Raw genomic sequence first — 144,179 nt, forward strand, 5'->3', positions numbered from 1 at the left:
GGATTCAAGTCCCGTGTCATGTTCTGGGCTGACAGCTCAGAGCCTGGAGCCTGCTTCAGATTCTGTCTGGGTCTCTCTTTCTCTCTCTCAAAGAGAAAGTATAACATAAAAATAACTAAAAAGAGTATCTAATTCCAGCTTCTCTTACAAAGGAGGACAATGAGGAAGAGGAGGTGATGGAGACCCAACAGATCCGATGAGGCATTTCTGTATAGCATCAACTCACAGGACAATGGGCATGAAGTCTAATCCACACCAGCTGCTGGCACTGCCCACTACAGCTCAAGTATATGATGTTCCCTTGGTGACTCCATGGGTAGCCTTCTTACTGGAGATTAACCTAAGAATATCGTGGGGGTCAATCATGCTCTGGATCAAGTATTCCTACTGGCTTCCCAGGGACAGAATAGCATGGTACATCCTATGGCCTTGAGCTTCTCCTGGCCATGAATTCACCTTGGCCAAGGAAATGTGAGGCTAAGTAGCCTAAAATACATTTTTTCCCCATTTTTCAAGTTTTTCATTTTATTGATTATGTAGATTCTATTTAGGAGTCTCAACAGCCAAAATTGTATTAAAACATATACTCTGATAATCTCTACTACAAGTCTGCCTAACCTCTTTCCTGCTGCAAGTAACTACTTGTATTCTTTTCAGTTTTAGTGAGAAGAAGCTTGAAATGTCGGGCTGTGATTCACCCTCCTTTCTTTTCCTTTTGCTAGGCTGAAGAACGGCTTGCTCTAGGAGACTACACCCAGGAAGAAAGATGATGCAAAGCACAGCACACAGAGGACTTCCATGGGTATTTAATGTGAGAGAGAAATAAACCAGTGTTTTAAGCGGAGTTTTGGGAGCTGTTTGTTACCCTTATAATCTACCCTGTCTTCATTATTACCACCATGTGAAGAGTGGCCAATAATGCCACGTTTACAAACCCAGCCACCTGCCACCTATGGAGTTAGCTGGTTTACCATTATGGTGCAGATAAAGTGGCCTTGAACTTGAAAAGGGAGGGAGCAAGGGAGAACAAAGAAGTCCCTACCATGTTGTTTACTTAGCACAGAATTCTTCCACATGTTACTGAAACCTTCATGGAGATTTTGGTATGAAACAAGCTGGCCTCGGAGCGCCTGGGTGGGTCAGTCGGTTAAGCACCCGACTTCAGCTCAGGTCATGATCTCACAGCTTATGAGTTCAAGCCCTGTGTTGGGCACTGTGTTGACAGCTCAGAGCCTAGAGCCTGGAGTCTGCTTCGGATTCTCTGTCTCCCTTTCTTTCTGCCCCTCCCCCACTCACACACAGTCTCTCTCCCCTTTAAAAATAAATAAATGTTAAAAAAAAATAAAAAAAAAAAAACCTACCTTACCCACTCTGGTGTAAGTTGTCACCATGCAAGTCTTAGAATATTAGACTAGGAAAAAGCATGAAGTTCCAGAGGTAGAAGGTGAGGCCAGGTTTTCTGTGCTGTCCAGAACAACTTCCCACCATGCTGTAAGTGATATTCCACAATGCTATTCAGAGTAGTGGGTAGTTACGTAGGGCTAATGACCACTGGTGGCTAATGCAACAGAAAAACTCCGTTTTCAATTTTATTTCACTTTAATTAATATAAACTTCAAATATTCACATGTAAGTCATGGCTACATGTTTTTGGACAAGGTGAAATGATTTTTCCCAACAATTAAAGTAGTATCAAGGTCCTGATTCAAAAGCAGTTCCCCTACATCTCAGTTTAGAGTATTTCTCAAGCTCCTTCAAAATATGGGTCACATTGGCTCTTTTTCCAAGACACATATAAATAGTCCCATCTGTTCGCCTCTAGTGCTTCTGCTGCACATGTGAACTCTCCTAGAGCTTGGTGCTAGCATCCCAAAGTAGCTTGCTATTCTGACATGTTCTATGCACTCATTCAAGTATGTGTTTCTGAGTAGGTGTTCTCCTGAGTCTTTGGAACATGATCTGTAAATAAGAACCTTCTTGGGGCACCTGGGTGGTTCAGTCAGTTACATGTCCAACTTCAGCTCAGGTCAGGATCTCACAGTTCATGAGTTTGGGCCCTGTGTCAGGCCCTGTGCTGCCAGCTCAGACCCTGGAGCCTGCTTCCGATTCCTCGTCTCCCTCTCTCTATGCCCCTCCCCCGCTCACACTCTGTCTTTCTCTCACAAATCAATAAACATTTATTACAAATTTCAACAAGGACTTTCTTTATAGCACTCTAAGCCTCAGGCATTCACTTGTTACACGGGTTTTGTGTCAAGCAACACGATTTCAGAAATTCCCTAAAGTGTCCATTTATCCTTTCTTTGCATCAACACAGGTTCTAAGTACACTTTTCATCTCCTCTCTGTAACTTGCACACCTTGGTAAAATGAGGCACAAAACAGTTAAATTAATATAGAGCAAACCTAATAGAATTAAATTTATAACATTGCATTTAAGAGTGACAGCTCAGGGGCGCCTGGGTGGCACAGTCGGTTAAGTGTCCGACTTCAGCCAGGTCACGATCTCGCGGTCCGTGAGTTCGAGCCCCGCGTCAGGCTCTGGGCTGATGACTCGGAGCCTGGAGCCTGTTTCTGATTCTGTGTCTCCCTCTCTCTCTGCCCCTCCCCCGTTCATGCTCTGTCTCTCTCTGTCCCAAAAATAAATAAACGTTGAAAAAAAAAAATTAAAAAAAAAAATTGGAAAATTTAAAAAAAAAAAAAAAAAGAGTGACAGCTCATTTTTTCTTGTGGCAGGACACTGATAAGACACGAGAGAGAAAATGGTCCTGGTGTTACCAATCGGTGGCAGAAAATACCCATTACTGAGCATTTACTATGTGCACAAGCTCTGTACATTTATTTCCTTGTAATACTCCTAAGAGGTAGATTCTCTTTATATATCCATTTTATAGACTTTCAAGAGAACCTATCCAATAAACGATGAAGCAGTACTCAAAGTCAGGGAGTGAGTCTATGCTGTCATTTCCTGGGTAAAAAAGACAAGGTAACGATTCTTGAGAACTAAGAACCAGAAAAAAAAAATGGGTTTCTGTCCTGGATCTGTCATTATTTTCACAAAATTGAGCAAGAAACTCCACTTCACCAACTTCATTCTTTTACAATAATATTTAAGTTACTCTAGATATTCTCTAAGGAACTGGAATACCAAAAAGACGACGGATTTCAGATTTTAGTTTAAGCTCACGTCCTGCACATATCATAGGCATGTTTCTTAACGTACATCTTGTGGCGTGTAATGTTATCTGTAAAATGGTGCAAATATTGCCATTTTATAGATTTGTTGTAAGGATTAAATGAAATACGACACTGAATGACCTGGCATGGTGCCTACCCCTCTACGGGCTCAGAATTTTCATCCTCCCTTCCCCTCTCAGCAATAATATCCCAATATTCTAAGTGAAACTGCCTCCATGAATCATCCTTTACCTCTCAGCAAACACGAATTAACTGGAAACACTATGTGTGATCCATTTACGATCACTCCTGTACACAATGAGTAGCCATTATCTGTGCATTTGATGGAACAAAGTTTGTACCAAATCAATGCACAGATTTCAAGGTATATCCTTTCAAAGAGGGAAAGAAAACAATTTGCAGAATAACAATGAGGTCTTAACACCTGAACTAGGAGTATAACATCTGTCAAGCATAATGGTGAGGGCACAAATCAACACTCAATTTTAAGTACATCACCACAGAAAAAAATGGACACCGTAAATTATATATTATTTTCAAACAACAGGGTATTTGTGGATCAAGCTATGCTTCAGAATGGAGAAAAGTAAATACATTAAGAGACCTCATTTGCTGGCGCATTTTCACTCAAAAATTCAAGAGGATTTTTCCATGAATGATACTGAGACAACTAGATACCCATTTATGCAATTTATATATGGACATAGAAATAGATCTACATGTATTTGTAACAAGTGAAATCAAATTTTTACAAGGTAAATGCCCTTGTCATTTTCAAAAAAGGAGCTTTCCAAAAGGGAATACAACCTAAAATGCACCAAGAAAAAAAAAAAAAAAAAAAGAACACCAAAACGGATTACCTAAAACTTTTTTCCAAGTAGCCAATTTGATGAAAATTTGAGAAGATTTTGTACAGAAATTAGCAAATTGATACTCAAATCTATATAGAGATGCACAATTCCAGAAATAACCAAAGCCATTTTTGATACAACAAAATTTGAGGCCTTATCCTCCCTGATTTCAGGACTTAGTATAGACTACGGCAATCAAGATAATTTCATTTTCACAGAAAGACATTTATTTTTTTAATGTTTATTTATTTTGAGAGATAGAGATAGAGAAAGAGAGAATGCAGGGAAGGGACCGAGAGAGAGGGAGAGAAAGAGAATCCCAAGCAGGCTCTGTGCTGTCAGTGCAGAGCCCATCATGGGGCTTGAACCTAAGAACTGTGAGTTCACGACCTGAGCTGAAACCAAGAGTCGGATGCTTGCCCTACTAAGCACCCAGGTGCCCCAGAAAAATACATATTTAGGTCATTGGAATAGAATGCACATCCCAGAAATAGGCCCACACAAAAATCATCCATGGATTTTTTTTTTTTTAGCCAGAGGAACAAGACAGATGAATGGGAAAGAGACAATTTTTTAACAAAAGATGTTCAATCAACTTGATACCCAAAAGGAAAAAAAAAAAAAAGAACACTGACCATTTTCTTATACCACATAGAAAATATTAACCTAACAGTATCCTGATAGGTGTCACTCTCAGCTTGTACACAAGGGCAACCAGAAAGTTCCATGGTTCGCCATGTCTGAGGCATCAGAAAACCCCACAGCACCAAGTAAAATTTATCAGCACAGAACCTTCCAGGAACCTGGCGTTAGAAAAAAGATTAAGAAGAATCAAAGGCATACTCAACAGGCACCTGCTCCTGCATTTCATCCTCACAGCAAAGCTGTGGGCTGGGTACCTTTATTACCCCATCTTACAAGTGCACCTAGGAGATATGCTTGAGAACACAGGCTATGTGACCATTCACTGATAGAGCGGAGATTTGAAAGCAGGTCAATTAGACTCTGTGGCCGCTTCAGGACCACACTACACCGTCTTTCCAACATGATCGGGTTCTAAGCAAATGAAGGAATATGTTCATTTACTAAAGACCTTTCCGTGAGGACAAAAACATTTGGTATCTTTTCCCCAAACCCAAAGAAACAGTTAATATCACTGTACTCCTGACTACTCACAGAGGATCTGAACTGCTATGAACTATAATTCTCTGCTCTGCACCAGACCAACCTGAGGTCACAGGCAGAACGTCTACAAAAGCTGCTCTCATTCTCAGGAAACTTAAACATTTCCTCTCACTCTGTGCTCTGCCTGGGTTTCACTTGAGGATCACTAAATAGGTGTTTTGAACTAGAACCTGCAGAGTCATTTGCTGCTCATGGGTTAACAGATCCAATAGAAAGAGTAAAACAGGGGCACCTGCGTGGCTTAGTCGGTTGAGTGTCTGGCTTCAACTCAGGTCATGATCTCACAGTTCATGAGTTCAAGTCCCATGTCGGGCTCTGTGTTGACAGCCTGCTTCAGATTCTGTGTCTCCCTCTCTCTCTGCCCCTCCCCCACTCATACTGTGTCTGTCTCAAGAATAAACACTAAAAATAAAAAAGAGCAAAACAATCAAGAAATGTTTCAATTCTATTTCCCCCAAAAAAGTAGCAGAGACAAGTAACTTTGTTACTTTTGGTAGGAGTTCTATGTAATGCTTGGTGACTATTGATGAACAGACTGTAACCCAGGGGATCATCGCTCATTGGGCTCTTGGATTCAGCAACGGACAATGCAGGCTCACGGTCTTGCCACCACCAAAAATAAAGCAGGACAATTCGATGCTCAGGATATCCTGAAGAATTCTCTGCATAGACTTTCTAAGACTATTTGGCTAATAGAGGCACCCAAAAGTATTTGGCTAATTTGGCTCCTTTGGTTAAGCATCACACTTTTGATTTCAGCTCAGGTCATGATCTCAGGGTTCATGGGATCGAGACCCACAGCAGGCTTCTGTGTTGACAGTGCAGAGTCCACTTGGGATTCTCTCTCTGCCTCTCTCTCTGCCCCTCCCCTGCTTGTGCTCTATCAAAATATGTAAAGTTAAAAATATATATATTTGCCTAAAAGAATGGCACAAGGAGGGAAAGGAAAAGATCAATGGGCAGCTTCTAAATATTCCCTGCTCCAGAATGGGAGGATTTGGCTTTTGGGATCCCATTCTCTGATTCCTGTGTCCTGTCTCTGAGACCTGTGGAGACTCATGCTAGATCATACACATTGTGGTCTGGAGTCACACTGAAATCTCTGCCATGATCGACATCACACAGAGGAGTGTCTATGGCCTAATCCGGTCTGGGTATGTATAATAGGCAATACAGAGACATCGCTGTAAGTTTGCCAATGACCTTCTTCTCTCCCTTAAGAAATCACATACTTTGCAGAGCAGAGCTCATTATGAAATTAGAGATAATATATGGGCACCTGGGTGGCTCAGTCAGTTGAGTGTCAGACTTTGGTTTTGGCTCAGGTCATGATCTCACAGTTCGAGGGTTCAGCCCTGTGTCGGGGCTCTGTGCTGACTGTGCGGAGCCAGCTTGGGATTCTCTCTCCCTTGCTCTCTTTCTGCACCTCCCTCACTCATCCTCTCTCTCAAAATAAACTTAAAAAAATTTTTTTAAAAATGAATAAGAGATAATCTAAGTATTTCCCAAATGTCCTTTCTTCATGATTTGTGCTCTATCTGTATGCCATTGGTACGTTTACCAAACATTTTTTTTAATTTTTGTTACTGAAGTACAGTTGATATACAATGTTCTATTAGTTTCAAGTGTGTAATGTAGTAATTAAACAATTCTATACAACACGCAGTGCTCACCATGATAAATGTAGTTACCATCTGTCACCACACAACATTATTACAGTCTAATTCACTCTAACCCCTAGGCTGTACTTTTTGTCCCCGTGACTTAATTATCTTGTAACTGCACGTCTGTACCTCTTCGTCCCCTTCACCGATTACACCCATTCCCCAGTTTCCCTACCCTCTGGCCATCACCAGTTTGGTCTCTGTGAGTCTGTTTCTGTTTTCCTCACTTCTTTTTTATTGCTCACGTATTTTTTTTACTTGACATTAATATCTAGAAAATTGTGTGTTTTAGTTGTATTTATTCTAATACACAATGAATAAATACTACTTTGCACATACCACTGGAAAAACACCTCAATTGTCCTCACTATACACCTATCTCACCTTTGCAAATACTCATCTCCTCAAATACATCTTTTTAGATGGAGAAACTGATGGATTAGGTTGATTTCCCAGGGCTACAAACATAATTCGCAGCAGGGCTGGGATTCACCCTCAATCCTCTTGACTCACAGTGCCGGCTGCTTCTTTTATATCATGTTGACTCAACCACACGAAAGAAGGGCATGATGAATAGGACAAGTGCACTCCTTGGCTCCAGGTGGTGATTAAGTATCTACACAGGTGTCTAAGCAGAAACAAACCAACCCCACCATTCCTCCCCAGCCACACCCACACCCCCACCCCCACACACAGTCTTCCTCCTTCGTGCTTAATGATTGTAGCACATACACTTCTCCCAGCCTCATGTTTCCATCTCCGTTGGTGATGGCCACCTCTTCACAAGTTGGAGCAAAGGTCAATAGGTTGTACTCTGCCTACAAACAATCGTCTCTGTACCTAGCATTCTGGAGTGCTTTATACTCTTTTTAAGGCCCTTTCTCAAGCTTTCTTTTAATCCACACAATACTTTTAATACCACACTAATGTTAAGGCACTTTTCCAAGTTTTATCACTTTTAACCGGCACAATACTCCTATAGGGTACCAATTTAAGCTACCCAGGATGTCTCTTTCAGGATGGCATGCTGTGATCAAAAAGAAATCTGGCACATTTGTACTACTAAGGAGGAAGAGAGCAAAGATAAAAAAAAAAAAATAGTAGAGAGTTACCATAAAAATACCACAACATGTCTGCTGATAGATTTCCCCCTTGACCACATGTTTGCACGGCTAACCTCAGTGATGTAAGTGTATTTGAGCCATGCTAACAAATGAACCCTACCTCAATAAAGTGTTCCATTTTACCCATTATATTAAACGATGGGCTCATGAAAGCTGTCAGTAAAGTCAGTTCAACACTCCAGACTTCAATGAAAAGAATAAAGAGTGACATCCTCTTGATTAGAATTCATTTCTTTTCTGTGGAACAACATGCAATATTTATCTCCCTAATGGTTCTCAAGTCCTTGGAATAATGGCTAAGGCAGTGAAAGTAAACAAACCAGACTCCCAGGAGGGGACAAAATTTTTTCAGCTGGAGTCGCAATACCTCTGGAGAAAACCAACTCCTTAACACATTCCGACAGACAGACAGACAGACTGATGGACCAAAGGTACCATGTTTGCTAATCCAATCATTTTTAATGTTGTCAGCCCAAGGTATGGGATCTAATAAGCTAGTGTGTAAGGCCTCACACTGACCCCAGGCCCCACTGCGTGGGCTCCTTTGAGTAAATCTCTCTTAGAAAAACAAACTGCAGGGACACCTGTGTGGCTCAGCAGGTTGAGCGTCCCACTTTGACTCAGGTCATGATCTCACGGTCAATGAGTTTGAGCCCCGCTTTGGGCTCTGTGCTGACAGCCCAGAGCCTGGAGCCTGCTTCGGGTACTTTGTCTCCCTCTCCCTGCCCCTCCCCCACTGGCACTGGTCTCTCTCAAAAATAAACAAACATTAAAGAAAACTGCATTTTAAAGTTCACCAATGTTTAAAGGTCACTAGTCAATTACCACCACAGCATACCATGTGGAAGCATAGTGACCTTAAGAGTTAACGTACCTCCCTAATTGTCACCTTCATCACACAGAAAAGCTTGTTCACTTTGACCTGAACTGACCTAGCACTTGCCTGTTAATCTGTCCCACCACAAATGACTGTTGGGGGCAATCATTTTCAATGGCTCTCAAATGGTTACTTGAGAACATACAATACATTCTTGGCCTCCGTTTGAGTTTACAACACACAGACTTGAACTATGGTCTCCCACCACCTCTTTTTACTCCACTATTACTCCAGGTACAGCACATTCCTTCACTTCTGTCAGCATCCTCCAAGGTGGAGTCACTGTGCCTACTCATTTTGCAATTATCATAAGTGAAACATAAATGAAACCTAAAAAGCAAATCCTACTGCCAACGGCCCCTTTCCAAACCACCAATTGATAAGGGTTTTAAAAATTTTTACTAATAAAAAAGATGTATTATCATTAATGTGGCAAGAGGTCTTTAAAATTTAATGAGGAAAGGTGTGCTGGGGTGGCTCAGTCACTTAAGTATCCAACTCATGAATTCGGTTCAGGTCATGGTATCAGGGTTCCCGGGTTCAAGCCCCACGATGGACTCTGTGCTGACAGCTCAGAGTCTGCATGGGATTCTCTCTCTCCCTGATCCTCCCTTGCTTGTGCTTTCTCTCAAAATAAACAAACATTTTAAAAAATTAATGAGAATAAAGCAAACACGCTGTAGGCAAGCCATTGGCAGGTAAGAGAAGCAAATAGTATGCCAAATTAGATGTGTAAATTGCAGATAGGCATGTGTAAACCATTCAAAATTCAGTAATCAAATAAAGTAGTATTTCCTATTAATTGGCCAATTAAAAAAAAAACACCAAGAAATCTTAGTGTTGGCTATGATAAGAGGAAACAAATTCTCATAATGTTTGCAGGAATGAAAATTGGCGTGACCTTTATGGAAGGCAACTTGCAATGTATTTAAGAAGCATCATAATGAGGAACACCATGGTAGAATACTTGCACTCTTAAAAATTATCCTGAGGAAGCAGCAAAGGTTAAACAAAAATTTCTACCAAGTGTTCCTCTTATTATAGCAGTATTTATCATGCTGTAAATTTGCAAACAACCTAAAGGTCTATAATTAATGAAACGGTTAAATAAATTATGTTACAAATAATGTGATAAGCCCTTAAAAATAGTGCAAACTGATACTTATTAGCATACAGAGCATGTAAAAATGGAAGGGGAGCCACATAATATAACATATACCTACTATCTATTTAATGTAACAAATATTGAAGCTCTAAGAGTTTTCACTTTGTATTTTTTCCAGCAACCTCCAAATTTCTGTAGTAAACAGGTAACTTTTCATCATCTTTGGTCTTCATAAGCACATCCAAAGGTGACCAGAGGTACATGTCCTTCAGATGCAGAATCAGTCATTCTCCGTCAACAATCCATCGCCTGAATACCAGACCCCCTCCGGTCTTCCAGTCTTCTCTTTAGGGCCATAAGTAATCCTGAGGCAATGATTCAGATGTCATGGTCTTAATGGATGAGAACTGGGAGACCCTGCACTCAATTTCCTTGTGCCATTTCTCCATTAAAACCATGCTCTGGGTAGTTTTCTAAAGGGCCCTAGAGAATTGGGCAATTCATTGAATTTACTCTGCTGCATTAAAATAGCAGTCTACTGGGTACCACTTATATTTCAGTCCAGAGATCAATGGAACACTCCACTCAATGCAGAAGAAATTCTCAGTCATCCTTTTGCACTAGAGTTTGAGTCCTTAGTTTAAGTTCACCCTTCAGTGTACAGCTACTTCTTTAGGACTATACAGTCTTTGAGCACAGATCAAAAATGAGCCACAGACAGAAAGCAAAGGGTTGCCGTGGGTCCTACAGTGTTTTCTGGAAAATAAAGTGCTTTTCAGAAGATTGAAATACAAATAAATGCTTCAGCCATTTACATCCTATTCTTCCCAGTGATTAGACTTACAAATTTCTCCATGTGATAACTTTAATAAAGAGTTGGAAATCTAAGTTAAGGCTCAGTGAATGTCTTTATTATTAATAGGACTTGTTTTGAGCGTAAAGTTGATTAGGTGACAGAGTCCATTTGTTTGAGGCCAATGGTATCATTTTATTTGCCTAACATAATGAAATATGCAAGACAATGGCCATGCCATTGTACCTCCCTAAGGAGTGATTGTACCTCCCTAAGTATTGTGAATATTGACCTGAATATACATGCTGAAATGTCAGTGTCTATTTAAAGTAACACTTTTTTTTTTAAGTTTATTTATTCACTTTCAGAGAGACAAGGAGCATGCGCGAGAGAATCCCAACTAGCTTCTGCACTTTTTGGGCACAGTCTGAGTGGGGCTCAAACTCACCAACCATGAGATAATGCCTGAGCTGAAACCAAGAGTCAGACACTTAACTGACTGAGCCACCCAGGGGCCCTTAAAGTAACACTCTTTGTTATTTTCTCTCTCTAAGCAGGCCTGGTAACTCCTGTTCAGTATTAATCTGCTTTAGAAATAAGACCAAACATAGAGCAAAATGAACAATTTTAACCCATTACAAAATGTCTCGGGGATCAGCTAGTTCTCCAACAGTATTTTCTTTCTTTCATCTAGTCCTGGGCTTGACTTAGAAATTGAGACGAGATGTTATTCAATGATGGGAGATTCCAGGCATGTATGCTTGACATCAATAAAGCCCCAGATACAAATACATTATGTTATTAATTTTATATTCTCCCTCTGGCAAGCAGCTCTCAAAAACCCATCTTTATTTCAGGGGAAATGGCCAAACCCAATTTCACAGGTAAAATAAAGTCCATTTTCACCACAACATAGCTATTTACAAACAGGATGCCCAGTCTTGAAACAGAAAGTGCTTTTCTTCCTACACAAAAGGTCAGAGACATCTGGCCTCAATATTGTTTCATGTTCTTCTGCCAATAAAACATTTTCTCTCTTTGAAAACTTAAATGTTGAGCACAAATTAGGAAAATTGGCAGTCTTGTCCTAGTTAACAGAGCTAAAATTTATTCTTAATATTTGTTCTCTTATAATTTAATAGCAGCCTAACAATATCCAACTTCCTTTTAGCATTTTGAATCAAAGTATAATAAAAAGATATGGTAAAGGGGCTTTTAGCAGAGGATAAAAACTTTATGAGCATAAAGTCTCTAGTTAAATGCTTGTGGATGCTTATTTAGCTGTTTTTCTTCATTAAATATGAATTATAGCTCTTTAAATGCTGATTTGGAAATCAGGAAGGTTTAGTTTTACTCTACTGCTTTATATCCACAGGCAACATAAATCTATTTAAAAGCTGATTTAAGAAAGCAACTTGGGGAAGCAAATTGCTGGTGATTTGATCCCTCGAATTTTGCATGCTACATAATCAGAATCAGGTTGTACTGAGTACCAAAAAGGTTTATTTGAATATGATTGAAAAAGACCATTATTCCTGAAAAGTCACAGGATGGAGAATGGTGGAGCTTAGGGACAGGGGATCAATGCCCAATCAGGGACAGGTAGGGGAAGGACAAAGTCTAAGTTTTTTTAAAAATGTCCCTATGTTGGCTTTTCCAAGTTTATTTATTTATTTTAAGAGAGAACACAAGCAGGGGAGGGATAGAGACAAGGAGAGACAGAATGCCAAGCAGGTTCCACGCTATCAGCACAGAGCCCAATATGGGGCTCAAACACACAAATAGTGAGATCATAACCAGAGCCAAGATCAAGAGTCCTCGCCTAACCGACTGAGCCACCCAGGCTTCCCCATATGTTGACTTCTTTATTGGACATTGTCAATAGTTAGTACAACTATGACCCCCAATTCAATAGTACACGTCAACTATAATTTTAATCATAAAAGCAAACCCATTTTATTCATACAGCTCTAGACCAACAGCCTTGAAGAGGACAAAATGTTATTCTCCTATTCAGCAATGTGGACACTTAGAAATCAAGGTTATCCTAACTCACCAAGCCAGTATTTCCAAGTCTTCCATAGGCAAAAGTAAAGAAATGAGGTAGACCTATCACTCCATTTCCAGCCCCCCTACAGCAATATATTATCCAAAGAGACATCAAGAATTGACCGAATTGAAAACCATTATATAGTATTGACAATGTTGTTTTAATAGTTCTCTCATTCCTAAATGCCACAAACTCTGATTTACTTCCCATTTGCCTGCAAAAGAAAAATTGACTTTCCATGCAGAACGTACTAACAAGCAATCTCTCTCCCCACTCCCTCACTAAAAGCTGAAATACACACACACACACACACACACACACACACACACACGGAAGACACGTTTTTTTAATCATCCTTTTTGTTCATTGCAAATCATCAGCAGCAGATTCTTGTACTGAAATCCATTCTTTTGACTTAAAAACAATGTGTCCAACTGCAAATTTTACGATGCTATCAATTTCAACTATTCAAAACAAGCACATTCCATGGCAGCAATTTCTGACAGCTTCTTTTGGGAGTACACATAAGTCACTTTTGCCAATCCATAATAGCATAGGGAGATGTCAGGTATGTCTTTCTGGAAATAAGCATATGAGCAAACAGGTACCTTTTCTGAGCCTTCCATTTTTTGACTAGTAAATCCATCATTCAGTTAGATCAGTACTTTTTTTCTATCAATTTTTTTTGAAAACACAATTTCTTTATTACAATATTATAGTCTCTTTTTATATTCTTTTGATTAGAATTAACACCTGAAATTATCTTACATAATATGCCTTGTTTTTGAGAAAACTCCAAGAAAACATGTTAATAAATTCCCTGACACACCTTCCCATAATACTATTTTTCAAACATTTTTTAGCTGCATATCCTTTTCCCTCAATTTTATGGAGGTACAGTTGACAATTAGAAATAGTGTATGTTTAAGGTATACAACTTGAAAATTTGATACCAATATACATTGTGAAATACTCCCCCCCACCAAGACAATTAACATAATCCATCACCTCACATAGTTACCGTTGGGTGTATGTGGTGGAAAATTTAAGATCTGCCCTCTTAGCAAATTTCAAGTATACTATACAATGTTGTTAACTATAGTCACATGGTTGTACATTAGATCTCCAGAACTTATCTTGTGTAACTGAAAATTTGTGCCCTTGAGCTATATCTCCCCATATCCCAGAAGCTGGAAAATTTTTCAATTTTATTTAGATCCAAGTTAGGGGTGCCTGGGTGGCTCAGTCAGTAGAGTGTCTGACTTCAGCTCAGGTCATGACCTCACAACTTGTGAGTTCGAGCCCCATGTCCGGCTCCATGCTGACAGCTTGGAGCCTGGAGCCTGCTTCTGATTCTGCGTCTCCCTCTCTACCCCTTCTTTGCTTGTGCCCTCTTTCTCTCTCTCTCAAAAAAATAAATAAATAAACATTTAAAAAAAATTTTAAATCCAAGTGAGTTAACGTCGAGTTTAACAATGATTTCAGGAACAGAAGTAATGATTCATCACTTACACATAACACCCAGTGCTCATGCCAACATGCTAGGATTTATTCTTTTTAACTTCAAAGGGGAAGGAGATATTACATATACTTGCTCCTTCATCAAAAAAGAGACTTTTTTTAACGACGGCCAACTGTTCAGAAATCAAGCTAACAAAAAAAGATGACAAGAAAAACATAGAAACTTGCTAACCCAATTTTGTTATTGTGAACTATGGTAATCTTACAATGAAATTAATGTGTGTATATACAAGACTCTGCTGAATAGGGAACCACTTATTTGGTGACTTATGATGGTTAAAGAACTTATTTCAGAAAATAAAAAGATAAATTTCTCCTTTCTCTTACATCTAAACCACTCTGGACACGTTTTGCTTTTTTTATTTTTTTCATGTTTATTTATTTTTGAGAGAGAAAGAGACTTAAAGTGGGGCAGAGAAAGAGAGGGAGACACAGAATCCAAAGCAGACTCCAGGCTCTGAGCAGTCAGCACAGAACCTGACGCAGGGCTCTACCCCAGAACCATGAGAACATGACCTGAGCCGAAGTCAGAGGCTTAACCAGGCACCCCACCACTCTGGACAGATTTAAAAAAATTCCAACCTATCTGCATGTCAGAAACAGGCTTGCACTGTCTAAATTACTACCAACTTTAAGGTAAGAAACAAAGGGAATTAGAGGTGAAAGACAAAAGGGCTGTAATCTGCTACTCAATAACCCCCCTCAAAACACCTGATACCATCACCCAATATTGCTACAGTAACAATTATCCAGATTAACTAATCAGCTCCTTGAATGAGCCATTCCCAACTTCTCCCCCAAAGAGAACCAAAGTTGGAGAAGTTATCATGTAGCTTCATTACTGTTCCATCAGGCATACCTAAGGATTTTCTTCACAAATTGGAGAAACTCTAGCAACAGAAAGAAGTTATGTTTCATAAAAGGGTCAATGGATTGCTGATGAAAAGGTAACACAAGTAGGATACTCTCCATTCAATGACTTAGCACATTGCTATAAATCGTTGGGGGGAGAAAACACTTATTTGTCTTTTCAGATACCCACCCCCACCTTCTTTCAGATCAGCATTAAGGTCTTCAACAATTTTTCAAGATAGAATGGGTTCTATCTACTGAATTCTGTCTTTGATACTCAGTCTACTCCTTACTCTTTTTGAGGCATCTCTACTCATGCCACTCTTGATTTGGATTCTTTTGTCCAAATCTTTGAGTATTTTTGCAGGAAAAAAAAAAAACACCAGCATATGATCCACATATGGGCTTTCATTAAGGCACAGCTTGGAGCTCACTGCACTGGTGTGTTCAATGATAGACTGAAGGGCTCTATTTGACTTCTGGTCCCACTTGGTTCCACAAAGGACTTGAGTTGATTTTCAAGATTGACTGTAACCTGGTATTTCCTCCATTTCAAAAGCATTCAGCAGAGCCTAAAATATGCTTATTACTGCATGTGGCTTATGGATATACTCTATGTAAGACAAAATGTCCTAACACTTTCTTGGACGCTGAGACCAGAAAAGCAAAGCACTAGCGAAAAGTAGATAGGGAAGGAGAAAATAACCAAGCCCTTTCTAGCAAGGACAGTGAACAAGCACAGGGCTGAATTTGACTTCCTTCCCCTGCTGTCTTCATTCCTTCCACATGAAGAATGTTGACCAGAGAATGTCAATATCTGGGAAACCAGAACTTTGTTCAGGATAAGACCTAAAGGAGGAGCAGGAAAGGTCTAGCTGACCCCTATCAGCACCTGAGTATCACAAAGGATCTTGTGATTGGTGAATAAACAAGGCTCACCGAATCTATTACATGTATTTCTTCTTGTGTCTTTCTGGTTGCATTATGCATTATCAGAGTCAATTGCACAGAAACAAGTATTTTAGAGTGAGTTTTTCTTTATTTCAAGATGAATATCCTCAATTTTGGGGATACACAGGGTCCCTCGTGGAGTATCTACTGTATCTACTACTAAAGTCCCTTTTGGAAAAGACTTTCAACAAACCTAGAATTAAATGTAGATAGTATACTCCAAAATAAATAAATAAATAATAAATCATACTCAGATCCTATAAATGATAAACTCTCTAACACAAGATCTAAATCAATAACAAAAAAATGTTTTTTGTTGTTGGGTTATTTTTTTTAGTAGGTTTTTCTAAGTTGGAAGTCTACTCTCGTGATCCCATCTTCTCATTAAAGTAGGAAGTCCGGTTGTTTAGCCAAAGGCAGGAGGGAGTGGGATTAAAAGAGAAGGTTACAAGAGCCATTTCAGGGAATGCAGTGGGGAGCCTATCAGTACTGGGAAGAAGACACTATGAACACAGGGTCAAACCACTCAGAGCTGGTTCTAGAACTGCACCTCATAGCGAGGATATAATTCCCTGCAGAAAATGCTCATCTCCTCAGTGCCCTACCCATTCAACCCCAGTGACTGATCTGGTTTTAATATAAAACAAAGTATCATCCAGAATTTGTTCACAACTCCAAGCCATTTCTTACCTAACTTGCCAGTCTCCAAGAAGGATGGTGGGATTACAGAGATCTGCTCAACAAGTATGTGTGTAAGTTATTTGGTAAAATTTCATGCTTAGGAAAATACCAAATTCTGTGGTATTTTACAGATAAGGAAAGGGAGGCTGCCCAACTTAAAGGTGTCATAGGTAATAAGTCATGCAGCTAAAAATGAAGCCAAAACTTTCCTCCCCAAGTCCAGAATAAGAAGCAATATTTCTCCTTAAAAAAAACACAAGAACTAATGGTGACTATGAACCATTTATTTAAAATATAAATGGGGAAATGATCCCCTTTTGGAATTTTTTTTTTTTTATAATCACTCAGGATTAAAAATCATTCCATGCTGAGGATCTCTGTCAGAAAGGCAAGGAGCCAGGTCTCCTTAGACCTGAGGACGCCTCTTGGGCCACTCTAGCAAGAACCAAAAATCCTTGATCTAATTGAGGTAAAACTGAAGTGACTTTTGTGTTGGAGCCCTGGTAGAATGTCACCAGGGAAATGAGAACTGTCCTAACCCCTTCTTAGTTCTCAGCTAATGAATGCTAATGAAAACGGGCCCAAGAGTAGAAGACAGAAGAAATAAAACTCAATACCCAAGGGGGGGGGGGGGGGGGGGGTGGATTCCATCCTTCCCACCTTCCAGTGAGGATTATTTCCCTTCCATTAGGATTATGAAGCAAAGTCAAATCTCTTGGAGCCTAACGCAAAACTGTGTGCCTGACTTGTTTATTCCTTTGTAGCAGAATCAGGCGCTGCTTAAAAGAGGCAGGCAAAACAGTCTTTTGGAGTTTATGAGGAAAATTATTCTCTAATTTTGTCAGAATTCAAATGAAAGCTATGGTTTGAAGCCACTGCAACGGAATTAAACGTGAAGTATAGAAGGGATTAATTTCATAAATTTCTTACGTTGTTGATGGAACCATCTGGCAGTTTGAGAGATAACCATTAAAGTCTATACAAGAAAATGTCTTTCTAAGATTATAATGACTGAATATTATAACAGCAGGAGAATAAGAACTAATGCATATTTTATCATTGAAAACAAATGCTCCGGACTCTTAAGTCATGTGGAATTTCCGTTCACTTCTAAAGGAAACTGGCTAAAGGGAGATATACACCTTCAAGAACCTCAGGGGTACCACTTCATTGGCTCTTCATGGAAGGCTGCCAAGGAATATTCGCCTGTTCTTCTCTGAGGAGAAGCTGTGACCCAGAGAAGCTGGTGATATTCAAAGGACGCATGAGGTTTGAACTAAGATCATTCTTGCTCTAACACTATATGCCACCAAATACCGCAGCTGCATGTAACAATCAACACTGTCAGGCAGGTGTAGGGCAAGACCAAGGACTTGACTGTGATTACCTACCCACGTGTTTCCAATGTCAGAGACACCGATTTGCCAAGTGTTTTCAAGAACATTCTCCCATCAGTTCCCCAATTTAGTCCTGACTAAACTTAATTGTCATCACTATTTACGGAAGAGACTAGGTTCCATTTCAAGATAATTTGACTCACCGACAAAAACAATGGTCCTTGAACTTGGTTGTTCAGAGATTCCCTTGAGAAGCCAGGAAAAGGTGAAGATCCGTCAGCAAAAAAAAAAATGGTTCCCGGAGAATGGGCCCATGTATAGTTTAATCAAGTCCCCACGTGTTTCTGATAGCTCTTAAAATCTGAGGTCGAAAAGTAGGGTGGTCTCAATATAGAACAGGTGATCCATCAGCCTATTCCAACCAGAGTAACTAGAATTGAATTCCACCTCCAGTATGTGTGGGGCATGCAACTTCACACAAGTTATCTTATCTCTTTATGAATCAGTTTTTTCACCTGAAAAATGGAGGTAATTAATACTCATGTCATAAAATTCTCATCAGGACCAATGAACTGCTGTGTTCTGAAAAGATTATCCGGCACATCCTAAATGCCAGTGATTGTTCATCCAAAACTTCAAAGCACAGCTAGAGAACTGTGTGATGCTTCCAATGTCGAGGTCCCACTGCAAACTCTCTGCCCCTCCTTTAGAGCAAGGCTACTTCCCACAGATGCCCACAGGGACTCAAGAGACACACTCAAGAGCTGTCAGACAGGAACAGGGTTTTAATTACCTTAGCTGTACACAAAGGGACAAATGACCGTCCGCTGCTGTGGGTGGCCCCAGACATTTTTTGAGTGCCATCCCCCTCAAACCTTCATCTCGGCTTCTCTGGAGGTGCCTACACTCACACATCACCCAGTTCCTGCCACAGCTCATTCCCAACACAGCTCAGGCATGCGAGGCCATTATTTTCTTCACACAGTGATCCAAAATATCAACATAGCCAATGATTCATGACACACGCATTACTCTAACCCAACTCTTGTAAGAGATACCAAGAGTGGTACTAAGAGAACCAGTATTAGTCTTGCCCTGGACGCTAGAGACTGCACTGGTGAAACCACTGGAGGGGCGCCTGGAAGGCTCAGTCCATTAAGCATCTAACTTGTGATTTTTGCTCAGGTCATGATTTCATGTTCATGGGATCGAGCCCCCCCTCAGGATTTTGTCTGTCTGACTGTCTCTCTCGCTCTCTCTGCCCCTGCCCCCTCTTGCTCACCCTCTCAAAGTAAATAACCATTAAAAAGAGTAAACCACTTGACAAAGGTCTCACAGCCAGTAAGCAGCACCACTGAGGCTCCCAAGCATTCGGTTCAAAACCTCAGGAGCTCCACAGTGAAACCTGAAACAACCCCACACACAGAGGGCAGGGAGAGACGGGAGAAAGGTGCAGACTACGCCAAATGGGAAGGTGACCATTTCAGTGAACAAGGAAACTTACTTACGAGGCCGGTCTTGGATGGCCGTGAGACAAGATCTTCTCACCTACCGCCCAAATCTTAAAGTTTATATAGAAGCCTTCACTGGGTTCAGTCGCAAACAACCTCCAGAGGATCTCAACAATCCAAGCTCTCTCAAGGCTGCTTCCTTAAATCAGCTGCCGGCAAGATAATTTTAGGCAACTGTGCCCAATCCTAAGCCAGGAGAAGGAGGGGGATGAGTCTCGGATTGCCTGGGTCCAGCCCAAGGGTCAATGAGGGGTCAAGACCCCTCACTGACCTCCACCAACAAACCTATATGCCATCTTCTGCCCAGTTGGGCACCATTCCCCTCAGCCATTCAGAGGACGTCTCTAGAATATGCTACCAAGTTTCACCCATGCTCTGGACCGCTCCTCATCCTTACCTCCATCTCTGCTTTGCACAGGCTCTGCCCTGGCGACCCCAGCTCTCTAGCCGTGGTACTGGTAATGAAATTGGATGCCAAGTTGGTAATTAGTTCTAACACCGTCTCCTAAGTCCTTCCTGTCTTTCAACCCTCATCACCACTACAGCCATAATCAGGTCGACCACCTTCAGAGTTCTGAAATCTTCAAAATGCACCCTTTATTCTAACAATATTCTGTATCTCCGATGTCTCATCTGCCTCCCCATGTTGCTTTGATCTGCAGGGTTAACTCCCATTCTTCAAAACGTTTCTAAGAGCCCTTAACAATTGACCATGGAGACAAAGGCCGGGATCTCTATATCCATTTTTGGTATTCAATCATGAATTTGTTATGAGTGAAAAAAATAAACGAAGAGTTCCTTTTGGTTTCCTGCAAGATTTTCCCAATATAAACCAAGAAATGGGCTTTTTAAATTGGGCTTTTTAAAACAAATGATAACCTAGGTCAGACCAGAGTCAGTGACTAAGCACGTGGCAAATTTTATGATACTCAAAGACAGTGACTGCTAAAGACACTATGTTTATTCATAACTGGGTGAGTCAATCATACACGCATCAAACATCTATTGAGTGCCTTCTGTATTTCGAGAACTGTTCTTGACACTAGGATATGACCTTGAACAAAAGACATGTACTCTGCTCACATGGGGAATACATTCTAGTGAGAGAAACTCAAAATGAAAAACAAACAAGTAAATAAAAATATAATTTCTGTTACCAGCAAGAAATGTCAATAAAACAAAATATTTCAAAAGAAATTGAATAGAAGAAGGGCACCTGGGTGGTTCAGTCGGTTAAAGGTCCGACTCTCAATTTGGGCTCAGGTCATGATGTTGAGGTTTTTAAGATCGAGCCCTATAATGGGCTCTGCGCTGACAGCATGGAGCCTGCTTGAGATTCTCTCCCTCTCTCTATCTGCCCCTCCCCTGCTTGTGTGTGCGCTCTCTCACTCTCTCTCTCTCTCTCTCTCTCTCAAAATAAATAAACATTAAAAAAAATAATAAAGTGAATAGGAGGGGCTAGTTTAACATGAGTAGACAGGAGGGCCTATATAAGAAGGTGGTATTTGAGCTGAGGCTTAAATTATAAAGAACCACCAAAGCAAAGAATTTTATTTGTGCATAGCAGGGAGGAGGTGTTTCTGGAAGGACAAAAACAAGACTCAGAACCAAATTCAAATTCTCGGGGAGAAAGATCAGAGGCCAGGAGAGCTACCCGTTAATGATCAAGGTTTAGAGTGCTCAAGGTGGGGTAGGAGGAGTCAGGTGGAGGCAGAACCTTCAGCAGGGGCCTTGTAGGCAGGGTAACAATTTCAAAATGTGCCGGGTTTGGGGCGCCTGGGTGGCTCAGTCGTTAAGCGTCCGACTTTGGCTCAGGTCATGATCTCGCAGTTCATGGGTTTGAGCACTGTGTTGGGTGGGCTCTATGCTGACGGCTCAGAGCCTGGAGCCTGCTTCAGATTCTGTGTCTCCCCCTCTCTCTCTGGCCCTTCCCCACTCGTGCTCTGTCTCTCTCTGCCTCTCAAAAATAAAGAAATTTAATAAGAGGGGCGCCTGGGTGGCTTGGTCGGTTAAGCATCCAACTTCGGCTCAGGTCATGATCTCACGGTCCGCGAGTTCGAGCCCCGCGTCGGGCTCTGTGCTGACCACTCAGAGCCTGGAGCCTGTTTCAGATTCTGTGTCTCCCTCTCTCTCTGCCCCTCCCCTGTTCATGCTCTGTCTCTCTCTGTCTCAAAAATAAATAAACGTTAAAAAAAATTTTTTTTAAAGAAATTTAATAAGAAAAAAAAATTTTTTTTTTTAATGTACGGAGTTTCATGTCCTCAGTGATCAGACTGAGTTTTTAAAAACAATATTAGGTCTACTGTGTATGTGGGCAATGAAGAGAGAGCGTGGAGAGGAGACTGGAAACCCAGGGGGGCAGCTGCGGGAATCTATGAGAAACATCACAGCATGAATCCCGAGCCAAGTGTGACAAGAAACCGTACAGAAAATGGAACACAGCCTTATAATGGATGGTTGCGGCCCTGACAGAGGATCTGGAGTGGACTCCACGCTGACAGCAGAAAGCGCCACATGCAGGGCTCCACACGAGCCGCCTGATCATGACCTGAGCCAAAGTCAGAGGCTTAACCCGAGCCCCCCCCAGGCACCCCTGCAGCATCTTTTCAAGAAGACACAACAATTGGATTTATAAGCTCGACCACTTTGCGCTCCAAAGTGGCACTGACTGCCCACCCTTGAGCTTGGGACCCTCCTTGTATTTTTTCATCTAATTGCCATCCCCCCCCCCCCCCCGCCACTGCCTTCCCTTACACCTGTGTCAGTGTTTGCTTAGAGTGACTGTTACAGGAAGGAGCCAGTGTATTCTCTGTGTCCCGCACTCTGGGAGTGACATCTGAGAAATACAATAATGGGGCAGAGCCCTTTGGGGGCTTAGGTCTGGCGTCTGTGCCAGTTTAACACTAGGTTTGAGTAGGAAATGTTTCTCAAATTTCTTTGGGGGGGGGAAGCCCTCTTCTGGCAGCAATGACTTATTCCTGGACTATCATCAACTTAACAACATTTTAGCTAAATGGGAGTGCAAACCTCTAAGTAGTATTAATGCCTTGAGCTAGGGTAACATACCAACATATGAACCTCCTTTACTAAGTAATGGGGATTAATAATGTGACGGATGAAAGTGATAATATGTATAGTGTAGAGTTCTCTTTTGCCTTCTTGCTATTACATACTACCAACTACTACTTACTGGCCAGAGAAAGGATACAATGAACATTCTTCTTAATCCACAGGATTCCAGAACAGGACAACTTGATTCAAAGATCTGGCTACAGTAAGAGTCACCTGTGAAATCTGCAACGTTGTCATGCTGATACACAGAGAGTTCCAGAGCAGATGATAAAGAAATGATGTATAAATCCAAACTGAAATCTGTACCAAAAAAATATGCTGCCTGTTTAATTCAAATGAAAGCAAGTTACATGTTTGTGAAAGAAACTAAACGGCACGGCAAAGAGAGACTAAGGCGGAAAAAATTGCCTGAGAATATTAACACAGGAGTTTTAGATGATTTGTTTACCTGCTAAGAGACTCATTTATGCCTGAAAGTAAAAAATATTTTACGTAAAAAAGATAATTGTCTACAACGGAGAATAAATTATTTCAGAATTCCCAACAGGAAGTAGAGCGGTCTTTGCCAAAAAATTAATATTGAAAGAACTTCAGAATGCCACGTGAATATTCAAAATTTTGTTCCTCTACGTTCGTTCCATCATTCCTTTTTCTTTTAAACGGTAAAATGTCCAACAACGTACATCAGCAGAACTGGTTAGGCATGGGTTATAAATGATTATATTGTTTATTATTTACCACAGAATGTAGGGAATATATATATACCACAGAATAGAGGGAGAAGAACCAACTAGGAGCAGGGGATCCCAGAAACATATTTACAAAGAGGCTGCTCAAAAGTTTAAAAATATTCCCAAGTTAAGAATACAAATTGTAGGGTAGCTGGGTGGCTCAGGAGGTGCAGTGTCCAGCTCCTGAGACGGGCTCCAGCCTTGATCTTGCAGTTGTGAGACTGAGCCCCACATCGGGCTCTGTGCTGAATGTGGAGCCTGCTTGGGATTCTCTGTCCCTCTCTCTCTGCCCCGCCCCCTCTCGTGCTTACTCTCTCGAAGTAAATTAATTCATAAGTTTTAAAAATAATACAAATTATAAAATTCTTCAAGATACGGTGAAAGATCAGTGTATATAATTTGAAGCAGTTGTAATACGGGGAGGTAACAATCTCTCTCGTGAGCTATTCGTTCATGAAGTCCTTGTCCCATTAACTCATGTAGGCCTGGGTTAAGGCAAAGGAATGAGATGAAAAATTCCCCATCAAGGATCTGTCTTTGGCAGCTGTCCTTAGCATATCCACGCACACGCACATACATGTGCAAAATCTATAATTTCTTTCAGAGTGATCTCAAAATCTCTAAAACCCATCCATGGAATAGCATACCAATTGTATGCTGGATTAAGAAATGACCAATCTGAAGAAGAAAAGGCAAGATCCCACCTTCCCACCAACTCCCCATTCCCATGCTCCACAGAGGACTCCATTAACCCAGACCAGAGTTTCAAACAAACACAAGTGGCTCAGCCTCGTCTAATGGGTACAAGAAGGAATACACACTATCAGGTGAGGACGTCATCCCCCCAGCCAAAGACCCAGAGAGCCCACCGAGCTGTCCAAGATTCTGACTTCCCCTGGCTCAGCTTGGTACCTTATGCTAACCAAGCTTCTACACACCCATACTTTTAAAGTAGGCTAGCTTCCCCAAAACTAAGCTTGCACAACCCTAAATGCCTTAGACCATTTTCTTTGTTAAGATAAAAGGTAGGAATACATTTACAAAATGAATTATCCCATGCTGTGGGTATGCCTGAGTGTGAAGTCTGCACTCTTTTCTATCTGTAGTAGACTTTAAACAGTAGATGCATGGGGGGGAGGGTGGGGAGGAGGCACATATTTTTTAAATACATGAACTTAGTCTCCATTACAAAGTTATAATTCCATCATTTGTTTTTATCTTCACCTTTGAACAAAACAGAAAATAATCGCCTATACTATCACTGACCCCACATTCTTTAATACGTACATCCTGTCTTAGTCTGTCCAAGCTGCTGTAACAAAACATCACTGGCTAGTAGCTTACTTCTCACAGTTCTGGGGGCCGGAAGTCTGAGATCAAGGTGCCAGTATGGTCGGGTACGGACTTGCTTTCGGGTTGTAGACTTGCCATCGTACCCTCACGTGGCGGAAGGGGTACTGTGGAAGGTCATTACTTCCATTTACCAGGTCTCCGCCCTCGTGATCTCATCGCCCCCAGAGACCCCCACGTATTAAAACCAACAGCTTGGGGAGCTAAGACTTCAACATATCAATGTGGGGAAAGGGAACACACACAGTAAGATGTAGCAATTCTCTCGTGTCCCAACTCTACAGTCTTACAAATTTACAGTGAATTGACGAAATTTCTATTTTATTTCTGATCTTAAAATGTCTCTGTAAACTAATACATATATAGCTGAACCACATAAAATTGAATCATATCCTTAAGCAAATGAATGAACTTCAAAAAAGATGGCCACTAACACCAGGAATATGTTAACGAATGTTGACATTTCTGGCTAATGCGATAGAACAAGAAAATACGAAAACAAAGCATAAAGAAATCAGAAAGAAGGATAAAATGTCATTATTTATACCTACTAATGAGGCTCTTCTTGGACACAGAAATGACAGAAAAGAAATCAAATCAATAGGATAGTTCAATAAAGCAGCCTGTTGAAATTATATATGTAAAAATCAACCACATCACAATGTGCATATAATAAAGACATATAATGAAAACTATCATTAACAAAAACATGTACATAGGTTTAAGATTCAACAAAGTAATAATTATAAAATCTAGCAAAGATGAAGAAAACTACAAAAACATACTGACAAATGTAAAACAAGTGACTTAATTTAGTACTATTCTGTGATATTAAAGAGGAAAACTAATTCCTATATTTTATAGAAATTTAAATTCTCCAAAAGTTAATCTGTAACTCGAAGTGCAATTCCAGTAAAACTTTCTTTTTTTTAAATTATTTTTAATATTTTTTTTATTTTTGAGACAGAGAGAGACAGAGCATGAGCAGGGGAGGGGCAGAGAGAGGGGGAGACATAGAATCTGAAGTGGGCTCTAGGCTCTGAGCTGTCAGCACAGAGCCTGATGCGGAGCTCGAACTCATGGAGTGTGAGACCATGACCTGAGCTGAAGTCGGACGCTCAACTGACTGAGCCACCCAGGTGCCCCCCCAGTAAAACTTTCAATAGTACTTTATTTTAATTTTATGGAGCTTCTCCTGCAGAAAATAAAATGAATTATCAAACTCTTTAAATAAATAAATAAGAAATTGCCTTATTAGATACTAAAAGCTACCATAAAAATACAATAATTTAAAGTTCCAGTTATCAGCTTATATATATCAACCTAGGTTAATAGGCCTTTTCAAATGCCATGTGTGAAATATCACATGAATTAAAGAGTTAAATAGAAAATGAGCAGGCGTAAAGAAAATATTTCAAAAATCAATGACTATGTATCTGATTTTAAGATGGGGAAAGACTTTTTAAATTGACATGTAAAGTCAAAATTTACACATGATTATTAATAATTTTGATGGCATAAATTTAAATTTGCCATCAAAAAAGGAGTCTGAACAATATTAAATGGCAAAAACCATAAGAAGACATACATCTTCCAATACGTGACAGACAAAAATTAATACTCTCAATAAATAAATACAGCAAACTTCCTAATAACAAAGCGATCGATAATGTACATGAATAAGAAACTTACCAAAGAAGAAAAACGAAGAGCAAATTACCATATTCAATCACAATAGCAATCCGAACTATAAATTAGGATGAGATACAACTTCATTCATTCATTTAACAGCTATTTATAAGGTACTAACCGTGTGCCAGGAACTCTGTAGGTAACTGGTTCTCACAGTGTGGTCCCTGGACCAGGAGCATTAGCATCATTTGGGAACTTGATTGAAATGCAAATTCTTGGATCCTAGGATACACTTTCCAATCAGAAACTCTAGTAGTGGGGTCCAGCAATGATTGATTTGGTAAGCCTTCCACGTGACTGATTCAGCTGCACACTTAGGTGTGAGACCCTGATTTAGGTGAACAAAACAGACAAATATCCTTTTCCTTGAGGGACTTTACTTTAGGGGAGTGAGGCAGGACAGACAATAAATAACAAAACAAGTGAATGATGTATTTTGATCAGAGTAATGGAAAAAGCATAGGAGGAAGAGATGGGAGTGTCAGGCAAGGACCAACCTATCATTTAAAAAGAGGTGCTCAGCTCTTATGTGGATCCTGAGAAACTTAACAGAAGACCATGGGGGAGGGGAAGGGAAAAAAAAAGTTAGAGAGGGAGGGAGCCAAACCATAAGAGACTCTTAAAAACAGAGAATAAACTGAGGGTTTATGGGGGGTGGGAGGGAGGGGAGGGTGGGCGATGGGTGTTGAGGAAGGCACTTGTTGGGATGAGCACTGGGTTTGTATGGAAACCAATTTGACAATAAATTTCATATTTAAAAATAAAAAAATAAAATAAATGAAAAGAGCCAATGGCTTGATGAAGATGAGGAATTTGGCCACAGAAGTACCTGAAAGAAAAACATTCCAGACAGACGAACAACCAGTGCAGAGGGTGCTGTGTGTTTGAGGATTCAGAAAGGAAATCATAAAGCGGAGAGTGAGAATAGAAAAGACTACCAGCAATAGGATCAGGAAAATCATGGTCCAGAGGCCAAACCATATTAAGGCTTACAACTAATTGCAGGGAGTGGCTTTCCTCTCAATAAAACAGATCACCACTGCAGGTCTAAGAGCAGAGGTGTGGCATAACCTTTCTTAAAAATAACTCTAGTAACAACTATTTTGAAAATAGACTACTGGGAGCAGGGGCAGGGTGGTGTCAACTCAAGGATGCCAGGCCATGGACTATCGGAGTAATTCAGGTGGGAAATGCTGGTGGCCTAGATCTAGATGGTAACACGGTGGTGCTGATGGGATGTGAGTTATAAGAAAAAGCCAAGAGAGAACAGTGACTCTAAGTTTAGAGCATGAGCAACTAAAAAGTCTGAGCTGTCATCAACTGAGATTTTTACAAAAGCCTGTAAGGAGGGGAGCTTGGGTGGCTCAGTCAGTCAAGCGTCTGACTTTGGCTCAGGTCATGATCTCTCAGTACCTTGAGATTGAGCCCCATGTTGGGCTCCCTGCTGGCAGTGTGGATCCTGCTTGGAATTCTCTCTCTCTCTCTGCCATTCCCAGCACACTCTCTCTGTCTCTATCTCTCAAAGTAAATAAACCTTAATATATATATGTATATATACACATATATATACGTATATATATAATATAAATATATATATTTAAATACAAACATAATTTGTGTATATATATAACATATACATATAATATACATACACATATAAATATATAATACGTAACATATATATATAAATACAAATATAATTTGTATTAATATAATTAATATATGAATTGATATTAATTAATAATATTTAAATAATGTAATTTCTATAATATTGTAATAATATATTAATACAAGTTATATATATTATTTCATTATATATATGTGTATATATGTATATATGTGTGTATATACACACACACACACACACACACACACACATATATATAATGAAAAGCAAGGAGAAAAACATGGGGTCTACTAACACTTAGGAGAGGACACAAGTGTGCTGAAATCACCACAGTACCCAAATCTTATACTATGTGGTGTATATGTAACACTTCTTTCTCTGGGCCATATCGGCCTTCCTGCAGACAGTGTGAATTAAGGATTAGAGCTCAAAGTAGGCAAGGGTGCCCAGCAGATGGAAAGTGTTGTAGCAAACACATGCTTGCTGTCGGAAAGGTTTAGGGGGCTCTTACTCCTGGCCCCTGACTGTAACTTGCCATAAGCTTGCAGAGGTTATTTTTGTTTGTTGTTTCTTTAGTTTTCTAAAATAGCAAAGGAAATCCATATTACAAGCAGCAGACTACCAAGAAGAGAATTGTAGGAGCAAAACTGACACTGTGTGTTACTGTGGAAGTAAAAAAAAGTGTATCAAAGAAGAATGATGAATTATATCAAATGCCGCTGATAGGTCAAATCAAGTGGATTGAGAATTCATTACTGGGCTCTTCAGTGAGCTGGTCCCTGGTGGTCCCTTCCCAAAGCAGTTTTTACAGAGTGGTATGAAAGAATCTGAACAGACGGACTGCAAGGAGAAGAGGAGGAACAGAATTGGAGACCATATGTATACACAGCCTTGTTCAAGGAATTTTGCTGTAAAGGGGAGCAAAGAAATGGGGTGTAATGGGTGTAATGGGGTAATTGGTGGGGGAGAAAGGAATAGATTTTTTTAAGATTGGAAAAGTTATAGGATTAGTGTGTTCTTCAAGGGATAATCCTACCGGGGGTGGGGCATTTATGATGTAGGAGAAGAATTATTGGTACAGCATTCTAGAGTACATGAGATGGGACAGCTTTTGTGCACAAATGTAAGGGTCCAGGCTTGACGAAGCAACTCAGAGAGTTCATGTTATGAAACGTGAGAAGACAGCATGTGGTGCTGGGGGGCTGTGGGATCTCTCTTCCCATTTCAACTTTCTCAGGAAAATGGGAAGCAAGGACATCTGGGAAGGGGGTTGAACTTAGAGGGTAAGGAGCTAGAAGAAAGTGCAAGATGAGGAAGGAGAGTGGGCAAAGTGCTGGATCCTGGCAGGCAGGGGCATATGAGGTTTGCACACACTGAGAGGGTGGCAGAGTTCTGTTTTTGTGTTTTGTTCTGTGTTTTCTGTAGCCACATTCCTTTACACAGGTGCAGAGTGGATCTGGGGGCTGGATTTTGCCTGCATTGTAGTTTTGCCAAATGAGTCTGATAAAGCAAGAGGGGTTCGAGGGCATCGGGGATGTTTGCAAAAGGATATGATGAGAAAGGCTGACCACGACGTACACTTAAAAAGAAGGACACTGAGACAGTTCCAAGAAGATAAACACATGCTGTAGGAACAACCTGAACTCTGACTCCACTTTTATATGAGATAGCATTTGAGAACAAAAATGTATTCATTTTCTTTCCAACATAGAACAATAATATATTATTCCTATACAATAACCTTCACAGAACCCATTTTGAAATGCCACTTTAGGTTTATGATACGCATTTATTTCCAACAACACCCCTTCATGCAAAAGAAGCAGACAATGAAGAGATAAGCATACAAATATCACAATGAAAGAATTGCTCTTTTTAAAAACAGCCACTCTCAATTTCTAGAAGGCACTATATTTTCCTTCTCTTCATTCAGCATGGAATAATATTCACTGATTTTCTTTCTCTAAAGGTAACTTTGTACATTTGTATATTCTCCATCCACCCCCCCACCCCCACCGCCATGATTCCAATCTTATTCTCATCAGCGAAGTTGTTAATAGAAGTTCCAGGAACTTTTTTTTTCTTCACTGCACACTGAGAAGACATCACAGGAAAATTGTTCCACCACATAAATACACCTCACAGTGTCTAATGCTGTCCAATTTTTACAGTCACCGCTGACTTAGCTTCATATAATATGGCTGCAGCTCACATACACCCACCTGTGGAGTAAAAAAGCAGCTTATCCCCCCAAGAGGGTATCGGAATCAGATGAATAGGCCCATGTTCACACGATGCCGATGTGTTATCAGAATTATCTTATCATTGGACTTAAAAAAACATTTTAACGCATTATATTTCAGAAAGCTACAATCTTATGTCAGATAGGTAGATAGACAAATGAGAATTTCTTGCATGCTAGAATTGCAGTTCAATCCTTTTGAAGTTTTTATGTTGGCTTCTTTTTTCTCTTTCCATCTAGACAATCCCTTATGCCCATATGTGTTTATGGCACAAATCTATTTGTGTATAATGTCTCCCTCTGCTCCACTGTCACCCCGCATATGTTAGACGACAATGCCTGTGTGCAGGAGGGATCTTTGTGAACTGGACTACAACTAGAAAGAACATTCACGCTGAGTCCAAGAGGAAGGGGAAAAAAATAGTCATCATTTAAAAGGAAGCAATGATCTCTACACTGCATTTTATTTCTCTTTACCTGGAAAAATCTGAACAAAATTGGAAACAATGTTCTACAGACTTCTGGAGCTTGTTAAAAGGGAAAACCAAAGACATTTGTCAGTTAGTCCTTTTTTTTAATGTTTATTTATTTTTGAGAGAGACAGAGACAGAATGCGAGTGGGGGTGAGGCAGAGAGAGAGGGAGACACAGAATGTGAAGAAGGCTCTAGGCTCTGAGCTGTCAGCACAGAGCCCGACATGAGGCTCAAACTCACAAGCTGTGAGATCATGACCTGGGCCCAAGTCGGACGCTCAACCAACTGAGCCACCCAGGGGCCCCAGTTAGTTCTTTTTTAATCACAGATATTACCCCGTTATCATTTGTTGCTGTGACTTAACATACTAAAAGAAAGAAATTCAAAACATTATAAAATAAGGTTTCAAAAAATTTTGGGGTGCCTGGGTGGCTCAGTTGGTTAAGTGTCTGGATCCTGACTGTGGCTCCGGTAATGATCTCATGGTTGGTGAGTTCAACCCCACTTTGGGCTCTGTGCTGACAATGTGGAGCCTGGTTGGGATTCTCTGTCTCCCTCTCTCTCTGCCTCTCCCCTGCTTGCACTCTTTCTGTCTCTCAAAAATAAATAAATAAACTTAACCAAAAGAATTTTTTTTAAAAAATTAAAAATAAAAATAAAATCAAACTGGCCTCTCTTTTTCTGCATAAGAGAAGATGAATCTTTCATGACACGGTTGACAGCGTGAAGCGTGGTGCATGTAGAAAAAAGAGCACCACGATAAACATTCACAATACCGTTACCACGCTGTTGATCAGCTTGTAAGCTAATTTCAAGGGTAAAATGTGGGTCTGGGATTTATGCCTTGTATAAAAAATAATCAACTTTCATTATTTCTGTGAGTCATAGCATTTTAATTTTTTCTAATTAGATGTGATTACTATTCTTCCTCACAGCAGGATGGCAAAGAAGCGTAAAAAACACGAGGCGCCACATACATAAGGGGGAAAACGACACAAAGGAAAACTAAGGACGTCGTTAGTAAATAAGAGAGCTTTTTTGTTCTCAGGTGGCAGTGGACACTGTGACAGAGCATGGTGGGTAATTATTCTCTTTTTAAAATATTCTTTTGCAACATGTGGATCAAGGTCCAAGGACAGAAATCATTTCCAAGTGGAGAACAAAATAATGTCAGAGTTCACACATTTTGATTAGGGTTATTCAGCTGATCAGAATAAATTGTCTTCTAAATATTACGAATCATGTAGTTTTTCACCAAATAGTCTTCTCTTTCTTCTGTACCTTCTGGTAAATGGAAACCAGACCATTCTATAGAAATCAAAGAAGACACCTTCCAAATCCAAAAGAATCAAAGATGCGAAGTTCTAACTGCAACATTGAGAGATGTTCCCCTAAAGATCCATCACAGAAGCAAAAGGTACATGAAAGATTCCAGATGCCCTCATTCTTCATTTAAGGATGTGTTTTATCAAAATTATTTATTCACATAGAGAAATTCTTTACACATATGTTCTTTTGCGGGTGAGTTCGTCAAGGAGTACTTTCTTCCCATGTAGGTTCTGCAAAATCAGTTGTGAAAGTAGGTTAATTGGTAAAATTAGGTTCAGACAACACAAACGTACGGAATTATTGCACAATTGCACAGTCTGCTTGTCATACAAATCATACAATTCTTTTGTGGAAAATGATCTGTTTTGATACCCGGATTAACTACTTAAGCTGTCTACACTGATCAAATCAACTGGAAAACGTTCATTTTAATTCTCTTCTTCCCTTTATGTTCTGCAGAGAACAGAAAAAGTCAATAAACCAAAATAGTTACATTTTACTAATTAATTTTATAAAGATTCACCTTTTAAATGCTGTTTTATGCGGTTCAATCTGCATGACACGAAATTGGAAATTTTATACGAATATATTTCACAACATAAGAGAATAATCCCCCAGGTCATTATTTTATTCCCAAATTTATGGCTCCCAAACTCAGATAAATCCTGGACGGGCAACAAAGATTACCCAGATTACCAAAGTTTTCCTAATTGGCAATTCATAACTTCCAGCTGCTCTGAACAAAACCTATCACCCATTGAAATGTTGACATTTTCTGCCTCATTAAAATCTTCTGCAATATTCTGTGTGAATAGATTGTTCAATTAGCCATTATTTCTGAAGATATACAGAGAGGTGATAAATGATTAGGACGCCAAATACAATTTGTGGTGTCAAAGCAAGCCTATTTTTACTGTATACAGTATATTCATTATTAGGCCACATTGGACTCAGATCGTGACGGTCAGGTAGAGTTTGTTATCCCATGGAACACGCTACATTTTGTACCTTAAAATGGAATTTTGTTATGGTTTTGACTTTCCTTCCCATGAAATCATCATTCTTCTCTTTTACATATTTTCACAATTACTAAAGAATTTTAAGCATTTTTTTTCCAAGTAAGCTCTAGACCCAACATGGGGCCTGCACTCACAACCCAACATCAAGAGTCTCATGCTTTCCTGACTGAACCAGCCAGTCTCCCCCATCTTAAGGATCTTCTATAACCAAATTATCAGGTCTTCTTACAAATCCCTTGATAAAATTTTAGTGAGTTCAATATAATTTACTTTTATGTTGGGCAAAATCTGTACAATAATGAGTGACTGCATTTTTTGTGCACCCACCGTATGGATCTCATGACTGTAGAGATAGATGTGCATAAAAGGTAAAGATCACTAATTAGTAATTTCTGGATTTGGGGTCTATGCTGTAAAATGTAAGAGAGAATTTCCCAGAATAAAAAAAGGAATTACACTTAATGGGAGTCTGACTCATACAACTCCAACCTGTCTTTTATCCATTAAAAAAATATATATTTCATTATATATCAAAATTAATAAAATCAACATAAAATTACATTTTGTAGAGAAGTATCTGTTTTCAGCTACCATAAAGTCACAGCCCTTGGCATGATGGTACATATGATATAAGGGTAAAATATGTCCACAATATTTAAGGTTTGTATAGGTAGGGTTTTTTTTTTTTTCTGATGACTAAAATACTACAATTGTTATACAGTCAGAGAGCGCATTAAGCCATAATATATTCCATAGTTACATAGTATGTTTAGGGGCTCTAAGGATTTCTGACAGGGAGACTATTCCACATTTGCTAATGTTTTACTTCACTAACTTCTAATCTTATTTAAGAGCAACAAATAACTACAACAATTTTTGTAGTGATAGGTATTTGTCACTTCTATTTTTTTCCACCAAATTCTTGGAGTTCCTTTAACCCATCCCCTTAGGGAGGGGTTAATGTAGGACTCTTAAGGAAACAACATGGACGATATTACAATAAAAAGAATATGAAATCTAAATTACTGGGTTCAAGTGGTCCCTTCTTGAGTCTGGTTCTACTAATAACGTCAAATAAGCCATAAAGATTCACCTTTCCTCAACATTTTCTTCATGGTATGTAACAGGAACATAATAATATTTCTTACAGGGGTGCCTGGGTGGCTCAGTTGGTTAAGCATCCATCTTCAGCTCAGGTCATGATCTCACAGTTCGTCGGTTCCAGCCCCGCATGGAGCTGCCAGCTCAGAGCCTGGAGCCTGCTTCAGATTCTGTGTGTGTCTCTCTCTCTCACTCTGCCCCTCCCCTGCTTGTGTGCGTGCTCTTTCAAAAATAAATAAGCATTTCTAATAAAATAAAATTAAAAAATAATATTTCTTACAACGCAATACAAATATAATTCTATTGACATGTAAAAATAAATTTTTGCTGATACTTTTAGATGAAATCCATCTATTCCAGACAGAAGAGTATTTGTGCCTTACTCCATTCTAATGGCAACCAGTGTATTGTAACGGCATTTGGACATACCCGGATATTTAAAGGCGAGGCTAATTTTCATACGTGGCTTTAGAAAACCATTTCTTCATAACTTTCAGTACCAGATCACCTTCCACATGTTTTCATTACCTATGTTTAAGATCTAAGGCCATGACTATCAAAGCCAGTGCCTGGTCGCTATATTGTGCTCCCTTGATATTTCATCTACAAATAACCCACCTTTCTCCTTTCTACGGGTCTGTACTGTAAGGCAATGCAGCATAGAGTGTATTGAACTCCATGGTACAACAGACTGCTCCACAAAGCCAAACCCTGAGTTCTCCTTATAAGGAAGTTCTCGCCCTGAACATTCCCTTTGCTATTAAACCTGGAAGTCCCAACCTCCGGTGCAGACGCTGATCAGCTTGCACAGAGTTATACTTTGGATTCAGGTAGCCATATTTTGGGAGGCCATCCCTGCTCTACCAATGTCTCATCTGGCATCTTCAAAACTTTACAGCTTTATTGAGGTACAATGGACACATAAAACACTGCATATATTTAAAGACCATAATTTGATTAGTTTTGACATATGTATACACTCGTGAGATCATCACTACCCTTATGATGAACATTGTCTATCATACCCACAGTTTCTTTGAGCCCCTTTTCTATCAATCTTTACTGCCCTTCCACGACTCCCCCCAACCCCACCCCAGGCAACCAATGATCTGCTTTACATCACATGGACTAATTTTCATTCTCTAAAATTATATATAAGTGGAATCATATGATGCGAAATCACTTTTGTAGGTAGGCACTTAGCTTCTTTCACACGGCATAATTATTTAGAGACTCATTTATAATGTTGTGTATTTTAAAAGTTCACTGTTTTGGAGGTGCCTGGTGACTCAGTCATTTAAGCAACTGACTCTCGATTTCAGCTCAAGGCATGATCTCTGCGTTCGTGAGCCTGAGCCCAGAGTCAGGCTCTGTGCTGACAGTGTGGCGCGTGCTCAAGATTCTCTCTTCCTCTCTCTCTGAGCTACCCTCCCCACCCACTCAGTCATATGCTCTCCCTCTCTCTCTCTCTCAAAATTAATAAACATTTTTTAACTGTTGAAAAAAATAAAAGTTCACTCTTTTTAAATCATTGATTATTTTTCCATCATATGGATACACCACAAGGTATTATGCATTTACCTCCTCATGGGTATATGGGTTGTTTCCAGCTTTTAGCTATTAAAAATTAAAGCTGCAGGGCGCCTGGGTGACTCAGTCAGTTAAGCATCCAACTCTTGGTTTCGGCTCAGGTCACGAACTCATGGTTAATGGGTTTGAGCCTTGCATCAGGCAGCGTGCTGTTGGTACAGAGCCTGCTTGGGATTCTCTCTCTCCCTGTCTCTCTGCCCCTTCCCTGCTCTCTCTCTCTCTGTCCCTCTCCCAAAAATAAATAAATAAACTTAAATTAAAAAAAATTACAGTTCCTATGAACATTTATGCAATTCTTCATGCAGTCAAATGTTTTCATTTCTCTTGGATAAATGCTTAGGAGTAGAATATCTGTGTCATCTAGTAGGTATGCTTTTTGCTTTTCAAGAAATTGGCAAACTTTTTTCCAAAATGGTTCACCATTTACATCCCCATCTGGGTGTATGAGAATTTCAGTTCTTTCGGGTCATTACCCATTCTTAAAATAGTGTTTTAACATTAGGGATTCTAGCAGCTTTATATGAACAACTCTTTGGGGTTTTAATTTACATTTCCATAAAGAACTCTGAATATTGAGCAACCTATAAAGTATTAATATCATATCCATATATCTTCTTCAGTAAAGTAGTCAAATCTTTTAGCGATTTTAAAATTAGGTTTTTGTCATATTAATTTTGAATTGTAAGTGTTCTCTACATAGCCTAAATGTAAGCCCTTGGTCAAATACCTATTTTAAAAACATTTTTCCCAATGACTTGTCTTTTTATTTCTGTAAAAGTGTCCTATAAAGAACAAATGTTTTAGTTTCAGTGAAGTTCTATTTAATCACTTTTTTCTACAGTTCATGCATTTGGTGTTCAGTGTAACATATCCTGGCCAAATCTAAGCCAATCTGGCTTTCTGTTGCTTAATGTTAGTATATCACATATTATCTTATCCTTTTACTTTTAGCCTATTTGTGCCTTTACACTTAAAATGTGTGTCTTGTAGGCAGACTGCATTTTAACTTTTAATTTTAATTTTAAAGACTTGCTTTTTAAATTTAATATATGGCTCTATGCCCTTTAATTGGACTGTCCAGCCATATGCATATTACATAGCTATTGATAGGATTGTGGTTAACACGACTATCTTGCTTATTATTTTTTATGTGCCCCACTTACTTTTTGTTCCATTTTCTCTCCTGTTCAGTCTTCTTTGGATAAAATATTTTTATTATCCCATTTTATCTCCTTTATTGATCTAACAGCTATACCTTGTGGACTAGTTTTTGTTTATTGGTTTGTTTTAGTTTTTTAGTGGATGCCTTGGAGATTTTACTGTATCTCTTTAACTTACCGTAGTCTACTTTCAATAAAAAGGACCTTACCATGATTCACTTACATTCCTCTTGAGGAATGACTCGTCTCCCAGCCTCTGCTCTCTTATAGTCAAGAGAACAAACATGCTTCTATGTACTTCTGCATACATTATAAATTCCAAAATTCAGCCCTGTTAATTTTATTTTTTTAATGTTTATTTCTGGGAGAGAGACAGAAACTGAGTGTGAGTGGGGGAGGGGCAGAGAGAGAGGGAGCCACAGAATCCGAAGCAGGCTCCAGGGTCCCAGCTGTCAGCCTGATGAGGGGCTCGAACCCATGAACCACAAGATCATGACCACAAGATCATGAGCTGAGCAGAAGTCAGACGCCCAACCCACTGAACCATCCAGGCGCCCCTCAGCCTTGTTAATTTTAAACACTGCACTATATTGTAAAGAGATTTGTAAAATGAAACAAAAACACAGCTTTTATATCATTGTATCATTTCCAGTGCTAGTCCTTCCTTTATGTAAACTGGGTTTGTATCTGGTAACATTTTTCTTCTGTCCAAAGGATTACCTTTACCATTTTTAGAGTAAAAGTCTAACAGTAACACGTTCAGCTTTTGTATGTCTGAAGGAGGCTCTGTTTCTTCTTCCTTTTGAAAGATACTTTCACTGGACATAGAATTCTAGGTTGACATGTTTTTGTTTGTTTAAATATCTCAAAAAGGTTGCTGTATTTTTTTTCTGGCTTCTGTTATGAAAAAATTGGCTCTTGTTCTTACCCTTGTGCTCTGTACACAATGTATCTTTTCTTAAGTGTTTTTAAGATTTTCTCCTTGTGACTGGTTATAAACAATTTGAATAGAAATTTTATGGTACAGTTTCATTTTTGGTTTTATCCGTAGTAACAACTTGCTGAAATTTTTGGACCTCTGAGTTTATTACCTTTATCAACTTTAGAAAAATTCTGGCCACTGTTTTTTAACTAATAAACTTTATTTTGGGGAGAAGTTTTAGGTTCATGGCAAAATTGAGAAGCAAATGAAGAAACATCCCACATAGCCTCCTGTTCATTCCCCCACTATGGACTTGCCACACCAGATTGCTACATTTGTTGCAATCAGTGAATCCACATTGACACATGGTTATCATTCAAAGCTTACTGTCAGAGTTTAATCTTCACTGTAGTATCACTCAAAATAGTTTCACTGCCCTAAAAATCCCCTTTGTTATGCTAGTTTATTCCTTCCTAGGATGGAACCACTGGTGACCACTCATCTTTTTACTGTCTCCACATTTTTGCCTTTTCCAGAATACCATATAACTGGAATCATACAGTATGTAGCCTTTCAGAGTGACTTCTTTCACTTAGAAATACACATTTAGTTTTTTTTTCCCATGTCTGGCTTGGTAGGTCATTTCTTTTTAGCTGAATAATATTCCATTGCCTGGAGGTACCACAGTTTATTTATCGATTCATCTATTTTCCAGTTTGGGGACATTGTAAATAAAGCTTCTATAAACATCTCTGTGCAGGGTTTTGTGTGGAAATAAGTTTTCGTTCATCTGGATAAACATCAGGGAGTGCAGTTGCTGGATTGTATGGTAAGAATATGTTCAGTTTTGTAAGAAACTGCCAAACTGTCTTCTAAAGTGGTTGTACCATTTTTTTCATTCCCACCAGAAGTGAATGAGAGTTTGCATTATTCCACATCCTCATCAGCATTTGTTGTTGCCATTTTGGGGGGGTTCTAGCCATTGGTTGGTGTGCATGTTGAATGTCTTTTCATATGCTTACTTCCCATCTGTATACCTTCTCGGGGGAGGTGTCTGTTCATCTCCTTTGCCCATTTTTAAATCCGGTTGCTCAGTTTCTTAGAGTTGAGTTCTATGAGTTCTTTGTGTATTTTGAATAACAGTCCTTTATCAGTTGTGTCTTTTAGAGATGTTTTCTCCTAGTCTGTGGCTTGTCTTCTCATTCTTTAGAGCCATTATTTTTCAAATAGTTTTCCTGTACTAACCCCCTCTGTTTGGGGAATTCTCTGTTACATTTACCTTAAAACACCTGAAGTCATCCCAGAGCTGATATGGTTCACCTTTTATTTTTTAAGTTTTTTTAAATGCTTATTTTATTTTTGAGAGAGACAGAGCATGAGCAGGGAAGGGGCAGAAAGAGAGGGAGACACAGAATCTGAAGCAGGCTCCAGGCTCTGAGCTGTCAGCACAGAGCCGGATGCAGGGCTCGAACTCACAAACTGTGAGATCATGACCTGAGCCGAAGTCAGACACTTAACCAACTGAGCCACCCAGGTGCCCCATCTTTTGTTTATTTTTAAGTTTAGATGGTTTCTTTTCTTCTTTCATGTCCTCATATTCACTTATCTTTTCCTCGACAATGTGTGATCTGCAGTTAATCTACTATTAGTTTCATCTAGTGTACTTTTCATCTCAGACTTTGAATTTATCTAAAAGTTTGAGTAGCCTCTTTTTCATATCTTCCATATATTTCTTTCATATGGTCATTCTTTCCTCTACCTTCTTGAATATATGGAGTGTATTTATAATAAATCTTAATCTCTGTGCCTATTTTTATACTGTCTGTGTCATCTTTCTCTCTTTCTGTTAATTTTTCTCCTCATTACAGGCTGCCTTTCCTTGCTTCTTTGCCTGACAAGTAATTTTAGATGAGAGGCCAAACTTTGCAAATTTCATCTTATTGAGTGTTGGGTATTTTTCTATACCTTTAAATATTCTTGAGTTTTATCCCAAGGTGCAGCTAAGTTACTAATAAACAGTTTAAGCCTTTCAAGGTTCTACTTCAAGCTTTGTTGGGTGAAACCACAACAGCTTTTAGTCTAGAACCAACTCTGATGTCCACACAATATAGGGTTTCTCTAAGCTATCTAGAAAAACACGAGGCCTTCCTCGCCCTGTGTAAGCTTTGTGAGTTGTTCAATCTTCCCTTTCCAGTAGTTCTTTCCCTGTCTTCAAATAGTCTCCTCAGATGCATGCACTGATCACTATCAGCTGAGGACTCAGGGTGAGCTGGGAGCCTTGAGATCTCCAGAGCTCGCTCTCCGTGCCCCTCTCATGTGGGGAGCAGCTCTCTCTTCTCCAATATTCTTCCCTGCAAATCAGCCACCTGGGCTTAACAAAATTTTGAAGTCTATCTCTCCTAACTCAGGGAGACTTCTGGACTCTATCTATCTCCCCCCTCCCTGTGCTATGGCATGGAAACTCTCTCTAGGAAGTAAGGTAGGACAATCATAGATACTTACCTTGTTTGTTTCTCCTCTATTGTGGATCAGTATCCTGTGCTGCCTGGTGTCCTGTTTCTGCAACCCATTGTTTGAATTGTTTTTCTAGATTTGGTTATTTAACGTGGATGGGCAAATGCAGTCTCCACTGCTCCACTGGGGACAGAAGCAGAATTCTGTCATTTTTACTGTAATGTAAAAAAAAATCTGTATTATTTATTTGCCCCTCATAACAAGGCTTGGCAGGGAGGATGAAGGACACTAGAACAGCTCCTCAGACTTAGAGGAGCTTAGGGTCTTAGGAGCTTAGAAGACCTTAGGGTCTTCGGGTGGTCCCAGAAGCCAGAGTCTGCAGTTGTCCCAACACCAAAGATCCTGACCAAAAGCAGTCACTTGGGAGTGGTTCTCATCAAAAAGTACTCACTCAGTCAACCTGCAGAACACTCAGCTAGTGCAGCTAACTCACTGGTGCTGTGAAATCAAGCAAGAGGAAATTGCTAAAAGTGGGGTTAGGATAGGCAGTGTGTTGGGGGAACAGACAGAGCAAAGCACACTGGCTTCCAGGCCAGGACGGCCACCAAGATAGCCTCCGGCACCCTCACTTCTACTGAGAAAGGCTTTGCATGCCCGACATGAAGCCCAGCACCCAACTGCCTTTCCTGCTTTGGGAGGCACTAATTACCCTTTGCCTTCTCCCATCAGGATATAGAAACACTGGGTCTTGCTTGCCAGGACCATGTTGCTATAGTACATCTTGTAGATGAGGAAAAACAGGACTGGAGGCTGTCTGCCTCTTTATCTAGTAACAAATCAAGAGCTGGTGCTGTCGTGACAGAGACTTATTTCTTTCATCACCATTGCATTCGTCTATTAATTACTTTTCAAATAATACACGTGAATTGTCCAAAATGCAAAGAAAGATAAAGTTTAACATTAGAGGCATCCTCACACACACACACACACACACACACACACACACACACATTGCTCAGATATTGTTCTATAGACTTCCTGTCTTACACTGGAATATGTATGGTCTTACAAACATATAGGTGTGTATTTCTGCATGTGTGTGTGTGTACTTTTTGAATTTTTTCACTCACCTTGCTTTCTGACTACTTAAATAATTGCATAGTACAACATTCATTGATGGGCATAACAAAATATATCTAAACGTTCCTCAATAATGAAATATTTCAGGTGTTGAAAAATTTTGAGTATCATCAAATTGTTCTATACCCCTTTAAATGTCAAATTATATCGGATAAAATTTTCTATGCGTTTTTTGTTAGACTACGCAAACTTCTACCTTTTGGTTGCTAGGCTTTCAGCGTAGCACCGTGAGTTAATATTCATATATCCTGAAGAGGTGAGAGGGAGTGTGTGTGTGTGTGTGTGTGTGTGACCACGGCCAGATCACTGCTACATGAGTTATTGCACATCTATGAGTTTTAGGCAGCTGCCGTCTCCTTAGCTGGCATAAGTTGTGGAGTTATAAAAGCTTCACTCACCAAAATATCTTCTCTTGATTGGTCTGTCAGAAATTTCCAATTTTCCTGTCACTCCATAAAGACCTTCTAAAGGTGCTCTGCATTTTAACTAGACTAAAATAGACTTTTACTTGAGAAGAGTAACATTATCAGAGATTAGTCTCTCAAATTATTCCATTAGCACCCATTATCATTGCAAAGAATGCAGGGTCCTGAGGGGATGGGACTTAAGATAGACAAGCTGTGATTGGCAGCAGAAGGACTGAGGTGTATGGCGAGGATGTTGACATGTTAGGTGCAGATATGTGGTCAAGTGACCACGGCTTTCAGCCTGAGCATCAGTAGAAGGACTTCTCAAAATATCGTCATGATTCATGTTCACAGCAGCATCGAAGGGCTATGTCCAAAGGCCATGTGCCACCTCTGTCTGCAGCAGTCTGGCCAGGAGAGGACTTGAGATCGAGAAGGTGAAGGAGTCCATTTTTATTCTTTTCTACATCCTCCCACAGTGCATGTATCCTGCCTCTAGAAAGCAAACCATTAAGGCTTTTCTCAACAGCCAGAGACCCAAGCAACTCTCAAGTGGTGTTAGAACGTATCAGAACAGGGGCCCCTGGGTCCCTCTGTTGGCAAATCTTCTGAGTCTTGACTTCGACTCAGGTCATGATCTCACGGTTTCTAAGTTTGAGCCCCACATCGGGATCTGCACTGACAGTGCGAAGCCTGCTTGGGATTTTCTCTGTCCTTCTCTCCCTCTGCCCCTTCCCCACTTGTTCTCTATCTCTCTCTAAATAAAAGATAATAATAATAAAATAAACTTAGAACATACCAGAACATACACAGGTGGATGTGACGAGCAAATCTCCATCTTCCATTCAGACCAGGAGAATAGGGTCATTTGTGTCTTACAAAACGAGTTCTGCTATTACACAAAGAATAGTTAGTAACGATAACAATCTCAGAGCAACTTGGTCTCAGAAATGTTTATCAAATATGTTTTATGATCCTGAGGACACAATGAAAAAGTCCGATGCATGAATCGTTTCTCTTCCACCTAGAGAAGAAACACTAATGAAGCAAGGGTCAAATATTGATATGCCTGCAGTCACAAAACCCTAGACCCTTTCCCAGTTCATCTCACCAGTAATTTATTCACCGCTGTCAACTGCAGAAAGGGCAAACTCCTCACCGCCACGACCTTCCCTCTTTCCTCTCAAGTTCTTCTCGCAAAACTATTCAGTATCTCTTATCTGGCGATTCCGCTGCGGAGTGCCCACACAAAACTTCCAGACTGGTGAGCCTGCACCGACATCCGCTTAATTTTGAGCAAAGAGTAAGAACAAATATTATGTGGCTATTTTGGCATCTTACGGGTATCGTTGCTGTATGTTAATTCCACTATTCCGTCCCTTATTAGGAATCAAAAGCGGACACAAGACAGAAAGGGAAGAGAGGTGGAAATAAAACAGAAAGGTTTTTCAGCTCACCATCTTAAAAGTCACTAGCACTATGTGCGAAACACTGCGGCGCAAAAAAGTTTAAAACTCTTAGCTAGAAAACAACTATGTTGAACTAGTTAATAGTTGTACTGTAGTGCCTGAGCACACATGCTATGGAATCCGACTGGCCAAATTAACTGGCTCCACATCTCACCAGCTGGGCGACCTTGACCAGTCACTTCACTTCTCTGCGCCTCAGCTGGCCAATCAGTAAAATGGGATGACAATAGTACCTCCCTCACAAGGATTGTGAAAATTAAATCATATAAGTAAAACCCATTAGAAATGGGTCAGACTTGGGGCGCCTGGGTGGCTCAGTTGGTTAAGCATCCGACTTCGGCTCAGGTCATGATCTCACAGTTTGTGAGTTCGAGCCTCATGTCGGGCTCTGTGCTGACAGCTGGGAGCTTGGAGCCTGCTTCAGATTCTGTGTCTCCTTCTCTCTCTTCCCCTCCCTAACTTGTGCTCTGTCTCTCTATGTCTCTCAAAAAATAAATAAATGTAAAAATTTTTTTAAAATTTTTTTTTTTTTTTCAACGTTTATTTATTTTTGGGACAGAGAGAGACAGAGCATGAATGGGGGAGGGGCAGAGAGAGAGGGAGACACAGAATCGGAAACAGGCTCCAGGCTCTGAGCCATCAGCCCAGAGCCCGACGCGGGGCTCGAACTCACGGACCGCGAGATCGTGACCTGGCTGAAGTCGGACGCTTAACCGACTGCGCCACCCAGGTGCCCCAATGTAAAAATTTTTTAAAAAAAAGAAATGGGTCAGACTCACGGAAAGAGCTTTATAAATGGTAGCTGCTGCCATTATTATATTTATTATTATTATTATTATTATTATTATTATTGAGTCAGGAACTAAAAGGTGTGAAAACAATGAGAGAAACATAAAACATGGTCTCTGTTCCCAAGGACCTTCAATCCTATGAGGAATAAAAGCCCCACTGAGGCAACAGTGAGGGAACAAAAGGGCCATCGCTTGTACTTCTCATGGCCAGTTCAATAAAAGCTCCAGGAAGGGCAGGCTCAGCCTGACCCACCCCTGCAGTCACAGGATTCTTGGAAGGGCATGCCCACAATTCAGGCCTTGAAGAATGAACAGGATTTCAAAAGTTGCTCCAGGCTTGCCCTTGGACATGTGGTCCCCAGATGTGTTTTGTTTGGCTTATGCAGGACTTTTAATACATTTTAATTAGTTGCCAACATTTAAAATTAGATCATCCTCCACCCTGCTTCAGCCATTTAATTACCTGCCTGGTTCTTGTCATGAGTTGAGTTTGCAACCCCTAATCTATGGACTTAATACCCATTCTTATTGTCACGAGTAACTATAAGCTTTGGTAAACATATTAGAATGATTTATTTTCTTCATATAACTCTGCGCCATGCATAATAGCAAGGGTTCATAAAAGTTCTTTTCTTTTTAAAAGTAGTTCTTTCTTCTTAGAAATGGATTTCTAACCAGGCCAGCTTGGACCAGATTTCAGGAAGAATTATAAAATGCATTATGATTTCTTCCACTGTTTTGTCTCTATTGTTCCTTTTTTATTGGGCTATTGGATTAGAGCTTAATGAGCTATCTTTTACAGGCAAAGAAACCATAGGACCTTGCAGTGCACGGGAAGAACCTATAACTCACTTGCAAACATTGATAACACGGCAAAAACTTCCTAAGAGACCAAGTCCTGATTTGACCTTGGTTGGAGCTAAAAGGGCTGCCAGGATGCATTTGGGAAAGGAAGGAGAAACACCAAAGCTTATGCCTACATGCTCTTCTGACCACCTCCTATTCACCCTGTTGGTGAAGTAGGGATTCCAGGCCCTAAAAGGTATGAGATGGTCAAATGCACAGTCCCCAGTAATGGCAGTGGGTCACTTACAATACTCCCAGCCTGGGGGAGGAGGGCACTACACGGCATGCAAGGCCCACATGGGAGTTGCATGCAAGGCCCACATGGCAAGATGAACCAGCAGGGGCCATGAGACGCAGGCTCTGTAGTGGCAAGAGCGGGAGGTGACCCCTGGTCCCTGCAGAAGGATGGAATTGTCTTGGGAGTTTTGCTGGCCTGCAGAAAAGTGAACCTATTAGGTTGAGGTCCAGGTGGGGGGCAGTGAGGCCAGATGATAGGGAACTACCCAGTGTGAGATTTTTCACTGGTTGGGGACAGACCTGAGGAAAGCAGGGAACTCCCAGCGAGGCTCTGGGGGGGGGGGGGGGGGCTCAGAGACATCAAAGCAATGCATGGAATTTCAGGCTTTCCAATGTGCATGAGAACATTTAAAAATATTTATTCTGATGGTTTTAATTTTTTTTACATTTATTTACTTTTGAGAGAGCTCACGAATAGAAGAAGGACAGAGAGAGGGAGACTTAGGATCTGAAGCAGGCTCCGTGTGCTGTCAGCACAGAGCCCAACGCAGGGCTCACACTCACAAACCATGAGATCATGACCTGAGTCAAAATCAAGAGTTGGCCACTTAAGTGACTGAGCCACCCAAGTGCCCCTATCTTGATATTTTAAAATCATGTACAGAACAGTATAAGTTTCTAACTGGTGGTTTTCATGCACTGATTATATTCCTTTTTTTTTTTTTTACGTGTATTTATTTTTGAGAGACAGAGACCGAGCATGAGTGGGGGAGGGGCAGAGAGTGAGGCAGACACAGAATCCAAAGCAGGCTCCAGGCTCTGAGCTGTCAGCACAAGATCATGACCTGAACTGAAGTCGGACGCTTAACTGACTGAGCCATGCAGGTGCCCTGTGACTATATCTCTTTTAGTATCAAGGTGTTGGATCTCAAACACACTTTTTTGATGGGCTATCATACACAGTTCTTTCCCTGTTTACGATATTGTAATATGAAGGCATCCTTTCTATAATTGTGTATCAGATCAAGTCAGACCATGCCTCATCAGGGCTGCTCTTTTATTTTTCCCACAGGCCACGCTGGGTAAGTTCAAAGATACAGGTTCCACGGCCCAAACCTCCATTTTCAATCATTGTTCGTTATAATTCCTTATAACATTTCCTTCAAAATCACCTTGGTTTCACTACTTTAAAATTGCCTTTTTATGATCTACAGAAGATGATTCACACTTACATCATGGCTACCTGAAAATCCGACATTCTCCACAGAGAAGTAACACATGTCCTCCATGCCCGCCCAGAGGGAAAAATATAAAGGAATACAGCATTCCCTTCACTATGAGAGATTTGGGTTTTTTTTTTTTCCAGTACGTTTTTTGAAAAATTGGCCAAGCCTATGTCAGTTGTCTTTTTAGTCTTAAATGCTATTAATGGTATAATACCAGTCACATCTCCCTGTCAGATCTGAGGCAATTCATTGTATCGAAAAATCCTTTTTCTATCCTATTTTACCGTAACATGCTTCAACTTGGCTATCTTTCCTTACTGTCTGACAGATGTATGTACTTTCTTCTCTGAAGCAGTGTGAGTCCGAGGATATGCCTCTGCCTCTTCACTGTGAAGCATGAGGCCTACCTTCCTCCCTGTCTCTCGTTTCTAGTGACTTCCTTGATCATCAGCTTGTCAGTCCTGCTGTCTGCGTGTCCAGCATCTCCAGGTATAGCAGCTTCCTATCTTCTCCAGGCTGACTCCACTCTTCTTGGTGGGGTTGTCTCTGACTACAGCACATTTTCTCAGCTCATATTCTGCAGAGCAGGGGAGACCAGGCGCTGGAACAGACCTCACAGGGTCCAGGCAACATAAACTGCCTCACAGCCAGGTCCTCAGAAAGAGAACTCAAAAGGGGTTCTCTTGAGGTATAAGGTATAGGTATTGACCTATACCTTGAGGCATAGGTATAAGTGGCTTTGTTCCAACCACCCTAGAGTTCACATCCATAGACCAGAGGAACCTGTGTACTCTGAAAATTCTGGGACCATTTTCTCACATCACCACTGGATTCAACTTCCCTTCCTGGTCTACAGAGGAATGTAGAGGCAAAAGTTATGCCCACCATTCAGCTGGGGAGAAAGAAGACACCATACAGGTTGGTCTCACCAAGAACAAGCTATCCAATTTTGGTAAAGGAAAGAGTAGCCATTCTTCTATTTCACAACTGGAGGTGGTCAAGTTCTCCCAGTGTGTGACATTACGCATTTGGATAACTTCTTGAAGAACACCTTGATAGGCTTCAATCTGTGCCTCCTGCTGTGACTCACTCTGGGAGGCTTAGTGGAAACAGTGTAGCATAGCCACTTTGTGTTCTGTGTATCATCTTCCAGATTTCTCTTTTGCTTTGCCCATCAGTCTCTTCTCCTCTTGAGAATCTGAGAGAACAACTAATGTCCACAAACTGTCTAAGGTATTACAAGTTATGTCTCCCCCACTTTTCCTAACCTGCCACGCTGCCATGAACCCTCCATGGGAGATGGCTGCTATTAAGGTCTACGCTGTGCACAAGACATCCAAGTAAGACCCAGAATAAGTACTATAGAGTCGCGTACCAGTGACTTTCTTTTCCCAGTAACAAATTACTATGGTATGGACTATATTTACATACTTTATCCCAGCCTGAGATAGCTCCCTCCATGCCACATTCAACTGCCAAACATCTGTCAAGAGCGTCTTCCCATAGTAGAGGTTAAATAGCTCTTCATTCAGGTGAACTGTATATCTAAAAACGGGTTTTGTCCATACAATTATAACACAGCCTTACCATGAATGTTTTTCAAGCTGAAAATACTTGTATCCACTCTTCCTACATCAGTCCCCTAATGGCCAAGACAGTGGACAACAGTGATCTCCAACAAATCTGGAACAAAAACTAGGGGTCATATATTTAAATCTCATTCAACATTAAAAATAATTTTTTTTAATGTTTATTTATTTTTGAGAGAGATGGAGACAGAATGGAAGTAGGTTAGGGGCAGAGAGAGAGGGAAACACAGAATCCAAAGCAGGCTCCAGGCTCTGAGCTGTCAGCACAGAGCCTGACGTGGGGCTCGAACTTGTCAACTGTGAGATCATGATCTGAGCTGAAGTCAGATGCTCAACCAACTGAGCCACCCAGGTGCCCCTCATTCAACATAATTATTGATGCCCTCTTTTTTTTTCTGTTTTAACCAGGGCAGTTTACTGTAACTCACGTGATACTTTCCAAAGCACCGCACTGATAATCTGGATGTGGTTTAAAAACCAGAAGTTTTCCAAAGTAAACTTCAGGGGTTCATTCATCTCCCGATCTCTATATCACCCCCTTCTCACTCGCCTTTGAAGATAAATTTCATGTCTGTAAAACCAAGAATAACGATTAGCAAACTCAGTCACTCTTGTCACATTGATATATTTATGGCCAAATAAATTTATTTTTAAACTAATTTTGACTTATTCTGATATAGTCATCACTGCTTGTCAGTAAGTGGTAATATATACGGCTTTCACACATTCATAAAGATTTCAGTGTTGTTAAATTTTAGAGAGAGAGCTTAATACTGGGAGAGAAATTTTTTTCGATGAGGGACAAAGATTCCATATGCTAAAAATGACCTTTCATTTCACAATAGGGCTCAGGCCAGGACTCTCTAGTCACACTTTGTACATCAGGTTGGAGGAATGAGATCAGACTCGAGGCCCAAGGGCAATGGCGTCATTCCTGCAGGATTTGAAAGGCCGGGACTAAGAATCCAGATAGAAAGCTCATGAGGACACAACAGGATAAATAACAAGGGGATGGAGTGGATAAGGAAGGTGGTGATACAAGTCCCCGGGGCCCTATTGTCTATCCCTTCAAAAACGTACTATCATATTAGAGTTCACCAAAAACCCCCTACCTGCACCGGCTCCACGTTCACACTGCATCTCACCTCAGTCTGGCAGCTGAGAGGAAGACATGAAGTACAGTAAAACCTTGGTTTGTGAGCATAATTCATTCTGGAAACATGCCTGTAATCCAAACCACTCGTATATCAAAGTGAATTGCATGAACTGTTGGCTCAGTTGTGATCATGTGACATTCAGCGTCATGTAAGACTCGTATTGCAAGATATCACTCGTTTATCCAGTTAAAATTTATTAGAAACGTTTGCTCGTCCTCTGGAACACTCACCGAACAAGTTACTCAATCCAAGGTTTTACACATGTTGGTGGTACTGGAGCCCCTTCCAAGTTCCCCAGAGGACCCCTAAGGCAAATGAGAAGCTACGATCCTGCACCCCACACCCCACACACCAGTGGGCGCTTCCTGCAGGACAAAGACTGCTTGCTCCCCAACTTTTGATTTCTCCCATTGTCTGCCACACTTTTCTCTCGAAAAAGTCAAAGTCATGGATTTATTCTTTCTATTCTTCATTTTCCAGTTTTATTGAGATATAATTGACATGTAATACTGAAAGCCACGTTTTTTAACTCCTCTTCCCTTTTTAAAAAAAAAATATTATTCCTGGGGTACCTGGGTGGCTTAGTCGACTAAGCATCTGACTCTTGATTTCTGCTCTGGTCACGATGTTATGGTTCGTGAGTTCAAGTCCTGTGTCGGGCTCTGCACTGGCAGTGCAGAGCCTGCTTGGGATTCTCTCTCTCCCTCTCTCTCTGCCCCTCCCCCATTCACATGTCTGTGCTCTCTCCCTCTCTCTCTCAAAATAAATAAATAAATGAAATTTTGAAAGAGGTAAAAAATATTTATCATTCCTCTTTCATGGAATTGCACTTTTTCCTTTTGAGGCAAAGTCACTTCTGAACCAAACTGGACAAACCACACATGACTTAAACATATGTTTTCCAAGCAGTTTTATTCTGTTCTCTGAGAAATTTAGCACCACTCTGCCGTCCTAAGTGGCATCAGAATACACTTTCACTACAGAACTGTCAGAATATAATACAGCCTGCAATAAAACCTAATCGGTAAATAAAGTAACAAAACCACTTTCTTTTCACAGGGGCAGCGCAGTCATATTTTAACACGTACTTCTGATGCAAGATCCTAATATCTTACTAAATACATTTATTTGCAGTTTGTACGCCTTATGCCCAGACCAGTGCATTATTTGAGTTTAGCTATAGTTTTTGTTAACATTTTAATCAAACTCATAAATAAAAGGGAGAAATCTGGCCAGTTGGGAAGGAGCCGAAGTAGAAGAGTATGCACAGCAGATCTCGGTGATTTCTCTGGAATATACTAAAATATTGCCAAAGAATTGTGGGTTTCAGCAAGTAGACTGTTAACAATTACTCAATATTAAGGGGGTGACTTTCAAGATGGGGATTTTTCTCTCTTTGTTTTCTGCTATAAATGCGTACCTTTTTTCTTTGACTCCCAACTTTGTTGACTCAGCTTCTGAAGCCATATCATCAACAATTTATCTTTCCTTGGGCTGCACTATGTTTGTAAATCTTTCAACTCAGTCTATTTCCTGAGGTGGCTCTGTGCATCTCTTGCTTTGTTCAAGGGACACAACCGCATTCATTTTGTGCATGAAGCAAACAAACAAAACACGGGATGGGGGTCTGTTCTCTTCTAAAAGGTCACATTACCTCTTGGTTCAATAAAATGGAGACAATTCTTTTTGAATAATAATTTTGCCCTGCATATTAGATTTGGAACATTCTTACAAATAAGAAGAAAAGAATACAGTAATGAAAATAAATATATCTCGAACACGATAAAAAAATGTCAATGGAAGCCTTACCTTTGTTTTCCATATATACACTTGTAAGAAAGGCATTAAACCCACAGGGTTCTTCTTATAAGCCATCAGTGGAAATTACATGTAGCCAAGGGGTAGGTACCCACTAAGATCTAGAAGAATTCATACTGTAGTTGCTGACCCCATGCATGTTCTATGGCAAAGATGGTCTTCAAAATTTCGGGGTTGACAGCTATTGCTTAGATAATTTTTTAATCATTTTGATAGTTACAGTTTCTGTCATTAGTAGGGCAAACTGACAAATTATCAGTGACATATTTACCCTATCAGTGGTATCCCCTCGCTGCCAAGATTGTGGAAAACATACTTGATCAGCAACATGCATAAAATATACTAGTTCACCACCTGGTTGTTTGGGCTCAAACTGGAGAGCTTTTTTTGTTTGAACTAGGTAGGGTTGAAACTGTTTGTGGTTCAGTGAAATTTCACAAAAGTAAATTTTCTATGGCATGTTAATCTAATAGTTTCCCCACGGAAGACTGTGTTGCTCTCCATCTAGAAGGAAGTGAATCCTGTGTATATGGCAGCTCTCAGATTTTCTGGGGTAGGGGTAGCCTGAGTCACGAGGAAAACCACGTACCATCCCAAAAGTCCTTTCCCACAAAGCTATGATGGGCTCTAAACATGTCAACCATGCATATGAATCGCATCACATTTGCAATCTTATAAGCATGTATTCTTTCCCTAGACTAAAGCCACTTGCTGGCAGTAACAATATTAATAACTTTCAGACGAGTTACATATCAAGTAAAATGATTTGCATGCACTACTGAATCGCTTAATGCCCAAGTTTTAGCTATTCTGAAAGTCTGATATGTCACACTGGAAGAATATGGAACACATTGTCCACTTAAAACAGAAGCAAAGTATAGTGGTTATTAGCACGGAAAGTCAAGCCAGAATTCCTAGGTTTGAATCTTAGTTCTGTCATTATCCATGTGTCCTTGGGTCAGTTACTTAACCCGTCTTTGCCTCAGTTTTATCATCTATAAAATAATTATATTAACAAAACCTTCCTGAAAAGGTTGCTTTGAGGAGTAAATGAGAAAATATACATAAGGCACTTAGAACAATTTTCTAGCATTTAATAAGTACTATGTACATGATAGATGTTATTGTCACTATTATTATTAATATCGTCACAAGTAAAGGAACGTTATCTATATGTCACTTTGCTATTTTGGACAGAACTTTTTCACATGAATCACATTGTTCAGATGGACCATATCCTCTCTTCTGGTGGATACTCCTTGAGGGTACCTTTTTTTTTTTTTCAGACAGATCGAGAGAGAGAGAGCATGAGCAGGGGAGGGGCAGAGAGAGAGAGAGAGAGAGAGAGAGAGACAGAGAATCTTAAACAGGCTCCATGCTCAGCATGGAGCACACTGTGGGGATCATGACCTGAGCCAGAATCAAGAGTTGAACACTAAACTGGCTGAGCCACCCAGGTGCCCCCATGTCTTCCCTCCTCTTAAACTCAATATCGATGACACACATTAATTCTAGGCCCTGCCATACCCACCACATCTTCTGGAAGAACTGCCAGTACACCCAGGTACACAATCTTGGCTCTACCAGGTTTGTATGGAGCCAAACACAGTCCCCTCCTAGGAATGCAAACTGTGGTATAAGGAGAGAATCAGGGGATCCTTAGCAGCTGAGAGATTTTATCAGGAAAGGACACAGTTACAATGGGGCCATGAGGCATCAGAGGGGGCATGGAAGATATAACATGGAAGATATAACACAAGTAGGGAAAGCCTACAAGGAAGAGAAATCTAGAGTGGCAGGCAAAGCAGTCCATGAGAAGTGGGGAGAGAAGTAGCAGAGGGAGAAGAGGGCACAGAGAGCAATTACAAGGACTGAAGAATGTCTCTTAATGACCTTCCCATCGCAGCCTGCCCACCTTACTCTTACCAAGGCCTGACATTTTGATTTCACTTATGGTTCCTTTTTCTTTTCTTTTTTTTTTAATTTTTTAATGTTTATTGATTTTTGAGAGAGAGACAGAGCGCAAACAGGAGAGGGGTAGACAAAGAGGGAGACCCAGAATCCGAAGCAGGCTCTGAATCCGCAGCAGAATCCGAAGCTGTCAGAACAGAGCCAGACACAGGGTTCAAACTCACAAGCTGTGAGATCATGAACTAAGCTGAAGTTGGAAGCTTAACTGACTGAACCACCCAGGTGAGCCTCCTTTTTTTTCCTTAAATTTATGTATTTATTTTGAGAGAGAGACTGTGCAAGCACAAATGGGGTAAGGGCAGAGAGAGGGAGAGAGAGAATCCCAAACAGGTTCCAGGTTGTCAGCACAGAGCCTGATGTGAGGCTCAAACTCACCAACCTTGAGATCATGACCTGAGCCAAAATCAAGAGTTGGACACTTAATTGACTGAGCCAACCAGGTGCCCCAATTTTACAAACAATTTCAAATGCTCATTCCTGATCTCCCCAATGGGCATCCTTGCCAGTGGGGTTATTTGAGGCAGGTTTCCAGCAAAGGAAGGTGTCATTAACTTTATTTTCTTATTTTCTGTATTTTTGATTCTCTGACCTCCAAGACCTTGCTGTTACATGAGGGACTTCCCCTCCCTGGGCTGCAGATGCCTTGAGAGTGCACATCAAAGAGGCCGGGGACACCAAAGTGTGAATTCATGATTTCTGGTTATGAGAAGCAGAAAATGTTTTGCAGAAGGGGTGGTATTTGAGATATATTTTGGATGATAGGGAGAATGTGGACATGTGGACGTATGCTGCATGATGGGACAGGGAGAAAGTCCAGAACAGGGAGTAGCCTGAGCACAGGTAGAGACAAAGAGAATGACAGCAGTTTGGAAGCCTGATTACGTGAAGAGAGCAGAGGAGGCAAACTGGAGGAAAGGTTGGAGCTGAGTTCACATTCATGTTTCCCTAAAAGATTAGCCCTTTGTGATGGCTGTAACAGTTAGAGTAGGTGCTATTAACTGAATTGTACTCCCTCAAAATCCTTATATTGAAGCCCTAATCCCTAATGTGATGGTATCTGGAGATAGGGCTCTTAGGAGGAAATACAAGATGAGCCTAGAACATCTTTTTGAGGGGCGCCTGGGTGTCTCAGTTGGTTAAGTGTCTGACTCTTGATTTCAGCTCAGGTTATGATCTCACAGTTCATGAGTTGGAGCCTCATGTTGGGCTCTGCGATGACAGCATGGAAACTACTTGGTATTCTCTCTCTCCCTTTCTCTCTCTCTGTCCCTTGCCTGTTAACTCTCTCTCTTTCTCTCTTAAAATAAATAAACTTAAAACAATTTTTTTAAAAAGATGAGGCCTCATAATAGGATTTAATACCCTAACAAAAAAAAAAGACACCAAAGAATTTTCTAGCTCTCTCTCTCTCTCTCTCTCTCTTTCTCTCTCTCTCTCTCATTCTCTTCCCACCTCGTGTGAGCACACAGTGAGAAGGTTCCCATCTACAATTCAGGAAGAGAGCCCTCACCAGGGACCCAAATCAGCTGGCACTGTGATCTTGGACTTCCCAGCCTCCAGAACTATGAAAAGTCAACTCCTGTTGGTCAAGCCACCTGGTCTATGGCATTTTGTTATGGCTGCCTGAACTGACTTGTGCGGTGGGCAAGGGCTCAAACAAAATGCCAACTCCCAAAATGAACCCCTGCAAAACTTAGTGTTGTCATCGCCTTGTTGTGTACTTTCTAACTTGATGGAAGCTGGTGGCTGGCAGGAGAAGAGGTACACATAGATACGACAATGATAATAGCACCGCTTTGGAGGCTGCTTGCCTTTATGGCCTAAACACCATCTCCAGGAGTAAATGTTTCCATCACAGTGTGACAAATGTAATAGGTTTTGGAGGTCGCATTTTCAAAAATTAATAATACACATGCTGTGTGAAAACATTATGTTCAAAGGCATTTTTTTTAGGAGTTTCAAGTAGAATATCTTAAAGAAATCATCCTAAAATGAGGTCATAAAGTTTCCCAATGTATGATTCTAGCAAGAGTGCATGGGGAGTAGATTTATCAACTGCAGGGTATGAAAAGGTAACAAAAAACTGGGGCGTCATCAGTGTGTCTGTTCTATTAATTATTTTAAAATTACATTAATCACAGGCTTTAGCCATAGTACAACAGGGAATCAGTTAGTAGGTGTCTATGAAAGATTGAGAGGGAAAATGCACACAGACCACATAAATAATAAACCAGAAAGAAAAAGCTAGCTTCTATCCCACCCAGTCTCCTTCAGAAACCCTGGGGGAAAAAATCTACTTTTATATGCTCAATTCAAGGGAAAATTTAACAACCACATGGTATCAATTAAAGATAGACCCTTTCCTGAATTCACGGACCTAATGGAAAATTACTTGATTATTATAATTTGGATTATTATAATTGCTAATGAGAGCCACTTGACTTTGATTTGGCTTCCAGGATAATCTTCAAAAAGCCTTTGCTTGATTTCTTCATTCTGAAAGGAGCAAAGTGGGAAAACCAAATCATTTACTCCTTAGATAAGTGATGCTTTTACTTCTGCCCATGTATATATAAACAGTAAAGAACTAAGAGCATTAGATACACATTGAACATGGATTTTGAGACAGTCATACAGCCAAGTACATGCAAACGAAGGCATTTTGTTTAATCCCTAAGAAGCTTAACACGCAGGACACACGTGGGCAAGAATATATAGTGAGACAAAGAAGGGGGTAAGCAGTCTTAGATCCCATGATCATCAAAGTCAGAATTCTTTATTCTTCAATTCAACTGAGATCATCTCCCTTGACTAGAATAAGGTATTGTCCACTGAGCGACAAATATAGACAGCTTCAGCAGCTTGAGTTATGCAAGCAATGTTGCTATGGAAAAGTTTTAAATTTACTATAACCTGAAATTTGTTATCTATGTTAAGTTAGTACTTAGACACACCTCAGGTGATGAACTTGTGAAGCTTCCCAAATCTCCCCAGTGGATGTCAGGGGGACTAAAGTAACAGTATTTACTGAGCATCTCATATGGACCATTCATTATGTAAGGTGTTGGAGAAACCAAAAAGGAACATGACCTCAGAAGGTTCACAGGACACAGTGTACAAACAGAAATGGTGAGCCAGTAATACCTTGCCTTAAATGTTAACTGCCAAACAAGGGTGGTTTAGAAAATTGGTGCATAGCAATTCCTGGTTGTAGGTCACCAGGTCATACAATTAGGTAAAGAAATTTAACTTAATCTTGGAACAGGACCAGAGGATCCAAAGAGACAACCAGAGATTCCTGTCTATGAGCTGTACTGTGTCCAAATCTGGACATGAGAAAGGTATACATCCTTGAAGAGGTAAATGTTACCTCAACAGTAGCAAGAAAGTCTGGGGTGTGTGAGGTAATCATTCCCCTCACAGAGGATGCTTTTAATTTACTAGAATGAGCAGCTGTTTGATTGGTCAATTGGCTGTTTTTAACCTCTAGCAAGATCAGGAAAGAGATTAGGGCACAAATACACAGAGCCAAACATGAATGTGCCATGTTTCACACATAAAGACAAAGCAATAAGTAGACAAGATACTTGGAGTTTTTCTAGTGGTGCTCAGTGTTTCTAATGCGTAGAGTTCTATTCCTGCCCATGTTCTCCTGTGACCAGGTGAACATTTGAGAAGTAATCACCGGATAAGAGCACAGGGGTTGAAGTGAGATAGCTCTGATCTCATTTTCTAGCTGTGTCATTTACTAGGTATGACACCTTGGCCAAACCACTTGTCCTCCATGAGTCCAGATCTCTTGACTAGAAAAATGTGACTATAAAACACTCAGCTCAAAGGAGAATTATAGGGATTCAATCAGAGAATGCATATGAAGCTCGTGATATTTAGTAGGTATTCAAAAAAAGAAAAAAAGTCCACTATTCTTGCAACTAAGCTTGAAAGGTGGCTCCAGCCATGGAAAACAAATTGCCAAATGACCAAAGACCCTCCCTGCTGCCTCTAGGACTGAGTGATTGCCTCATTGCCACCAGCTGAGCTAACAGGCCACAAAGCAAGGAAAAGAGGAACCATCCAAAACAAAATGCTAGAAGCTAAAGAACCATCAAGAAAGATAGACCACAGGGGTAATTGGCTAGAAGAGGTCAGATCCTTTAAGGAGAAAACAGAGCCCCACTCTAAGGCCATGTGGAGACTGAGCTGTAAATTACTTGGCAGAAAATACCCATTCTAAGCAAGGGCCTACATGCTAGGCTCTTTCTCCACATTTCAATCCGTTACCCACCCATAGCCTCACTCCCATGTTCCAGCGTGTCAACACTTCCAATGTCCTTCTTCCTCATTATGGAGGACACACTGAACAGGCCACATGGAGAGATTTACACAGCCATGGCTGTCAGGAGAAGTTCTAGCACAGTGATTTACTTCAGTATGGAATTCAAAACCAGAACCAGAAATCCTTCATTATCATTTAATATGAATCTATTTCATTAACTAATTTAAAATCATGCATAATTCATCACAGGCATTGTTCATTTATAGTTTAGCATGTATTTCCCTAGATGTCGCCTCCATAATAGCTTTTCCTCATTATTTTTCTTGCATAAATGATTGAGATGATATACAACATTACTTTATCAATGGAAATGGGATGGCTCTTTATTCTTTGTCAAATTGGGTCACTGATTTCCCTATGTAACATAATATTTCCCATCTTGTGTTTTCAAAACCTTTCCCTAGCCATTCTCATTGTATCCTTTTATAATGATGCTTTTATCAATCTGATTGTATTATTTTGTCTACTTTATTTTATTAAATGTTTATTTTGAGACAGTGAGTGCATGTGTGAGCACATGTGAGAAGAGGAGGGGCAGAGAGAGAGAGAATCACAAGCAGGCTCAAACACTCAGCATGGAGCCCAACACAGGGCTCAAACCCACAACTGTAAGATCATGACCTGAGCCAAAATCAACAAGAGTCAGACACTTAACCAACTGAGCCACCCAGGCATACCTATTTTTTTTATTTTAAAAGCAAACAATCTGTGACACAAAATCTGTGATACTTTCTCAAGTAAAATTGGGTGACAGACTTAAATCTGGAATTAAAATCTCCTTGTTTCAAAGTCCTCTGGTTTTCTTTTTTTTTTTTTTTTTTTATTTATTTTTGGGACAGAGAGAGACAGAGCATGAACGGGGGAGGGGCAGAGAGAGAGGGAGACACAGAATCGGAAACAGGCTCCAGGCTCTGAGCCATCAGCCCAGAGAGCCTGATGCGGGGCTCGAACCCACGGACCGGGAGATCGTGACCTGGCTGAAGTCGGACGTTTAACCGACTGCGCCACCCAGGTGCCCCTGTCCTCTGGTTTTCTAAGCAAAAATCCAATATTTTTTTTTTCCTCCCTTGACAAATTACCTATATGAAGACATTTATCTATAGGGTAACAAATTGGTGTTAAGTCCTCCCTATTAGCATATAATAATAACAACAACAACAACAACAACAATAATGTTTAAGTATGGTCCTAAAATGTCAATTTTATTATTATTCAGGTATAGGACAGCCAACAGGCAAGGAGATGATTTCTATTGAAAAGATGGGCATTGAGGAGGGCACCTGTTGGGATGAGCACTGGGTGTTGTATGGAAACCAATTTGACAATAAATTTCATATTTAAAAAAAAAAAGAAAGAAAAGAAAAGATGGTTTGTTGCTCACAGTTCCCAAGAGGAGCAGCCACACCACCCTGATAGATGTCACAAGGGGAAGCACCAGGGTCAGCTGGGAAGCAGAGGGAATAATGGGCAAGAGCCTTTCTTGCGGTTTTCATAGGAAGGAATGGGTGAGCCAGGGAAATCAGGGTTAGGGCTGACCGGTTTGAATAATTTCAGTGAGCTCTGGGGCTTAAAGGTTGTCCTCAATTGTCTGATCCCCATCCCTGGGATAATTAAGGCAGAGGAATAGTAGTCCTGAGTGTAAGAACCCAACAGAGGAGAGGTGAGGGCTTGGGTTCTGAATTAGTTAGTTGCCATGTAGAAAAGGCACCCTCTCAGGTGAGTCATGTATTATCTTTAGGAATTGGCTAGTCCTGGGAGGAGTAATCTCTCCAGGATCCATAATACTCCGGATGTCAAAGCACTAGAAACACAGGATTCATACAAATACCTGGTCACTCATAGGTGCCACACACAATACTAAGATCTCAGCATGCACTTTTACATGCAATCCCTAAAAACCCTGTAAACTAAATACTGACATCACCATCTCTGTTTTATAGATGGGGACCTGAGATTTAGAGACCATAGGTATGGAACACACAGCTAATAAGTGTGGGGATAGGAAGTTCACCCCCTGCAGCCCAGCTACAGGGTTCATGCGTTTTTTTTAATTTTATTTATTTATTTTGAGGGAGAGAGAGCACATGTGTGAGTGGGAGATGGGAGAACAGAGAGAGAGAGAGAGAGAGAGAGAATCTCAAGTAGGCTCCTCATTGTCAGCGCAGAGCCCGATGTCGGCTCAATCTCACAAACTGTGAGTACATGACCTGAGCCAAAACCTAGAGTCAGATGCTTATCCAACGGAGCCACCCAGGCACCCCCGGTGCTCATGCTTTTAGTCACTGCACTGCAGAGTGTCTTCAGAGAATTTAAGAAATGTCATTGATGACTTTAACTTTTCCATAATGTTTCCATTAGCCCCCAATCATATCCAGGTTATCGTGTTCCTAAGCTGATGAATTAGTTCAATTTGTGTTCAGGTAACATGGTTTAGAAGCTGCTGGGTGAACGGACGCAGAGATGGAAGTAAGGAATAAAAGACTAAGAAATGTGAGACAAGGATCTTGACTTAGGAACTTTTACAGTCAAACTCCAAAGTAAGTCTTCTGACATATAGTTTTTCTTTTATCATAACTTCTCTGCCTCTTTTCAGATGTATCTTGAATTTTGTCTCCAAATCTAACTGAAAAAACACTGTCATTGCATGGCCAAGAGAAAGAACATAACCTCCAAATTTCAAAGATGAGGTTCTAGCTCACAAGGGCATTGGAAAAACAAGTGAGTTTTAAATATTATGATACAGAGTCCAGGGGAGAAAAAAGTGGGTATGTGAATCCTGATGTTTATAAAGTAATCTGAACAAAGCCAACTAGAAGATTCACCTAAAAGTCCCCCTAGCTGAGTTCAGGGATCTTCCAGGAGGCAAAAATTTCTGAAGATGTCTGTCACCAACGCTGGCTACCAAAGATTTGGATTCCTTGGCTCCCATGCTCATTAACTGTGCCAACTCCATTATGAATGAGCATTAACATTACCAGTAATAGCATCCAACTCTGCATCCATCACCCACCCATAACACACACACACACACACACACACACACTGCCATAATGCCATGGAGACACATCAGGGACACCTTCTGGAGATAAGAACTTACTCTGCTTGCAGGATCTTATTGAATGTACTAAACTCAGGAAGAAAGAGGTCCCAGCTCTAAGGAGGAAATCTTCTCTTTTTTCCAGTTTAGTTTTTGACTGCCTCTCAACTCACAGGTATTCAATACTGTACTAACTGGCATTTCAAAGACAATAAGAGGGCTATTATGAATAGGTGGACCATATAATGTATTATATATAATGTATTATATCAGCTGACACATATATCAGCTGACACACTTTGGGGGGGGGGGGTACAAGGGGTCACTATTAATAGTCACATAAGGACAAGAGGCAATATTGGGTTCTATTCCAGACAAACAAAATGTCTGAGCACCTTAGCTGTGGGAAAGACAAGACCCAGCTACCTTGACATTCATGCTGGCTTTGGAGATGTTTGTCCTCACATGGCATCTGTGAGCCCTCAGCGGACACCAGGAGAGTCAGCCTTTGAAAGCCACTTTGTGATCACATCTCTCTATAAAGTTTCTCCCAAATGTATAAGCAAAGTGAATATCAAGGTTTACACAGCTTTCTGTGGGAAATTATGACACTGTTAAACAATGAAAGTCTTCATATTCTAAATTTACACCAATCCCCAAAGGAATCAATGAACCATTCTAAGATAACCAATAACTGAATATATCACTGAGATTATACAATGTTATAGAGCCAAGAAATGGTACTATCTATAAGAACAAATTAGGAGAAAATGGCTCACCCCAATACCACTTGGGTGTTCAGCTCAACTGATTTAAGGAAAATTTAGGAGTTGCTATTAGAACCACCGGCCATAGAAGGACTGAACATCTGAGAGGAAGAAAGGAACCAAGTATCAATACCTCTAAGCCAAAGTAGAGGGACATTCCTGATTTAATTAGATGTGTACTATTGCATGACCAAATGTCAATAATCTTACTCCCACAAAGCAGAAAATCTAGTATAGGGAGCTATACAAGGCACATAGGCATGCATAATAAAAACTGGGTGAGTACCTTCAGTGACACAAGAAAAAACAGCTTAGAGGTCTCAAAGGAAGAAAATGTCAGGGCTGGCATAGGATTACAATATCGAAGGAGCAAGAAATGTTACCTGGAGGAGGCAGAATTGGAAACCATGATTTAAAGATGGAAATGATTTTGACAATCAAAGGGAGATGAGAGGCGTCCTGGGCACAGGTTGTGATGTAAGCAAAGGAACAAAGCAAAAGACTCCTCACTCCTAGAAATGTAGGTCAGGGGCTAGAATGTGAGAGAATCTTCAAGTTAAGTAGCTTCTACTATAAGGCTTTCTTTACAGCAATTGCAGAGGAATGATTCAGTTATAATCTCTAAAAACTTGCCATGATTATTGTGATTATTCATGAGAATTAGCATACCTTTGGGAAATAGAATATTGATGGAAGTATTTGTATGCTCCGATCCAAAGGTAAAATCCCCCAAGTCAGCCCAGCTGTGAGTAACCTAGATAAAAAATGAAATTGCAAATTTTTTGTAATCTAAAAGCAAAAATAGCAAAATAGAAGTTGCAAACTAGCTAAGACTCTCTTAGGTTTTTTGCACATTAAAGCCTTGCATGAAGTGTAGCTATTTCTGAATATCACAAAAACTTTAAAGATGTTTTAAAATGCTTTTGAATTTCATGAAATTGAAGTATGGTCTTCCTCCAGAACAACATGGTAGAATAATTAGGGCAGTAACTCATGATTCCTACAGAATACATCTGACCAACTCTTCACTAGTAACAGTAGTGTTTTAAACACTTCACATATATTTATGGAAACAACCCTCTGCTCAAATGAAATTGTAGGCCTAGTCGAAAGCAGTAAGACAAAACACATAATTAGCCATGAGAATCTGCCGCACTCTGGGGGAACAGATTTCCCACAGAAGTAGACAATGTGAATCCCATGTCAGGGAATGTTTGCATAGCTCCTACACTGAGAACTATAGGGATATTAAAAAATTATGGCAGACATGTTTATTTACCTTACAAAGTTTCCAGAAAAAATTATGGTTGCCAACATTCAAAGGTTATGAAATGGGTGCCTGGGTGGCTTGGTCGGCTGGATGTCTGACTCTTGGTTTCAGCTCAGGTCATGATCTCATGGTCGTGGGTTCGAGCCCTGTGTCTGGCTCTATGCTGACAGTGCAGAGCCTGCTTGGGATTCTCTCTGCCCCTACCCCGCTTGCTCCCTTTCTCAAAATAAATACATAAACTTAAAAATCTTTAAGGTTATGAAATGTGATATTAAAATTTGTATGTCTGGCTTCTGATATCTGGCTTCTGAAAATCTGAAGATCTGCCAACTGTGGATCCCCTCACTTTACATGTCGGTAATATACAGGGCAGAATCCTGGGTGAACCCTTTAGACAGTCTGCGTGCTCTGCTCTTTAGCTCACGACTGCCTCTGCCCTGCCCCCATCGTGGCCTATAGGCATCAGGTTTGAAAATGTTGGCCTCGGGAATAAATTTCACATGCTGAATGAATATAACTTGCCTAAATGTATGGCTGGGATATGGTTACTAGATCCAAGAGAGGTATACTTTGAATGTTTTGACTTGGCTAGGAAAGAGTGGAGGTTCAGATAATGTGTCCAGCCTGTTAAGATTTGAACATATCACCTTCGTTTTCCAATTATTTTTCTTTTATTTCTTGTTATAGAATCTTTACATAACAGAATTAGAGGTGGTCTGGTACTATATCTTCCCTTTGTAGACACGAATACTCGAGCCCACTGGCGGTGGAATTAATCGTAGGACTGGCTGTTGACACCACCAAATTCATGACAGATATTTGTCCCCTGAGGGGGTGGGGGGAGTGTTCTTTTGGTCCATTCTTAAGTATTTTATTTTATTTTATTTTATTTTATTTTATTTTACTTTATTTTATTTTATTAATGTTTATTTGTGTGCATGTGAGAGAGAGTCAAAGCATGAGCAGGGGAAGGGCAGAGAGAGAGGAAGACACAGAGTCCGAAGCTGGCTTCAGACTCCGAGCTGTCGGCACAGAGCGTGACACAGGGCTCAAACTCACGAACTGTGAAATCATGACCTGAGCTAAAGTTGGATGCTTAACCAACTGAGCCACCCAGGCACCTCTTTTCTTATGTATTTTAATTTATTGTTATTGGAGTTTCTACATATTGTGGGTGCGTACACACTCATGTGTGTTTAAGAGTGAAGAGAATAGATGTGACTTAACCTTAAATTAAATGAAAAAGAACTAGGGAGACAAATAAATGGTCCTGATCATTAAATGTACATTATGGAAATTAGCCAGGTTTTGTTTGGAAGGAAGGCAGAGTCCATCATTCAAGAATGACATCTAGTCGATTTTTTTTTCCACTGAAGGTAATAACAGCAGGGACTGGGCATGGCCTCGAACTCAGAGAACATTGAGACGATCCATTAAAATTTACAATCCTATTCCTAGAGCAAAGAGAAGCCTCTAGAGGTCTTTCTTGGCTTGGCCTCCAATCCTAATTATAACTCACAAAGGGATTTCTTAATCCAAGAATAGCTTCTTTAACATTAGAGTAAAGAATAAAATGGTAAAAACTAATCGTCCATATGAGGGCCACAGAAGGTCATATTCAGAGCTAAAAAGGGAAAGTTTTCCTACACTAGGACTTTCCTGGCATTGCACTGGCCATATGATCAGCTGTATTTGCTTACTTGGGCTACCATAGCAAAATACCACAGACTGGGTAGCTTAAACAACAGAAATTTATTTTCTTATACTGCTGGAAGCTGGAAGTCTGAGATTCAGGTGTTGAAAGGTTTGGTGTCTCCTGAGGCCACTCTCCTTGGCTTGCAAGATGGCCAGCTTCTTGTTACCCCACATACCTCCCTGGGTCTCTACCTCTTCTTTTTTTTTTTAATTTTTAATGTTTATTTATTTTTGAGAGAGAGACAGAAGATAAAGGGGGGAGGGGCAGACAGAGAGGGGGACACAGAATCTGAAGCAGGCTCCAGGCTCTGTCAGCACAGAGCCGGAAGCAGGGCTTGAACCCACAAACCACGAGATCATGACCTGAGCTGAAGTTGGACACTTAACTGACTGAGCCACCCAGGTGCCCCTCTACCCCTTCTGATAAGCACACCCAATTTATTGCATTAGGGCCCACCAGATGACCTCATTTACTCTTAATTAACACTTTAAAGTCCCTACATCCAAATACAGTTACATTCTGATGTACTTGGATTAGTCCTTCAACTTATCAATTTTGGGGGAATGCAATTCAGCCTATAACATCAGCACAAAGTCAAGAGAGAGGTGAAAAAAAGTTTCAGAGGGACCAGAATAGAGATCTTGATTTAGCCACAGAAAGTTAATACCCAAGATCCCCCCCTCCCCGCCCCGGGTCCACAGAATTCTTATTCCATGTCTATGTGGGTCAAATTATTCTAGGATTGCAGCTAAAGAGTATAACTGTCCTCCAACCACATCCTAGCATGTCTATACGCCTACTGCATATCTCACTGGGAATGACTTAGGAGGGTCAGGCCAGGAGGCACTCAGAGCCAGCACTTGGAGAACTCAGAGTAAGTGCTTCTCTAAATGTTGCACCCTGGGCATCTCCCTTGGTGCACCCTAGTTTTGGCCCGAGGACATCCAGTTAGAGACAGCAGCCCTGGAAGGAGCTGAGACTGAGAAATCACATAGCTTCTGATTCAAATTGCAGGTCAGCTTTATGTTCAGGTTAGGAGGAAGGAAAGTGGGGGACCACCAGAGTAATTTCCCAACTTCCTTGCTCCTCGTGTTAAGGTATAGATAGCAGTCAGAAGAGAAAGTAAAAAAAAAAAAAAAGTCAAAGAGGGCATATGGACATGAAGTTATTTGGAACATATATTTTATCTAAAATATGTAGAGAATATATTAAAATCTATCAGCCATTTTAAAGGTAATAAAGGAACAGTTATGGCTAAAGAGATACTCACGGCAAGCACATACGTGGACTCAATAGAACCACTGGGCCATCACTCTCTCCCCTAAACGCAGCAGAGGACAGAAGACACGTGATAGTGAGGTACATATGAGATCACTTAAAGCTGGTAATTCTAAGGTTGTTCTGTACTTTCCACTGGGAGATCTAAGATTCAAACTTGCTAGATCCGGAAGCTGATCTTCTAGGATGTTACTGTAAACACACTGAGTATCCCTGTGTTTGGGATTTTTTTTTTTTAATCAAGGTGGCATGATTCATACCTGTTTCAGGTACTTCAAGTTCACCCATGGGTCAATCCCCACTGAAAGACAATGGTTGTAATGACTTTTTTGTTTGCTTCCTCCAAGCCTCTGCCAGATGGAGGCTTAAAGCACAGAACAGCACAGACCATGAAACATCTTTAGCTATACTAGGCCACTAACCACAGTTCTCTTCTCCAGGCCCCTGGTTTGATTAGGAAGTATTAAATTCAATTCTTCTGCAGCACTCTTTAGTTTAATTATGGTATAAAGGTTGACATAATTAGATGACAGCCGGAAGAAGAAAAAAGGCTAAAAAGTGACTTAGTAACTGTCTTAACTACAGAAAGGATTTCATGAACTCAATGAAGTGAAGGGTTATCGTAAGGAATGGGCTATTCCATAGATGCAAAGATGGGGTGGAAGGCATAAATGGATCTTAGGAGAAGAATTCTAGTTAGTTCATAAGAGAATTTTTTGAAATCTTCTGAGGTTAAATACTAGACTATATCCTGGAGCCATTGACAAGGATAGTTGTTTTATAGACCCACAATCTCTTCAAAGTCTTTACAAACTTCATGGATCTCTGTCTGTCTGAAATGACACTTTGTTCCTGAAGTCTCTTAAATTTTTCTCTAGCAAAACCGATTACCTTGGTCACATAAAAATGTTCTGGAAAGAAACCCTAGTAGCCCACAGCTCAGTGTACTCGATGTAGTATAGAAATGTTTATAGTATCTGAAAATGCTTATTGAATGACAATGAATGAATGGAAGGAAAGCATGGTTTAGTAGCCAAAACCCAGAAGTTCATTTCACTGAATTCACTCTGCTGTGGAAGAAGAGCAACCAAATTCCATTTTTTAGTGAAAATTATACCGGGAAGCATTTGCTTCAGTGATAGATCATGTATTAATTAGAATAAAAGCACTATTGCCATAAGGGACATTACAAGGCCATGATAATAAATCTGCATGAACACATCTCTATCAGCCCACGACCATTTCCCAAGCCAGGCCTCACTTCATTCATTAGGTGGATCTTCCTAGCAGTAAGAGATTAACATTCTGCAACCTTGAGGCTCTAGCTCCATCTGTACTTGGTATCTCAGTGATTCAAAGAAATTATTTTGCCTCAGACAAGTCGAAGAATTAGGGCATTTCTGAGAATACAGATAGGAAAATGTCATGAGTGTCTTATGGTTTAGCAGCTGGGAAAACCAGCTCCTGGCTGTTATTTCTACTCCAGATTTAAATTTCCAGGTGTCAGTCAGATTGGACCAGCAAATGTCACACACCCAGGCCATGGCCAGGGGAGGATAGATGCTCAATCAGAAACCAGGTTGCTTTATGAGAAGAGGGTGTATACCAGGCAGACAAAAAGCACACAGGGCCACTTCAATCCCCTGTGCTTCACAGACAGAAAATTAACATTGCAACTCATGCAACAAACTGTGTCAGGTTTAGGAAAATGAATGATATTAACATTAACATTACAGGACGCATCCCAAGCAGTCATGCATAGAATCTATGCAATGAGTACTCACTTTCAGTTATCAGATTCATATCATGACTGGTTTCTGAGAGGCCCCTGATTCCTATCATCTACTTCCTCCCACATCACTTTCCAGCCATGACAGAAGAGTTACAAAACAAGGGAAGAACACAGAGATAATATAAGGACATGTAGGATAGTGGAATACTTCTGATCAGTCACTACAAAGATACCTCTTAAACTCTTAAACCAATTTTTCATTACTGCTGTTCTTTCTATTTATAAGTCAAGGTTTTGTCTAGTCTTCTTGATTCCTTGGAGATTTCTAGTCCTGGTTTACTAACTCTCTGCAATTTAAAATGTGGGTCAAGAGCAAGTTGCAAAGTCCTTTAATTAATTATGCTCTTCACAGCTTTCAAATTCTCCTTGCAGTGACAGCTCATCACTTACTGCCTCATTTTTCCCCCAGCTTTACTGAGATATAATTGACAATTAAATTGCATTTATTTAAGGTGTACAACTCAATGATTTAACATACCTATACTTTACAAAATAATCACCACAATCAAGCCAGTTAACATATCCATCACCTCACATAGTTGTCGTCTTCTTTGTTTGTTAAGGTGACAACACTTGATATCTACCCTCTTAAGCAAATTTCAAGTATACAATATAGCATTATTAACTAGAGTCATAATGCTGTAGAGTATATCCCCAGAATGTATTCATCTTCAATGCAATCTCTATCAAAATTCCAATAGTGTGTTTTAGAAAAATAGGAAAACAATTTTTTAAATTCATATGCAACTATAAAAGACCCCAAATACTTAAACAAATCTTCAGCAACAAGAACAAAGCTGGAAGTATCACACCACCTGATTTCAAAATATATTACAAAGTTATAGTAATCAAAAGAATATGGCATGGGCATAAAAACAGACATAGAGACCAATAGAACAAAATCGATAACCCATAAATAATCCACATATCTACACTCAAATGATCTTTGACAAATATACCAATAACACACAATGGAGACAGGACAGTCTCTTCAGTAAATGGTGCTAGAAAAACTGAATATCCATATTTAGAAGAATGAAATTAAGTATATGTCGTCTGTAAAAAAGTCAACTCAAAATGGGTTAAACACTTAAACATAACGCTGAATCTGTAAAACTACAAGTAGAAAACATAGGGGAAAAGTTTCTTGACGTCGGTGTAGGCAAATGATTTATTTGGATATGACACCAAAAGCACAGGAAACAAAAGCAAAAATAGGAAAGTGGGATGCCACCAAACTAAAAAGCTTTTGCACAGCAAAGGAAACAATCATCAGCATGAAAAGGCAACCCTAAAGAATGGGAGAAAATATTTGCAAACCATTTATCTGACAAGTGATTAATTTCCAAAAAATAGTGAAAAATAGGCAAGGGACCTAAATAAACATATCTCAAAAGAAGATCTGCAAATGTCCAATCAGTATCCGAAAAGATAAGTTTAACATAACTAATCACCAGGGAAATTCAAAGCAAAACCACAATGAGCTATCACCTCATGTCTCTTAGAATGGCTTTTACCAAAAGGACAAAGGATAACAAGAGTTGGTGAGGAGTGGAGAAAAGGGAACCCTTGAACACTGTTGATGGGCATTTAACTGATATAGAACTATGGGAAATAGTAGGAAGGTTCTCCCCCCAAATTAAAAAGTATACAACCATACCATCTAGCAATCCCACTTCTAGGAATTTATCTAAAAGTATTGAAATCAGGATTTCAAAGAGATAAGACTCCATGGTCACTGCGGCCCTACTCACAATAGCCATGGTAAGGAAATAACTAAATTTCAGGGATGGGTAAATGGACAAGAAAACATGAGATAGAAAGATGGCAGACATATATATAGATAGAAAAAGAGATATATAATGAAATAGTATTCAGTCTTAAAAAAGAAGCCCTACTAAGGCAACCACATAGATAAACAAGGACAACATTAGGCTAAGTGAAATAAGCCAGACAGAGAAAGATGAATCCTGCATGACCTCACTTACATATGGAATCTAAAATAGTCAGACCTATAGAAGCAGAAAGGATAATAGTGGTTTCCAGAGGCAGGAGGGAGGTGTTGGGGGGAGAATGAAATAAGGAGATATTGGTCAAAGGGTATAAAGTTTCCATTATGCAAGGTGAATAAATTCTGGATATCTAATACACAACACTGTCATTTTGGTTTCTTAAGCCAACCTAAACAATTGTGTGCATTGTTTTGCTTCTTATGTAGTTCCCATTAGTCACACCAAAATCCTCTATTTGAAACTTCCTTCCGAGATCCCCTTAAGGTGAAAATAGCACTTAATCTGAGAGTGAAGGCTAGGGACGAAAAAAGTAGGGCAAAATGTGTTTCTACCAGAGGGGGCACCAGCTAGAAAGGTTCTTAGATGGGAATGAGCTTTGTCTCTTTGGGGGAACTAAATTAAAACCAGTATATTTAAAAGAAGGCAATTAGTCAAAGGGGAGAATGGATAAAGGTAAACACAGCAAAGTAGAAAGGGATCAGATCTCACAGAGCCTAAAAAGCTGGGTTAAGAATATTCTACCTTAGGGGTGCCAGGGTGGCTCAGTCAGTTAGGCATCAGACTCTTGATTTCAGCTCAAGTCATGATTTCACAGTTCATGAGCTCAGGCCCTGCATCAGGCTCTGTGTTGACAGTGCAGAGGCTGCTTGGGATTCTCTGTCTCCCTCTCTCTCTCTCTTTGTGCCTTCCTGCTCATGCCCTGTCTCTCTCACTCTAAAAATAATTACGCATTTAAACATAAAGGAATATTCTACTTTATCTGTATCTGTTTATTTTACTTTTACTGTATCTGTTTATCTCGGATACAAGGGAAAATCATTGGGAGCATTTTAAGCTTTTTTATTGTTTCAAAAAAAATTATTCTGGCTGCTTCATAGCAAATGATTTTGGAAGGAATTAAGAGCAAGATGAAGGGGCACCTGGGTGGCTCAGTTGGTTGAGTGTCCAACTCTTGATTTGGGCTTGGGTCACGATCCCAGGGTTTTGGGATGAAGCTCCATGCTCAGCTGGAGCCTGCTTAAGATTTTCTATTTTCTCTCTGTCCCTCTGCCCCTCTCCCCTGCTCAGTCTCTGTCCTAACTCACTCTCTCTCTCTTTAAAAAAAAAAAAAAAAAAAAAAAAAAAAAAAAAAAAAAGAATGATATTGTATAACTATGGTCATAGGGGAAAACTAGCCTCCTTGCCCCTGAGAAAGGTGGACGGGTTGGGGAAACAAAAATGAAAGCAGAAAACTCATTTATTTTAGAAATCCAATGTAAATTCACAAGAAGTCAGAGATTCTTGATGTAGAGAGACTTATGGATTGCGGTCTGCCATCTGTATAAACACACAAGCACAACTCTGAGGGTCAGGCCAATTAAGTACATAATAAACTGCTTTCAAGGAAGCTGTTTCAAAGAACAGTAAGTCATAAAGGAACAACGGCAGATAATAAATTAAGGGGCCTCGACGACGTTTTAAGCCCTCTCTCATTTCTAACGCCTTTCTTTTTATCCTTTTTTTTTTTACGAACCTTTTTAACTTTTATGCATTTGTGGAGTAACTAAAGCACAGTAAAATGTATTTTCCTTAAATTCTAACCAAGAGGGCAACAGCCTATAGTAAGGTTAGCAAAATGAAGCTTAACCTTAAAAGGAGAGGCCTCTGCTATTTAATTAGTGGTCTACCATCAAAGTCCTCAGCACCCTTCTAACGCCCCCAAACCAGAGAAACTTCTTTCAACTACCTTAGTAAATACAACTTATTTTCAAATAAGCTATTTTGAGATCAAGTGATACAGATGAAGTTGTCATACCCTGAAGTTGTAGTTAAAGCTGCAAATGACCTGGGGATGCTTGGGTGGCTCAGTCGGTTAAGTGTCCAACTCTTGATTTTGGCTCAGGTCATGATCTCAGGTTCATGAGTATGAGCTCCATGTGGGGCTCTGCACTGACAGCATGGAGCCTGCTTATGATTCTCTCTCTCCCTCCCTGCTCCTTCCCTGCTCATGCTCTCTGTCTTTCTCAAAATAAATAAATAAACTAAAAAAAAAAAAAAAAAAAAAAGAGCTGCAAGTGACCTGGATTGCACTATTTTATCAATTCAGGCAATCCCTAGAACCCATCATCATTTTAATTCCCCAGGGTCTTGTCCATTAAGTCTATGACTTAGAAACAGTATTTAGCAAATTAATTCATTGCTGCAGGCCTTTCATAGTTGGACAATGTAATGAGTTGTATAATGTTCTATCTTGCTTTTCCCAAAGTGAAATTAATATCAAAAATGCCTAATTTAAAAAATCAATTAACACATATAGAACATTTTCAAGTCATACTGAAAGTCCTATCAGTAAATAATCTTAAGTGAAGCAAACTACGGAACATCCGTCAAGAATGAGTACTGGAGCCCTAGAAAGTAACTTTGTTTTGCTATTAGAATCTGTGTCTCCATTTGTTTAAATAGAAGATGCTTAAATGCCCTCTTCAAGCACGGCTGACATCACTTGAGTGCTTGTCTTCTGGCAAAAGAGACATTATTCCATCCCAATGCATTTCTACCAAAGGGCAAGTCTGTTCCAATAACTTTTTAGATGACCAGCACGACTCTTCCCTTCAGAGCCTGGGTCACTTGTGTGATCAACACTGATCTGGGTCGACATATAAATGGGGGCCAGCCACTGAGAAAAATGTTATCTCCTGAGCTTTAAGATCAATTGAAATGAACTATAGATTAGCGAGCTACTGAACCACTTGGGTAGTGGCAAATTTTGATTTCTACAAAGGAATTTTTAAAAAAAACAACCAGGCAAGGGAAGAAAGGTGTGTTTCTGGGATCCAGCTACCCTGCAGCGTCCAAAAGTCACACGTGCTTCTTTGACACCACAAGTACCTAACACTGCGTTCCAGCAAGCTTACGGTTATGGTATGCGACAGATGCCAGAATATTCGCTACCTTCTCAGGGATGATGCAAGAAATGTGGAAAAGGAAATAGGTATTTAGTGATTCATATTATGGACCAGCAGGCATTCCAAAGTTCCTTTTGCTCTTGATGTTTAGATAACGTCCTCTCCCTGCAGTTAATAAGACAAGATTTGAACATGTGAAAGGATATGTGTGACACTGTGCAAGTGTGTGGATATACTTTGAAACCCAAATCTAAACACTATTATAAATCTAAATAGAACTGAGATCTCCAAGAGTCTGACCTTTTGATAATAATGTGTTCCAGCAACCCAATTATTATTTTGATAACTAGTATAATGTTACACACTAAATAAAGAACTGGAGATTAATTAGTGGTGTCAAAAGTTCAAAAACTTCAGAACATTAAAATGTGTATAATGAAAACTCCAAAAAGGATTAAATGCCTGGCATACTGTGCAGAGAACCAAAATAAAGGTACTAGCACTCTTATTGTGTTCAAATTGCCCTATAGCTAGGCCAGTAAAAATGTTGACCAGACTGGTTGGTAATACGTACCAGGTATTCAAAAATGTTTACTGAATCACCCAGCCATTCATCAATTTGGCCTTCACCAAAAGCTTTTGCCAACTACTCAATTCAACACAGTGACTTGAAGTGGGAGCGTCCGTTTGTATGGCTCAGTCAGGTGACTGATGCTTCTGACTCCTGATTTTGGCTCAGGTCATGATCTCACAGTTCGTGAGCTCGAGCCCCGCATCAGGCTCTGTGCTGACAGGCCAGAACCTGCTTGGGATTCTCTCTCAATCTCTCTCTCTCTCTCTCTGCCCCTCCCCCATTCACACTCTCTCTCAAAATACACATAAAAAAAATCAGTGGTGCTGTATTAAGTACTTGAATTGGAATCTAGATCTAACATAAGATCCTTTGAAATGTCTAAATGTTGTCTCCCTCTCAGACTCATCAGATGCATTTCTAGACCTTTAGATTTTTCTGATGCTGATTTCTTCTGGTGAATTCTGCTCGGGATTTTCATTGTATTCGCAATTACATTTTGAGCACTTTGTTTATATATTGTACAATATACTCAATACCAAAGACATCACGAGGTTTCCTAGTCCCAAGGCAGTATGCATGTTTTAAATAAGCCAAGTGGTAACTTCAAAGTAGAAGGTGGAAAGAGGTGTTGTGATAAAAGTTAACAAGCAAACATGTACACTTAGTGGCTGTACAAGAAAAGGAAAGGTTGGATTCAAGAAGTAGGCAGTCAAGGACTCACCAACAACCTAGATCACATTTTACTAATATTTCCCGTTTAGTTCACTGCTTCTTCATTCAATCAATTCATTCTCATGATTTTGTAAAGATATCTCTGTGCTTATTGTTTGTAACAACCAAAAGCCCTTCTCCGATGATCAGGGCAGGAACATATCCCTCTTATTTTCTATCAACAACTCCCAGAGCAGTCTAATGTCAAAAGCGAGCTTGCCTCTTGAAGGCAAGGATTCTTTTTTTCCCCCCATTATCTTCCTTCTTCCTAAAATTTTTTCACTTCAAAAATAGTTCTACAAGCTTTGCAGTGTTGGATTCAGACCCTGCGGGGACCTCACTGGAACGTCTCTCCAAGCTCCTCTGGTTTTTGTTTCAAGGAAACACACTTGGAGGCCAAAATACAAAGAGTCTGTTTGAATCGACTTGAAGGGAGCTTCTCACGTGTTGAGCTCACATATGGTGACTGAACAGAGGGAGAAACGCACCCTGCTTGCTTTTGAAGTGTTTGGGTAATTTTGTTTCAGGCTGCCATATGGCACCACACCCCTCTGCCCATATTTCAAATCTTTTTTTTTTTTCCTTAGGCCAGCCATGGTTATAAAGAGGAGAGGAAGAATTCGAATCTAGAGGTTTAATTACCTTCACATGTCAAGGACCCAAGACATCCACAGCTCCCTTTTCCATATTTTATCACATGCACTCACCCGGGATGTCTCCTTTTATGGCTGCCTCAAATCACTGCTGGTGATTGTTCATACTGAGGATGCTCCTTCCTCCAGACAGGAAGCGTGTGATCTTGGGATGATTCCCAGATGTGGGTATTCAAACTGGCAGCTAAACACACACTCTGACTCATTTAAAATAGCATGTTACACTTGAACAAGAGGGAAGAGACCTGGGCAATTATTAGAAATGTAACTTTTAAGCTTTTAAGGGATTGCGTGGCAATTTTGATAATGGAGCTTAATGGGGTGAAAACCCAAGTCTTGGGAATTTAATGAAATGTATCCGTGCAGGACTCAACTTGATACCAACCATTTTCAACCACACATAAAAACATTATCTTCTAAACACTAGGACAGTCACAGTGTTTAAAAATAAATAAAAACAACCTTCAAAATGGTGTTATCTTCCTCATTAAATGCCAATTGCTTCAATAAAAAAGCACCAGTGTGCAGAGTTAAAAGGCTAACCTCTCTCTCTCTCTGATGAGATAGTTTTTCAGGCATAACATTTTCACCCTTATTCATCCCCAAATAAAGAAAAACTTTGGGTGTAAATAATGGTTTTTGAAACAAGCCATCCCCTGTATCCCAGGTCGTCAAAAACAGACCATCCCTTGGCCATCTCCTCACTATGCAGAACCCCTCCATAGGGGTTCTTTCCCACCACCTTCCTAAGGGGGGTATGCAGACCCAGAAGAGATAAACCAGAACCTGAAACCAGCACTTTGGTACTGGCCAGACGTCAGGACTTCAACTGGTGGAAGACCAAGCCCAAGGTACCATGACAATCAACATTTAGAAGTTGGAAAACCTTCACTTCCTGAGTTTTTCTGCCCAACTTAGACTGCTTCAAGATTAGATTAGTTATGATATTTTCAACTAGGAACATGGGTGACCTGTATGCACAGAAGCGAGGTTGTCAACTTGTATTTACATTTCAGGTCTCTGCCAGTGATACATGGACTGGCAATTTTCCATTTGGAGAGCAGTGAATGATAATGGCGTAATTAATATTAATAGGGCCATTACATCTCCACAAGTCATTCACATATTTAAATGAACTCTCCCTCTCTTCATTTCTCTGGGCTATTTTTGCATTGATATTATTATAACCTTTAGATCTCTATTTTAACTTCTGAAAGCAATTTACCTCATCAGTTTAATATCAAAGAAGAAACTGGGAAACCTCATTTGAATACAATTTTCATTTTTTATTTCTTTCAAGATTTCAAGCTTAGCCTAGGAATAGGCCCCCTACTGCTGCATCACTTGGCTTTTGAGTAGTTGCTCACATACTTACCCCCACCTACATATGCCATCAACGATGCAAGGCTCTCATAAAACTTAGAGAGATTTCTACATAAGAAATAAGGCTGAGTAAGAAAGTCGGATAGGGGACCACAGGACGAAAAGAACAGTATAAGCACAAGACAAGTATTTCACACACTTCACATGGAATCCACCAAGCTAAGAGAGGCTGCATGTATTTGTCAGGTGCAATTAGACAGCATTTCAGAATACAACTGCAGTAAAGGCAAATCATGAGGAACCAGTACTGCCACAAAGCTCTGAATCGGGGTTGAATCCTTTTTAAACTGCACAATGATGGGTGGAGACCCTTGCGTATGGCTTATGACCCCTAATAGGAGACAGAGAGTCTAAAGACAGAGGGCAATTCAGGCTATAAAATTTGGGAGCTCACTGATTAGTACACATGCTCTTTAACTTTCAAACGAGAAATGAAAGTAAGGAAAAAAATTAAGTTTGTAACATACATATATATGTATGTAGGCACATGTAACATACATACATATATATGTATACATATATACATAGTATAGTTCTTTAGATTTTTTAAAGTTTATTTATTTATTTTGAGAGAGAGAATGCATGAGTCCAGGAGGGGCAGAGAGAAAGGATGACAGAGATAATCCCAAGCAGGCTCTGCACAATCAGCACAGAGCCCAAAGTGGGATTTGAACCCACGAACCGTGAGATCATGACCTGAGCCGAAGTCAGACGCTTAACGACTGAGCCACCCAGGCACCTCAATTCTTTAGATTTTTTAAATCATTTTCGCTAAAGGTAATTCTTTTATATCTAATTTGTACACTTGTAATATAGGAAGAATTGTCCTCACTTTGAACAAAATGTTTCAAACTTAATAATTTCAAATTTTAAATGGATTATTTAATGATTCATTTTAAAGTTATTTCAGATTTCTTCTGAGACTTGTAATATGGACTCTTACCAGCAAACAGATCAATGAATTCTCTGACAGAGAAGGGAAGAGAATCAGAAAATGAATTGATGGAACTTTCTTGTATAGGATTTGCAATAGGCTCTATTTTAGATTCAAACATCTAAACATCCATCCAGGCCCTTCCACATTGTTACATAGTTTCCTTTGTGCTAAATAACTTGCATTTGTAAGAGAGCATACAAGATTTTTTTTAAGTTTATTTATTTTTAGAGAGAGAGTAAGTGGGGGAGAGGCAGAGAGAGAGAGAGAGAGAGAGAATCCCCAGCAGGCCCTGCACAGACAGCACAGATCCCCACGTGGGGCTCGAACCAAGGAACCATGAGATCACGACCTGAGCCAAACCAAGAGTCAGACGCTCAACCAACAGAACCACCCAGGCACCCCAACATACGAGACTGCTAATTCCAGTTTGTTAGGGTATACTTTGGGGAGTATATTGCCCAGAATAAGGGCTTCTGAAATGAATAAGATCCAGGCTTGAATTTAGGCTTTACTGCTTATTAACTGTTTCACTTAACAGATCTTCACCTTTTGAACTTCAGCTCCTTATCTTACAAAAAAAAAGTCATGAGTCTCACCTGAGATCAAGTACAAAATTAAAACAGCTTAGGCAATGACTGGCACATAATAGATGATTGATTGGTAAGTTTGAAATGTGCCCTCATGGGTGATCATTCCAAAGAAAAAATGAAATTTTTAAACATGTTTCTTTGATACTTTATCCCAACCAAATAAATTCATGACCCAGTGTAAATATTGCCTATGATCTCAGTAACAGGATCTGGGACTAAATAAGATAACGTATCTAAACTGCTCTGAGATCTCTTCTAATGCACTCTTCAGTAGGAGGTCAATAAAACAGTCACCTAAGTGCCTGAAAATAATAGAAAGAGCTTTACCAAAGAGATGGCAGAGACCACAGAAATGAGACCAACCAAATTACATTCTGCTGAGCACTTGATTAAATTTAGCTTTTAAAATCCTCTCAACAACCCTGTAAACTAAGTGATACTATCATCCCCGTTTTCCAGATAAGGAAACAGAAATGTAGATCAGATGAATGATCTCTTCTGGGTAGTTGTTATCTTAATACAGGATGACTACTGTGTATACCACTATAGGATAGAAGTTAAAGCCTTACAGGGGTTAGAATTAAATTTGCCAAACTCCGGAGCCTACTAAAATTAATTTCACTCAAACTGGAAGAAGCTGATATGCTTGGTTTCCACACAACTCCTCGACACCACGAGATGCTCAAAAACAACATCATGTCACTTCGAATGACTATTTCTGATGACAGGGGAGAAAAGGAGGATTCAGGGTATGTATGCTTTTATTTCTGCAGCTGGTTGAGCTACTACTCATTCATATCATTCAGCCTGTAATGAAATTGTGAAGTCTGTGGTGGAAAATGCCCACCAGGAACTCAAAGATTCCATGCCTTCCAACTGCCCTTAGAGCTACTCAACAGGATACTTAAAGCTGCAGACTCTTTAACTCTCCTGATGTCTGGAAAAATTTAGAAATTATACAGATAACACAACACATAAGCAAAAGTGCATCTGGACCCTGCCATTTTCTCTCCATTATCTGTGTCACTGAACTGTGTTTATTGTTTTTGATTTAATAGCATGATAGCATGTGGTTAGACTTGACAGAAATTGAACCGTCACCGGCCAGCCTTCATGAAGAGATCTCCTTAGTTCTGAAATATATCATGACTCCCATCTTTATTTTCTGATTATTTTTAACTTCTGAAAGCATCTTCATTAAATCCAGAAGACCATATTCCCATGTGATTAAACCGAGTCAGTATATTTTCTTTGTTAACTTGAAATCCCATTATGCAAATACACTGATCCAAAAAAGGTGGGGGTGAGGGGTGATGGTATTTATTCTAGAAAAATTGATTGCCCAGTAGGATTTGGAAAAAATAAGAATCTTGATCACCATTACATAAATACACTTCACACCATCTTTTATGTTCAACAAGGAATACTCTACTGTATAATATTTAGTCAGGATCTGCACTTGCCTGATATTATAGATAAGCCATCTCTACTGCTATGTCTATGAACATCTGAGAGAAAAAAATAAAACGTATACATGGTAAATCCAATCTACTTAGAGAATCTAATGCTTTTCCACTTTTGGGTGTACAACGAACAAAGTGTGCTCCAAGCAGAGTTAGAGATTAATGAAAAACCCATGACGCACACGAATGATCACACGTCTGTGTGCTCAAAACAAATATTTAATAAGTCCACTGTACAGAAAGCTTTATTATTCTGACTGAACCCACAGATTCTCAATCACAAATTTGTTACTAGATGATTGTCAGTGCTATGAACTGAACTGTCATGACAGAATGGTTAATACAGAAGAACCAGTAGGTCATGAGTGAAGAGGCTACATATCCTGAAATGAGAATTAGAGACATTTCAAGAGGGAAATAACTAGGTTCCTAGAAACGGGATCACAAGCATCACTTGTGATCACTTTTACATAGCCCCAAACGCTGAAACTACCTATCTTTCAGGCCTACTCTCCAATTTGATTTTCAGGGCCTGCCAAAGCTGGGCGGTAAACTTTACTAGATTTATTGGGTTAAAATGGACACAGAGGAAGGGTTAAATAAGGAACAGAGATGATGTCAAAGTTGCATTGGACTTCTGTGTCAACAGCACTCATCAGTTGGTCAATCATCAAGTGTGTGTTGCACAGTGCCAAAATACTCAACTAAAATGGGATTGGATTCATTGGGAGGATGACCCAACAGCAGAGCAAACTTCAGTGAAGAAAATCCCAACTACACCCATCCTTTCTGTGTGATCATGCACAAATGATTACAGGAGATTAAGTACATAAAGCTAGTGACACACTGTGTGGCTCACTGTAAGCATTAAACAAATAGTAACTATGATACAGGGATGGGAGAGATACTTTTGATAGTCTGGAGGGTTAGAAGGGGGGGGGTTAAGAAAATAAGGCATCAAAATAAAAAATGTTTGGCAACTGGCAAATCAAAAAGTGTAACATCATTTCAATGTAGTTGAAAAATTTCAAGCCCACGAGTAAAAGATGATAAAGCAATGAATAGATAATCTTACAGAAAAGCACACATCTGAAAATTATGCACACAGCCTGGTGCTGTGTTCTCTAACACCAAAAAACAAAGAGAAAGAAACAACAGGCCAAAATAAAAAACTTTCAAATTTTGAGAAAAAAGACAAATTCTGAAGTGATAGCTTGCAGCAATTTTACTATCTCACAATCTGTCAGTATTATTTTTTCAGAACTACAAAAACAAAGATTTTATTGTCCATCTATTTCACCTCCTACAATCTAATATATAACAACAACAACAACAAAAAAAGTAGAGAATTTGAATTCCCAAACTAATGGATAATTCAGCCTTGTGCTTCTATAACTCTAACTCTTTTTTTCTATTACTACCTGATATACATTAAGGAAATGGATTACAGACAAGACATTTTCACAGAACTTGTCCAAGACTAAAATCAAAGTAGCTAAGTCTCAGGTAAATTAAAAGTGGCAGTTACCACTGGATACACTGAGGGGCTTGTGGGACACAGAAAATTAAGTCCTGGACAAATAAGGTCAGTTGGTAAGAATGTAAAAAAAAAAAAAAAAACTTAATGAGATTACTGCATAAAATGAATTATGCAATAATGTACTTTCAATATGCAAAAGCTTATTTTGATTTGAAGACCACTAAATCAACCCTAACAAAACACCATACTATTTGACTCCAGATTGATGGCTGATCTAGAATATGTACTTCTGCTGACCCAAAATGAAAATGCCATCTATTTTTTGGTGGCTGCTTACCTGATGACATGCGAGTTCAGCCTCATGCGTACTCAAAGAAATTGAGCAAATGGAGAAATAAACAGAATAGAAATGACTCAGAAGACGAATGGCCATTTGGTCTCTCTTTCAGTTCTGTTTCTTTACTAGACTTCCTCTTCCTTCGACAAGTGAAAATAATGTGGGTAATTCTCCTTCCAATCAGACTGGAGAAAGAGGTCAAAGATAGACAAAATAAAATAACAATAGCAAATGTAAATATGAGAGCACTATGACATTACTGGAAACAGAAACTCGTTTCAATGAAAAACAATTTCCATCTAGAAAAACACAGTTCATCTTATCTACAAGCTAGGAGTAAAGTAATGACCTGAGCACACCCACCTTTCTCTCTCTCATCAGCCTCTCTAGAGATAATATTAAATTATATACAAATGAACTCTTTACCAGCCCCTTACCCAGATCAAGAAGTGTCAAAGGAACTGAGAAATGTTGAGGAATCCCTGAAAACAGGAAGACAGAGAATATATGAAATAGGAAACCACAACTTAAAGGGCTTGCAAGTCATTTTACCAAAAAAGATGGGAATGTCTTTGAGGAGGGTCACATATGCTTGTAGTGGGATATGTGGGGAGTAAGAGAAGCCCTCGGGCACCCACCATGCTGACTGGTTAGATACATACAGTGTTTCACTTATTCACTCTACCCTCAATACACTAGACTAGAAGGGCAAAGGGAGGAATTGCATTTGAAAGGCTGAGCAGAGTCCCAGGGAGCTGGTGTAATCATCTATCAGCACAGGAAACTCCTTGGCTAGAAGACGAAAAACCCTTTCTTGTCACCCCACAGCAGATGCTGCCCTTTTCTCAAAGAAAGAGAATGTTTTTATAGAAGGTCTTTTGTTTCATATCAGGAGCTCCAAGTGATTATTTGTAGAAAAAAAAAATAATTTATCACATCACCTTGGTTCATTTTCCACAATGGGAGAGAGATAAAAATTAGACAGAAAACTAGACAGTATATCTGGCTATAGAACATTCATTGAGAATTCGTGAGAATGCAAAAAAAAAAAAGAAAAGTTGATTCAACAAACATGTCAGCCAGCTTTTATGGAAGAATATACCTTTACATTCAGTATTAAAAATACAGAACTACAACAAAGCCTTTGAAAATAGATACAAAGAGCTCTTTTGCCATCTTGGAGCCTGGGGAGGCCTGCTGGGAATAGGACTCCTAAAACAACAAATATGGCTGGAAGGCTACAGTCCAAGGCCATTTTTGCTGGCTATAAGTGGGGTCCCTGGAATCAGAGGGAGTACACAGCTATTCTCAAAACTGAATGTGTTTATGCTCAAGGTGAAATTGAAATCTATCAAGGCAAGAGAAGTGGTTATGTATACAAAGCAAAGAACAACACAGTGACTCCTGGTGGCAAGCTGAACAAAACCAGAATAATCCTAGGGAAAGTAACTCATGGTTCATGCCAAATTCCGAAGCACTCTTCCTGTAAAAGCCATTGGCCATGGAATCCATGTGATGCTGTATCCCTCAAGGATTTAAACTTACTTAAAAGTAAATAAATAAAGGTATAGCTATGTTCTTTTGATAGATGATACATACATACATACATACATACATACATACATAAAATGGAACCACCTTATGATCAAAGTTAAAATGTTGTAACTGAGGGGCACCTGGGTGGCTCAATTGGTTTAGTGTCAACTCTTGTTTTCAGCTCAGGTCATGATCTCACAGTTTGTGAGTTCGAGCCCCACATCAGGCTCTGTGTCATGGTGTGGAAGTTGCTTGAGATTTTCTCTCTCCCTCTCTCTCTGTCCTTTCCCCACTTGTGCATGCTCTCTCTCTCAAAATAAATAAATACACTTTAAAAAATGTTATACCTAGCAACTCTACCCATTAGGTTTTAGAGTAGGTCCAAAGGGCCTATCACCATACATGAATAAAAGAACCTAGCAAGTGGACAGTTTCACATCCATTGCACATCCTAGAATGATATCCCTCTGAAATTTTCCAGCATCTCCCTAATCCCTGTTCCATGATACCCATCAGCCAGTGATATCTGCACCCTCACACAGAAGCAGCCAAGACTGGGCAGCCACATCCTAAAGTGATCGCAAAGGTGTGTTTTCATCAGTGTGCAGTTCTGTAGGCAGTGTTGGGAGCTTTCAGATATGAGGAGGAACTCGTTCAGTTCCCAGTCTGCACAAGCCCTCCACAATCTCAAGCCCACCCTTTTCTCCGGCTAAAGCCACATCTTGTCCCTATTTCCAGTGTGATATACTTTCATGTGCATCAGGTCAGTCACCTCACAGCCCCTGTCTCCTGTGTTACCCATCACTGAAGTCACTTGATCTCCAGAACCAATATATGCTTGGATGCCTCTATATTTTTCCAGGACATTCACCAATTTCTGAGGCTGGGCTGTATGGTCTTCATCATCCTCATCCAACCTCAGTACTTCCTGAAACTGGAAACATCTCAAATAGGTGGGGCTCATCTTTGCAATGAGATTTTCTCACGGGTTTTGTGTCCTCTGATTTCCCCACAATAAATGGAGTTTTGAAGGTTTGGCTAGCTTTCCCATGTGACGCTTGAGCTTAAAGTCTGGCGGTGTGAGAGAAGATGGCAAGAGAACTGGAAGATGGAGAAAGAACTACGTGTGTGCAAGACAGGGGATGGGGGCCTTCTCAGGCTTGCAGAAGACATATTCGATGAAAGACAGGCTTATAGACAGAAGTGATACACTTCACTTAGAATATGTCAGTTCCTCCTGGAGACTTAATCTAGGAAAAGAATTGGCTGAGGCAAGAAAACTGAGGTTCAAAGCCATGAAGGGACTGTTTGATCTAAGGATCTTATAGATTCTTTTCACAGGGCAAGGCTTCCATATACAAATGTCTTTGGTAAACCCTAAACACACAAATGTCTAGCATTTTAACAGGATATATGTTACGTACATCTTGAAAACAAGCAGGTATTTATCAAAAGCTAAACATTGAAGCTCTTTCTCTATTTCCCAATTTTATTTTCACTAACACACACATACAACATGTCTCTACAAATAATCCTGTCAGTGTCAATACAGATATTTGTACATAAAGCAGATGACGGCAAACAGGGAAGACATTCACTACTTCAAGTCTCACTTCTTTTGATCTTTCAAGAGGCAACTTCAGAAGAGACTCCACCCTCAACACTGGGGGTTGAAAAACAGCTCTGGAATTCGTGATAGGCTTTCTCCCCTGCCATCTGTGCACCTCAAGGGATCATCTCTGTTCTAATTGCAAATTTTCACCAAGAGATTATGGTCAAACTGAATTTAAACAACATGGTGTATCTATCAACCATCAGTAGAGATGGCAGGAGGAGACACAGGCTCTGCAAGTCAAGGTCATGTTAGCGCTTGGCAGAAGAGGCCGAGTTCCACCCAGCTTCTTAGCGTGGTCCAGATGGTTGTGTTTCTTCAGCATCCTGACTTGTGTGAATGGACCTCGAATGCTTTCTTTTGTTCTACTTTGTTTCTCTTCACTGTAAATTCTGTGGAAGGTGTGCAAATGAGGGCCACCGATCTCAGTTTCATTCCTCATAAAGTTTCTGTTAAACAGAATTCCCTAACTTGCTTTTTCCCATTTCACTCAAGCACAGAAAAACTAGTTTTCCTTTTATGAGCCACTACTGAAGTTAGATGCACAACTATAAGTCCATTTTTTGAAAAAGAAAAAAGACGAAAGAAAGAAAGAAAGAAAGAAAGAAAGAAAGAAAGAAAGAAAAGAAAAGAAAGAAAGGAAGGAAGGAAGGAAGAAAGAAACTTTTATCCACAGGTTACTTTTTCATGAGCTTAGCCATCAAATCCTGACAGATTTTGGTTCTACTGTATCTGTTTTCAAGTGTTCACGAGGATTTTGTTTCAGTTAATAAATGAGGTTTTTCACCCAGTCATAGGGCAAAAGCCTCTGACTGTACCACCAAATCTGATGCTCTGACAAAGGGTCTTCCTTAACAGTTCAGCCCCTAATTTCAGCAGAATAAAGTAAAACATCATTTGCTCTAAACCAAAGGTGTTCATATATACTCTTTTTTTTTCAAAGTTTATTTATTTATTTTGAGAGAGAAAGAGAGAGAGGAAGGGACAGAGAGAAAGGGAGAGAGGGAATCCCAAGCAGGCTCCACGCTGTCAGCACAGAGCCCCATCCCCAGCTCAATGTCATGGTCCATGAGTCCATGACCTGAGCCAAAACCAAGAGTCGGACACTCAACCAACTGAGCCACCCAGGCGCCCCATATATATTCTTAACCTAACTAAAAACAGTATGTCAGTAGTAGCATGTTATGGCTATATTCTAATATTTCCATATTTTAATACTAGCCAGAATATTCACAGAACTAATTAGACTACATCAGGCCTACAAACAAGTGCCTGGCAATACCAGATATCCTACATATTTAGTTTCTGGAATTAACGTATGGAAAGGAATAAATTGCAAATTTTAATCCATATATAGATGCGTCACATTTGCAAACACCTTATCGGGAAACCAGCACACCCAGAACTCATTACAGAGAGCATTCTATTAGCTTATCAAAAATTCAAAGACAAAAATAAATTGTAAATACCAAAGTAATTCAAAATAATTTAAATTACAACTCCAGTTGAGAGACATTATGAATCAAGCATAAAATTACAAGCACTTTTGAAATAATATAGAAAATATTAAAATTTATCATCTGTACTTTTTATCTATAGTAAGGTGATGTCCCCTGAAAAAAAAACCCTGGAAAACAGAAATGAGAGTGGCCTCTTGAAAGTTACCATTACCATTTAAGACCAACTGTTAACAAAAAGATCAAAACAAATTCAGACACAAATTTATCTAATGAAGCAGAATGACCCCAAAGCTAGTGAAACTGGATTATCACCTGACCTGCTGTCTAAAGAAAAGTGAACTCTATTTGAGAAGATTAATCAAGATATATATTGAAAGTGATCATTCTCACATCCCTATTTTAAATAAAAAATGGAAAGACAGAAAATAACAATAATAGGATTGTAATCCATATCCATTGGTTTAGAGTTAATATATACGAAACGTCCTCTTGGTTAATCCATGCACACCAGCTACCAGCTGATTATATTCATGTGGCCACAGGGAGAGACAATATGAGGATCTTACAGACTTCAAATTTCTTAATCCTGTGTAGTAAATTAATAAATTGTCTGAATCTTACATGGTATTAACTCTATTCCCTAAGTTTGTCATTTTCAAAGGCAGGAATAGATTTATTTATCATTAAATCTTCCACTAGCAGGGCAAAGTCTGAGACATATCACAGTCTTGATAAATATTTTCTGACTGTAAAAATTTTAAGAATTGTGTAATCCAAACACCTTTAGGGCAACCGAATCACTATGGCAGCAATATTTGTTTAACAAATGGCCAAATGAGAAAATCTGGCTTGAAATATCAGCTGTAAGATGAGGTGTAAAAATGCGTTCACTTCTGAGAAGTCTCTTGAAGAAGAGACACTATTTCAGGACCATAAGGTCAAGTATCAGATAATGAAAAATGGAAAATTCAACATGGTAATGGATGACAACAAATAAATACTGTTGAAAAAGCCCATGTCACCAACTATGAAATGTGTTCCAGAACTTGAAGCCAACACTGACCTAAGAAGGGTTGTGCATCTAAACTACACCAATGGTCTTGGGGTGCCCGAATGGCTCAGTCGGTTGAGTGTCCAACTTTGGCTCAGGTCATGATCTCGAGGTTTGTAGGTTCAAGTCCCATGTTGGGGTCCGTGCTGACACGGAGCTTGGAGCCTGGAGCCTGCTTCAAATTCTGTGTCTCCCTGTGCTCGCTTCGGCAGCACATATACAAATTCTGTGTCTCCCTCCCTCTGTGTCCCTCCTCCCCCCATTTGCTCTCTGTCTCTCTCCTTTCAAAAATAAACAAACATTAAAAAAATAATAATAAATAAATAAATAACATAAACTACACCAATGGTTTTGAGAAGCCATGAATATTTCTCCAAATACCATTAAGTGGAGGAGGAATGACCATGTCCAAATTGGCCTATCTCTCCAACATTTAAAATAAACATCAGTCATTAAAAACAAATTATGAGAAATTTTAAATTTAAATTTTAAATTTAAATTTAAATTTTGAACTTTAGCCTTGAAAAAAAGTTTATGTTAAACTTTAACAAACAATTCCTACCCCCACAAAGAAATAATTAGAGCACTTGTACCCTTTATCCGAAGTGTTTCAGGTAAGCAAAACACAAAGTATACTGTTTGTAATTCCGAATCTACATAACAGTGACATTAGTAGTCTCAAAAACCAACTATAGAAAAGTATGCAAATTATAGTTGGAAATAGCTATAGAATAAATAGCAACTCTAAAAAATCAGGCTCCGGTTCTGATAAGATATAAATCTAGTAAAACTAGCTTGGATCCCTTGGCCAAAATCAACCCTGAGAGAAGTGCAGTGTGAAAATTCAGAGAACTGTGAAATCCCCAGAATTATGTGGAACTAGTTTGAACTAGTGTTTACATATGTGTATGTAGAAGGCTTCAGGATGGGGAGTGGCAATGATCTGGGTTTAGGGGTGGAAAATCCATTGGTAGACAAAGTACTAAGTTCTTGTCTTACTGGGAGAGCAGTATAAATATCAACTCAAATCATAAAAGTAATAAAGAATTAAAAAGAAACAGACAAAGAAAGAACCAACTAATAAATTGGTAAAGTTAGTAAAAATAGGCCCAAGCATATCAATAATGACAATCTATATAAATATACTAAATTAGAAAATTAAGTGTTAAGGAGTTATAGGTATATGCTTATAACTTACTGAAAACATAAGGACATGGAAGTATAGGGAGAAAATGGTAGAACATGACTTATCTCAGAAATATTAATGAAAATAAAACTAGAATAGCTATCTTAATGTCAGATAAAGGACCTTTTAAGATAAACAGTTCTATTAAGAATGGAGTTGATCATTACATGATGAAAAGGGCCTCAGCTTATCAGAAGAATGTAACAATTTAAAATACAAGTGTATAGGTCAACCAAGATGGTGGCTCAGAAGGCTCCTGAACTCCTCTCCAACCACCGACACACCAAGCAACTTCTTCTGAAAAAAATCCAGAAAGTAGCTGAAAGGTTCCCACACAACAGGCAAATAAGAAAATATCCACAGGGAAACAGTTTTGAAAAGCTGAGACAGAGTGCGCCATAAACTCAGCTCCTGGCACTATGCCATACAATCAGGAAGTAACTCTCAAGTCTGAGCTTCTGTCTGAAAAGCAAAGGGTTTGACCTCAAATTTAATACTTCAACATCAAAGACTCTCATCCAAGGCAAAGGCCTCTAAAATCCCTAGCTCTTGAAAGCCAATGAAGCTTGTTTCCATAAAACCCCACGTCTAGCAAAAAAGTAGCAGGTTTTAATAGGTGTGCAAGCACTCACCATGGCTACCCACTCAGGGCTCAGCTTGGACAGCACAGGGGAAGATGCTCATCTCCTTGTCATAGCACAAAGGTACAAAATCAATTATAAGAAGAAAAGAAAAGTCACAAACATGTGGAAATTAAATAACATGATACTGAACAACCAATGAGTGAAAGAATAAATCAAAAGAGAAATCAAAAATATTTTCAGAGAAATTAAAATGCAAATACAACATACTGAAACTTATGGGATGCAGCAAAAGTAGTTCTATAAGTCAAGTTCATAGCAATAAATGCCTACCTTAAGAAAAAAAGATAAGGCTCAAATAAACAACCTGATTTTACATCGCAAGGAATTAGAAAAAGAACAAATGAAATCCAAAATTAGTAAAAGGAAAGAAATAATAAAGCTCAAACTACCAATAAATGAAATGGAGACAAAAAAGATAATAGAAAACATTAATGAAATCAGTGCTGTTTTTTTAAAACATACCCAACTAGACAAACCTTTAGCTATACTTACCAAGAAAAAAAAGAGAGGACTCAAATAAAATTAATTATGAATGAAAGAGGAGACATTCAACTGATGCCACAGTAATACAAAGGATCATAAAAGATTAGTATGAACAATTTTATGCCAACAAACTATAAATGAATAAATTCCTAGAGACATAACCTACCAAGAGTGAATCATTTAGAAATTGGAAATCTGAACAAATTACTAGTAAAGAGACCGAATAATTTAACCCCCCCCCCCAAAACAAAAGCCAAGGACCAGATGGCCTCACCAGTGAATTCTACCAAACATTTAAAGAAAAATTATTCCCAATCCTCAAATTCCTCCAAAAAAGTGAAAAGGAGAAAATGGTTCCAGATTTATTTTTGAGGAATTTTATTACCATAATACAAAAACCCAGCAAAGACACCACAGGAAAAGAAAACCACAGGACAATATCTATGATAAATATAGTTGCATAAATTCTCAACATAATACTAGGAAACTGAATTAAACAGCACATTCAAGAAATCTTACACCATGACCAAGTGGATGATCCCTGAGAGGTAATGACGATTTCAACATATTAAAGTCAGTTAATATGATTTACCACATATATTAGAAAAAAGGGTAAAAATCACATAAATCATCTAAATTGAGGCATTTGGCAAATTCAATACCCTTTCATGATAAAAGCTTTCAAAAAACTAGGAACAGAAGTGGATTACCACAGCATAATAAAGGCAATATATACAAAGTCCACAGCTAACATCATACTCAACAGTGAAAACCTGAAAGCCTTTCCTTTAAGTCCAGCACAAAGCAAGGATACTCAGTGTCACCACTTCTAGTCAATATAGTATTGAAGATCCAGCCAGACCAACTAGATAAGAAAAATAAATAAAAGGCATCCAAATTAGAAAGGAAAAAGTAATATTGCCCTTGTTTGCAGATGACATAATCTTATATAGAAAACTAAAGACTCTGTAAAAAACTATTATAAGTAACAAACAAATTTAGTAAACTTTCAGGATACAAAATCAATATACACAACTGGTTGTATTTCTATACACAAACAATGAACTACCATAAAGGAAATAAGGGAAATAGTCCTATTTACAAGAGCACCAAAAAGGATGAATTTAACTGAGGAGGTGAAGACCAACATGTCAAAAACTACAAAGCAATGATGACAGAAATTAAGATACAAATAAATAGAAAATCATCTTGTATCTATGAATTGTCAGACATACTATTATTAAGAAGTCCATACTACCCAAAGCGATCTACAGATTCAATGCAATCTTTATCAAAATCCCAACGGCACATTTTACATAAATAGAAAAACCAATTCTGAAGCTTATATGGAAACACAAAGGACTGTGAATAGGCCAGTCAGTCTTGAACAAGAAGATCAAAGCTGAAGGCATCACAGTGACTGACTTCAACCATCATTACAAAGCTACAGCAATCAAAACAGTATGGTATTGGCAGAAAAACAGACACAGATCAATGGAACAGAATAAACAGCTCAGAAGTAAACCTATGTTATATGGTAAATTCATTCACAAAAAAGCAGCCAAAAATATACAATGGGGAAAGGACAGTCTCTTGAGTGAATGGAGTTGGGAAAACTAAATAGCCAGAAGCAAAGGAATTAAAATGGAGTCCCATTTCACACAATACCAAAAAACTAAAAACCAAAACAAAAACTCAAAATGGATTAAAAACTTAAACTTAAGACCTCAAACTATAAAACATAGAGAGGGAAACATTGGGGGAAGCTTCAGGACATGGGTCCTGGTAATGATTTCATGGATATGATGCTAAACACATACCCAAAGAACCAAAAATAGAAAAATCAGACTATATCAAACTAAATACTTCTGCAAAGAAAACAATCAACAAAGTCAACCTACAGAATGGGACAAAATGTTTCCAAACCAGTTTATCTGATAAGGGGTATATTTCCAAAATATATAGGGAACTCTGAGAACTCAACAACAAATACACTAATAAATTTTTGAGAATTTGAGAATGGGCTAAAGATTTAGAGAGACATTTCTCCAAAAAAGACATACAAATAACTGACATGTATATGTAAAGATGGTCAATGTTAATAACCAAATGAAAAGAGGCAAATGAAAACCACAATGAGATTTTACTTTCTGCCTATCAGGGTGATTATTATCAAAACAACAAAAGACAACAAGTGTGGAGAAGGATATGGGGAAATGGGAGCCCTGTACACTGTCGGTGGGAATGCAAAATTGTACGGCTGCTATGAAAAACAGTATGGTGGTGCCTTTAAAGAATAAAAATAGAACTAGGGGCGCCTGGGTGGCTCACTTGGTTAAGCATCCGACTTTGACTCTGGTCATGATCTTGCAGTTTGTGAGTTCAAGCCCTGCATTGGGCTCTGGGTTGACAGCTCAGAGCCTGGAGCCTGCTTTGGATTCTGTGTCTCCCTTTCTCTCTGCTCCTCTCCTGCTTGTGCTCTGTCTCTTTCTGTCCTCAAAAATACATAAATGTTAAAAAAAAATGTAAAGAATATGAATAGAACTATCATTATGATCCAACAATCCCACTTCTGGGTATTTATCGAAAATCATTGGAATAAGAATCTCGAAGAGATAGGTAGCATTCTCATGTTCGATAGCCAAGATAAGGAAGCAAGTAGATGCCCATGGATGGGTGAATTAATTAAAAAAGTATATATACATATAATGGAATATTATTCAGCCTTCAGAAGGAAAGAAACTGTGCAATATGCAACAATATGAATGAATTTTGAAGACATTATGGTACATGAAATAAGCCTGTCACAGAAAGAAAAATAATGCACGATTCCATTTATACAAGGAATCTAAAATAGTCAAACTCATAGAATCAGGGAATAGTATGGTGGTCACTCAGGGCCAAGACGATAGGAAAACAGGAGGTGTTAATCAATGGGCAAAAAGTTTTGGTTATGCAACATGAGTAAGTTACAGAGATCTGTTATACAACACTGTGCCTGTATTTAAAGATACTATACCAGGAGCACCTGGGTGGCTCAGTCGGTTAAGCATCCGACTTCAGCTCAGGTCATGATCTCATGGTTTGGGAGTTCAAGCCCCACTTTGGCTAACTGCTGTCAGCCTGTCAGCGCAGAGCCTGCTTCAGATCCTCTGTCCTGCTCTCTCTGCCCCTCCTCCACTTGCACTCTCCCAAATAATAAATAAATATTTAAACAAAGATATTGTACTATACAATTTAAAATTTTCAGAGGGTGGGAGCACCTGGGTGGCTCAGTCGGTTGAGCTTTCAACTTCAGCTCAGGACATGATCTCATGGCTCATGGATTCAAGCCCCACATCGGGCTCTGCACTGACAGCTCAGAGCCTGGAGTCTGCTTTGGACTCTGTGTGTGTGAGTCTCTCTCTGCCCTTCCCCCACCTGATGTCTCTCTCAAAAATAAATAAACGTTAATTTTTTTTTTTAATTTCAAAGAGTATATCTCTTGTTAAGTGTTCTTACACCAGTAAAAATTTGGAAAGTAATAATAAAGTCAGGAATGGTACAAGAATACTGGTCATTACTATTTCCATTCAATATTGAGTTAGAGGCCATAACTAGCACAATAGAAAGAGATGAGAAACATAAAAGACTAGAACTGAGGAGAAAAAGTGGTTATATTTGTAAATGATGTAATCAATTGCATAAACACAAAATTATTGATCTATTGACAGTGTGGCTAAATACACAGTCAGATGCAAGTCTATACAGGAACAGCAAACAACTAGAAAATTTAATTAAAAGATGAAGACATCATTTGGCATTAGCATCAAAGAATACAAAGCTAAATACCAAAGAACAGGTGAACCAAAAGGTATTCACGGTCTCCACAATGAAACTGGAGAACATTACAGAAATGAACAGTTTTATCTAACATAAGCCAACTCTCTTCTAAATCTCCAGAACACTCTGCTCCAGGGTCTGTGAGGTTCTAGAAATCAGGTTTTCAGAGAAAGGAAAAAGAAGGAGGAAAGGAGGGAAGGAGGGAGGGAGGGAGAGAGAGAGAGAGAGAGCAGAAAGAAAGAAAGAAAGAAAGAAAGAAAGAAAGAAAGAAGAAAAGGAAGGAAGGAAGGAAGGAAGGAAGGAAGGAAGGAAGGAAGGAAGGAAGGAAGGAAGGAAGGAGAAAATAGAGTCCTTTCTGGTCATGTAATGGCTACAATCCTTTGCACTGGGCCAAAATGCAGTTCTGGCACCCCTCTGGCTTCCTCGAAATGGTCCTCTATTTCCCCTACTTATCCACTGGTTTCCCAGGTTACTCCTTTGGAAGAAAGTCTGTGTTTCCAGAAACCCAGCTAAGTCATATTAGACCAAATATTTCTCAACATTTCCTCTCACTATGTTCAGGTTTTGGTGTTTTTGTCTTGCTTTGTTTTTTCCTTTGTTTGGTTGGTTGTTTTTTGTTTGTTTGTTTGTTTTACCTCTATTTAATCTTCCCTTGTCCCAATGCACACTTCCTAATCTTCGGCAAAGTTGGTCTTCGTTCATATATCCTTCCATTATTTGTGCTCAACACTAATTATTGACTGTTTACAAAAAATTAATTCCAGAAATGCAAATTTGCTCTGTGAGTTTATAGAAGCGTACATGCATTTATGTATCTTCTACAACACAGTGATATTAATTTATTACATGCATAACTAGAGGGCCTATGCAGAATTTTTCTACAGAAACTTCCCATTATTCACATTAATGTGGGAGGCAGAGGCAGATTTAGAAATAATGAAATTTACAAGCAGTCAAGTACAGTTTCTCAACAACTGTTTAAAAACCATCATGCTATTAATTGTTTTGTCTCTGCTTTCTCTTTCTCTAATAGTATGTATCTTCCTAAAGGTAAAATTATATATATATATCTGCCAAAGATATAGAATATGCAAAAAAAAATTAAGGTGAAGTTAGTAAAGTATTTAATTTGATATAGCAAAAAGTTTTGCAGGATCTGACAGCCCAGAGAAGGGCTAGAGGAGTAAGCATGGGGCCAGGGCCAGGTTGAGACCAGGCCTTGTGTGAACCCTCAACCCCAACCTGCTCACCCTGGAGATGCTGTGAGCAAGAACCCTGACTATGTCACGCTGTACAAGATCCAGGCAGCCAGGAACATCTCCAAGACAAATGCCACATCACAGAACCATACCTATCTCACTGCTGACAATCTTGCCCTCAACCTCTATGATGAAAGTTTTACCCAGGGCAGGCACAACCTCATCAAGGGTATAAAACTGAGCCTGGTGGCCAGGAACTCCACTCCTAGAGAAGAAGTTTTGTGAAGAGCCAGCTTGGTATCCAGCACACCCCCATTTCACCCCCACTATGATGTGATGGTCCTTTCTGCATCTATCCCCCCAAACCTTCTTGGATGCACAAAGCCTGACCAATTTTCAGGGGAATGATTTTGCTCTTCGCTGTGTGGCCCAGAGGTGTTGGGACAGTGTGACTTCTGAGTGATTTCCCTCCATGTTTGTTCCCCCCCTCCAGGCTGGTTTTTTATTACTTAAAAAAAAAAAAAAGTCTTCCAACTTCATGTGACTCAAAATATCTGAGATGTGCCTTAAAAAACAATGAAATGAACAGGTCAAAGAAGCAAAAACGGAAGTGGGTGAAAGTTACCTTAAGCCATGAGAAAAAATTTTTTGAGATTTCACTTCTATTTGATTCAGGTCTTCAAGACTTTGAGCCAACTGGGCGACAAATGAGCATGTCTTGGCATGCACAGCGAATCAAAAATCTCTCACGATATCATATCCTGAAGAAACACAGTTACCCAAGTCCATAGGTGTCTGTGTTCTCTGAATTCAAAACTCTCATAGTAATAAAGAAGTTACTATGTACTTGGCTATAACAAACTTTCCCTTTGAAGAAAATCTATGATTTAATTTCAAGGCTTCACCTTTTCTTTGAGTGGCACAGGGAAAGGAGATAAATGCCCTGATGAAGGAAAAGTCCAGGCACGTCTGTACATTTACTCACTTGTAAAGTCATGAACTTGCAACACATCTAATGCACCGTCACTCACTTGTCACCTCCGAGGTTCCTTTCTGGTCTTACATTCAGTTTCACCGGATGGGCTAATGGCCTTCTCAGTGCATTGGACCAGTAGCACAGTTGTGGCCTCATCAGTGTTCACCTGTATTGACACCCCACACCATAATTCACTCCATGACTTACCATCTGTACTGGCTTTATGTCCCCCTTCCAGAGCCCCACAAACCAAACACGGAGAGTCTCTTGCCAGCCAACAAGTACCCTTGTAATAATAACTCAGTAACTTAAGGTATTTTTTTTTCTCTTGGGGGCTCAAGATATAAATACATAAAACCAAACCTATAAAACCGAAGTCAAGTCATATCTAGCAGCTCTGCAGCTACAGCAAGCTTTCCAAACTCAGTTCTTCTCCCTCTTTTTTCTAGTGTGTATGACCCTTCTTGGGAGTGCTTGGGTGGCTCAGTTGGTTAAGCATCCGACTTCAGTTCAGGTTATGATCTCAGGACCCATGGGTTTGAGCCTCACATCAGACTCTGTGCTGACAGCTCAGATCCTGGAGCCTACTTTGGATTCTGTGTCTCCCTCTCTCTCTGCCCCTCCCCTGTTCATTCTCTGTCTCTCTCTGTCTCAAAAATGAATAAAAATTAATATATATATTTTTTTATTAAAAAAAGACACCTTCTCCATCTCACACAAAGCCCTTCTCCACACTCATCCCCAATCACTTCTGATACACAAGAACCCTTTCATGCAAACCACACCAAATTGATGATGCTCACTTGATGACCCTGTGGTCCATGCTGCTTGCTTTCTCTGCTGGTGAAGCATTCTCTTCTCTCTCCTTTTTTTTTTTTTTTTTATCCCTTGGTAAATTCCTACTCATCTTGAGATCCAGCTCAAAAATTTGTGGCTTGGTGAAACTCTCCATCCAACTCCTAGGCAGAAAAAAATAAGTTGCTTTCTTAGATGCTCTCCACAGATTTGTATATTCACTCCTAATTATAGTACTGAGTACACTGTTTTATGAGTCCGGTGTTATGTATCAGTCTTTCTTAAATCTTCACCTTTAGTGGATTTGAATGGGCATTTTGTCATTTTGGGGGCTGTCAGCAAACAACACTTTTCCTGTTTGGGGTAGAGTTGTCAGAATTAGCAAAAACAACTATAGGGCACTCAATTAAATTTGAGCATACTTATACTAAAACATTAACTAGTATTTATCTAAAATTCAACTTGACTTATCCTGAATTTTATAATTACATCCCCAAACTAGGGAAAACCCAAGATTGGTGGGTGGACAGGGTCACATTTCCATTAGAAATGGTGCAAGGGAGCAGATGATCTCTCTGCAAAGTTCAAGTCTGGGTGCGCGACCTACACTCTGCCATTCCCTGCCCAGTCTCTGACTCTGGAGCAAAGTATAGAAGCAGACATGTATACTTGTCACACACTGGCAGAAGCCAACTTCCAGAGTCCCAGTGCCAATGGGGTCTAAGGAAGAGCTAGGAACATCTCTCCCAGACTATTCTGGCTATGGTCATAATTGTTAAGCTCCCATGATCACCATTTTTGAGAGCCCAACTCATGTTCTTCTCATCAGTTCCAATTTCCAAACACTCTAATTTTTCTTTATATTATTTTTTGCCATTCAACATATTATCTTTCTGTTTGTTTGGTGTCTTTCTTCCCTAGTAGATACATAAGCTTCTTGAAAACAGGAACTTGGCTCTGTTCTCTGATCTACCCCTAACTGCAGAGCAGGACTTAGCTCACAATAAGTCCTAAGTGTAGATTTGTTGAATAAGGAAAGCAATGAATGAATTCTTCAAAACAACTAGCCTTTCCATTTAAATGTAACCAGGATTGGGGCACCTGGGTGGCTCAGTTGGTCAAGCGTCGGACTTCGGCCCAGGTCATGATCTCACGGTTCGTGGGTCCCAGTCCCGCGTCAGGCTCTGTGCTGACAACTCACATTCTGTGTCTCCGTCTCTTTCTGCCACTCCCTGGCTCATGCTTTCTCTCTCTCTCTCTCTCTCTCTCTCTCTCTCTCTCTCAAAAATAAATAAAAGCATTAACACATTTTTTAAATAAACAAATTTAAACGGGATTGATTTCTTTTGAAACCAAAATACTTATTTATTACACTCAAGTTACTTTAGGAAATAGATGCACAGATAATTGAATGCAATATCATGTCCACCACATCAAAAATAAATTATACAAATCTTGGGTAAAACGACAAAATGACTCTGGCAAAGTCTATAAATTTTGGTACCATATACAGCAAGCTCAGTAATTAAGAAATCAGACAAAATAAATGATCTGCCAGTTTGTACCCCAATAGAAGATGCCACTGTTTCTATGGTGTTCTATATTTCAAAAAGAATTGATAAAAAAACAAAGCTGTTTTTGTTTTGTTTTGTTTTTTTACAAAAAGAGAAAAACTGCCTAATGAATTAGAAGGGTCCTTTTCCGCAACCATTTCTTCCATTTGTAATATTAACTTCATTTTATAAAATATAATACAACATTAAGTAAATCCTTATTCACATATTATAGTAAAATGGTCAAAAAGAGCGATTTTTTACTACTATTTTCCACACAATAGTTTTGCAGAAATGGCCATGTAGCAATTGTTTTTCTATAAATAAACATCCTTTTGAAATCGGAACTTGGCATGGTTGTTTACAATTTTATCGTAATATTAAATACCCTCCTCATCAAATTATAAAGCGTGTTATTCATCTATGACAATGACTTCCATGATTTGCTTTTAAATTCAGTTATGTTGTCCCACAGAATAGCTTGGATATACCTCGTTTCTTAATTCCACATTTCAACATTAAGATTATTCCATGTTCCCCTGAACTGTGCCCTCACACACACACACACACACACACACACACACACCCCTCTCTAAGAGAAAAGTCACATAAGAGGAGATTGATGTGTGAAAGGAAACCAAAGAGAAGAGGCACAAAGGGCAAATCAACCTCATTTGAACTTGTGCTTGTAAGGACCAAAAGACAAATGTTGGGTATCTACAATGCTAAAGACCATGCGTGTCTTTACTCCCCCAGTCACTCTTCAGTGGAGAACTCCAAAGTTTCCACTGACAACCCAAATTCATTTAAACCTGCCTATATTCAGATGCCATGGGCAACTTCCGCTGGAATCAGGAGTCTAAATTCGCAATCAGCACTCATACTTTCTTTTTAGGACCCATGCTCAGTGCTTTGTTTTTAAATACTCCACCGACTTGGGAATCTCTACAATACTGCTCTGCATTAAAGCCTCTGGGGATTTTCCTTATTTTTCTTGACTTCCCAGCAGACTTCCACATAGTGGACTTTCTCCTCACATACATTCTCTTCCTTTGAATTCTGTGACATCACACCCCACTGGTTTCCTTCGCTTCTGACTCATCATTCCTTCTTGGTCTTCTCTAATTGCTTCTCTTCCATCTAACCCGCCAATATTGGGATTTTTATCTAACTTTTAAATGTCAGGTGTTTTTAGGCTCTTTTCTATTTAAATCCTCCACTTGTTAAATGACTAAGTACATGTTTTGCAGATAAAATGTTTGAGGTAAAGTCATATCAACTTGTATATAATACAATGACACCTAATCTGAAGCCTGCAGCTCAGACAGCTCCTCTGAATGTCACACCTTTATGTCCAACCGCACAATTGATATCTTGGGCAGATATTTCACAGGCCCTTGATTTCATTCAAATAAAATCCAACACATGATATTTCTTCAAAAAGTAGTCCTTGCTGGTTGTATTATACAGTCAATGGCAGTCACCAGAGGTCCAGAGACCAGGTTATGATTCCAACAGACGTGGGATCTAGTCTTATCTCAGACACCTAACTCAGTTCCATAGCAACTAGCTACTTAACCTCTCTAGCTTCAGAAAATATTTTTGTATTATTAACTGGATGAACAAATCAAGAATCAGCACCCAAGTTCATCTTTCCTTTCATTCTTTCTAATTTCCTGATTACCACTGGTATTTCTCCAGTATGGTTTTTTTTCCAGTCATATCTGTTCTTGTGGACAAAACTCTGTTTTATAGAATTACTTGAACATCAGACTCCCTCTTGTCTTATTCAAGTCTGGTTTTAGAAACGATGGCATCAGGTGCCTGGGTGGCTCAACTGGTTAAGCATATGACTCTTGATCTCAGGGTCATGAGTTCAAGCCCTGCAGTGTGCATGACACCTACTTTAAAAAAGAAAGAAACAATGCCATTTTCTTTGTTAATGGTTTCCATGTTCCATGCCTCCAAACCCTTGAGTTTCTCATCTAACATTTTCCAAAATACTCCTCTACACCAAGGTTTCTCAAACATTTTATCTACAACACATGTCCTAGTTATTTAACAAAAATCCCTATCACTAACTCTGGGTAAACTTTAAGTGTTATGATTTTAAGTTATAAAAATAAAGCCTATGTTGAAATTGGCATTTTCATTCATTTCTGATCAGTCATAAGGAAAATATCACTTCTAATCTCACACCAAGATCTCAACATAATGCCAGAAATAAATAGGGAGATTAGGTATAGATTAAGTAATAGGTACAGGTTGAGTTGATTTATATTTTTAGTCTTATAAGTCAAGCATAACGGCGGTAAACTTCCATAGTTTTAAAAAGTTAAACACTGACCCAAAAATTATGAAGAAATTTCACATCAAACACTACCTTTAATGGGCCTCCAGAATGTAAATTGGCAACCAAAGCATATTAAAATGTTTTAATTTGGAAGGTTCTTGCAAATAGATTTTTGTTTGCTACATTGTATTTGGCCCTGGAAAGTAATTTTGTGGCAGCATTTAGATATTGATGTAAAACATAATCATGACACATTATCAATCTTTTTCTCTGATGAGAGAAGAAAATCATCAAGCACTGAATAAGAATCAAACTCATAGTATGAGCCAAAATGCTCTACAATACAGTCTTATTTTAAATCATGGAATACTTTGATTCAGCAAGACAAAGTCATGATCTATATGCTTTTACGCACTAAGTTTAGCCTTTTCAAGATTCAAACATATCATCATTTGAATAAACCTTGAAATTATTGGCCATAACATGTTTCAAGAAAAATATTTTTATCATCTTTGTTTTAAAAACTGGTGAGTGTATACCTGTTTTTCACCGACAGCTGGAAGACTCCAGTAAAAAAATCAGTCTCATACAAGCTGTTCAATCAAACACACTGAAAAGAAGAATAAACACTCACAATAATGTGGTTGTTTTTGTAATTGTAAAGAGAAACTGTTTCCAATCAAACATTTTCTGTGACTAAAGCTGTTGGTTCCTGGCATTCAAAGCAATCTACCCACTAACGCCATTCCTTCCTGTACAAGTAGCACATGCTCTCCCATGCCTATCTCAGAACACTTTTTCGAGTCTGCAGTACAACTCAATTAACAATTAACATTTTTTTAACAATTTTTTATTACCATTATTAACAATTTTTTTTAATTTATCTGCTAGCATTATATTTAGTGATGACCAACAGAGAGAGTCATTGAGCACTTTTCTTTCGCAAATGGACTGCATCTTTGCAGAGAATGTGTTCATGTCAAGCACATCACTGGTTTTGTCCAACTGAAATTGCTAAGTATTTAGTAAGTGTGTGATGGCAACTGCCTTTGTAAATCATATATCCTTGATATTAGGCAACGCTCTACAATATTACTTGACTCAAAAATTGTAACCTGCAAATTTTCTTTTCTTTCTCAACTTTAATTATGCTAGTTTATCATCTTTCTGGCAATAGCACGACGTACTTTTTCTTTTTTTGAGGAATGTAGGATCAAAAAAATCCCACAGTAAATGTTGTGTCTTCCTGACTTAATAACATGATTCAAGAATTTCCTATGTCATGTAAATTTTTTCTATTTCCCAAAGATTTTGGAGTTTCTCCAGCTTTCCAGCTCATTAATTTTTTCCCCCTTTTCCTTCCCTTTCTTGGCCCCGAAGTTTGTGGTTGCTGTGCTGTGACAACTTGGAGATCCCAGCAGTTCTCTGAATAAACATAATTTTATTCTGATTCCTATTTTAGAAGAATCTAGATTGATTTGATTGACTGATTTGTCAGCACTTTGAAAAGAGCATAATAAACGGAGTTTGTTTGTATGTGACAGAATTCTAGAAATAGATCGTAGATCCTATAAAATTGTACTTCAATGTATCCATCTGAATATTCAATGTACCTTTTACATGTAGTTTTCTTTTTTGGCCACTCAGGTGAATGTGTCAGATGATATAGTATGTGTAGCACACACAAGATTATAAGAAAATAACTGAATTTCTGAAAATCTAAGAATCTTCTATTTCAAAGCTGTGAAATATGTACAAATAAAAGTATCTCTTTCTTTTTTTTTTTTCTCTGTAAATATCAAATCACTTGACAGGCCAATGAGCATTACCAGATATTCAAGAATCATACATTCACAAAAAGTTTGTTCCATACTTTAATGTATATGTTACTGAAAAAGTATACCATGGTCAAATATCTTTGGAAAAGTCTCAGCTAAACTAAGTCTACCAGGTTGATTTCCTGAGACTCTCCAAAAGCAAAGATTTAGCATGTGACACTGCCTGAGCTTAGCACAGAGCCTTTTTTCCCTTCTTTTGGAAGTTTCCTTGGGAACATGGTTTGGGAACAAATTTCTCCTTTGTTCCTTCCCTCCCAGCTGGAGTTAATTGATTAGTGGGTTTAATGAGTCCAAGCAGGTCTCATTTATGGCTGAGATTTATGCCCCCAGAAAACTGCTCAGCTCCTGGATAAGCATGTTAATTTACCTTTTTCTGGAGTCCCAGTTCAAAAGGTATTAACCATTGTTATTTCCCAAGAGTTACAACTGTGGTTATTCTACTTAGCAATGTGCATGTGTTTCTTGCATCATTAGGATTTCACCTGGCCTAGTATTTTGTATCTTCCAGTAAAGGTACAGCTTAATTTTGTAGGCTCGCAGGCCTTTCCATAGCTCCTACCCTAGTGAATTTTCTTTCCTTCTCTTTTTCTGTTTTGTCACATTTATCCACTTGCCAATTTCTTCATCCTGACACGGATACTCCTCCATCTTCAGAGAATTTTTTTTCTTCCCATCTCCCTTTTTGAACAATTTCTTCCATCTTGTCTGAACATGTTCAGCACTTAAGCAGCAAATCTTAATTCAAGAGAAAAAGAAGTCATTGTTTTAAAATCAGGATGGATTATGTTGTTGTTGTTGTTGTTATAATTAATTGTGGTACTTAGAGGATAGTGTGACGTAGTGGAAAGGTGAGAACCTTCTGGGTTCAAATCCTACAAACTACCAGTAAGTGAATTGTATTCAAGCTTCTTATCCTTACTGAACCTTAATTTTCTCATCTGTGAAAGAGGTATAATAACACCCAAATATAGCTTTGTGATATAGAATATACTGGAAAATAACACATATATTACCCTCATACTTTTCCTTTGGGCAGTGAGTATTTGTGCAACAACCCAGACAAACTGCTGTGATCTCATCCAAGCAAGAAGGTTAAACCAGATGGCACTAAAGACCCTTCAATTGCTAAGGAATGTTCCTTAGGAATGTTCCTTTCACCTCCTTCCATAGGAATCCAGCCACATGGCATTGCACATATTTGGGAACTGCAGAAAGGTAAAAACACTGTATGTACCTTGGAGGTCAATGAGACAACTTCCTGGGTACCCCAGCTTGGTGTCTCATGATGAATTACAGCCTTCATGGGCTTCTCTAAAAATTCCTCTTTTGGTCACAGAAACAGTTTACTTTTATTTCTCCTTACTTCTCCTAGGCCACATATGCTTCCCTGATACCCAGGGATTTCCAGAAATCTTATGAATCATTCACACATTCCGGCAAGAGAGTGTGGTCACTAGTTTCTATGAATATTGGTCTAAGATATTGTGGGCACCATTTACTATATATGATAAGTGGCTCTTCTGTTTCCAACCAACGGAGTTTTACACCCTTCAACAGACTTCTTTCAACAGTAGGTTTCTACTGTTCTCCCTTCATTATAGTATTAAGAATGAAAGATATATACACAAATCATTGAAATAAAACTTAATTTCATTAGGGTTTTGGATATAAATTTTCTTTTCTTTGGAACCTCTTTCAATGGAACGCATAAATGTAAATCTAAGAGTGCATTTATTGCTACACTCTTCTCTAAAACTGCTGCCCAAAATGATGACTCTTTAGTGTAAAGTAACTGCAATGTTCTCTAATATCCCACATGATAGTGATTGGCTGTTCAATACTGCCTGGAAAATTACATGGAAAATTAAGCCAATCCAACCAGCTAAGACATATTAATGTAACATTATATGTCTGACAAACTTACTCAAGCTAAAAATAATTAGCATTAAATCAATAAATTCTAGCTATTTACATAATTGCCCCACTCTTTTAGAAATCTGCTTCGCCACTCCCTTCTCGCTTTTCTTTCCACTACACATATCACAGTTAATAGTTTTTTAATTAACTTACCAGCAGACAATGTTTCTAAAAAGGGTTGGAAACTACGTCTTATTAAATGATAACTAACATGTCCACATACCTTCCATGTTCATGTGGATTTACATGTGTGCCATCCTGTTAGGGCACTTTGACAGTCATTCCTACCTAATAATCAAAGAAGCTCATGTATAAACAGACTGGACAACTTGCCCAAGATCACCCAGATAATAAAAAGTGGAAGTGAAATAAAAGCCTGGGCCATCTGATTCCAATGTCTATATTTAGACCTGTCCTTCAATGTATTACAGCATAGCCATAAAAATTAACATGTAGAAGTGAAGTGTTTTTCACTTGTTTCTCTTCCTTCAGGTCTCTATTGCCAAAATGCTTTTAAAGATTCTACAAGAAATACAACCCCCAAAAGGACTTTAAGAAATATAACCCTCTGTTTTTGAAGAAGCTGTTTTTATTTATCATGTCTTTATCTCCATCAATCTCTGACTGACTAAGCATGGTCATTCTTTCACGTGGAGAAAGTTACTATGTGTATGATAGTTATTTGCAAAGACCCACCCCCACCCCCACACAGCCCAGAATATCTTCTGCACTATTCTATCTTTATGTGACATAGAATCTTGTGGAACGCAGCCGACCTAAGACATGGGTCACCTGTCTACTATCAGGTAAGGTTTCACTGAAAGAAGGCAACAGACATCAGCTAGCGAAATGGGTAAGATCTCCAAACTTTTTTGTGTGTGTTCATGGATGGCAGGCAGGGATGCTAAGTATTATTTGGAGGCTAGAGGAAGGAGAAAAGATAGCCTTAAAGAATTAAAATGAAATACTCAGTACAAAGGCCCCTACTTCATTATTGGCCTGGAGGTCAGCCGCTCTAAATCGAGTTAATTTTACAGAGCATTAACGCTATTAAGTGACCGTGAGAAATCTTGCGGCTGTTTGCCCTCTAACCTCCAGACCACCAAACTCACTAATTCAATATCCCTAGCTCTCTTATTGACCCCAGTCTTTCTGTGCAAAGTGTGGGACCTAATACCCAGAGGCCTTGGATACTAGTGAAAATCTTTGTAAGAGGTCAATGTATCTTTGATAAAAGAAAGTACCCAGGATAATCCATGTTTATACCCTGTGCTTAAAAAAAAAAAAAAAAAAAAAATCCCAGAGCTTTGCACATGCTCTCTAATGGACTAGCGTACATTACGATTTCAGCTATGTTTGGATCTTGAAGTATTGCACAAATTCAAGAATTCAAGGTTTTATTCCTCCTCTCCCCCCGCCTTTTTTTTTCTCTTTTTTTAGCAACTGATATGTGACAAATGATGACATTTTCAGCATGAAATTTGCTATTGGGGTTTCCATATTTCTTTATGATTTGTTATCAGGCTTTGCCATCCTTCAAGCCATAAATAAAAATGCAACTTTCATCTGCATTTCAAACTAAGGTGAAAGTACAAAAATTAAACATTTTCATTTTTTTCTGAGTATCATTCACTCTCTGTGTGCTCCAAAAACAGCGAGACATACTTCCCACTGCCTTTCTTCCAGAATGATTTCTTGGAAAGGCCATAAGAATAACTTATTATTAGCACATCCACAATTTACAGCTCTACCTACCTATTCAGCATTGAAATAGAGTTCACGTTCAGCTTGAAAAAGCAGGACAAAAGAGTGTTCTAACTGCGTCAGCTACAATCAAACAAGTAAAATAAAATACACCCACCCCCTCTCAACATATATGGAAAACAAAATCTTAATTTCCACTAGAATCTGGTGACTCCAATGATTGAAAAATAAGGATTCAGTAAGAACAAAATCACATGAATATTTATTTAATATGCCACGGCTTATCCAAAGGGAAAATGGGCCAAAGGAAAAACACTTTTAAAAATTAATGAAAACCTAAACTGTTTCCACATAAGAAAGCATATCTTCCTGGCCTGAACATGGCTACCATACTGTGTGTATCTATCTGTGTACTGTGTGCTATGTGTTTGTGGATGTGGATGGGATCATCTGTGAGATTTTCTTCGTTGGAATTTAATTTTAGAAAAAGCAATCAGATCCTGCTGGGTAGCTAAATGAATCAACCTGTCTAAACTTTTTTTTTTTTTTAACAAGAACTCTATCTGCATTCCTGCATCTTGAAACTATTGCAGAAACACACACCAAAAAAAAATTTAAATTATTCCCTGGTAGACTATAAAGGTTGCTGTTAATAATGCTCATCTGAACTTAAGGCTTCAAGCAGTGCACGCCTGTCAAAGAAAGGAAAAAGAAGGGGGAAGCGAGAATTCGATCAGCACAAGGAAGTGCACTTTAAGCTTCAACAGGTACAAACTGCAGATGGGAAAAAGATCGTTAGCAAAATAAATTATGTTGTGCCCTCCTGTAATTTTTCACAGTCTGTGTGGCAAAGATTTGACTGCTGACACTGTCAACATACTCCCCGCATCTGTAGTCATTCACTGTGACCTGGTGGGTAGAGCAGCCTTTCCAAATAACCAAACACCAGATCCTGCATAATGCAAAACGCCTTCTGCTATCCCCAGTGTACAATGGAATTAGAAAAACGGAATTGGTCCAACTGCTGCATTTATTTAACAAGGTAGTTATACAGAGAGCAAGCGTTTAGGAAGTCTTTCTTATTTTCAAAGTTCTGGCTCAGTTTACACCAAAACAAACTCTCCACAGCTCCTCCGGGAAAACATTCCACAAATGATATTCCTCCCTGAACCCCCCCCCACCAAGCACGCTGCGCACGCACACACACACACACACACACACACACACACACATGCATCCCTACCCCTCCTTTTCTCCACAAATGAAACAGTCTAAGCAGCTTGGTGTTTTCCTTCTTATTCAAAGTAACAACCAGACGAGCAAGGCCATTTTCTCGGGGAAAATAGAGCCAAGGTACAAGCATTTGGGAACAGCCTGCAACCCCAAAGAGGCATAGTCTATAAAAAAAAATATGTGTTTTGAACCCTGCCTATCTATGAGTAGATCATTCTGAGTAATATTGCCCTTTGGAGCTCGAGAGACAAAACCACAAATATCACGCTTAGAAGACAGAATCTCTAGACTCAAACTGAAAAATGGTGTTTATGAGTATGTCTATTGCCAGAAAGATGTGCAGGCCCAGCACAGTCCCCAGGGAATGAAGCAAAACAACAACAACAACAAAATCAAATACAAGGATCTGAAGTGAAGGTCATTCATTAACTCTCATGATGATCGGGAGAAGCCCTTTGAGTAACAGGTTGTCTCTAAAGCGCAGTTGGAGGACGCTTTCCGAAGCATTCAGGTGCCCCCTCTTGTTGGTAAATGATGAAGCAAATCAGGGTTAGAGTTAAGTTTCTGCAAGATTAAATATGAAGAGAATGGCAAACCCACAAGAAGAAGCCTAGTCTCCAGTTGTGAGACCAGTATCCAGTTGTGAATGTCCCGTCCTTCATGGCACTCAAATTCAGAACCACAAGAGAGCTGAGCGGGTTAGATTCACTATGACCTTCCTAAGGACGGTGTGACCAAAAATTGGAAAATTCACGATGGAACTAGCACTGTGCTTTGTACAAAATAATGATTCAAATAAATATGGTAAGGATGATGATTCTGGCCAAATATATACTGCCTTAAAGAAGGAGAGATTCAAAACCATTTGAACGGTGGGACATTTCTAACCAAAAACAAGACTGACAGAATACTGACCATGAAATAGATTCTTTCGCTCAGCCACTCAAACCTACCTTCAAATGTGAGGCAATGAAATGGGAACATTACTCACCCGGGTGTCCAGCACAAAGTAACGCTGTGAACAGAAGGACTCTGAGAGTAGCTGAAGTCAGAGGGTTCTCTGTTTGCCATTACCTCAGCTGATTTGAACAAAAGTGCGTTGTCTTAAAGCGTCCGGTCTCCGGGGAGTGACTGGATTGTACCTTACTTTCTTATTCATTTAACCAGTCACATATGAGAACCCTAGAAAAACAGTGACGTCCCCTCTGCTACACTACATCAAGCAGCCACATGTTGTCCCAGTGTAGACAGACTGTCACATCCACTGCAAGAGCTGTCATAGGATGGAAAAGTTATCTGACTATCTGACAGCAAGACAGCACTTTTGGGGAGAAGAGCACAGGGTCAAAGCCCCTGCCTAGAGTTCAAACATTTTACTGTTAGAATAACAATTCTGACTGAACTGTCAGTATTCTGAATATATTGTCCTTACCTCCAGTTTTTTCAGTAAGTGGCAAGTCATTTCTGGAGCTGACACAGAGACCCAGTTTTCTAAGAAGTTTCTTCTTCCATCAACAATCTTTTCTTTTTCAGAAAAGAGTTACAGATAACTGAAATATCTGCATCAACAATATTCTTTTTTTTAATTTTTAAATGTTTATTTAATTTTGAGAGAGAGAGAGAGAGAACATGAGCAAGGGAGGGGGATAGAGAGAGGGAGACAGAAAATCCAAACAGAATCTGCACTGTCAGCACAGAGCCTGACACGAGGCTTGAACCCACAAACCTTAAGATCATGACCTGAGACGAAGTTGGACGCTTACCTGACTGAGCCACCCAGGTGTCCTTGGATCAACAGTATTCTTAATAATAAGTTTATAAGGAAGGAGAAAAAAATCCCACCTGGTAACCTAATTTCCAGATTTAATTAAGAATTCTGAGGTTTGGGGGTGCCTGGGTGGTTCAGGTGATTAAGCATCTGACTTGGGCTCAGGTCATGATCTCATGATTCCTGAGTTCGAGCCCAGCATCGGGCTCTGTACTGACAGCTCAGAGCCTGGAGCCTGCTTCCGATTCTGTGTCTCCCTCTGTGTCTGCCGTTCCCCCTCTTGAACTCTCCCTCTCTCCAAAAATAAACAATGTTAAAAAAAAATTTTTTTAAAGAATACTGAGGTTTGAATGCCCATGTCTGGATCAAAGCTCAAATAAATACCACTTTGGTTTAGCCACAGAAGAATGGACACTTTATAAGTTGCAAAAAGATATAAATGAAATGAAATCCACCAAATGAAATTACACCTTTTTTATGTCAAGACAGTTTTAGTTTATCTTTTTTTGTTTTTTCAACAGATTAGGCCAAAGCTAGAGAAACTGAAATATAAAGCTTGGAAACATTATAAGAAAAGTATCTGATGTAAACCAAAGAAGAAATAGAGAAAGTGAATAAAATTAAATAGACTGCACCTTGCAAATGATACACAAAATATATAAAGGAGTTGATATCGAAAATACATAAAGAACTCCTATAACTCAGTATCAGAAAAGCAAGTAGTTTGATTAAAAAATGGGCAGAGAACCTGAAGAGACATTGCACAAAAGAAGACCTACAAATGGGCCATGGTACATGAAAAAATGCTCGACATCACTAATTACCACAGAAATGCAATCAAAACCATAATGAGATGTTACCTCACACCTGGCAGAATGGCTAGTATCAAAAAGACAAGAGGGGCAGTGGGGTGGCTCAGTTAGTTAAACATCTGACTCTAGATTTCAGCTCAGGTCATGATCTCATGGTTCCTCAGTTCGAGCCCCACATTAGACTGTTGCTGACAGCACAGAGCCTGCTTGGGATTCTCTGTCTCCTTTCTCTCTCTGCCCCTCCCTCACTCACACTCCCTGTCTCTCAAAAATAAATAAATAAACATGAAAAAAGATAAATAAGTATTGGCAAGGATGTGAAGAAAAGGGAGCTCTCATGTGTTGTTGTTTTGGGGAATACAACTGGTACAGTCACTATGGAAATCAGTACGGAGATTCGTCAAAAAACTACAAATAGAATTAACGTATAATCAAGAAATTCCACTTCTGAGTATTTATTAAAAAAATGGAAATATTAATTCAAAAAGATATATGCACCCTTAGTTTCACTATAGCATTAGAATAGCAAAGACATACCAGGGCCTGGGTGGCTCAGCCGGGTAAGCATCCAACTTCAGCTCAGGTCGTGATCTCGCAGTATATGCCCTGCACTGGGCTCCGGGCTGATAGCTCAGAGCCTGGAGCCTTCTTTGGATTCTGTCTCTTCCCCTCTCACATTCTGTCTGTGTGTCTGTCTGTCTCTCTCTCTCAAAAATAAATAACCATTAAAAAATTTTTTTAAAAATAATAGCCAAGATGTAGAAGCAACTAAATATCCATCGGTAGATGAATGGATAAAGAAAATGTGGTATATATACACATACACAATGAAATATTACTCAGACATGAAAAGGAATGACACCTTGTCATTTGCAACATCATGGATGGAACTTGAGGGTATTATGCGAAGTGAAATAAGGCATACAGAGATAGACAAATATCATATGATTTCACTATATGTGGTATCTAAAAAACAGAACAAACAGATAAAGAAAACAACTGAAAGAGACTCAAAGACACAGAGAACAATCTGGTGGGTGCCAGAGGGGAAGAAGGGAAAGGGGGATGGATGAAATAGGGTAAGAGAATTAAAAGGTACATACTTCCACTTAAAAGATTAATAAGAAAAAAGAATGCATTGTACATCACAGGGAATACAGTTCACGATAGGTAATGACTTTGTGTGGTGACAGATGGCAGCTAGATTTATTGTGGTAATCACTTCCTAATGTATATAAATGCTGAATCACTGTGGTGCGCACTTAAAATTAATATAATATTGTACATGAAGTACACTTTAATAAAAAAAATAGACTTCACCGTTTTTCTTACTCCTGATGAAGGCACTTGCACTCTCATTAGTGTTTAAGAGAGGAAGTGTATATTTATCATGCACTTAATAATGTTATTGTTCACATAAATTAGCATGGGATTGTTATAAAATTTAGGGTTCATACAAAGATCCATTGCTGGGACACCTGGGTGGCTCAGTCGGTTAAGCGTCCAGCTTCAGCTCAGGTCACGATCTTGCAGTTAGTGAGTTCGAGCTCCACATCTGGCTCAACGCTGATGGGGAGGAGCCTGCTTGACATTCTCCCTGTCTTCTCTCTCTCTCTGCCCCTTCCTGATCACGCTTTCTCTCTCTCTCTCTCTCAAAATAAATAAACAAAAACTTTAAAATAAAAAATAAACACAAACACCCGTTGCCATAAAAGCAGCCAACGCTAATCACAGCAAATACAATTATAAGCCCAGTCAACATTTTCCCATTAGGATTTTCTCAAATAATTTTTTTTTAATCTAACATCCTAAATAGGATCTGGACACTTGGGTTTTGTTTGTTTGTTTGTTTTGGTTTTGGGCCTTTGTTGTGATAGGATTATATAGCATTTTGATCTGTGTAACAACATTTTGATATCTACAAGGTCCAAAACATTGTGCTAAGTATCAGGGGTGAGTTAGGGAGTGGATTATGTCTTTCAGCAATGTGCACGGCTGTGGCAGAATCTACTTGAATGGGCTGAGAAGGGACACAAGGTGGGACAGGAAGGAAGTGAGATAACAAGAGGAAGGAAGTGTACTGAATGCAGAATTTGCTGGTAGCAACAGAGCATTTGAGTTGCTTTCAGATCCTGTGTCACACTGCTGCCCCAGTCTGAGACCTTCTATATTGACTGGGTGGAGTAGCCGTGCTGTAGGGATCAGCCCTACTGGATACCCCTCTGGCCTGCTACCTGTCTCCAGGACAGATCTGGAATGGGGGGAGTAGGGATTTGATTGTCTTTCCTCATGCACCTTAAGCAGATGGAAATGGATTAAACGCAATCCTTGCATAGCCCTCCTTTATGTACTTATTTATCTGTGTATTTCCATGATGGCTTTAAGTCCCACTTTGGGACCCATGTAAGTTTTAGAAACGATAAAATTAGAGGCCCTGAGAGGAAAATCAGTGTCCAACAGGAACAATGATAGTACCAACCAGAACTAAGAGTTGTCAAATTCAGTAAATAAAAAAATACAGGATGCCCTGTTACACAATAAATGATAACTTTAAAAAAAAAAATTTTAGTATAAATATGTCCCAAGGGGCGCCTGGGTGGCGCAGTCGGTTAAGCGTCCGACTTCAGCCAGGTCACGATCTCGCGGTCCGTGAGTTCGAGCCCCGCGTCAGGCTCTGGGCTGATGGCTCGGAGCCTGGAGCCTGTTTCTGATGCTGTGTCTCCCTCTCTCTCTGCCCCTCCCCCGTTCATGCTCTGTCTCTCTCTGTCCCAAAAATAAAATAAACGTTGAAAAAAAAAAAAATATGTCCCATGCAATATTTTGTAAATACTCACATTAAAAAAATTCACTGTTGGGGCGCCTGGGTGGCTTGGTCGGTTAAGCGTCCGACTTCGGCTCAGGTCACGATCTCGCGGTCGGTGGGTTCGAGCCCCGCGTCGGGCTCTGTGCTGACAGCTCAGAGCCTGGAGCCTGTTTCAGATTCTGTGTCTCCCTCTCTCTGTGACCCTCCCCTGTTCATGCTCTGTCTCTCTCTGTCTCAAAATTAAATAAACGTTAAAAAAAAAAAATTAAAAAAAAAATTTACTGTTCATCTGAAATTCAAATAAAACTAGGTGTCCTCTATTTATCTGGCAACCCTAGTTCAGGGTTTCAGAAAGCATAAAAGAGCAACACATTATTTATCTCTCGCTGTTTCCCAGTGTTTTTATATATGAAGCATGAAAGAATTGCCTTCTTTATATTCACCAACCTAATTATGTCAAACATAGAATGATCCAAGAATATCCAAAGCACGAAAGAGAAGTAGAAATTTAGACAAAGTTAAACATTTTTCCATTCCTAAACATTGTTCTCATGTAACTAAAAATAGGATTCTTACCACAGTTCAAAATCAATATTGAAAAAAAAAAATAGCCTACCATTCTCATAAACATACCTTTAGGATTTGGCTTTGAGATTCCGAATCTGCTCAAATTTAAGTTAAGTGATTCTTGAAACTGTTTACTAAATTTGAAACACACACATATATGAAATACATGGCCTATACAACAAAAATTAATCGAGATAATTAATTAATTGATAACTGAAAAAATTAATTCCAAGGCCTATACAACAAAAATTAATCAAGAGATACTTACTTTCATTACCCTTAAAGTCAAATCCAATCAATCATTAGTTCTAAGACTTGTACCCCCAAAGTCACCTTGGGGAAATTATAGAGATGAATAAATATAGATACTCTTGATATTATGTCCAAAGAGCTAAGACCCCAATAGCCAAACTGAAGCCCTTTCCATTTAGGGGAAGAAGAAAAAAGTTTAAAAAAAAAATCTAAGAAATGAAAAACAACATTTCTGCATGAAGTAAAAATGTCATGAAAAAAAATCCCCAATCTTATATCCACAACATGCCAAGACCAAGAGACTCTTTTTACAGATAATATCTACTCTCTAAGCAAAGTAGCCCACACCTTGCCTGATTTACTACCTAAAACAAAACTAAAAAGGGACAAATGGCACAATCTAGATCTCCAAATGTCAGAATGACAGATGTTATTTCTCTCTTTCAGAGGACAAATCATCGATGAAGAGAATAACAAAATTTCAAAGGCATCCTAGCATGGTATCCTGGAAGAAAAATAAAGTGAAACAGTAAATCCTATCTTGAATAAGAGCCTGTATCACACCATCAACATGAGATACAAAGTGAAGCCATTGGGACATCCAAACAGAAAATGGAGAAGAGAATTTTCCCACATGGCAAGCAACTGAAACATGGAGCTCCCACCCTGTAGGTGAAAGGCAAGTTGGAGGGGAAAAGTTTTAGCCAAGATGTGGAATTTTCTACAATAAGGCCATTATTGGGGTGACTGGGTGGCTCAGTCGGTTAAGCGTCAACTCAGGTCATGATCTCATGGCTCATGGGTTCGAGCCCCGCATCAGGCTCTCTGCTCTCAGCACAGAGCCAGTTTCAGATCTTCTGTCTCCCTCTCTCTCCGCCCTTCTCCCACTTGCAGTTGCCCTCTCACTCTCAAAAATAAATAAACATTAATAATAATAATAATAATAATAAACAGAAAAAGTCATTTATTTTCCAAAATGAAGACATCATTTCCTACTTATGTGATTCTAACCTAGGGCAAACTATTTAACTTCCCTTTATTTCAGTTGCTTAATCCATCATTGAGGATGATAATAATAGTATTTGTTTCATGATCAAGTTGTTATGAGTATTAAATGAATAAGTATTTGTAAGGTACTTAGCATCTGACACATAGAACATACTAAAAAGTGTTTGCCCTTTTGAAAAGTCTTGGGCATAGGAATCCCAGGAAGTGTGGTTATTTACAATGAAGAGAAACACTCCTCATATGAGCAAACCATGTGGTATGACACTCTACACAGTATTAACACACATAGCATATCTCTGCCCCTCTCCTGCTCATTCTACATATGTGTGCATATGTATATGACACATACATAATGTACATATAGTAACTGACCTCCTTTGATTAAGAATAATTTAATCCTTCTGACCTCCCCTTTAATCTTTCTGACCATCTTATTGGTAAGCAAAGTGGTCTTCCCAAGACCATGTTGCCATTGCATGTCACTTGTAGATAGCAGCAGCAGCTAGGTGGTTTTCTTAAAAAAAAAAAAAAAAAAGCTTTTCTTTGTCTTTGAGTTAGCTTTTAATGCGGTGCCTTATCCGGGTTCCACATGCTTGCTTGACCCACTTTTTTTCTCCTCCTCACTTCTCAAAGGCATTGCAGGAAACAGGCAGGATAAGGGGGAAAAAAACAACCTATAAATTCGAACATGCCAAGTTCAGCATCTGACTTTGGCAGTCACAAGACCGTAACCGAACTGTGTGGGCAAATTTCTACATTACTTTAAGCAACAAAAATAGTTCCATCTTCTTCTCTGTCAGTCATTTTTCCACTTCAGCATAATTACAAGGTTCTCTCCTAAGGATATCAGTTTTTAAAATAATTTATGCAACTGTGTACGGCTCAACTATGAGTTTAAATGAAAGTTTTGATAAATGCAAGTAATGGATGTTAATTTACATATTCCCCAGCAATTATCTTTGGTATAAATGGTCTGAAGTTCTCTGCTACATCTTAAATAACCGGAGACGACAGTGTCCACACGGAACTGGTTAAAAGGTCACTTCAGGACAGTGACAAAAATCGAGGTAAAGCCCAAGAAAAGCGTCACCAAAGGCCCAGGCAATCCAAAGTATTCCATTATGATGAGCAAATGTGCAAAAGGCCTGGGAAACTCATTTTCATAAAAATGATGTAAGGAACTATTTCTTATTTATAAATTTTAATGAATCCCTAATATGTGCCAGGCACTGTACAAAAGCATTGCAGACTCTGTGGGGAGAAAAGAAAGAGCTGGGTGTGTTCCACCCGAGGGTACAGTAATGGCGTCACATCTAGTCTGGAGAGGCAAGGAGGGTGTTGTACAAGGGAGGGTTGTGCCGAGCTATGAAAGGAGATTTTGCAAAAGCTGGAAGGAGCAATATTTAAAGAACATGTGGCAAAAGGGATGGAAAGTAGCTGGGGAAGGAAAGACCAAGTGTCAACCTAAGGCTAGGCGAGCTGGACAGATGGCAGGGATAAGAGCAGTCATGGCCCATGAAGTCCAAATAATGAATTTCATTCCAAGAGCACTGGGAAGTTTAAATCAAGGGGGGAGGGTGGCAAGGTTACACTGGCAGCCTTTGGAAAGTTTGTTTTAGTGTAGACAGACTGAATAGGTTATGGCAGTAGCGTGAGAGACAATGAGAACTTGAGACCGAATGGATGAGGTGGAGAGAATAGGTTATATATGAGAGGTAAAGTGACAGGACTGGATGATGGATTCAATGGGGATATATTTGATGATGTGTATCTCACACTAAAAACAGTACCTGGTACATAATAGCACTTAATATTTGTGGAAGAAATGTTGAAAGAGCATATACAAGGATAAGGGAAATGAGGTGTCAAGGATGATTCCTGAGATTCTAGAGGGCATATCTTTGATGAATGGGGATGCCATGTGGAGACAGAAAACCTGGTAAGGCCAGGCTTCAGTTAAAGTTCATAGGTTTAGTTTTAATCACACTGATTTTGAGATGTCTGTAACTTATGCAAGAAAGTGGTCCAGAAAGCAGAGAGATCTGGTCCCTGGGTGGCTCAGTCGGTTAAGAGTCTGCCTGGCTCAGGTCATGACCTTGTGATTCATGAGTTCGATCCTTGAGTCGGGCTCTGTGCCGACAGCTCAGAGCCTGGAGCCTGCTTTGGATTCTGTGTCTTCCTCTCTCTGCCCCTCTCCTGCTCACTCTCTGTCTCTGTCTCTCAAAAATAAATTTTTTTTTTTTTTAATTTTAAAGAAAGCAGAGAGAGTGGATAATCTGGAAGCAGGAGCGGAGCTTTGGCCTGCAGATGTAACTTTCTAAGTCATTTATTTATAGGAAGTGATGGAAGCCTTAAGTATAAATGCTTTTACCCAGGGGGACTAGAGCAGCCACAGAAGAATGTCATGAAGAAGCCTGATAGGCAGGTTCAAAGAATATGATGGAAAGCAAGCTAAGAGACTATTTCAAGAGGAAGACAGTGACCGACAATGTTGAATGCAATTCAAAAGTCCCACATCTTGGGGCGCCTGAGTGGCTCAGTTAGTTAAGCCTCCAACTCTTGATTTCAGTTCAGATCATGATCTCGTGGTTTGTGAGTTCGAGCCCTGTAGCAGCACGGAGCCTTCTTGGGATTCCTTCTCTCCCTTTCTCTCTGCCCCTCTCCTGCGCTCACTCTCTCTCTCTCTTTCTCTCAAAATAAATACATGAATTTTTTTTTAAAGTCCTACATCTTAAAACCAAAGCACATTCTTTGGGTTTAGCAATAGACAACTCCTTAGCGAGTTCAGAAAGAGCTGTTTCAGCAGAGTAATGGACCAGAAGCCACATTAAATTGGGCAACTGGGTGACTGTCGAGTGAGGAAATGGAAGCATAGTATATAGCTAATGGCAGAGGAAAAAATAGTATGGTAGCTGGACAGGAATGAGGGCACATTCAGATGACCAGGATATAGAAGAAAAGAAAAGAATTCAGCTAACCAGAAGAGGCTGCCCATAAAATAGAGAGATAACGAAACGTGAAAGCTTCCTAAGCAAAGTCAACTCTGTGTCATGGCAGTGTTTCAAATGCTCTCAGCAGGAGTTTTTAGAAGATTTGGAATATCAGGCTCGGGGGGCGAGGACAGAATGACCAAAACAAGCACCTAGAAAATGGCCAAAGGCAACCTATCCTGAGAAAAACTTGCATCCGATTACATACTTCATAACATCTAAGGAGAAAAACATCCGTTGAAATTCCCTAAAATTGTTCTATTAAGGGGGGAAAATACTTAAACTTATAGGCCATTTCCATATGCTTTTTTTATATGGATGGAGACGAACAAGGGGTAAGAATAACTACAAAAAATTAAACGCACAGATAATAAGTCCAACACTGCAAATAGAGGAGGAAATCAAGTGAGTGGGAGTTGGGGGATACAGGGCTTTGAATAAATTATTTGATCTGGTGCCCTTTGCCATCCATTCTATGTCCCATTAAAATACACGTTTTAGGGGCATCTGGGTGGCTCAGTCGGTTGGGTGTCAGACTTCGGCTCAGGTCATGATCTCACAGTTTGTGAGTCCGAGCCCTGAGTCTGGCTTTGTGCTGACAGCTGGGAGCCTGGGGCCTGCTTCGGATTCTGTGTCCCCCCCCTCTCTCTGCCCCTCCCCTGCTCATGCTCTGTCTCTATCTCTAAATAATGAATAAACATTTAAAAAAAATTTTAAATAAATAAATCAAATACATGTTTTAAAAATATATTTATAATTGCTAAAGCTGCTGTGCATATGACTGGTCTTTGTGGGAACAGTGGAAAACACGAGAACAGATCTTCTAGTCTGAAGAGGACACCATCATTTCCCACCATTTTTCTCTTGATAGGTTGGATGGATAGATGGACGGATCAGTATGATCAGTATAAGAAGAGATGGATCCATAGATGGAATTTCTACATCTGTATGAGAACCTGATGTCCTTGCTTCCAATTAGCATATGGTAAGGAACACCATCCAGAAAGTAATTCAACCTGCCAAGGTGCCCAAATCCATGGGAGCCAACACTCCACTCTGTGCAGGAAGTAAATGTGCTAGAGTCTTTCCCACTGGATCAGTCAGTGACATAGCACTCATTTGATCTACTTACACAGGGGTAAACGCTCTCATTTCTTTGCTTTCTCCTCTCGTGCCAATGTGTTGATGGTAGTAAAACTCGGGTTTAATTTTAGGGATCAGAGCAAAGTTCTCAAATGTGCAGCAGAAGCTGTCTGTTACAGCCTGGTTTCACAGAGAATCCTGAGGTGGCAGGTTAGACATGTGGATCCAAGAAGTATTTGCCCTCGTAATTGTCCATTGTGTGTCTATCTCTATCAGGGCCTCTTAAAGAGAGTGGCTCTGCCAGGGCAGGATTTGGGCACTGCTGAATCCCCTGAGCTAATACCAATGAGTTTCCATTTATCACATAAAACCCAAGCATTGGCTAAGATTTTAAATTAGAGTTTTAAATATTTTAATGATAAAAGGGAAGTGAAATATGCCCAAGTCCCAGAAATTGAGTGTCAGCAGAATAAGGAAACGAATCTAGAATTATTATCTCCTTCAATGAATTAGTTCAAAGGAAAGAAGCTGTAAACTAAAAGTTCCTTGATCATGAAAAATGTAACTGCTATATAATATACCCCAAAACTTACTGCTCTATCTCCTGCCCTTTGAACTAATTACAAGAAAATCAAGGGCAGCAGGCCTGGGGTTGATTCTAAAGTCATTTTGTGGTAATTTAAAGTAATTGGGATTTTTTTTATGATGGTTGCTGTAAAGAAGAATATATAGCTTTGCTATTCCTTGTGACAGTTCTTTGAATTACACCTCCAGAATAAGAAGTATGAGACATGGCTGTTAATTTATGGCAATACCCCCATTCACCATCATGGGCTGGCATTACAAATGAGCAAAGTAAGAAAAAAAAAGAAAAAAAACAGGCTCTGGATAAAATGAGAAGTGCCTGTCGGTCCTCTTCCCCAGCCCAGCCTCATTTCTCTCCAAGTGCACATCCACACCACGTTAATATGGCCCTCTGATGCCAATATGCATCTTGGAGCCAAATGGCAATTCATCTGGAATCTTGAGTGCTAAGTGAAATGCTTAAAGACGCAAGAATCTTAACTAGTAAAGGATCGGGGGGTGGGGAAAGCGTTCTATTAGTAATTAGGTAAAATCGAAGCATGGTGACAAGTGCCCTGACTGGCTGTCTCTGAGAAGCTTGCTGGGGGTAAAGCTTGTCAGTGGCTGCCTCCTTAGCACAAATTGCATTTGATCTCAGGAAGGGCTCTTCAGAGCAAAAGAGTATAAAGATGTTTTCAGTATCTCCTCTTCCCTTCAGTGTCCCTGCTGTGTGGGCGCCACGATAATTAGATGCTGGCTTTTAGTGGGATGTCTTGAGTGTTCAATTAGGTCTCCTTTCTTCCTAGCGGTCGTGTTTCAATATGAATGAACACAAAGCCAATTATCTTTTAGAAGCATGCTTTTAAGTTGCAATGACAGTCATCGTACATGTTCGACAACTATCGCCATGAGACACAGCCCTTCATTCAGATTTTAGGGGAGAGAAAAAATAATAATGGCCTAAATTTCTGTTTGAATGCAACTGAAGTCAGGATGCTTCCCCCTCTTTGAACAGAGAGATAGACCAAAAACTTGTTCTTCAAAGTGTGCTCAGCAGGCCTGCAGTATCATCACCTGGGAGCCCATTAGAAATGCAGAATCTGGGGCCCCACCTCAGGCTGAATGAACCAAAATCTGGACTGGAACAAGATGGCAGGTGATCTGTATGCCCCTAAATCAGGAGACACCATCAAGATATCACGTAGTGGTACACGATGTTTAGGAAAAATCTGCTCTTGGTTAAGAAGGGAAAGAAAGAAAAAGAAAGAAGCGATGTCCTGTTTTGTCAAAATGTCAACATAAAGGTAGCGGTCTATTAAAAGAAATAAGTCAGAGGTGCCTGGGTGGTGCAGTTAGTTAACCATCAGACTTCGACTCAGGTCAAGATCTCGTGGTTCATGAGTTCACTCTCCGCGTTGGGCTCTGGGCTGACAGCTCAGAGCCAGGAGCCTGCTTCGGATTCTGTGTCTCCCTCTCTCTGCCCCTCCCCCACTCTTGCTGTCTCTCTCTATCTCTCTCTCAAAAATAAAAACATTAATTTTTTTAAAAAAAGAACAAGTCAGACTAGAACTGGTGTGATAGACATCAATGAGGCTCCTAACAACTTCCAATTCTCCTTTCATTCTAAGTACACTGAAGGACTGCATCTCCTTGTACTTGATAAACTTGGCCATGACTGGGTGGCTTGCATTGGCCAAAGCAACATGAGTGGGAAAGGATACATGCCACTTCAGTGTGGAAGCATTTAGGACCTGGCACACCATCCCCCATGCTTTCTTTTCTGAAGTTCGTGGAAGCACAGTTTGATGGGGAGGTGCTATAAAGAAAAAGAAAGAAAAAGAAAAAGAAAAAAAGACACCGAAAAGGAGAAAAAGTGCTTTTTTTTTTTTTGGTCTCCTCACAAAAAAACAGTGAACATAGAGTTTTAGCAACATTCACAGAAATAAGTCTGAACATATCTCTACCAATACTCGGAGGACAGCTTCCCCAGAGAGATGCTTTGACCATCGGAGGATTCTATGTGAGTACAAAGTAAGCTTCTGAGATGCTGGGGTTTTAGTACTGTAGCATAACATCACATCTCTTAGCTGATACAATGGCAACATATGCGTGAAAGAGATCACCACCCAGTGGCAATGGAGGGCTGGAGAGCTAAGTAAGAGGTACAGACCTGCCTTCCCTCAAAGGCATCCATGCCGCTGGAATAGCCAGTGGAACTGGGAAATGTCTCAAGACCTTCAAATTTGGCTACAAAATGCAACATAATATCCTGACTTACAGCCTGTAGAATGGGGAAATAGTCCTTTCTTGCTTTAGAGGAGAACAAAGAAGCTCTAACATAATTCTGAACCTCCTCTTTCTTCCTAAAAATGCCCAAATATACTGCTTTGTATTCATTGCAAGCTTTACCCATCTGTTCCTGAGGTGCTTAGAAGTGTCTATAGGTTTTGGATAAAGCAAGCATGGCCCTGGGGATGATTCCTTTCTGAAGAACATGAATATGCTTGGCTAACAAGAGTACTACTCATATTGGTTTTCATAACAGGAGCACAACTAGAGTACCTTCCATTGATTACTTTTTATTCCACACACATTCACTTTTTTCAAAGCACTAAATGGCACTGTTAGTGATACTGAGATATCTGATAGTATCACTGGACTCTGGGTTCAAGAGAATTTAATCCAATCTAGAGAATTCCTGCTATCAAGCACAAGAAGACCACTTTAGGTACCCTTGCCAGAGGTCTACTGACATCATATGGGAACAACTTGAAAATTAGGAATGAAACCCCATATTTGTATTTGTTTCTAATTATTTATAGCTGGAGGACAGCATACTCCATAGTGAAGACACCTATGCCATGGTAGACCAGGACCTACCAGATACCTGCTCCAATAGGCAATGCCATTTGAGACAGAAATGTTGCTATCGAAGAAATAGTCATTTAAGAGGAAGAGAAACTGAAGAAAGCCATTGTTCACCTAACCTCTGCCATGAACTTGAACAGGTTTGAACACACATGTCATGTTAATTTGTGCTGAAATGCAATGGAAACTCTAAGGCAAAGGACGTGGTTATTTGAGCCAAGTCCTGCATTCAGATTTTCCCTGATTAATATAACAGATCAAGGAAATGTGTTTAGGTGTGTAATGGTACAGCAATTCTTTGTCTTCAAAAGATGTGCTAAAACATTTTTAAATGAAATGGTTATGGAGTCCAGCCTTTGCATTATCATTATTTGGGTAGAGGCGAGGTGAAGTAAAGGTCTCTAGAGGCAAAACAAAATTGGACAATCATGATCACTGCTGAGGCTGGGTGACAGGTCTATCAGAGTCACTGCACCATGCTCTCTACAACTCTTGAGTGTTTATAAACTGTTTATAACTCTGAGTGGTAATAAAGAGAAAAACACTTAAAAAAAACAAGCCAACGCCTATGAATTATTAATTGCTTGACATGGCTAGCCCTTGACTTACAAATCACAGTGGGTCAGCAAAGTGAAAGTGGATACAAGTGAGCGGGGTCTCCCTCTTCCTTCCTCTGCCACAGTGCACACAGGATTGTTACTGATTAAATTTAATCAACTATGCTAATTTATGTTTGACAGCTGGACATTTCTGGGACGTTTCAAAGGAATATCTATCGATGGGGGAAAAAAGAATTTTTCTAACGAGCATTTAAAGCTTGTTCCTCTGAGCTGTGTTACCCCAAGTACCCTTCTCTTGTGCTCCAAGAGCAAGACTGGCTCTCAACTCGGGCATGTCTTTTATCCTTTTTTTTTTTTTAATTCCAGATGAGTCATCTTCTCCTTTAAATTTAATTGGCATGTATTACATGTCTTATTTTCTCAAGTTTCTTTTGCTTCTCCAAATTTCCTTGGGCTTCCAAAGTGAATTAGATATACTTCAAATTCTGTCTTAATCATGCTTCTCTTTGAAAAATAAGATTTCATGGGTCTGCAGAAGATTTTCTCTCTTCTCTTACACGAATTTAGAGAATACTTAATGGTAAGGAGGAAGATGCTGTTCTTTAGAACATCATAAATCTGAAATAATTCCAAAATAGATTCCAAAATAGTTTACAGACTAGAATTGGGCCATTTTTGATCTCAGAAATCCACAGCATGGGATATTTGGAAGATTTGAAGATGCCTTTGTTTTTTTTTCTAAGGAATAGAACAGAAAAATTATTTGGACAGCGAAATCAATAATATTGAAGAAAAGAAAATTAGTAGTAGGAATTGCTTAACAAGAACTAACCAAGCTGCTATCCTCCATCAGGTAAAATCTACAGGTAAGTATCATTTAAAATAATTAACTTCTATTAGAGAGAGTAATCAAAAAGGAATTTCCTCACTTTCCAAGGAAGTCTGCAACATTTTCTAACCCCCTAAAAGATCATCTGCATACAAGTGTAAATTGGTACAACCACTTTAGAAAACACTTTGCAGTACCTTCTAAAGCTATAAATACGGATATCTAAATTGCCTACCAATTCTACTCCCAAGTATATGCCCAACCAAAATGAATACATATATTTGCCAAAACACATGTACCAGAATGTTCATAAGTCTACTTTCAGTACAGTCAGTGATGCTGAGATACATGTTTTAACCCATTAGGACAGAAGGTTAACACTAGGCCTGCTGGAATTGATTCTGAAAGTATACCAAGGTAGCCCACTTTTAGCCCATCCTCCATTGCCTCCTGAAATGAGCTGAATACCACTGGAGATAATCTAAGTTTTGACATATCATTTCCAGGAAATCCCGGGTAACTTACAAATCTGTAAACCATGAATAGTAATATATTAAATCACTGACAACCCTGGAAATTGTAGCAATATTTGTTTCTGAATGACAGAGCAGAAAAGATCCTGAAGCCACAGGCATGGGGTTCCATGAGAAAGTATGGAAATTCTGGACATGTTGGGGAAGCAACAATCTACACTACATGCTGGAGAGAGTGAACCTGACCCACAGATACTGAGTGTGTACTCTGGAGGCCTGCATGTGAAGTCCCTACTCCTGGATTTTGTTTAGCAGCTCTGAGCTTCTCTACAAATCTGTTCACCATGTAAAATAAATCTTCACAGGGGCGCATGGGTGGCTCAGTCGATAGAGCATCCGACTTCGGCTCAGGTCATGATTTCACAGTTTGTGGGTTTGAGCCCCGCATCAGGCTCTATGCTGACCTCTTGCTCAGAGCCTGGAGTCTGCTTCAGATTCTGTGTCTCCTTCTCTCTCTGCCCCTCCCCCACTCATGCTTTGTCTCACTCTGTTCCTCAAAAATAAATAAATGTAAAAAAAATTTTTTTAATAAAATAAAATAAATCTTCACAATATCATCTATTCTCTTAAATATATGTGTATGCAATATATATACATATACACTTAAATACATACATATTATAGGCACATGTGTCATAAGTCATTATCTACAACTTTTGCCATCCAGGCCACTCAAAACTATGCCAATCTTCTGATGGACTCATTTAACTGGTCCACAAGGAATTGGGAGAAATTTCTTGTTTTCTCAACAGCCTATGTAAATATTGGAAAAACAGACAAAAATATTCAGTTCCTTTTTTCTTATTATCTTATATTTTTCTTTATTATCTCCTATTTTTCTTATTACCATAAAGCTTATCATTTTTTGGTTGAAATGAACATGGCTTTAGGCAATTTTAGGATGATTAGAGTAATATATATTAATCATTAAACACACATGGAGAATATGAAGAACTTTAAAAAGTAAGTCATTCTAGTTCAACAGGGCCAAATTCATTGGTTGAAATTTGTTTTCTTTCAAAACTCCACTGACATCAGAGTAAAGGGGATTTTTTTTTTTTTTTAAGACACAACCCCCTAGGGAAAGGATAGTAATAAAGCACTGGATTCTGCCAAGGACATGGATATGTAGCAAGTGATTTCATAGACAGAGGAAACTACATCTGATTTCGTAGACAGAAGGAAACTAAATTCCCTACCACTAAAGGAAAAAATTATGAAATAACCTTCTTTAACATCACAAAAATCCTTACAAGCTGAGGGTCTGGCAGTTCTTGGTGCCTCTGGAGGTAGCAAAGAATTGGACAGAGGATGATATTATTTAACAACTAGGGGATGATAGAGAAGCAGTAGATTGGTAATCACACCCTGTGAGCCATGTTGCTGGACAACTTCCCTTCTCTCAGCAGACATCTATGGATTTAATTTCCTAGGCTCTCTGGCTAGAGGGATGTCATACACAGTTGAGAGGCAAAATACCTATATTTATTTATGTATTTATTTATTTAATATATTTATTTATTTTTAATTTACATCCAAGTTAATATATAGTGCAATAATGATTTTAGGAGTAGAATCCCATGATTCATCCCAACAAATATCTTCCTTATTGTCCCTTGCCCATTTAGCCCATCCCCCCACCCACAACCCTGCCAGCTACTCTCAATTTGTTCTCTGTATTTAAGAGTCTCTTATGTTTTGTCCCCCTCCCGGTTTTCATATTATTTTTGCTTCCCTTCCCTCATGTTCAATTGTTTCATATCTAAATTTCCACATATGAGTGAAGTCATATGATATTTGTCTTTCTCTGACAGACTAATTTCACTTAGCATAGTATCCTCTAGCTCTATCCACATAGTTGCAAATGGCAAGATTTCATTCTCTTTGATTGCCAAGTAATACTCCATTGTATATATAGACCACATCTTCTGTATCCACTCATCTGTTGATGGACATTTGAGCTCTTTCCATACTTTGGCTATTGTCGATAGTGCTGCTATAAACATTGGGATGCATATGCCCATTCGAAACAGCACATGCGTATCCTTTGGATAATTACCTCATAGTGCAATTTCTGGGTCTTAGAGTAGTTCTATTTTTAAGTTTTTGAGGAACCTCCATACTGTATTCCAGAGTGACTGCACCAGTTTCCATTCCCACCAGCATTGCATAAGGGTTCCTTTCTCTGCATCTTGGCCAACATTTGTCGTTGCCTGAGTTTTTCATTTTAGCCATTCTGACTGGTGTAAGGTAGTGTCTCATTGTGGTTTTGATTTGTATTTCCCTGATGATGAGTGATATTGAGCATTTTTTTCATTTTCGGTTAGCCATGTGGATGTCTTCTTTGGAAAAGTGTCTATTCATGTCTTTTGCCCATTTCTTCACTGGATTATTTGCTTTTTGGGTGTTGAGTTTGATAAGTTCCTTATAGATTTGGGATACCAACCCTTTATCTGATATGTCATTTGCAAATATCTTCTCCCATTCCGTCGGTTGCCTTTTAGTTTTGCTGATTGTTTCCTTTGCCGTGCAGAAGCTTTTTATCTCGATAAGATCCCAGTGGTTCATTTTTGCTTTTGTTTCCCTTTCCTCCAGAGACATGTTGAGTAAGAAGTTGCTACAGCCAACATCAAAGAGGTTTTTGTCTGCTTTCTCCTCGAGGATTTTGATGGCTTCCATCTTACGTTTAGGTCTTTCATCAATTTTGAGTTTATTTTTGTGTATGGTGTAAGAAAGTGGTCCAGGCACATTCTTGTGCATGTTACTGTCCAGTATTCCCAACATCATTTGCTGAAGAGAGAGACTGTCTTTATTCTATTGGATATTCTTTCCTGCTTTGTCAAAGATGAGTTGGCCATATGTTTGTGGGTCCATTTCTGGGTTCTCTATTCTGTTCCATTGATCTAAGTGCCTGTTTTGGGGCCCGTACTATACTGTCTTGATGATTACAGCTTTGTAATACATCTTGAAGTATGGAATTGTGATACCTCCAGCTTTGGTTTTCTTTTTCAGGATTGCTTTGGCTATTCGGGGTCTTTTCTGGTTCCATACAATTTTTTTTAATGTTTATTTTTTTTGAGAGACAGAGCATGAGCAGGGGAGGGGCAGAGAGAGAGGGAGACACAGAATCCACAGGAGGCTCCAGGCTCTGAGCTGTCAGCACAGACCCCCACACAGGGCTCAAACCCACGAACTGTGATATCAACCTGAGCCGAAGTTGGATGCTCAAGCAACTGAGCCACCCAGGTGCCCCCCACATTTTTTGTGTTTTTAATGTTTTGGTTTCAAACAAATTTTTGGATTGTCTGTTATAGCTGTGTGAATAATGCTCGTGTTATTTTGATAGGTATTATATTGAATGTGTAAATACCTTTGGGTAGTGTTGACATTTTAACAATATTTGTTCCTCTAATACATAAGTTTGGAATATTTTTCCATTTATTGTGTCTTCTTCAACTTCTTTCGTAAGCTTTCTATAGTTTTAAATGTATATTTTTCAGCTCTTTGGTTAGGTTTATTCCTAGGTATTTTATGGGTTTTGGTGCAATTGTAAATGGGATGGATTCCTTGATTTCTCTTTCTGTTCCTTCATTATTGGAGTATAGAAATGCAACCAATTTCTGTGCATTGAATTTATACCCTGCAACTTTGCTGAATTCATGGATCAGTTCTAGAACTTTTTTGGTGGAACCTTTTGGGTTTTCCATATAGAGTATCATGTCATCTGCAAAAAGTGATAGTTTGACTTCCTCCTTGCAGATTTAGATACCTTTTACTTCTTAGTGTTGTCTGATGGCTGAGGCTAATGTTGAATAAAATGTTGAATAAAAGTGGTGAGAGTGGACATCCCTGTCATGTTCCTGACCTTAGGGAAAAAGCTCTCAGCTTTCTCCCATTGAGGATGATATTAGCAGTGGGTCTTTCATATATGCCTTTTCTGATCTTGAGGTATGATCCTTCTATCCCTACTTTCTTGAGGATTTTTATCAAGAAAGGATGCTGTCTTTTGTCAAATGTTTTCTCTGCATCTATTGGAAGGATCACATGGTTCTTGTTCTTTCTTTTATTGATGTGATGTATCATACTGATTGATTTGTGGGTATTGAACCAACCCTGCATCCCAGGTATAAATCTCACTTGGTCGTGGTAAATAATTCTTTCAATGTATTGTTGGATCTGGTTGGCTAGTATTTTGTTGAGAATTTTTATATCCATGTTCATCAGCGAAACTGGTCTATAGTTCTCCTTTTAAGTGGGGTCTTTGTATGGTTTTGGAATCAGGGTAATGCTGGCCTCAGAGAATGAGTTTGGAAGTTTTCCCTCCATTCCTATTTTCTGAAACAGCATAAAAGAATAGGTGTTAACTCTTCTTTAAATGTTTGGAAGAACTCCCCTGGGAAAGCCATCTGACCCTGGACATTGTTTTTTGGGAGATTTTTGATTACTAATTCAATTTCTTCACTGGTTATGGGTCTGTTCAAATTTTCTATTTCTTCATGTTTCAGTTTGGGTACTTTATAGGTTTCTAGCAATTTGTTCATTTCTTCCAGATTACCCAATTTATTGGCATATAGTTGCTCATAATATTCTCTTATTATTGTTTGTTTTTGTGCAGTGTTGGTTGTGATCGCTCCTCTTTCATTTGTGCTTTCCTTTATTTGGGTCCTTTCCTTTTTCTTTTTGATCAAACTGGCTAGGGTATTAACAATTTTGTTAATTCTTCAAAGAACAAGCTCCTGGTTTAATTGGCCTGTCTACTGGGTTGATTTTTGTTTTGTTTTGTTTTGTTTTGTTTTGTTTTGTTTCGATAGCATTGATTTCTGCTCTAATCTTTATTATTTCCCATCTCCTGGTTTGGGGTTTTATTGCTATTCTTTTTCCATCTCTTTAAGGTGCGAGGTAAGGTTGTGTATCTGAGATCTTTCTTCCTTCTTTCAGAAGCCTTGGATTGCTATATACTTCCCTCTTATGACTGCCTTTCCTGCATCACAGAGGTATGGGGCTGTGGTGGTATCATTACATTGGCTTCCATGTACTTTTTATTTCCTCTTTAATGTTTTGGTTGACCCATTAATTCTTTAGTAGGATGTTCTTTAACCTCCAAGTATTCATTGTCTTTCTGGATTTTTTTCTTGTGGTTGATTTCCAGTTTCATACCATTGTGGTCTGAATATATGAACAGTATGATCTCAATCATTTTGAACTTTGTGAAAGCTGATTTCTGTCCCAGTATGTGATCTATTGTGGAGAATGTTCCATGTGTGCTCTAGAAGAATGTATTCTGCTGCTTTAGGATGAAATGTTCTGAATGTATCTGTTAAGTCCATTTGGTCCATTAAATCATTCAAATCCATTGTTTCCTTATTGATTTTCTGTTTAGATGATCTGTCCATTGCTGTAAGTGGGGTGTTGCAGTCCCCTACTATTATGGTATTATTATCAATGAGTTTTTGCATGTTTGTGATTAATTGATTTACATATTTGGGTTCCTTCATGATGGGGGCATAAATGTTTACAATTGTTAGATCTTCTTGGTGCATAGACCCCTTAAATATGATATAATGCCCTTCTTAATTTCTTCTTACAGTCTTTATTTTAAAATCTAGATTGTCTGATACAAGTATGGCTACTCTGGCTTTCTTTTGGCAACCATTAGCATGATAGATGGTTCTCCATCCCCCTTACTTTCAATCAGAAGGCGGCTTTAGGTCTAAAATGAGTTTCATGTAAATAGCATATAGATGGATCTTGTTTTCTTATCCATTCTGTTACCCTTTGTCTTTTGGTAGGAGCATTTAGTCCACTGACATTTAGAGTGAGTACTGAAAGATATGGACTTATTACCATTGTGTTGCCCATAGAGCCGGAATTTCTGGTGGTATCCTCTGGTCCTTTCTAGTCTTTGTTGCTTTTGGCCTTTTTTGCTTTGTTTCATCTTTTCTCCCCTTGGTGAGTGCCCCTTAAAATTTCTTGCAGGGCTGATTTAGTGGTCACAAACTCCTTTAGTTTTTGTTTGTCTGTGAAACGTCTTATTTCTCCTTCTATTTTGAATGACACCTTTGTTGGATAAAGAATTCTTGGCTGTGTATTTTTCTGATTCAGCACATTGAATATATCTTGTCACTCCTTTCTGGCCTGCCAAGTTTCTGTGGATAGGTCTACTGCTAACCAGATCTGTCTTCACTTGTAGGTTAAAGGTCTTTTTTTCCTTTGCTGCTTTCATAATTCTTTCCTTGTCTGTGTATTTTGTGAATCTAACCATTATATGCCTTCTTGATGGCCAGTTTTTGTTGAATCTAATGATACTTCTCTGTGCTTCTTGGATTTTGATGTCTGTGTCTTTCCCCAGGTTAGAAAAGTTTTCTGCTATGATTTGCTTGCATACATCCTCTACTGATTTTTCTCTCCTTTCATCTTCTGGGACTCTTATGATTCAGATATATCCCTTTTTAGTGAGTCACCGGGCTCTACAATTCTTATATCATGCCCTTTTGCCTTAGTTTCCCTCTTTTTTTCCTATTCATTATTCTCCATAATTTTGTCTTCTATATTGCTGATTTGCTGCTCTGCTTCATGCATCCTTGCTGCCATGGCATCCATTTGAAATTGCATTTCAGTTATAGCTAGTTTTTAAATTTCATCTTTACTGGATTTTACTTCTTTTATCTCTGCAGAAAGGAATTTTATGTTTTTTTTCAACCCCAGCTAGTATTCTTATCGTGATTCTAAATTCTAATTCAGACATCTTGCTTATATCATGTTGATTAAGCTCTTGGCTGTCATTTCTTCCTGTTCTTTCTTTTGGGGTGATTCCTTTGTTTTGTCATTTTGGAGGAAGAAAAAAATAATAAAATAAAAAACAAAAATTAAAAAGATTAAAAACAACACAAGAAAATCAAATAAAGCAAGCTAGATCCTAGGTATACTTGGCCTGGTTATTTAAAGAAGCTTGACTGAATAGAGAAAAAAATGGAAAGAAAAGAAAAGGAAAAAGAAAAAAAAGTAAGAAAAAATTTAAAAATTTTAAAATTTATACAATAAAATAGAACAAAATGAACTGAAGAAGGTAAAATAGAATAAAAAATATATTTACAAAAAAATTAAAATGTAATTTTTAAATTTTTATGTAAAAATGGAATATAAAATAATTTTTTTCTGTTTCTGTATCCAAGAATAAGAAAAGAAACGAATAGACGGATCAGTGAACAGAATGAAATCCAAATGAAATTTCACCCAGTTTCCTCTAGAAGTCAAACTATGAAGCAATTTATAGTCCATACACTAAGCAGGAGGAGAGACTTGTGGTGGTCCTCTACAGCTTGGTTGGTGTAGTTGGACTGGGCTTGGTATAATGGCTCCATTCTTCACTAGGTGGCGCTGCTTAGCTTACTGGGTTGTATCAATGTATGCGCATATGCACGAGAAGTGAAATAGTGTCACCCAGCTTCACAGTCTTTAGGTCCAGAACTCTGTCCTTTCCCCCAGTGGCACTCAAGCACCCCTCTTTTGTCTCCAGCTTCTATCCACTCCTTGCTGCTACACTGTGTCCAAGCCACCAGCCTGCCAGGCAGCACCTCCCTCCCAAATTTTATGTCACAGGGGGCTGTGTTTCCAAACCCCTCACTTCTGAGGGCCCTGCATTTTGGACCCTCTCCAACCCTCTGAAGGAGGGTGTCACCAAGCAATGGCTGGGTGCTGGCTTGCCCCTGGGAATGTTCCTGCAATCATGCTGCTATAGAGGCTCAGAGGTTGTGGCTGGGTGCTAGCTTTCCCCAGAATAAGTTTTTGTAATCACGTAGTGGCAGTGGCTCAAGGATTATCATAAATCACAACACAATACACAACCTGCATCAGGTTTCACTGAACCCTGACATCTTTGTTCCAATACCAGCAATTGTGTTCTCCAGGGCCTGTTGGGACCTTTGCCTGTGGGGAGGCCATATGGCCTCTACCAAATGCCCTCCTATCAGCAGAACTGCTTCTCCCCATGTGGCCAACAGACTCCTTGGACCTCATTGCCAGCTCCTGGGGATTCACACTTCCCACCAGCCAGGTATTGGGCTGCAGCATTTCTGACACTGCTTTGCCATGTTTACTGAGTCCTAATGGTATTGAAACCCTCTCCTTTCTCCTCTCTCCATTTCTTGTTCAGTCACTTGTGGGTGTTTCCACTCTTTCTCTTTCTTTTTAGCTACTTTTGGGGGGAGTGCTTTTCCTGTACTCTTCTCTCTTCCTCTGTCCTCTCTCTGCAAATACTGCTCTGTACCCTCTGCAACTTCTCCCTCCCTCAGTTCACCTCTCCACACCATGAACCTGCTGAGTTCTGTGGTCCAAGTTATGCAGATTGTTGTGTTGATCCTCAAATCAATTTTCTAGGTGTGCAAAACAGTTTGATGCTGATCTAGCTGCATTTCAAGGATGAGAGAAGCAGAGAACTTCCATGCTGCTGCATCATTTTGGCCCCTCCCAGTACCTATCTTTAATTTGAAACTGTGTTTCTATATTCATTCCCAATTCTGAAAAAAAAGGTGCAACTTCACTTCTTGAATTCAAGCAAGCAGACTTTTATCCTTCAAGCAGGAGACTACAAGCTTATACCCATAGAGCATCTGTCCAACTCAGAAAGAAACACCTAGAGATGGTGCCATTAGAAGTTGCCCCTACACTACAAATAGGCCACCCAAGTTATCCTACAACAAAGCATAATATCAACAGGCCCCACAAATTGGGTGGGGGAGGGAGAACGTAATATCTCCATTAGCACATAGTCCAAAATAACCAGAAAAAACCTTTAACCTAGAATGTAGAATCCAAAAAAACTTACATAGAGTGACTTTGAAGACAATATTAAATAATAATTTTCATCAGTCTTTTCAAAGAGAGGAAAGAGGATATTGTAAGACAACCTAGACACGTGAAGAATGTCTAGAGTAAAATTTAAAAAAAGCTTATGAAAATTAAAACACATGATGGCAGAAATGAAAACCCCAATACAAGCACTAATAGGTCAAGAAACTTTTACAGAAAGTAGAACAAAAGACCAACAGAAAGAAAATGGCTATGAAAAAATAAGAGAAATTGTTCCTCAAATACAGTATCCAAATAATTAGGTTTTCTGAAGAAAACAGAGAATATGGAAAGAAATTACCAATAAAAGCATTCAACCTGAATTGCCATATTGAAATGGTTCACTGAGTACCCAGAGCAATGGATCAAAAATCACTTGTATCAAAGTATAATTCGGTTTTTCAGAATATTGGTGACAAAGAAAAAATTATATGTATTTCTGGCAAAGTGAAGAAGAATGGGGAAGAACACATCATGTTGACAGTATAAGGAATCAGATGGCTTTGGATATCTCAATAGCCATCCTGAAAGCAAGGAGATAGTAGTAAAGAAACATCTCAAAATTCGGAAGGATGTTATCCAAAACAGAATCCTACACCCAGCTAAATTACCAATCAGTATGGAGATAAAATAAAGACATTCTCAGACTTGAAACGTCTTTTTTTTTTTTAAGTTTTTTTTTAATGTTTTATTTATTTTTGAGAGAGAGACGAGACAGGGTGCAAGTGGGGGAGGGGCAGAGAGAGAGGGAGACACAGAATCTGAACCAGGCTCCAGGCTCTCAGCTGTCAGCACAGAAACCAATGCGGGGCTCAAACCCACAAACTATGAGATAGTGACCTGAGTCGAAGATGGATGCTTAACCGACTGAGCTACCCAGATGCCCCAAAATGTCTTTTTAATATACATATCCTTCTCATCCTTTCTCAAAAATCTGCAAGGAAATGTTTGTTAACAAAAAAAGGGAGAACAAACTAAAGGACATTAGTATCAGAAAATAAGGGTTCCAGCCCAGGAGAAAGGCAAAGAAGCAAAAGGGATCCTCAAAACAGGAAAGAGATATCGCAGGGTGGCAATTGAGCACAGGGATATATGGCTACCAGCCCTGACTGAAGTTGTGTCACCCAAAGATGATATATACCTGATGTACCTGATGCCAGAATGCCTGGATATAGGATGCATGGATTACCTGTATGCCTTGTTTGTCTCAATTATTTATGTGTCAATGAAGCTCCCATTCTTCTCTAAATGCACTGCACCCTGAAGCAAGCAAGTTCACTCATTTCACCTCGCAGAACTCTTCTGTCTTTAGATAATCCTGAGACTTGAAAAGTAGACTGTCATGCCCTTAAAACAAGAAAACATAAATCAGTCTACTCCCTCTGAGTACTTTTCTTTGGGGTATTCTATACGAATCGTGATAGATGCTCTGCTTAGTGTATGAGCCCCACTTTCCCAGGACTCAAAGAACCTTGTAGACTGACTTTTCTGAGAAAGGACTCTTGGAAACTATAAAGATGCCCGAAGCCAATGAATCAGAGACTGTTCATTTCATTTTCTCCTGGGAGTCTTCATCTAAGGGCAATAGACTTGTGCATGCTTCTTGGTTTTTCCAGACCAAGCAATATTTTGTTTAGATAAAATACATAGAAAGCAAATCATCTTTTATTTATTTTAAGATTTATTTATTTTGAGAGAGACAAAGACAGCATGAGTGGGGGAGGGACAGAGAGAGGGAGAGAGAGAGAATCCCAAGCAGGCTCTGCACTGGAGCGGGGCTCAAACCCACAAAACCTGTGAGATCATGATGTGAGTCAAAATCAAGAGTTGGATGCTCAACCAACTGAGCCACACAGGTACCCCACAAATCATCTTTTAAAGCAAGGAAATGAGTCAGGCAAAAGACAGATAGTGGTTACCTGGAGAAGAGAAGGCACAGTGAGAGCAGATGCATTTGTAAAGGGACAGATTTGTGGCCTATGTGGGCAAGTCTTCTTGTAATTTTATACATTTATAAAATGTGTATAGATGTATATGGTGTATGCATGTACCCATATGTGTATTATATTTGTACATTTATATTTCACAATAAAAATTGAAGCAAGAAGTGACAATCATGTAGAATATCATCCCACAGATAGAATCCCTTTTATCACGACAGTGTTTCTATGGGGGTTTGTGAGTGTTTCCTGTGTTTCCTGTTTTCATTTCCTGTGTTTATTTTGTTATTTTCTTCATTTAACAACATACTGCAGACATCTTCCCAAGTCAAAATATATCCATCTCTTTTAATGCGTTATGTGAACATTCCATAATTTATTCAACTATTCTCAGTAGGCAACTTGCCATCTTAACATTTTTCTCCTCCTAAAATGGAAACAAGCCTATCTGCACCTTTCCCTCTGCTCAGAAATGCAATAACAACAAAAAAAGATAAGACCAGAAAGCAGTAAGAACTCACTGGAAGGCACACATTCTGGAGATGGCTGTGTTTCATTAACTGAGAGATGCCTGTTACTATTATTTTTTAACCATAATTTTATGCATTTCAATATTCCACTCTTTTTAGGTTAAGAGTATTGCGGTTATATAATCCCAATGATACAGTAATGAGTCTTCTTGGAAGAACATGAAAATCCTTTATGGTTACTTTAATTCTTTGATATTCAAACAGTAAGAAATACACACATAAAGAAGCTCGAGACCACCACCACCCCTCTATATCCCCACTTGCACCCCACTCACAAGGTCAGGAGTGATACAACTTTGGTATATCTCCTTTCACACATTTCTCTATGAAATTTTCTCCTTTAAAGAAAAGAAACTACTTGCCAGTGCAGATTGTTCCACACAGCCTCTCTGGAGGCTTCTTAGCATCAGAGTTAATAAGAAACCTGATGTCAGCTGACATGGCTGCAGAAACAAAGGGACTGTATAATCATCTTGTTCTTACAAGTGCCGCAATTCTTTTCACTTTCCTTTATGTATCCATCTACCCACATCACTAGGCAGCTGCACACTTTTCAGTTAACAGATCCACAGGGCCCAATTCCTTTGACAGAGACCATTTGAATTCATTCTGGAAATCTTTTACAGGCAACCCCCTTAAACCAACTCAAACTCCAACATCCTGGGAACCAAGTTTCTTCCCAGCCTGTGCAGAAGAAGAAGCAGTGACCACCCTTCACTCCCATGCCTATAGGCTGGCTACAAATCAAACGGTCTCTCCAGAAACCCAGATACCTCTAACTGACCGCCAGGGTCTATTACAAAGCACAGCATTCACAGGAAGACATCAATCCACACTTTTTGCCAAAGCTGCACAATGTCCTTCTTGAGTACTTGTTAAACAGGGACTAAGAAAACACTTGAAGCCCAGAATCAGGTCCATAACCCCAGCTCCAACCTCTGCCCACTCCATCCCCTCTTTTGTTTCCAACCACCTCCTCCTCCCCCACCTTTCCTGTAGTTTAGTACAGGGGTTAATGACTTACAAGAAGCGGAGAATCAAACAGCTAGACCTAAAAACTCTTGCCAGATGACAAGAGAAGTAAGCTGGATCGAAGATTCCTGAACAGCCATCAGGATCACACAAGCAGGGATCATGGTCCATTGATACACATTTCTTCTCTTTACAGATCAAGTGGAAGGAAAACACCACAAGCTGATGTGTGTGAGGGCCAGACTTTTCAAGGTTACTTTCTAAATCCTAACTCATTCAGTATTTGGAAACTGCACAGTGAGCAGAATTTGTCACAAAACCTCCCTGCTGTGGAATTTGGTGAACAGAAACTCAAATATTTTAAACCAAGAATGTAAAATGTTATAAACAGAATTTTCTGAAACTAAATGCAATTAGCCATTTTTTTAATTTTTTTTAACGTTTATTTATTTTTGAGACAGAGAGAGACACAGCATGAACGGGGGGAGGGGCAGAGAGAGAGGGAGACACAGAATCGGAAGCAGGCTCCAGGCTCTGAGCCATCAGCCCAGAGCCCGACGCGGGGCTCGAACTCGCGGACCGCGAGATCGTGACCTGAGCTGAAGTCGGACGCTCAACCGACTGAGCCACCCAGGCGCCCCTCAATTAGCCATTTTAAAGAGATTCACCCATTTAAAAATAAAAACGGCAAGTACAGGGGCATATATTAGTATTTATTTATTTGTCACAGTTTTCATACTGTGCCATTTTATTTTCTATTACTACCATAATCGGATTGTGTTTTCCTAGTATTTTATCATGATTTCTATGAATAGATTATTAATTATTTCTATTGCTGCCTTAGATTTATTGAATGTCACCAAAGTAATATCCTCTGGTACCTGTGAAATATGAAGCTATTAACAAATAATCAAGTGAAAAAGGAGTTTAAATTTCTTTTCTGTAGAATTTCCTCTGTTTCAGGGTATTATTTCCATTGATCAATAGAACACAGCTTTGCCATCATTCAACGAAAATGAATATACCACATTGTTTACTCAAGATTGGCCATCTTCGGTTTTGTTTTCAAATTAGAAAATTTTAGTTTCCAATTTATTTATTCAATAAATACTACCAAAACAGGTCTTCTACATTTAAAAAAAGAAACAAGATACTTCTCAGAACCATTACTATCAGATCTGTTTGAATTATATCCCAGCCTTCTTGAAGGGAGATGAAAATTCTCTCTTCTCCAACTACCACCTCTCTGAGAACAGGGATCATGTTTTAGTCACTACCTGTACCTGACACAGTTCTTGGTACATGGTAAGCAGCTAATAATTGGGTGATAAATTAAATAAACAAATGAACCAACACTTGATATATCACCAGAACTAACAACATAATTTTGTATAGTCCAATCAGAAATGAATAGGTTGCTGATAGGGTATGAGTGTTCAAGTCAATATAGTATGTTATGAATCCCTAATGTATTTACTCATTGATATGTTTACTTCATCCTTTGTTTTAAAGAGAAGGTTTTCTCCGACTATCCTTTAGCTGTTATTGCCTTCTATATAGTATAGATCATTTATATCCATAGAAAAATAACCTTTTTATTTTCCTCTTGCATTAACTGAAAGGGTAAATCTAGAAAAGGTTGCCAACCTGCCTCAATACCAGAGAGGAATGTAAGGAGAACACTAGCCCCTACTTTCCAGAATACCTCAGAGACTAAGAAGGATAGAAAATTCCCCCACTTTCCAGAGTATCTCAGAGACGGAGAAGAAGAGAAAACTCCCCATGTACATGCTATAAGACACCCATTCTACTGGACTCTCAAAGCCATTTTGACTGATAACCATGACACAAATGTAGTCCCACTCTAGTTAGTGGTGAGACAGGTTAGTAAATGAATGACATAGTAACATTATGCCCAGAGTATTTGGAAGAGTGTAGCAGCTCCAGGCTCCCAGATTTTGGGGGGTAGGATTAAGGAAGACTTCCCAGAAATGTTGACACTGAGCTGGGCCCAGAAACACAAGAGCAAGATGCAAATCAGTGGATGCAGTTTGAGGTGGGGGAGGACATATTAAAGGCTCAAGGTCAAGGGAAAGCCTGGCACATCTAGACAATGAAGGCATCTTGGCGGACAGGTGAGGGAGGGTGAAACTGACCGTGCTGGTGGCCAGGCCCACACGTGGAGGGCCCTGCCCAGCACACCAGCGAGCACAGACTATCCCGTGGGTGAGATGGATCAATGAGGGAGTCTAAGTCACAGTGTGTTATGATCAGTTTGCATCTGAGGATGAAAACTGTGTGAAGAATGTATTGCCACACTGTGGGCAGGGAAGCTAGTTAAGTAAGTTATTACAGTTGCAAAGGCAATAAATTCATAGGACCTTACCAAGCGTCCATTGCTACTATGCAGTCAATCCTAAAAATTTGTCCTCTTTTATTTGCAGTCCATCCCTCTATTTCTTCTATCCCTTACTTAGGAGGCTTCACTTAGATACCTGACCAAGTAAATTTACTGCATCATGGGACTTCCACTTTCTGGGACATCTACATACCTAAAACTACTGGCTAGCCAGTAACTGGGACATATAGGTACATCCATACAAAGAATCAAGTTTTAAGTCTAAATGAGTTGTAGCTTCAAAACAGGCATGCCAACCATTACGCTGTTCATTTATTTACAGCAGTGTCATTATCACCCATCACACTTTATTTCAGGGCAGGACACAGTGCATAATTAGAGAGCAATGTACACCATTCGATGGGAAAACATGAAATGGTAAGTTTGTTTCACTCTTTCTAATAGCAGCATATATTACTGAGTTTATAATTGTCCCAAATGACCATTGGAGATTTAAAATAAAGTTCAATTTATACATTTTCAGAAGAATAAAAATAAATTTATTTTCTGTAATAACTACTTAATCATGCACTTGATTCCTGAACAAACCTAGATACTAAATTATACCACAGACTATATACTAAGGTGATTTGCCTATCATTGCTATAGGTATTGCCTGCTAATACAGGATGCTGTTTTACAGGTCATATAAAATAATAAAAAGCCAAACAGTGAACCTTACAAGACACTTGTTTTCTGTAGTATATAAACTTCTCAATATACATAAAAGAAATTACTGTAATTATATTAAACAGCCAGTAAAAAAGTGCAATCACAAAGACTTTACCACAGCTTAGTTTCTCAGAACCACTGTGATTATTACACAGCACTCATAAAACCTTGCATCAAACAATAAGACTGAAAATTCGTTTCTGAAATGTTTGTGCTATGTTTTTTATTTAGGAAGGTTTTTAAAATTCCTTTAAGTATTTTTTAAACAATTTTACTGTAAAAAGCAGGGGTGGGGAGTTCTTTTTTCATTCTGTTAAGAAAAAAGGAGAGTCCACATTTTGCCATTTGGTATAAACTCAATGAAAAATGGAGGTTTAGTCTGAAATAGCATGTAAGTTAGCTGCGTTTTCAGTCAAATAATAAAAAGTATGTAACTTTTTAATAGAATTTATTCAACAAGTTAATGGAGGTCAAACTGAACAACAGCCACTATGCCTAAAGCAGAATTAATAACCATTATTCTGAAATACAAGGTTCTGGCTATTGTTTTTCTTTTTTCTTAAGGATATTTATAATGATCTTTGATATTATTCTATTTATAAAATACAAAATAGAATAGATCAATAGAAAATGAGAAAGTCGGAGAACTGGAAAGTCACTGACACTTTCTAGTTATGCTATCTGAGTTAAAACTGAGCAACACTTTACATATCCTAAGTATGGAATAGTCGTTAGAGAGTAAGGTAATAATTTTCTGAGATAATCAATGCTGAAAATGAGAAATAATCACGGAGGAAAAAAAAATCATAACATATAAAGAGAAAAATAATAGAAAAGATGTAGGCACCCCTATGTTTACCACAGCATCATTTACAATAGTCAACATATGCAAACAACACAAATGTCCATGTCTAGATGAATGGATAAGGAAGATGTGAGATTTAGTGTGTGTGTGTGTGTGTGTGTGTGTGTGTATTACTCAGCCATAAAAAAAGAAAGCATTCTTGCCATTTGCAACAACATCCATGCACCAACAGAGAAAGACAAATACCACATAGTTTCGCTTATATGTGGAATCTAAAAACCAAAAACGAACAAACAAAAAATAGAAACAGACCCATAAATACAGAGAACAAGCTGCTGGTTGCCAGAGGGAAGGTGGGTTGGGGGGATGGACAAAATGGGTGAGGGGGAATGAAAGATACAGACTTCCAGTTATGGAATGAAGAAGTCAGGGAATAAAAGGTAAAGCACCGGGAAGAGAGTCGTATGGTGACAGATGGTAGCTACGCTTGTGGTGAGCACAGCATAAATATAGACTTGTTAAATCACTGTGTTGTACACCTGAAACTAGTATAACATTGTGTCAACTATGTTTCAACTGAAAGACAGAGACAGAGAGAAAACTGGGAGAGGTGGGGAGATGATGAAAGAGAGGGAGACCAAAAGGAAAACAACACATTACGAGATGGAAAAAAGGAAGAGAAATAAATCAAAGGCAGAAAATCCAATTCTAAGCATCATTTTCTTCCCTACAAAGCTCAACGTGCTCTAAAGTAGAAATGTTTGTTACTGTTTGTCTCTTCCAAGACATACAGAGAGGCCACTGAATAAAACCCTTTGTGCCTTACCTGCATTCTCATAAGGTTGTTTCAAACAGTGACAAATGTAAAACGTTATTTGGAAACAAATAAGTTGTTAAAAAATAAGATGAAAAATACATTAAAATATGCTTCTGTACGTAAATGACCAGGACACATGTTACATGACAAAAGCTTGTCATACTTCACCAATGTCAATTCATCCTTTCTATGTTTAATACTTTCCAGAATATATAATTAGACATCTTCAAACACAAATAAAGGAGCACTGGTAATTATTCCAGGCATAGTATGATTTTTTTATCAATCAATCATTCAAGAAACCCTTTACCCAATCAACACAAAATAATAAATAATCATTCAAAAATTATATTGAAGTGTTCTCCTCTGGAATGCATTACAACAAGTTGGCAAGGGTCTGCTTTGCAGTCTGCTTTTCATCTCTCTAAAATATAAATCGGTCCTGCATAAACAATATTTCAGTAACTGACAGAGTGGGCAGCTAGGCTGAAGACAGCGGGGATATTAGCAACCATGACTGAGAGCAAAATTGGGGGTTGCAGAGAGAGAGGACAAAGTATAAATTCAAATTTAAGGAATAGCTGTTGCATTTCACGGATTCCTTTCAAAAATGTGAGATGACATCTTGAGGTTACCAGTGATTAAAAAGAGGCATCTACAAGAGTGCCTTTCACCTCCTCTGAAATATTAAAAAAAAAAAAAAAAAAAAATCTCTTGGAGATGTGCTGGCCCACCCTTTCCTGCTGTGGGCACACAGAGGGTGCCTATGGCGAAATTCCTCCCAACTGGGTTTGCCCACTGAATGGTGTGGCTAATTAGCGAAGGAAGTTGAAGATACAGCCCAACTGCATGTAATGCCAGCGTGAAACCTCAGCTTCACCAGAGCAGAGCTGGAAAACCGAGCTGGTATTACCTAGATATAAAACCCTGAGTTTCAAAAAAATAAAAATAAAAATAAAAAATAAAAAATAAAAACCCTGAGTTTCATTAAAAGTTTTCCTCACGAGTTTCCTCTCAACTCTATTTACCAGGACAGCCTATTGAATATCATCTTTTGGCTAGTCCCATAACAAAGCCTATCCTAAAAATACCAAAAACAAACATATTACATTTCCTGAGCTGCTTGCTCAAAACACTTTTCTCAGAAATTCTTATTCGGTACATGGTTTTGAAAAAGAGATGGTCTACTTATGAAATGCAAGAGTGAAAAATAGTCAATTTCCTCAGTCTCCCAAAGGAAAGCGCTTGAAAAAGTTGGGAGAAATTTGAGTTACCTAACTGTCTGACTTAAAGGGAAATGTTCAGATTCAGTCTGTGTAGAGATTATTTTCTGCCCCATGTCCAGTCTCCCCTCCTTCCTTGTACTAATAACCTCTGAGTTTAACTGGGAATATGGAACCTGGACATTTATCCCCAGCTTCTCTAGCAGTTAAGTGCACCTCTGGGACTACAGTCTATCTTCTGAGATGTAATGAAAGTGACAAGTACACTTCCCGGAAGCTCGCCTTCTCCTTCTCTTTGCAGCGCCCTACTTTTCATCCCTTTGAAAGGAAAAGCCAAGTGAGACAGAGTGACCATATCGACTGGTTTATCGAAGATGCTCACATTTGCTCCTACTGTTTCAAGGTCTTGTAGTCACCCTAATCTGAGAGTGTGAGATGGAAATCATATCAAGAGTGACTGAGTTACAAAATGGAACTTTTTGCCTTTGTTAGAGCAGCTAGCTGAAAGGGCAAATGATAAAAATCAACAGAAAAACATCAGAAATCCTTGTTAAATTTCAGAACAAGACACAATTATTTCCTTCAAGGTATGTAAAAGCTGAACATATAGACAAATAGTTTTCATTTATGTTTTTATTAAAGTGTAGTTGACATTCGATGTTATATGGCTTTCAAGTATACAACATAGTGATTCGGCAATTCTAGACACTCCACAATGCTCAGCAGTTCCCATCTGTCACTATATGAAGTTATTACAATATTATTGACTAGATTCCCTATGCTCTACCTCTCATTCCCATGACTTACTTATTTTTAAAAGTTTATATCTCTTAACCCTCTAATTAAGGCAGAATTGTATTCAATGCTTGGAAACATAAAATAAAATAAAATAAAATAAAATAAAATAAAATAAAATAAAATATAAAATAGCCAGTGGGTCAAGGCGATCAAAAAGAAAAGCCAGTACTTGTTTGGAGAAATCCAAGAAGGCTTCTTGGAACAGGTAGCATTTAAACTGGGCCTTGTGCACATGAAAAGATGCTCAACGTCGCTCCTTATCAGGGAAATACAAATCAAAACCACACTCAGATATCACCTCATGCCAGTCAGAGTGGCCAAAATGAACAAATCAGGAGACTATAGATGCTGGAGAGGATGTGGAGAAATGGGAACCCTCTTGCACTGTTGGTGGGAATGCAAATTGGTGCAGCCACTCTGGAAAGCAGTGTGGAGGTTCCTCAGAAAATTAAAAATAGACCTACCCTATGACCCAGCAATAGCACTGCTAGGAATTTACCCAAGGGATACAGGAGTACTGATGCATAGGGGCACTTGTACCCCAATGTTTATAGCAGCACTCTCAACAATAGCCAAAGTATGGAAAGAGCCTAAATGCCCATCAACTGATGAATGGATAAAGAAATTGTGGTTTATATACACAATGGAGTACTACATGGCAATGAGAAAGAACGAAATATGGCCCTTTGTAGCAATGTGGATGGAACTGGAGAGTGTTATGCTAAGTGAAATAAGCCATACAGAGAAAGACAGATACCATATGTTTTCACTCTTATGTGGATCCTGAGAAACTTAACAGAAACCCATGGGGGAGGGGAAGGAAAAAAAAAAAAAAAGAGGTTAGAGTGGGAGAGAGCCAAAGCATAAGAGACTCTTAAAAACTGAGAACAAAATGAGGGTTGATGGGGGGTGGGAGGGAGGGGAGGGTGGGTGATGGGTATTGAGGAGGGCACCTTTTGGGATGAGCACTGGGTGTTGTATGGAAACCAATTTGACAATAAATTTCATATATTGAAAAAATAAAATAAAATAAAATAAACTGGGCCTTGTGGACCGAATAGCCAAAGTAATTTTGAAGAAGAAGACCAAAGCAGAAGGCATCACAATCCCAGACTTTAGCCTCTACTACAAAGCTGTAATCATCAAGACAGCATGGTATTGGCACAAAAACAGACACATAGACCAATGGAATAAAATAGAAACCCCAGAACTAGACCCACGAAAGTATGGCCAACTAATCTTTGACAAAGCAGGAAAGAATATCCAATGGAAAAAAGACAGTCTCTTTAACAAATGGTGCTGGGAGAACTGGACAGCAACATGCAGAAGGTTGAAACTAGACCACTCTCTTACACCATTCACAAAAATAAACTCAAAATGGATCAAGGACCTGAATGTGAGACAGGAAACCATCAAAACCCTAGAGGAGAAAGCAGGAAAAGACCTCTCTGACCTCAGTCGTAGCAATTTCTTACTTGACACATCCCCAAAGGCAAGGGAATTAAAAGCAAAAATGAACTATTGGGACCTCATGAAGATAAAAAGCTTCTGCACAGCAAAGGAAACAATCAACAAAACTAAAAGGCAACCGATGGAATGGGAAAAGATATTTGCAAATGACATATCGGACAAAGGGCTGGTATCCAAAATCTATAAAGAGCTCACCAAACTCCACACCCAAAAAACAAATAATCCAGTGAAGAAATGGGCAGAAAACATGAATAGACACTTCTCTAAGGAAGACATCCGGATGGCCAACAGGCACATGAAAAGATGCTCAACGTCGCTCCTCATCAGGGAAATACAAATCAAAACCACACTCAGATATCACCTCATGCCAGTCAGAGTGGCCAAAATGAACAAATCAGGAGACTATAGATGCTGGAGAGGATGTGGAGAAACGGGAACCCTGCACTGTTGGTGGGAATGCAAATTGGTGCAGCCACTCTGGAAAACAGTGTGGAGGTTCCTCAAAAAATTAAAAATAGACCTACCCTATGACCCAGCAGTAGCACTGCTAGGAATTTACCCAAGGGATACAGGAGTACTGATGCATAGGGGCACTTGTACCCCAATGTTTATAGCAGCACTCTCAACAATAGCCAAAGTATGGAAAGAGCCTAAATGTCCATCAACTGATGAATGGATAAAGAAATTGTGGTTTATATACACAATGGAGTACTACGTGGCAATGAGAAAGAATGAAATATGGCCCTTTGTAGCAACGTGGATGGAACTGGAGAGTGTGATGCTAAATGAAATAAGCCATACAGAGAAAGACAGATACCATATGTTTTCACTCTTATGTGGATCCTGAGAAACTTAACAGAAACCCATGGGGGAGGGGAAGGGGGAAAAAAAAAAAAGAGGTTAGAGTGGGAGACAGCCAAAGCATAAGAGACTCTTAAAAACTGAGAACAAAGTGAGGGTTGATGGGAGGTGGGAGGGAGGGAAGGGTAGGTGATGGGTACTGAAGAGGGCATCTTTTGGGATGAGCACTGGGTGTTGTATGGAAACCATTTTGACAATAAATCTCATATATTAAAAAAAATAAAATAAAAATAAATTACACATAGAAGTGAAATCAAAAAATAAAATAAAATAAATAAACTGGGCCTTGTGGAAATACATATGAATCGTCTTTCAAAAGGCAGAAAAAATATTATAGGTGAGCAAAGATGAAAGGTGGCAACATAAATGATGTTGTGAAGAAATGAAATAATACAGGAGCAGGTGGGTAGGAGGCAAGAAAAGGTCCAGCAAATGTTGTCATGGGATCCACTTTTGAAGAAATCTGAATGCTGTGAACTTTAAGAAGTTTGGCTTTACCTGGCAGGAAGTATGAAGCCACTGAAGTTTTCCCTAAACCTTCCCTGGAGAAGACAAGATGAATTCCTAAGATCGTATAGTGTTCATATCCATAA

General features: G+C 39.3%; 1 long non-coding RNA gene across 5 annotated transcripts; it reads right to left on the reverse strand.

Moving 5' to 3' along the window:
• Positions 1 to 31,759: 31,759 nt before the first annotated feature.
• On the reverse strand, positions 31,760 to 106,722 carry LOC115514827. 5 transcript variants are annotated; one of them, XR_003969091.1, is made up of 17 exons: positions 106,608 to 106,722; positions 101,322 to 101,497; positions 99,464 to 99,534; positions 95,087 to 95,242; positions 94,293 to 94,449; positions 80,315 to 80,499; positions 65,490 to 65,540; positions 61,923 to 62,007; positions 49,280 to 49,391; positions 48,596 to 48,738; positions 48,166 to 48,261; positions 43,121 to 43,294; positions 42,809 to 43,033; positions 42,001 to 42,504; positions 40,914 to 40,960; positions 40,511 to 40,645; positions 31,760 to 32,446 (listed from the first exon to the last, which is right to left on the reverse strand). It is a non-coding gene; the product is annotated as an uncharacterized LOC115514827 (long non-coding RNA). The 5 variants fall into 5 exon arrangements; XR_003969094.1 differs by lacking the exon at positions 40,914 to 40,960 and having other exon boundaries at positions 49,313 to 49,325; XR_003969089.1 differs by lacking the exon at positions 40,914 to 40,960 and having other exon boundaries at positions 49,280 to 49,325.
• Positions 106,723 to 144,179: the final 37,457 nt, after the last annotated feature.

Source organism: Lynx canadensis, chromosome A1, assembly GCF_007474595.2.
Source record: "Lynx canadensis isolate LIC74 chromosome A1, mLynCan4.pri.v2, whole genome shotgun sequence".
NCBI classification, from domain to species: domain Eukaryota; kingdom Metazoa; phylum Chordata; class Mammalia; order Carnivora; family Felidae; genus Lynx; species Lynx canadensis.